This window comes from Giraffa tippelskirchi, chromosome 7, assembly GCF_054371585.1.
Source record: "Giraffa tippelskirchi isolate mGirTip1 chromosome 7, T2T-mGirTip1v1.2.pri, whole genome shotgun sequence".
Taxonomy (NCBI): domain Eukaryota; kingdom Metazoa; phylum Chordata; class Mammalia; order Artiodactyla; family Giraffidae; genus Giraffa; species Giraffa tippelskirchi.
The window spans coordinates 18,179,945-18,321,026 of NC_137281.1; the positions used below are offsets into that span (position 1 = coordinate 18,179,945).

A 141,082-nucleotide genomic window follows, 5' to 3' on the forward strand; every position below is an offset into this window, starting at 1 on the left:
CTTGATTCTTGGCAGAATCAAGGTATTCACTGCCTCGGATACGTTCGCTTCTATTCTGGAAAGGCCTCTGCCCGAACCTCAGCCGCACCCCTCGCCTGCAGCAAGAGGGGGGCGACCAGACAGATTCTCCACCTCCTCCAGGGCTCCGCCCCTCCGGGTCCGGGGGAGCGCTACGCCGGAGGGGACGGGACAGGGGCTCCCGGCCCCGCCCAGCCAGCCCCGGCCCGGCCCCGCCCAGCCAGCCCCTGTCCGGCCCCGCCCCCCGGAGCGGGACCTGGTCGGGCTCAGCTGACGCCCCACTTCACGTGACGCTGGAACTGGGGAAGCATGGCGGCGGCCACCGGGTGAGTGCTGCCGCTGTCCCTGGCCCTTGGCCGGCGGCGCGGAGCGGGGGCCTTGGGCCTGCCGACTGGACAGTGGGTGAGAGCCCCGCGCTGCCAGGCCGCGTCCCCGCCGGGCGTGCAGTGTGGCCGTGGGCAGCGCGCGTCTTCGCGCGGGTCGGTCCCCCGAGCGCTGGGCGTCTGGCTGCGAGTCCCCTCCCTGGTCGCTGCCCATTGCCCTCAGGGCCGCCGTGGCGCTCAGGCCCACCCTCGTGTGTGGCGTCCCCACTGTGCGGCCGAGTTGGGTCTCGGATCCACGCGCGCGTTCAGTCACGGAACTCCGATGGGAAGGCGGCGTTGCCAGGGTGCTGACAACCTGGGGATCCGGGAAAGAGGCAGCATTTGAGATGGCCTTGGAATCCTCTCCCCTAGCTAGGCACTTCCCCTCTTCCTTCGGGGCCCAGATGGAACCTCCTCAGAGAAGCCTTCCCTAAGCACCTTTCCCACTTTTAGCACCACTTGGTAAATAATATAGTACCTTAAAAAAAAAAAAAAAAAAACACCCAACGAACCTGTTCTTGTCTTCTCTCCGTTTAGAGTGCGAGGTCAGGGCCTCTGTCTCCTTCACCCCTGGGCCTCATTTGCCTTGCACACATGCCTCATAAATTCTACCCAATAGAAGAATGGTGAGTGGTCCTAGTGGAAGGAAGTGTGGACAGGTGGGCTCACTGAAGCATTGGAGAGTGTCCCAGATGAAGGAACATTACAAACAAAGGTTGAGAGTGTTCCGGGGACAGGGGACAATGGAGTGTGTCCCTGTGCTGGAGGGCATGGTGTCCCAGCTGGCTTTTCTAGACTTTGTCCTAAGGAACTGGGACATTCCAAGGGTTTTAATCTGCTCAGATCTGCCTTTTAGATAACTATCTTCTGAGCTATGTGTGAGTTCTGCCTTTTAGATAACTATCTCCTGAGCTATATGTGAGTTCAGGGCAAGGCCTGGGCCTGGAGATGCTGGGCCTGGAAAGGGTGTGGTAGATAGAGCGAAGGCATTGCCCTAGATGCCAGGCCCGAACTGAGACCAGAATGGGGAAACTGGTGGACTAAATGGGGGTCTTTCTTTGGAAGGTAAGGAGAATGGCAACAGAAAATGGCCCCCTTAGTTGGCCCCCGAGGTTGGGAGAACTTAGGACATACAAATCAAACACGTAGTAGGCCCCTGCTATATTCCAGAAAGAGTACTGGGCCTACCCTTAGGTGTTCATGGGCCACCTGGGTAGATGTCATCCATCTGTCTGCCTCTAGTCTTGATGAGTGCCTTGGATGGGCACAGGTTCTGAGCTCAGGGGAGAGTGTGAGTGGGCTTTACTCCCTGGATGGCATTTGTGCTAGTCCTTGAGTACCCCTCAGGCAGATAACTGTGCTTGCTAAGTCTCACATGAATGTCACGGAATCCAGAGTCAGATCCTTGAACCCAGCCTGTGACCCTGTCTTAAAGAGCAGAGTGAGTAGTACGTGCGGGCCGGTGCCCAGATGTGGTTCTATTACCACTGTATCCGGGCCACCATGTGGTCACAGGGAGGTCCAGTTGCTGCATTTGGGTTCAGGGCTCCATGCTGGTTTGAGGTCTGCTGTGCTATCAAAGGTACAGTGAGCCAGGCTGGTGATTGGATGGGCATGAGCCTTGAGCTGGCTGAATCCTGGAGGGAAGGCCTTTATAGCAAATCTGATTCTCTGGGCCATGTGCAGTAAAAACTGAGTGACAGAGGTCTTGGAGAGGTGTGTAATTGGAAGGGAGACCTGAGAGGTAGCTTCCAGAGCTTGACAGGCCCTCCTTGGCAGGAACCACCCCAGGCTGGTATTGGTTGCCCTGCTGGACACTTGGAACCCAGCAACTTCCTTAGGTGGAAGAGGCTTTGAGTGTGTTTCCAGCAAAGCTGTGTCCTAATATGTCTGGGGACCTTGAAGAATGGCTTTACTGTTGTCGTTATAGTTCTTCAAGGTCCCCAGACATACTCAGGGCATATCAGAGCATCAGGCATAATGAGGCACCCCACCACCAAGTCATAGCCACAGGCTACCCAGGAGTTGAATTTGGTTGCCTGTAGAGTCCTCCCTGAACATGGAGCTTCCATGGTGGCTCAGTGGTAAAGAATCCACCTGCCAATGCAGAAGATATGGATTTGCTCCCTGCATTGGGAAGATCCCCTGGAGAAGGAAATAGCAACTCACTCCAGTATTCTTGCCTGGGAAATCCCATGGATGAAATAGCCTGGTGGGCTACAGTCCTGGGGTCTCAAAGAATTGGCCATGACTTAGTGCCTCAACAACAATAGTCCTTCCAGATCCTGGGCCCTGCGAGGCCAGGAGGCCCGGGTGCTTGTTTGTGCTCCATGTGATTTGGGGAGCAGTGGAACCCCTAAGCTAGCATCTCAGGTTCAGCTGGAAACTTGAACTGCTCCTCTGAGGAGTGTTTCAGGGTTGATCCTGCTTTGTCCCACCATCCTGGGTGAGGACTTCAAGACTGAGACAGGGTCCCACAGCCCCCAGAGGGTTTGCTGTGAAGTCACCTCCACACCCCCCGTCCATCCCATGACACTTGGTGGAAGGTGTCTTCTCCTTGAGTCATACTTGCTACAGACAGAGATGAGACCATTCTGCTGTAGCCAGAGCTGCTGTATTGGTACCCCTCATAGCTTTTTCCTTTCTCCTCCTCCCTCTGCCCACTCACTGGCTGGCCCTGAACTGCCCTCATCCTCTCACATATTGTTCTCATACTTGCAGGCTCAGCTCAAGTGGTTCCTCCTCCTAGAAGCCTTTCCTGACCTCCTTCCCCACCACCTCCCCGATTTGGACCTCCAGTCAAAGCTTCCTTCTCAGAGCTTCAGAGAATCCCAGTTTTTCCCTGCTGGCAGGATGCTTTTCTGCATCTGCATGCTTGCCCATAGTGGTCACGTGAGGGGTTGCTCCCCTTCATGCCTCTGCTGGCATCCTTAAGCCCAGGGACTACTTCAGTGTGTGTCTCCAGGGCCCAGTGGCCGCCTTGTGATTGGTTCTGGGTGACATGGTACCTAATGATTTCTCTATATTGGTCCAGCATGCCATCCTGCTTTGCATGGAGCCCTCAGTAATTGAGGAAGGGAGCTGTGGGCGGGAGTGGGGATGGAACTCTGAACAGGATGAAGGAATATCTTTAACTCTCTGAGTGACACTTGGGGTGGAGGGGCTGCTGCCCAGAGGGCTTTTGCCCAGCGAGGAGCAGCAGGTGAGCTGTCCTGGATGTATCCCTGTGGGGTCGTGGGTCACAGTGGAGTCAGCATTTCTGGAGAACAAGTATCTGGAGGAGTCAGATTCTGGGTCAGAGCCTGTCTCAACCCTGATGTGAACCTTGTGCTCTTGGAGAAGAGGCAATGGGCTGACCTTGGGGGCTGGGGTGAGGGGTGGGTCTGTGGGAGGCAGACTGGCCAATGAGTGCCCCTTTGCCCTCCAGGCCTTTTCTCAGGCCTAGTCTGGCTCCACACAGGTCCCTGGGTGTGCTTAGCCCTGCTGACCCTCCTGAGGAGAAGGATAGGCAGGGTGGGAGATGCCAGCCAGCTGCTGGGAGGCCCCTTCAGCCAGGGTGAGATGGCTGGCCTTGCTGTCAGTCAGCCAGAGGGTTCAGTGCCTGACCCGAGCCGGAGGCTGTGGCTGAGGAATTAGGCCGGTCCTTGGCTTGCCTCTCTTGCTGGGAGCTTAGCAGCATGGCCCCATTCAGAAGTGATGTCACATCACAGGGCAAGGATGTTGTCCTCATCCATGCCATGGACCCCATGGGCATCCATGAGACCTTTTTATCCCTCCCAGCATGATTCCCAGGGGGCTCAGGGATAAAGAATCTGCCTACCAATGCAGAAGATGCGGGTTCAATCCCTGGTTCGGGAAGGTCCCTTGGAGAAGGAAATGGCAATCTACTCCAGTATTCTTGCCTGGGAAATCGCATGCACATAGGAGCCTGGCGTGCTGTAGTCCATGGGGTTGCAAAGAGTCAGACACGACTGAGCGACTAAACAACAACAACAACATGATGAAATAAATTACAGAGGCATACAAGGAGAACCAATTATATAGGAACACAGTTATTAAGATGTTAGGAAACCAATTTGTGGTATAGTAATATCTGCTTCTTTATTAACACATTAAATAATGAAAGCAGCAGGTCTAACCTTAATGTTGAAGTGGTGGTGAGTAAAAGTGGTAATCTTGAGATATGGTGACATCAGTAAGGTGACATGAAAATACTTCTGATTTCTGTTGATAGGTTCATGCACTGCTGATACTGTTGTGGTTTGTTGTTTACGTTAATAACTGAAGAAAATATTAATTTGAAAGGGAGGTTAGAGAAAATAAAGATAGAGCTTTTTTTTCCCATTAAAGTAGGTGGAGTCCCTAAACTCTGTGCATTAATCCCTTGGGTGAGAACCCTGCTGGTAGCCATTGACGGAAAGGAGAGGTGGCTTGGTACTGATTTGGGGGACAGGAGAGGTTTTCCCAGGCATCAATGTCACACCTTCCATGGGAGCAGGTCACTGGCTGTTTCCTGGGCTCTGGCTGTTGACAGGGGGTGAGCTGGCCCATGAAGGCTGGAGCTTGTTGTGTGGGTCTCTTTGATACCCTGGAGTCTTTATCCACCAGCCTCTACTGTCTTCCCTGGGCGTTGCCCGTGCCCTTGGCTGCCTGCAGTAAAGTGTGCTTTATTTACACTTGGACTTGGAGATGACCCGGCTTTTGCCTTTTAAATTCCAGGTGCCAGTTGGCAAAAGCTCCAGCAGAAACCAGGTGGGGATGTTTTATTAGTGCTGCTTTTGCTGAACTTGCAGGGAGAAGCCACCTGCGATGGCTCTGGGCCCAATGTTCTCTCTGAGGGTTGGTTTATGCCATGAGAAATCAAAGGGCATGTCTCTATGCCCCCGGTTTCTGGGGTGCCCTGCAGTAATAAATGACTGCAGCTGTCGGCCTGCCTGGGGGCTCTGGCCGGGTTGCCTTTCTCTGTTCTGGCTGAGCCCATGCAGGATTAGGTAGTATTGTAGATTTCCTTTGCTGCAGCAGCTCATGCTTCCAGGGAGGGTAGCTTGTCGAGTTTCCTGTCTTGACCTGGACTGCTCAGCCCTTGGGCCAGAAAACTCCTGTCCAGGTGCCCTTAGGGGTTTAGGTCTCTCAGAAAGTTCTGAATAAGATGAAGTGAAAGTCGCTAAGTTGTGTCAGACTCTTTTCGACCCCACGGACTGTAGCCTTAGGCTCCTCCGTCCATGGAATTCTCCAGACCAGAATACTGGGGTGGGTAGCCTTTCCCTTCTCCAGGGGTATCTTCCCAACCCCAGGGATCGAACCCAGGTCTCCCACATTGCAGGCGGATTCTTTATCGTTTGAGCCACCAGGGAGGCCCAGATAAGATGACACCTAGTCCTTCTGAGAGTCTTCCAGGTTCCAAGGGATGCAGTGTCAGCTGGTTTTGTTGTTGTTTAGTTGCTAAGTCATGTCCGACTCTTTTGCGACCCCATGGACTGTAGCCCACCAGGCTATTCCATCCATGGGATTTTCCAGGAAAGAATACTGTAGTGGGTTGCCATTTCCTTCTCCAGGGGAGCTTCCCAACCCAAGGATCGAGCTCACGTCTAATGTATCACAAGTGGATTCTTTACCACTGAGCCACCCCGGGCACTGGTACCTGATGTGTTTAAGGAGGGAGGTAGTGGGGTGAGGTGGGGATGGGTGGGCGGGGGGAGCTGGGGTGGGCGGGCTCTGCAGGCTGGGGGCTGAGGCTGGGCATTTTTAGGCACTGGTGCTGTTGAGTCTGCATGGGTCTAGGCAGCTTTGGCCGGGGCCTCTGCAGCGGTGCTGCCCCTTGTGTGCTGTCGGGAGTCCAGAGAGACGAGGCTCTTCCCTGAGCCCACCCCATGGGCTTTGCTGAGTGAGGGGAAAAAGTGGGGGAACACAGGGGACTCTGTGCAGGGGTGCTGGCGGCTGCACTTTCAGTTCCTGACGGCATGGCCAGCTGGGATGCTGGCCTGTTTGTGAGCTGTCACCCCTTCCTTTCATCCTGGTGCTAAGCATGGCAGGCAAGTGGCGTGGCTGAGAGGAAGCCCTGGGCCCTTGTGTCCACCCTCCCGGGAGGGTCAGAGAGGGCCGTGCCCAGGGAGGGTCTAGTCCCGTCAGCAAGTTGGGGTGGGCAGGACCTCTCTACCCTTCCTGGCCAGGCTGGTTTAAGGATGGGGCTTCCTTCTCCTCTGGGGCTGAAGTGGCAGCTTTGCACAGCTGTGTGGGTGGCCTCACACTGTGATAGTTGCTCACTCAGCAAACCTTATGGAGCACTTGCCACGTGCCCAGCACAGAGCTTGGTGTGGGGCAGCACTGACCAGAGCAGACCCAGCTCTCTGGGTTCGTGGGGTTTCCGTTCTAGCAGACGGAGGCGGACCTGACCCGTGAGCACCGTCTCTCACTGCAGCCCCAGGCATCGTGCCCTCTCTCTGGGCTGTCCCTGCCCTCCTGGACCTCCGTTGGCCAGAGAGCCTGCAGGGCCTCCCTCTGCACAGGTCACATGCCCCTGCCTAACTCCTGCCCCCTGGCCCCGACCTTGCTGGCCGCCAGCCCACTCACTGGGACTGCCCTTCCTCCATTTAGTCATTCATGCAGCTCTGTTTTGGGCTTCCCAGGTGACACCAGTGGTAAAGAACCCACCTGCCAATGCAAGAGATGTAAGAGACCTGGGCTCGATCCCTGGGTGTGGAAGATCCCCTGGAGGAGGGCATGGCAACCCACTCCAGTATTCTTGCCTAGAGAATCCCATGGACAGAGGAGCTTGGTGGCCTACAGTCCACAGGGTCGCAAAGAGTCAGACACAACTGAAGCGATTTAACATGCATGCACGCACACAGCACTATTTTAGGGGCCTGGAAGGAGGCAGTCCCCACCCTCATGGAGCTTACATTTTACCTGGGGAGACAACGAGTAAGTAAACATATACTATTAGACAGTGATGCGTGCTCTAGAGAGGTGGGAAGAGAGCAGTGGATAGGTTTGGGATTGTTGGAAAAGCTTCGGGGAAGAGGGGCTATTTCTGCAGAGGCCTGGATGAAGTGAGAACGTAAACCTGGTTGGCACTGGGAGAGGGTGTTCCTTATGGGGAACAGAAAGGCCCCAGGTGGGAGTGTTCTTGGGGTTTAGGGAAGAGTATGAAGCCTATGAAGGTCAGGAAGCAACAGTTAGAACTGGACATGGAACAACAGACTGGTTCCAAATAGGGAAAGGAGTATGTCAAGGCTGTATATTGTCACCCTGCTTATTTAACTTATATGCAGAGTACATCATGAGAAACGCTGGGCTGGAAGAAACACAAGCTGGAATCAAGATTGCCGGGAGAAATATCAATAACCTCAGATATGCAGATGACACCACACTTATGGCAGAAAGTGAAGAACTAAAGAGCCTCTTGATGAAAGTGAAAGAGGAGAGTGAAAAAGTTGGCTTAAAGCTCAACGTTCAGAAAACTAAGATCATGGCATCTGGTCCCATCACTTCATGGGAAATAGATGGGGAAACAGTGGAAACAGTGGCTGACGTTATTTTTTGGGGCTCCAAAATCACTGCTGATGATGATTGCAGCCATGAAATTAAAAGACGCTTACTCTTTGGAAGGAAGGTTATGACCAACCTAGATAGCATATTTAAAAGCAGAGACATTACTTTGCCAACAAAGGTCCATCTAGTCAAGGCTATGGTTTTTCCAGTAGTCATGTATGGATGTGAGAGTTGGACGGTGAAGAAAGCTGAGTGCCAAAGAATTGATGCTTTTGAACTGTGGTGTTGGAGAAGACTCTTGAGAGTCCCTTGGACTGCAAGGAGATCCAACCAGTCCATCCTAAAGGAGATCAGTCCTGGGTGTTCATTGGAGGGACTGATGTTGGAGCTGAAACTCCAATACTTTGGCCACCTCATGCGAAGAGTTGACTCATTGGAAAAGACCCTGATGCTGGGAAGGATTGGGGGCAGGAGGAGAAGGGGACCACAGAGGGTGAGATGGTTGGATGGCATCAGCGACTCGATGGGCATGGGTTTGGGTAAACTCCGGGAGTTGGTGATGGACAGGGAGGCCTGGCGTGCTGCGATTCATGGGGTCACAAAGAGTCGGACACGACTGAGCAACTGAACTGAACTGAACTGATGATGCCTATGTGGCCCACCTCAGCGCCTTGTGGCAGGGAGGAAGTCTGCACTGGGTTCTAAGTGTGCTGAGGCAGCCAGGACATGGGGAACGGCTGGGCGAATCTTCAGAGGATTTTATTTCACAGAGAGAGAGAAGTAGATGCTGGTGGGCGTGGGTGTCAAGGGGCGTGTTTTTACTTACTTATTTTAAAGATGGGTGAAGTTCTTGTACATCTGAGTGCTGAGAATGGTCCAGAGAGGGGAAAATTGATTCTGGAGCAACTCAGGGGTTGGGGGGGGGTGGGGAGAAACATGAGGGGTAGCGCAGGCCACGCCCAGGTGGAGGGGAAACCTCAACCCAAAGGCCACGCCTCTCCCAGGTCCATCTTGTCGTGGTTCCCCCTTGGTCACTTCGCACATATAGGCCTGGCTCGGCTCAGTGCCGTGTGTGTGTGTGTGTGTGTGTGTGTGTGTGTGTGTGTGTGTGTGTGTGTTGGTGGGGACAGGAGGGTGTTGCAGCTCGGGTGAGAAACAGCCCGGGCTGCCGGATCTGTGACCCTAGAGTAGATGCGGCCTGCAGACACGCAGGCAGGGGTCCAGTGTCGTCTGGGCCAAATCTCACATGGATGGGAAGCTCCTTGAGGGCCGGCACTCAAGGGTAGGGACTGTGTCTGTGCACCTGTTATAGAGTTTCCCTCCTTGGGCTCATCTGTCTACTGGTTAAACAGACCCAGCTGCCCCTCGTCCCACTTGTGTGGAGCTCAGGGCCAGGAGGGGAGGGTGTGGTTGACAGCCCCTGTGGTCCACGGGGTGGCCCGGCGAGGGGCTGTTCCCGAGTCACACACAGGTCGAGCTTGGATCAGCTTGCCATGTACTAAGTGGGGTCCGGTGCTAGGCCGGGCCTTCCGGCCGCCCCAGACTGAGCACAGGGCACGTGCCTGTGGTGCTAACAGAAGCCTGTTCGTGTCTTTGCAGACCCTCCTTTTGGCTGGGGAACGAAACCCTGAAGGTGCCGCTGGCACTCTTCGCGCTGAACCGGCAGCGCCTGTGTGAGCGGCTGCGGAAGAACCCGGCGGTGCAGGCGGGCTCTGCGGTGGTGCTGCAGGGCGGCGAGGAGACGCAGCGCTACTGCACCGACACCGGGGTGCTCTTCCGCCAGGTGAGCCCCGCTGGCAGCTTCCCGCCTCTCTGGGTGTGCACTGGGCCTCCTGTGGGCTGTCTGCCTTCCTCCAGCATCAGGCCCGGTGGGTCTGGGCAACTCTGCCCTCCTGAGGGACCCGGAAGAGGTTCTTTGAAGGCAGGCCAAGGCTGAGGTCCCCAGGGGGGCCCCACTCCAGAGGGCAGCGCTGTCACCAATCAGCCTCAGCTCTCTCAGATCAGAGTACAGAGGGATGATGTTCTTGGGGAGCAAGCAGGCAAGGCTTCCTGGAGGAGGCAGTGTTGGGCTTGGACCCTGAAGGCCAGTGTGAATTCTGACGGGTGGAGCTGTGGTTGGGTGTTCTAGGTGGGGGGATGGTATCCACAGGATTGGACCCCAGAGGATCAGCTGGGCGGCCTTCCCTGGGCTGGGAGAGGTGCTGATGGGGAGGGCTGAGTTCCTGTGACCAGATTTTGCCGCAGCAAGGAGAATGTACTGGTGCTGCAGAGGTCCTGGGAGGAGGAGGCCTGGGAGCAGGGTCTGAGCAGGGGTCCAGCATCCCGGCATTTGTCCCAGCTTGGCCAGTGCTGACCCCTTGGGTTTGGTTTCCTCCCCTGGGAAGTGATCCAGGGGCTCCTCAAGGTCCTAGAACCCTGGGGAATGGTGGCGGGTGGCCAAGCTGTAGAAAGCCAGCCTGGACGTGATGGCCTCTGGCATCACTCAGTTCCCAGGGATAGGAACAAGGACAGTCATCAGAGGCTCACTCAAAGCCCTAGGCTGCCCCCACTTTACAGATGAGGAAACAGACTCAGAGGGAAATGACTTGCCAGAGGGGGAGCTGGGATTAATTATAACCCATCTGCCGACTCCAGGTCTCCCAGAGCAGGGATCTGATGCACTGGGAACTCCCTAGGGCCAGGCAAGGCCTAGAGGACATGGTTGTCCAGCATCCAGGTCAGGAAGCAGGCAGGGGAACGGGAAGGGAGCTGAGCGTGGAGAGCGGGCAGCAAGGAGTGGCCTCTGCCGCTGGACAGTGTCCACCCTGCGGGGCACAGGCCTAGATCCACTGCTGGGAGCCATGGCGCATGCAGCATCTTCCATGGAAAGTGTCTCCTACTGGAGGGCTTCCCTCTGCCTCTTCGTTCCTGCCATCCCCGGGTTGCTGGAGACGTGGAGGTCTAAATAAGTTTTCTCTGCCTTGTCCTGATGCTTCTTAAGGTTTCCATAGTCTGTGGTTTAAAAACCAATCCCCTAAATTCAGCTGTTGGCTCCCTTACTGATGTTTTATGCAAGATTAATTTTAGAAGAGCGCCTCCTCCACTTCGTACCTTTACAACGATATTTTAGCTCCGTGTTTAATGCTAAACACTGAAGTCATCAGCTGCCCCGGGGGCGGGAGAAGGAAGGAAGAAGTCCTAAATGGAGGAATCTGCTTCTGAGCAGATGCCCGGCCTGGGCGTCTTAAGTCAAAGTGGCACCTTGCCTGCCTGCAGGCGGTGGGGGTGGCAGAGAGGTGGGGAGGGACAGGGGGATGTGGGTAGGGCATTGCCAGATCTGTGATGCTCATGGGCACCCGTGTCTTAACCTGTCCTGTCTGGGACCTGAGGGATGTGGCCGGGGCGGGAGGGTGGCGGGTGGGGCTGGGACATGGGCATGAAGTGGGGTCCGAGCAGCCAGCCAGGAGGAAGGAGGAGATGGCAGTTGGTTGGAGGAGGGGCACAGCGCTGAGGTGCAGGGTGGTGTGAGACTGGGGTCAGATTCCAAGAGCCCATGAGCCCGAGTGGACTCTCTGGGGTGTGGGAAGGAAGGCGCTCGGTCAGACTCCCCACCTCTCTCCTTGTGCCTTATGTTTCTGTCCTGCCGACTGGGTGACCTGGGTCCTCGTTACCGCCACAGGAGTCCTTCTTTCACTGGGCGTTCGGTGTCACCGAGCCAGGCTGCTACGGCGTGATTGACGTGGACACCGGGACGTCGACTCTGTTTGTGCCCAGGCTTCCTCCCAGCCACGCCACCTGGATGGGAAAGTAAGGAGCACTCTGGGGCTATGACCGTGCCTGCTGACCACTGGCTGACTGGCTGGGCGCAGGAGCAAGGCCTGGCCTGTGAGTGGCAGCGGGGGAAGGTTAGCAAGGGACAAGGGTTAGTGGGCAAGTGTATCAGCAGCCTGCTCTGGGCCGGAGGCCTGTGCCCTTGGATGGGAAGGAGTGTCAGAGCCGGAGCCGCAGACAGTTTTCACCTTTGTTTGGAGGTGCTGTTTGTTAATACTGAGATTCCGGATTCCCGGCTGTGTTGCTATGCCTGAGGCCTTGGCTCTGGGCAGGGGGGACCTTCACTCCTCTGTAGTGTCCATGGGAGGCGGCCCCACCCTGGTATGCTGGGGTTGGCTTTGGTCAGGGATGACAGCCTGGGGTCCTTCTCTGAGGCCTGTCGCTGATTGCATGCTGTCACGGGGTGCCTCCCATGTGCCATCCTCTGGGCTAAGCCATGAAGGGCCCAGGATGTAGGCCCTGCCTCTGGTGGCTCATCTGGGAGACAAGGTCATGCTCTGGGGCAATGCTGTTGATAAGCTTGGGGCCAGAGGCCTGGGTGAGGCTGAGAGGCTTCCACACTCATCATCTGGGGTGTCTGCCAGCGTCAGGACCCTTGGCCACATCCACTGCTCCCAGGAGCCGTTCCTGCCGGCTCCGTGCTGCTGAGGCGGAGGCTGTACTTAACTGGGCATGCTTGAGGTGATCAGAGGATCCCGCTAGATGCTTTCCACCTTCTAGCGTGTCATTTCTGCCAGGAGAGTGCTTATTCTGGGCTAATATACAAATTGCAGCCTTTGCTGCCTCATGGTCTAAACGCTCATTGCCAGGTAGGCTGACGGGTCTGTGGCTGGTTTGAATGACTGGGTATCTGTGCAGAGGGCCAGGGCAGGGCTCCCCAGCCTCAGTGGGCTTCTCCAGGGAGCGGGTCTGACCACTGTCGGTGCCTCCAATGCCTTATCTGTGGAACAGCCATGATGCCGCTCATGAGGCATCACCAGGGCTTTAGTCACAGTTAGTCGCTGTGCAGTGGTTACACTGTGGGACGGTCACTGTGGTGTGACACTGGAGTGAGGCAGTGAGGACGCTGGGGACAGGCAGCTTGTAATAGCCACAGTATTTACGGCCATTCCCTATGGAGAGTTGGAATCGTTTCCCTCCTGCCTGACTCTCTCAGGACCTGGGTCACAGCCTCAGTGCATAAACGTGGCTGGGTCACCGTGTGACTTTTGAGTGAAGTGAGTGTTAGTCGCTCAGTTGTGTCTGACTTTTTGCGACCCCATGGACTGTAGCCCTCCAGCCTCCTCTGTCCATGGGATTTCCCAGGCAAGAGTACTGGAGTGGGTAGCCATTCCCTTCTCCAGGGGATCTCCCCAACCTGGGAGTTGAACCCAAGTCTTCTGCATGGCAGGTGGATTCTTTACCATCTGAGCCACCAGGGAAGCCTTGACTTCTGAGGCTAGACTGTAAATTATGCTGTAGTTTCCACCAGGTTCTCACTCCTTGAGCCCAGCTGCCATGTGGTGAGGAACCCAGACTCACCTGTATGGAGGCCCCAGAGAGCCCAGAGCCAGCTGTCAGCCAGCACCCCCCACTGGAGTCCCAGCCCTCTTGGGACTGTGTCCTGAACCCCAACCTTCAGAGTCTGTGCGCGTGATACATGGTTTTTCACTCCCCTACGGGTCAGGGTGGCTTGTCACAAAGCCCTGGTGACTGCAGGAGTTTCCTGGTGAGAGTTTAGATCTGGTCTGGGTCAGAAGATTCTCCCAGAGCCCTCCCTGCACCCTGAGGTGATCACAGAGCTGTAGACTCAGCCCTTCCTGTCAGTGGCGTGTCTGGGGCCCCTGTGTCTGGGCATCCCCGGTGGCCTTGGCCTGCCCGCCCTCTCAGCCTCCTGGTGGCCCTGCCTCCTGGCCCCGGGGTGCTGAGACGCCCATAGCATCAGAGATGCAGCCTTGTGAGACATGGGTGTGGACAGTGGTGAGTTTCCATCAGGAGGCATGGTGGGGCTCTGAAGGCCCTCCTTCTGATCACTGATGCTGCTTACACAGGGCTGACTCTTGCCAGAAGTTAGGGAGTGCCTGTCCACGGGGGAGGGTGGACATCCTCCAGGATGTGGCTCCTGGCCCTGGGGACTCCACACAGCTGAGCAGGTCTCACCCTGCCTCCCCACAGCCAAATGGCATTTGCGGGGTTTTGTTTTGGCCGCTTGGCATGACATGTGGGATCTAGTTCCCTGACCAGGGATCTAACCCTCGCCCCCTGAAGTGGAAATGCAGTCTTAACCACTAGACCACCAGGGACACCCCAACGTGAGGGTTTAAAACTCTGGACCTGACTGGTCAGGGAGCATCTGTTAGCAGTTGCTTGTTCTAGAGCATAGTCTTCAATAATACAGGAATGTACTCTGCACTTTGACCACAGCTGCGTTTCAGAGCTGCTGTTAAAAAATTCTTCTCTGGTCTGTCCCTGCTTTGCCAGGGCAATTGACTGTATGGTGCAGAGTTTGGAGGATACAGATGGGTCTGCAGGGTGCATCTCCCTGTCAGAAAGGCTCCAGGCGGTCTAGGCTGGCCAGGCGGAGCAGGCCAGCCCCCAGGGGCATTCTGGCTCCGAAGCAAAGAGCTAGCCCCTTGTCTCTGGCAGACCTGGGTCCCCTCCGTGCCTAACCATCTGGCCTTTCCCTCTCTCTGCTCTGGTGTGATCTTCTGCTAGTCCGCATGTCCCAAGCCTCGGGAGAGAAGGCGGCATGTCGGGGACCAGGCAGTGGAAGGGGTGGGCTGTCTGGGGCTGGAGTGGGGAACGGCTGGATCTGATGTGCGGAGCTGATCAGACACTCCTGATCAATAGAGCGGGAGTGAGGCTGGCAGGATTACCTGGCCTTTGCGATCAAAACCTGCCAGCCTGAACGTTTGACCTTCAGCTCCTCAGCTTCCTTCTGAGTCTCTCTCTGATGGCTTTTGAAAATCCTCCTGGCAGATACTGCAATCTGAAGTCGCCCAGGGAAACAGCAGCCCCGTCTTCACATTTGCCGCTTCCTGTGTAAACAGCCCGTCCTGTCATCAAGGCTTGAGACGGAGGGGCCCGTGGGCAACCGGGGGCTCAGGCTGTTCCTCACCCCGGGCCGTTGTGGGGACGGGAATGTGGTAGCTTCTATTTTGTTTTTACTTGGCATCTTTGCTTGTACAAGTCTGGTGGGGTTTTTTTTTTTTTTTTTTTGATGTGGGAGTGTTTCCTGTCATTTCTGTCAGAATCCGGCTCAGCTGGTGGCAGTTTTGGCCCCCAGGGTGTCTGGGGTCCTCTGAGCAGGTGGAAAATTGGCACCCCGGGGAAGCTTCAGCACAGTCAGAGGGTGAGCGACTCTGGGCCAGGTTGGGGGACCCCTTCTAGGACCTTGGCAGCCTGGCTGTGTTCTGCTCCCACCCCTGGCTGAGACGTTGGGCTTAAATGTGAGACAGTGTGGCTGGCCTGGGGTTTGTAGGGAGGAGGGAGCTGTCTCTGAGGCTGAGGCCCTGATCATGGCACTTTCTGGTGTGGGAGCTGACGTGTGTGTGCTGTGTGCTATGGTGTGTGTGATGTGTCTGCAGCGTGTATGGTGTGTGCCTGTGTAATGTGTGTGGGTCTGTGTGGGGGGCGTATGGGGGTATATGTGGTGTAGTGTGTATGTGGGGTGGTGTGTGTGTATATGTGTGTGTGTAGGGTGGATAGTGTGGGAGTGGGGTGTGGCACAGTATGTGTGGTGCAGTGTGTGTGTGTTGTATGGTTGTGGTGTGCTGTGTATGTGCAGTGTGGGGGGTGTTTTCACAGCCCCTGCCCCCCCACCCCATACACACGTCTGGCTGCCAGGGTGACGGCTGCCTCAGCCTGTCTGGTGGCCTGGTCCCGGCTCCCCTGTCTTCAGGGTAGTGACGAGAGGAGGAGGCCCGAGGGAATTCCTCTGGCTCTGACCAGAGGCGGTTTGTGAGGAATCTGACCCCAGGCAGCCTGAGGCCGGGACACTCAGCCGGGCTCCTCTCCATCACCTCTGCTCCCTGCACCAGCCTCCCTGAGAACTGCCCCCAGGATCAGTGACCCACACTCTGGAGAGCCCTGCTCTTCTCTCTCTTAAGCTAGTAGAACCCTGACATGGTTGCCACCTTCATTCCAGAGCCGGTGCGGGGTGCTGGGTGGTGGTGAGCAGGAGGAGCAGAGCTGCAGGCAGGCTCCAGCCCCTGGTCGTGGATGCTGACGGCTGTAATTTGGCCCTGTTACTGGCTCATTAGCCAGATGCAGGTGGTCAGCTCGCCAGCTAGACCTGTGCTTGGAAATTTCATTTTCTAGAGGATTCCACCATTTCTGTCCTGTGGGCGTTAGTTGACAGTTTCCTTCTCAGGGGAGGCCCTGCACAGGGTGTTGGCACTCACCGCGCCCGCCCTGACCCTGAGTTCCAGGAGAGGCCTCCCCTGTCGCCTGCCGGGCCCAGTTGCCGGTGGAGAAGGCCTGCATGGGTCGGGGCCGCAGACACTGGCTCCTTCCTGAAGACGTGAACCCTTTTGAGGGGGGTCCCTGCCTCCTCTCTCCTGCCAGAGCTTTCCCTTCTTTTTTTGTAAATTTTTTTTTAATTTTAATTTTTTTGTTACCATTTTTTTAATACCAAAAGTATTTTGCATTGAGGTATAGCTGATTAACAGTGTTGTGGGAGATTCAGATTGCGCCTTCCTTTTGAAGGGAGAGTTTCTGGGGTGGGGTTGGCTTCCCTGCTGGCCCATTCTCTCGCATCCAGTTGCTGTCACTTGGATCTCCCATACCATGGGATCTGGCCAGAGCTGCACTGCTGGACTCCAGACTCCAGTCAGGGGAGTGGGCAACCCTCCATGTGGCCGCGGCCAGTCCAGCGCTCAGGCGGCATGTGTTGCCCAGTGACCTCTCCTGCAGGGCTCGTGTGGACGTGCCACTCCTTTTCCCGTCAATCCCTCTGGTGGCTGGCTTGACATGGTGGCCTGGCACACTTATCTCTCATGGTGCCATTTAAATGATTTTTATTAGAATTGGCCCCGAAACTTGAAAAATAAGTACTATTCAAACTCAACTATCCCTATCCTTTAGAAAGAAATGACACGCTAAGTGCCAGAGAAGATGCAGTTGGTTATTCCTGCTGAAAGCCAGGCCTGTGGCTAGTTGGGTGACTCAGGGCCCTTGAGGCCCATGTACACTCTGGACTTGTTGCAGTGGGCAAAGGGCATTTGGTGGGGCTCACTTCCGAACTCGCTTCCTCCTGGACATCAGAGCAGCAGCATCTGGCTCTCCCATGGGCTGGCTGGCCCCTTGTGGCTCCTTGGCTCCCGTGGCAAGTGGAGTGGCTCATGGCTGGTAGGTGAGGGGTGGACAGGCAAGCACACAGTCCTAGGCCACCCATGGGTCACAGCTGCCTTGTGCTTCTCTCTGTTTTACTCCCTCTTCCGCCCCCCTCCACTGGTTCCTCCCTGTTAAGACCTTGACCTCAGGCTGAATACTTGGAGATGTTCCCAGGTCTCAAGTCTCCTGGGTTTCTGCTGAATCCTAATTGCCAAGACCCCCCCACCCCTGCCCGCCCCTGGGCAGGGCCAGTAGGAGCACGGTTCCTGAGGTGTCCCTTGGCAAGATGGCTTGGAAGACCTGGGAGGGTTAGGGTCCCTGACAGGAGGTGAGATGAGAAGGTCAGTGTCCAGGCTAATGGCCGAGACGCCCCTCTGTCGGATCATCGAGGCCGGCCTCGGAAGCAGGCCCTTAGCTCTTTCTGATTCTTTTGGGAGTTTGCTTTTGATGCTTGTCACGGCTGGAGCAGATGGAGTGACGGGGGCCCGCAGGTGAACTGGGGACCCGCTGAGGATGTTGAGTGTCTGTCCTTAGCTGGGGCTGGAGTCACAGCAGTCAGCGGGAATGTGGTGATGACACCAAGGTCCCTAGCTCTTGCCCTTCTGGCCTGTGCTTCTGTGTGTGGCTGCAGGGTCAGCTGTGCTGAGAGTGTCACCCTTTGGTAGCAAAGGGTCAGTGAGCTCTTGGCAGTAAGCCTTGGAACCAGGGCTTCCAGTGTCCACGCAGGGTGCTTGTCATCAGTTCCTGCCCCATGTAGTTGCTATGGTCGGTGCTAACGGAGGCACCAGACTTTGGCCATTTACCTTTGAGTCCTGTCTCAACCATAGAAGCTGATGGAATTGGATTGTGCAAGTTTAATTAATGATGGGAGCTTGACAGCCAGTGCCCACGTCAGAGAAGCCAGAAGGGAGGTGAAGCAAAGAGGGTTCTGGAACACTGGGTTGCCCATCGCCAGGGACCACTGTCTCTCCAACCCAGCTCACCCCCTGGGGCTGTGAGTGCCCTGCTGCTAATCCCCAAGGCCACCCATCTGTCCCTGGATCATGCTGTGTGTTTCCTGGCCACAGTTCAGTCTGGGATGCCTGTTTGGGTGGAAGGAAAATTCTCACTCAGAGAAGGGATGGGAGTCTGTTTTCTGGGTAGCGATGCTGGTCATTGGTGTTTCAGAGGTACGTGGAGCTCACTCTCAGAGGTGGTCATCTCTGAGTACCCTCTCTCCCTTATCCCCCGTGGGCCTCCCAGGCACACTGTCCTTGGCACCTCCCCCTGCCTGTCTGCTCATCCTTGGGAGCCCAGGGAACACACTCTAAAAGCCATCTGCTGCTTCATCTGAGGCCTCCTTTGGATCTGACACTTGGTGACTAGAGTACCACACATCGCAGGCAGGAGAAGGGCGAACCCCCTGAGCTGACGCAGTGCCCAGGCATGGGGTGGCACAGGGCAGTGGTGTGTGTATGAGACTAGGCTTGGCTTGGACACCCTTCTCCTGGGTGACATTGATTCATTTTCCCACCAAGAGGCTGGGCGGTGGGGGTGGTGCTTGCTGGACCTGCCAGCCTTGCCCAGCACAGCCATGACCACGGTCAGCACACACGTGACCATGAGGTGGGCAGGGGCGATTCAGCCACCTCCGCTCTGGGTCTTTGTCTTCTCACCAGCTGATTTTTTAGGGATGATGAGTAAGCTTGAGTGTTTCTCATCACAGTGAGTAATACTGTTATTGACTTCTTTAAAATGTTAATTTTTAAACTTTCCTTTAAAGAGGCTCCGTGGGGGCCTGGGAGGCAGCTTATTTCACTCCCTAAAGAGTAGGGTGTGCTGGCGGGCTGCCCCATGGACTCTCCCTGGCGGGTGGAGGGAGGGTCGTCCGCAGCTACTTGCTGCAAGCGGCGAGGGTCACAGACTCAAAGGAAGAGCAGAGGTCGGCTGGGGGAGGTGGAGGGAGGCAGGCGGGGTTCAGCGGTCTCCCTGTGGCCCAGTGTCCTTTGCCCCCCGCCCCCAAGTCTGTGTTGAGCAGACTGGCTCGGTGCCAAGTGCTGGATAGGGTAGGAATGGGCCCTAGACTTGGGGGTGGGAAGGCAGCCGGGGCCCAGCCACGGCCAAACCCTGACCCTGGCCTTCCTTGTGCTTCTTTTGAGGATCCACTCCAAGGAGCACTTCAAGGAGAAGTACGCTGTGGATGACGTCCAGTACACAGACGAGGTCAGTAGTGGCCGGCTCCTCCCCCTGCCGCAGCCTGGCTTGACATCGTGGGATAGCATGGTCCAGCCACCAGCCCCCTTAGCAGTGCTTTTGTTTGGAGAAAGCAGGCATGAACCATGCGTCTCAGCCCTGCGAGGCCCTGTCTTTCTGGGCCAGTGCCCCGACTCAGGCCGGAAGCGTCTGGTACCTGGGAGGTGGTCACTGAGCTACTCGGGGGAAGCTATCTCTGCGAAGATCTGATCAGGCTTAGCTGGGCCTTCACATGTCAGGAGGCCCTCTCGCAGGCCCTCGTCAGCTGCAGATGCTGCTGTCAGAAAAGCTCTAGGCTGCGAGAGCCCTGTGGGGTGGGGTGGACTTGGAGGTCTCCTGGCTATACTTTTATTTATTTATTTATTGGCCACACAGTTTGCAGGATCTTAGTTCCCCAGCTAAGGATGGAACCTGGGTCACAGCAGTGAAAGCGTGGAATCCTCACCCCTAGGCCACTGGGGAACTCCCCCCAGCTTTAATCCTCTTCCCAGTGTGGTTGGCCAATAGTGTGTGACCAGGGTAGGGATGCAGCTGTCTTCCTGGGGCTTTGAATCTGTCCCCAGTCCAGGCAATCAGAAGGGGCTGCCCCTGACTTCCACTGCTGTTAGAGCAGGGGGAGATGCCCATGCTTAGTTCTCATTTTGTTCCGATCCTCTCCTTTGGTGGGTGTGTCCCTCCTGCCTTTGTGAACTGCACTGTAACATTATTGCCCTTTGGGACCTTGACCTTCCAGGTCTCCTGGGTGTGAAACCTGGAGGTGGGCAGCCTGGCATGGGCCCTGGGGCTCAGCCCACCGAGTCAGAGCCTTCCAGCCACAATCTGATGGTTTTGCTTCTATGACCAGGGGGTAGGCAGTGGCAGGAAGAGGGTGAACTCAGCTCCATTTACACTGATTTCTGGAGAGAAGGCGAGCTGGCCTCTAGATGAGGTAAAACAGAAGAGGTCTCGAGTGTCAGGACAGGAAAACCTGTAATGATGGTCTAGGATTACAGCCCCACAGACTAGCTCATTCTGAGTCTGTGTTGAGGAAGCAGAATCTTAAGTGAAGGCATCAGTGGAGTTGAGAGCAGGGAGCTTTCTGTAGGCCACCCCCCCATCATCAGTGTCATCGTTAATCGGCTTTGTCGTGCCTGTTACTGCAGTGGATCTTACTGGAAACGAGGGCTCCTGTGGACTGGGGGACAGGTGCCTCACTCTGGGGCGGCACCTGTGGGTTCCAGGAACCTCAGTAGCTCACACGGATTCCCTCCTCCCTCCGCCCTGTGCTGTGGGGGCCAGAGTCTCTCCCCAGTAAGAGGAGGAGGCCAAGGCTCCAAGCAGTGAAGGGCCTCATCCACAGCCCCACCAGTGTGGAGTACCAGACTTGGATGTGACCTCAGAGCCTGTGGACCCCAGAGGCACACCCTCCACCCCCGCCTGTGCCGTGTCAGAAGTGAGCGGGTGCTGCTGGACACGCCTGCAGAGCTGACAAGGCTCCCAAGTGCCTTGGATTTTCTGTGGCTTGAATTAGAGCCCAACCAAAGTAGAGACACCTGAGCTGGGAGGCACTCGAGGTGCGCAGGGGTGCTCCATCACGGACGGTGACATGAAGCCCTTTGTGTTGGGCCGGTTCTGTGATGCTCGACTCGATCTAACCCTCAGACAGCCTTGGCCGTCTGCACAAATCACAGACAGGAAGCAGCGGACGCTTGTCTCCCCTGAAGGCAGGCAGGAAGCCCCCAGCCCAGGCCATGGCCTGTCACTTGATACCACATGCGGGTGGCTGACGTAGCAAACCTGGCCGTCTAGCTCCTCTCCTCCTATAGGTGATCCTGAGTTTAATTATTGAGAAGGTCGAGTGAATGGTGGCTCCCCCGAGAGGGTGGGGCTCAGGAAAACCTTGAGAGGGGCTAGACATTGCCGTCAAGGCGCAGTGCAGAGGCTGTGTGTCCCTGGGGATGGGAGCTGGCCTGGCAGAGGGCAAGTCTTGTGTCCTCTTTTGTGGCACCGGACAGGTGTTGCCAAGGTTACTAACTCAGATATAAGAGACCTTGGTGGCAGCCCAGTGGCTGATACCTCCCGTCTCCCCACCTCAGTGGGTACAGGCATCAGGGAGTGGTGTGCCCCCAATCGCTCTGTGGGACCGCTGGCTCCAGGTTACTGGATACCCCAATTGTTCATGAGTAGATGCACATCCACTTTGTGGTCATTCCCCACATTTAAATTTTAGGAACAATTTGAAATTTTTAAATGCATTGCTGCATTTAAAAACCATTGTGTAGCCCTGTTTCAAACTGCCATGACAAAGGTTCATTTTTTTAAAAACTTTGCTTAACCAAGCTTCCTGGAGCAGGAGGAGCTTGTTTTGACAGCACTGGTCAAGGATTGTCCAGCCCCCTTTTCTGGATCATCACCCTTGAAGAGTGTGGCCAGCAGGCCTAGTGGAAGCTTTGGGTGCGAGGGTTCAAGAGGTGCAAGAGGGAAGTCTCTGACTGTCCCCAGGGAAGGATCCTTGCCCACAGGGCTCTGAAGTGTTCTGTGTTTGCTGTCCACTCCAACCTGCTGGAGAGGCCAGGCTACCTGGGAAACAGGTGCTGTGTCATGAAGCAAGGCAGGGGTGTTTAACAGCAGTGGTTCGTGAGAGCTGGTGGGTCCCCAGTGGCCGCTGCTCCATGGAAACGAGGCCCTGTGTGGCCGGAGCTGTGTCATCCTGTATGTGGAGTGGCGTTTCCCGCCAGTGACACATAGCTGCCTCCCGTCACCTTAATTTCAGAGGCATAGAATCAGGGTGTGCCGATGAGAGTGTAGCAGTAATGGGTCTCCACGGGGAAGGGCGGATGCAGCTGCCTGGCTCAAGGAGGTTTCGCAGCCACAGAGGTAAGCAGGGCCCACTCAAGAGGTCGTGATCAATAAAAGACGCTGTCCTGCCAGGACCATCAGACGCCCAGCCCACCACGTCAGACCTCCTCCATCCGTCTGCGCCTTCTCCTCCATTATCCCCTACCAGCACGTCCTAAGTCGTAGCCGAGAAGAAAACCAGCAGCCAGCACATTTGTCATCCTCCTCCCCTCTCCCAAGGACAATAGCGCCTACAATCCCCAAGTGCCCGCTCGCGCTCTGGCTCTGCTGCCGCAATTGACAGACCCGCTCCACGCTGATGAATGTGGACCCTTCAGTCGCCGTAACAACACACCCAGGGCTGACAAGCACAGCTTCGGTTCCTTCTAATGAGCTGCTCCCTCCTCAAGGAGGGCCTGGGGAGTGTCAGTGACTCAGCGTGCTGTGGTGCGTGCAGCTCCGAGGCCGGGCTTCAGTCATTCTTAGAGCAGTTACTGAGTAAATGAGGAGGGCCTGGGGAGATGGAGCGTCGGTGGGAGGGTGGTTGGTACACATCCGGGACTCATCAAAACCTTGACAAAGTGTGGGGCTTGTCAGACAGCAGTTTCCCTAAATCAATTTTTTTTTTTTTAAGAGCCATTTTTTTAAGGTAATTTATTTTAAAGAAATAAAGACTCTATACCAGGATGTCCATCGTCATGATTTATAATAATCATTAGAAATAATGTAAGTGCCCACAGAGGAATGAGTAAATAAACTACGCCAGCTCTGTTAAGAGACTAGGACATGGTGCAGCTCTGCGCTCTGCTGTCTTTTAACTGTGAACCTGGGCAGATGAAAAGTCTTAAGTTTTTTATTTTACTGTTTATTTTGGGGCTCCCCAGGTGGCTCAGTGGTAAGGCATCCACCTGTCATTGCAAGAGATGTGGGAAGAGATGTGGGTTCAATCCTGGGGTCGGGAAGATCTCCTGCAGAAGGAAATGGCAACCCACTCAAGTATTCTTGCCTGGGAAATCCCAGAGGAGCCTGGCGGGCTATAGTCCATGGGGTCACAGAGTCAGACTCTACTGAGCAACTGAGCATGTGTGCACGCGGTGTTTATTTATTTATTTGGCTGCATCAGATCTTAGTTGCAGCACACAGGCTCTCCACTGCATCATGCAGAATCTTTCACTGCGGTGCACGCACTCTCTAGTCTCTCTAGTTGTGGTGCAAGGGCTCTGGAGTGCGCAGGCCCAGTAGTTGTGGCACTTGGGCTCAGTTGCCCTGCGGCATGTGGGATCTTAGTTTCCTGACCAGGGACTGAGCCCACATCCCCTGCATTTCAAGGCAGGTTCTGGGGTCACCAGGAAGTCCCCCTTAAGCTTTTTCACTGGTGCAACCTGAATTTGCAGCACTAGTTTCATGAGTGGTTACATGAGATGAGTCTGCAGTGACTGACGCAGGCCATAATCAAGGTCTCCCTGGACGTTTACCATTCCCCTGGGTAGTGACTGGTAAAAATGGCATGTTTTAAGAATATCTAATGACAGGAAATAAGTGAAGCGTGTAACTTCATATGATCCAAATGTCATTACAGATCTGTTTTTATGTGCAGAGGTAAAAAGTCTCAGGGGATGGTTTTTGTAGGTGTATTTTATCTTTTTTATAGTTTTCAGTATCTTCCAGATTTTTCTCTGGGAGCCTCTCAGTATTAAAAAGCATATATATTACATATGTCAAAGCTTATCAAAACATGCACTTCAAATAATGTGCAGCGTAGAATATGTCAGTGATGGCTCCATAAAGCAGTTGAAACAACAAACAAATCCCCCTCACTCTCACCCTGTGTCAAAGTGTTAAGAGCTTAGGGTGGGGGTGTGGGGAGGGGGCTGCCATGGCCAAGATGCAGAGTGGACTGAGGGGTGGAGCCAGGAGAGGAAGCAGGTGGTCCCACTAGAGTGGCAGGCACCCTTGGATGTCATGGCCAGTGCGGTGTGATGGGCACGTTGCCAGGGGAATGAGGGCTGTTAGGGGACAGTAGAGGAGGGAGTAAACCAACCTGCCTAGGATGGGGGCAGGGACCTAAGTCCTGAGTACAAATTGAGGAAGCAGCTGAGATGGGGAGAAGTGTGCCAGGCAACAGTGAGAGCCCAAGCAAAGGTGTGGAGATGAGCCTGCGTGGCAGGAGTGGGGGTGGGGTTGTTCAAGGGGGTTGGTTAGGAAGCAGCAACAATCAAGGGCCTGAGTAGGCTATGGGAGGGATGGAGAGCAAGGATGTGGGTTTGGGAGTGGCTGAGTCCATGTGGTCAAGGGGATGAATGGGGGCAGGGAGGTGGGTGTCCACCCAGGGGACCAGAGCCGGGTGGGGCTGGTGCCTAAGAGCTGGCTGGAACAGGTCTTTTGCAAGGGACCAGGGGGATGAACAGAGGTGCTGCCCTTGGCAGGCGGATGGGTCTGGCTGTTTGGAGCTGGGGTCCATGTGGGTCCCGGAGGCTGGACAGCACATGGGGAAGCTTGCCAGGTTTAAGCTTGAATCCCTCTCTGCCCCGATAGCTCTGTGGCTTTCTGGAGTCCCTTACTCTGTAAGTTTCCTGTTTGAAGGATGTTCTTGATCAGTGTGAGTTGTCAGCCGTTAATAACCCTGGTACGTCACCTCCATCAGGCTTCATGTGGTGGCACTAAAGAGGATGTTTTCTTTCTGACCTTTCAGATCGCCAGTGTTCTGACATCCCGGAGCCCCTCTGTGCTCCTCACTTTGGTAAGTGGCTGGTATTCAAGGACCAGGCAGCGTCTGTGTATGAGCAGGGGCTTTGGGGAGCCACTCGACTCTGCAGAGGTCAGGGCCTTGGGGTGGGATGGAAAACTGAGAGCAGCAGTCACTGGTGATCAGTAGTGACACCTCAGTCTGAATTACTGATCATGTCCAGGATCACACCCTCCATTCTCCAGTCACCTTGCGCGTCCTATCCTGAGGCCACTGTGGACGAGGTGCCATGTATACTCCACGAGTTAAAACCCGACTAGAGGATGTATTTGGGTCAGGTTGAGCTCTCAGGGTTTGTTTATCAATTTGCTTCCACCCTGTGCCTCCCTCATTGTTGATAGAATTTGAAACACACACCCTTTGCATCAGCCCACGAGGGTGCTGGGCTGTGTGGCCTCAGATTTTGGACCCAGGATGCCGAATAACAGGGGACCTGCAGCAGTCTGGGGCTGGCAACGGTGCACAGTGCACCCCAGCAGGGTGGGAATGCTGGGGCTGTGAAACGGCTCCGAGAAGAAGCCTGCCTTCTTACACTTCTTCAGCCTAGGGGAGCTTCCAATATGAAGAGTGTACAGAAAGTGACCCTTCTCTCCTTTGTTAATTGATTTTTACAGGAATAGGGTTTTCTCGGTTATTTTTGTTAACACTTCACATGGTCTCTTTTTTCCCACCCTGCTGTTTTGATGGCTGAGAAGAAAAGTTAAGATTGTGGTCACAGGTGGTCCAGTGTGTTTTATTTGGGGGATGCAATCAGATATCAACCTGAAGGTCTTGAAGAAGAATTAAAAGGGCCTGGCCCTTTAAAAGGCCTGGGGACAGCACATTTTCCTCTGAATCTTTTGTTTTCTCTCCTTCCCTGTCTGAGTTCCACTTGGAGTCTCCTTACAATTAGGGAAAGGAGAGGAATGTAGCAGAGTGCCAGCGTCACTGGGAAAGTCCCATCCCTCCTGAGTCGGGTCACACCGGCATCTCTGGCAGGGTCAGATTTGACAGTGTTCTTGGGACACTGTCCGTGAGGAGCGTGTGTGCACACACATGTGGGCAAGGGAGATGGGCCAGGCTTGGGGGCGGGGGCTTGTGGTCAGAGTTGGTCTCAGGCAGCCTGAGCTGAGGTCAGCAAAGTGCTTGGATGGAGGAGGCCTTGATTTCTCTGCTTTTCAAGCTACAGCAGAGAAAGGAGGGTTTCCCTTCTGCTGGGGCCTGGCCTTCCAGGAAAGGATGGGTTGGCTGGGCCAGGGTGGGGGCTCCCAGTCCTTACCCAGTCCCACAAGGCCCTGTGTGGCAGGTCTATGCGCTCACTCTCCGTCTCTCTCCCCAGCGCGGCGTCAACACCGACAGCGGCAGCATCTGCAGGGAGGCCTCCTTCGAGGGCATCAGCAAGTGAGTCCTGGGGCCCCAGGAACCGTCTTCCTACTCCATCAGCTCACATCTTCCCCCGCAGGCCTGACCCAGTCTATTTATATAAACTAGACACAAAACACACAAGCAGGGGACTTCCCTTGGTGGGCCATTGGTTACGACTCCCTACTTCCAACGCAGAGGGTGTGGGTTCTACCCCTGGTCAGGGAACTAGATCCCACATGCGGCAGAGCATGGCCAAAAAGTTAAAAAACAAAAAACAGAAGGATATTCATAGAAAGGGGCTCAATTTGGTACTTTTGAGGAAATGCTTAGAAAAAAAATTTGCTTACATTCAGTTCAAGTTTGACTTTAAGAAATGATGGTACTTCCCCATGGAGCTCCATCAAAGCACCGGCGACAAAGTGCTTAGGGAGCCCTGGCCGCCAGGCACACTCAGGAGGCCGAGTACACACAATGGGTGGCTGAGTTCCCTCCAGGGACCTGCTCTGACCTTGTGGTCTTCATTCTTATCAGCCCCCTCCCCTCACTCCTGGCCAGTGAACCTCTCCCAGTCTGGCTTGTAGGTTTCTCCTGTGTCCCCTGCTGCCCCAGTCCCGGGCAGGGGCCCCCGCCTTTCCTGCCCTCACTCCCCAGTGTAGCCCCAGGCGGGGCCCTACAGCCTTGTTCCCCCCTTTAGTCCTCTACACACAGGAGGGCAGATATTGGGCACAGAAAGCACAGTATCTTGCCCGCCTTGCCACTTTCACGCCCTGGCCCTCAAAGAGTGTGGCCAGCCAGCCACTCGTGTCTCTGGGCTGGCTGCTGACCGGCCCTGGCAGGGGGGTATCTGCGGGGCCCCAGGCTGCAGCAAACGAGCCCTTGAGTGGGGCACCTACCCCTTGGGGCTGCTGAGTGTGGATGGCTCGCTGGCCTGTTCCTCTGGCCTCAGCCCCTCCCGCACCACCCATACCCTGCACCAGGGCGTCCTCTGTCGTCCTTTGGTGGACCGTGGCAGTGGCAGAGGAAGCGCCTTATAACTATGTATGAGCCCGAGCCATGGGAGTTTGTGCGTATGTGTGATGTAGGGTGATTAGCAGGGATTATGAGCTCATAAATATGTATCACTTCCCCCAGTGATAGAAGCGGTGGGGCAGGGGGAGGGGGTATCAGGTTTGCTGCTTTTCATTGCACGAATCTCCGCATCCTCTCGGGAGTTCCCCAGAGCGGCCTTTCTCCCACACCAGCGGTGATTAGCCTAGCTCGTTGAGATGCTGGCCGCGAAGGCACTGTCTCTTCCCCAGGCCCTTGAGAGGATGGTGCCGGCGCAGCCGGCTGCTTCCCGTCCCAAGCCTCCCCTGGTCCCCCAGCACTGCCCGATGCCAGAGCTCCTGTGCCCTGTTTACCTGCCTCCACCAGCACCATGGAATATCTCTGGTCCCTCGGGCTGGCCCCTCTGGTCTCAGCGTGGGTCGCTACCTCGTTGGGAGGGCCCCAAGCTAGGAGGAGGGAGGGCTTGCCACGTGATGAAATGAGATGCCACTCATCCAGAGCCTGGCATGGAGCCAGTGCTTAGTAAACAGTTACCCATGAGCAAACCCCCATCATGCCCCAGTGCCCCTCCAAGTCTCAGTTTCCTCAGCTGTGTAGTGGGCCAGTGGACTTCAGGATCTCTCATGACAAGATTCCTGGATGTCAGTGAGCTGTCGGGCTTCTTGGCTGTGGGGGTCTTTGCTTGCCCAGCCCCTGAGCCAAGGTCTCTGCTGTGGAGAATGCCTCCTTAGCACCCTGGGTACAGGTGGTAAGGCCGGAGTGGCTCCTGGCTACTCCCTAAAGTTTTCTGGGAGGAGAGGCAGGGGACCCTAGCAACATCATCACTGTCAGTGAGCAGTGATAGCTGAGGCCCCATCCCCACACCCCCTGGGAGGATTCCCACTGTGGACCAACCCCACCCTCCATGGAGTAGACCCAGCCTCTGTTCCTTGCTGCCCCTGGAGTCCTCATGGTCCCTGCCAAGAGCTCAGAGGAGCCTGTGCTCGGCCAACACCCCACCCCACCGTGGGATGCTTTTTGGAGAGCCAGGGCCTACCTTATCTTTGCACACGCTCTCAGGCACTAGGTTGTCCCTTTCTGACCCATGGTCCAGTCCAAACGGGCTGACTATGGGCTGCTCCCCAAGCCCCTCATTGCTGGGCTGAGTGCCGCCCCCACGCCGGGGGGTTCCATTTCCACACCCACATGGCAGCAGAGTTTTCTGACTAGGCTGCAGGTGAGAGCCCTCCCTGCCTTGGGGTCCCCAGGCCCACCTGCAGTGTCACCCCTCTCCTGTCCCCTCACACTTCCCTCTGGGCCCCACACCCCAGTGTGGCACCCTTCATGTATCTCTGCCCTCAGAGGTTGCTCCTTTTGGGTACCCTCACCTCGCACGCCGTGGTCACTGACCTTGGGTTCCCTGCCAGTGCCTTCCCTGTGGAAAAGTCATGTTCATATTCCTGGGGTCTGGGTGCAGTCCAGCCCACTGCCAGCACTCGAGTCCTGCCACCTCTCAGACCCTGTTCCCGGGCTGGAGGGGCCCTTGTCCTCCAAAGCCACTGGGCTCAGTGACCGAGTTCACCTGCCTGCCGCGAGCCTCTCCAGCTGTTTTCAGGGATAATAATAGCCTGTTTCCTAAGCAAGATGAATCTTGCTGTCGTCCTAGTTTCCAGTACTGAGCTGCTTTTGTCCTGGGTCACTTCTCACCACCCTAATGAAGTGCCTCATTCCTGGAATTTTGTTTTTAACCGCTTTGAACTTCTCTGCAAACCTCCCACCTTGGATCCTTATTTGACCTCTGGCAGAAGCTCAGGATGTGGCCTCTCAATTTGTCCTAAGGGGCCACACCCGGCCACCTTGATCCCTTGACTTGGGGTAGGAGGGAGCTTGTGGCAGAACAATGGACTCACCTGTCCACCCATGCCCGACCCTCCTGGCCCTGGTCCAGCCGAGTGGTCGGCCTGTGACCTTCTCTCCAGGGTGGCTCCTCAGGGTTGGCTGCCTCCGGCCTGTCACCTTGTGGGGGTGAGGGTGCGGGTGGGGGGGCTGTGGGTTTGATCCTGGGAGCCTTTAGGCCTCCCTCAGCCTTCCCAGATCAGGGCCAGGCCTCCTGCTGCCCATGGCAGGGTTTGTACCAGGCATCACAGTGGTGGCGTTGGCAGAGGACCGGGAGCAGGGAGGCAGAGGCGGGCTGGGGGTGGTAGATATGTGCCGGGATCTCCCCATGGCCTGGGGCCCCTGGACTCATCAAGGAGGTACCCTTTGCTTCTGGGACACTCTCCACCCTCATGGGCTCTGGTGGGCTTTTTTTTTTTTTTTACATAATTATGACGTGCTCGTGTAGAGAGCTCTTAACTCGCACAGAGGCGAAAGCGAGGTGGGGCTCTGTCCTTCTTGGGGAGCAGGGTGTGCTATGCTGGGCTGAAGGGAGCAGGGTGGGGGCAAGCCTCCTGCTGAGCTGGACTCCAGCTCAGGCCACAGCTCCCATGAAGGTGTAGGAGGAACAGGCCCCGCGGGGGCTCTGGACACAGGGTAGGGTGCAGCGTTCATTGCCAGGTGCTAGTGAGGGCAGGGCCAAGGCTGATCTGTGGAGAGGACAGCTCTGCAGTAAACACAGCTTCTTCCCGTGGGCTGCACGTACCACCGTGGCCTGCTGTAGCTGGTTCCTGCAGCCTGGGCGCCAAGGCAGACATGGAAAGTCTTTGTTAGCAATCTGAGGGGGTAGACTTGATTTTCCTGAGAAACAGACAGACCCCGGCTATGAAGGGAACGAGATTATCTGTCGGGGGCCACCTTTCTGGCCGAAGACCGCTCCTTCCAAGGCAGGCAGATGCCCGGGAGCCCCGGGCGGGGGCCATGAGTACAGAGTGCTTTGTTTCATGCCATTGTCTGACAGAGAAATATGGTTGATATTTTACATCAGCTGGTTGTTCAGGATAAGCGTATTTCTCATCTTTTGGCATTTACTTAAATTGCCTTGCATACTTGAAGACAATCGGTTACAAATTAATTCCATTTAAATAAGCGGTTAAACATAAAATTGCTGAATTGGGGGGTTATTAATGCAGGAATATTAATGTTCAGAGATGTGAATTTTTAAACCCAAGAAATAGAAGGACATTATTAAAACTTGACAGTTACAATAAAATGCCGGTCTGCGATGTGGGGACCAATGGCTTTCTGGTTCCTGTTAACTTATGTATCAAGGTAACAGTTCAGATTGAGGTTCTGATTATGGCTCATGGAATTTCCATGAGTCCCCTGAAGAGACAAGAACCCGTCCCAGCCCCCAGAGTTGGTGGAGTGGGAGGCCTTCGGGGCCTGTTCTCCATCCTCCAGTTGGAAACTGTAGAGAGGAGCCTGGGGCTGGGGCAGGGCTGGCTGGGCCCATACTGCTCACTTTCCATCATCCAGCCCACAGGTGGAGCCCACCAAGGAGGTACCGTCTGCTTCTAGGACACTCCTCACCCTCATGGACTCTGGTGGGCTTTTTCTTTTTTCACATAATAATTACATGTTCGTTATAGAAAGGTCTAACTAGCACAGAGGCAAAAGCAAGGAGCGTTCCAATTTCATGAGCCTGAGTTAAACCATCGACATTGTAGTGAACGTCTTTTGGACTCTTATGTCTGTGTCTGAGTGTGTTTCTCTGAGTGTTTTTGTGTCTGAATGTGCATGTGTGCGAATCTGTATATTTCTGTATGTGTGTCTATTTGGATGTGAATCTTTGCAAGTGTATGTCTTTGTGTGTGTGTGTATTTGCTCATGTCTGTGAATATACATCTGTGTGTGTGTCTGCATGTGCCTCTTTTCTAAGCATATGCCTGCCTGTGTGTGTGTCTGTGTGTTTGCATCTGGGTCTTTGTGCTGGGTCACCTTGCTGTTCGTATGTGTGTGAGAGCACGTGTGTGTATGTATGTATGTTTTGTAATGTGAGGTTTTATTGGCATGTTTGGCTTTTGAAGAGATAGGCCATTGCTTTTCCCAGCATCAAAGTGACATTTGGCAGAATGGGAGACAGAGTCTCTATTGCCATCTTTATTTATGTCATCTGCATCTCTGTTCTTCACTCTGAGCCACATTGGCTGTCTATAGTCGCTTTGATATTTCACAAGTAGGGCTTGATTCTACAACATTTTGCTTGACTTCTCAGTAAGTAGTCTTATTTTTCTAGTTAGGGATCCTGAAAGCTTTCATACTGTGGAAACCTCTCAGCCTGCTAGTACCTCCTTCTCTCTCCTCTCCCCTTTCCCTTTCTCTTCTTCAGCTAGGAGTGGGGGTGCTAGCTACACAACCAAGACATTAGATAGGTGTTTTCAAACACCTGTCATTGAGGCCCTGGAGAATTCCTGATTGGTCACAATCCCGTATGCCCTGTGTGTAATCTCCTGGCTTAAGATGGAGCAGGACTTAGAATCCCGAGGGTCGAAGGCCTGAGAAGGCTTCTCTGCTGAGGCCCATACTTTGAGCTGGGCCGCATTGCACTTCCCCAGCTGTCTCACTGATAGCTTGAGCTCTGAGTCATATGTGACACCAGTGTCAGGGATTTGCCCCAACCTGATCTTTCTGTTTCTTGGGTTCCCTTTCCAGTTATGTTCATTTTACCAAAGAACAACTTTTTTTTTTTTTTTTTTAATAAATTTGTTTATTTTAGTTGGGGTAATTACTTTATAATATTGTAGTGGTTTTTGCCATACATTGACATGAATCAGCCATGGGTTTACATGTGTTCCCCTTTCTGGACCCCCCTCCCACCTCCCTCCCCATCCCATCCCTCTGGGTCATCCCATTGCCCCAGCCCTGAGCATATGTCTCATGCATCAAACCTGGAATGGTGTTCTGTTTCACATATGATAATATACATGTTTCAGTGCTATTCTCTCAGAACGTCCCACCCTCACCTTGTCCCTCAGAGTCCATAAGACTGTTCTATGCATCTGTGTCTCTTATTCTGTCTCTCATATACGGTTATCATTACCATCTTTCAAATTCCATATATATGCATTAGTATACTGTATTGGTGTTTTTCTTTCTGGCAAAGAACAACTTTTGGCTTTGTTGGTTTTTCTCAATTACATGTTTGCTTTCTATTTCATTGATTTTTGCTTTGAAAAGTTTCTAATCTCTTTACATTTTGTTTGTTCTTTCTCTAGCTTCTTGAGAAAGAAGAAAGGCATTTCTGGGATAGAAGTTTAGATCATTGGTTTTCAATTGTTCTTTTCTACTATCTACATTTAGAGCTTTACTCTAAGCACGGCTTTAGCTGCAGTTCACCAGTAATGATATTTCATGTTTTTATTTTCTAATTTTATTATTATCTCTTCTTTGAAGAGTAGATATTTAGAAGTTTATTGCTTAATTCTCAATTTTGGATTTAATATTTTTTCTTTCTGTTACTGATTTCTAGTTTAATTCTATTGTAATCAGTGAATGTTCTCTGTATTTCAGCCCTTTGAAATTTGTTGAAACTTTCTACATATGATCATTATGATAAGTGTTTCATGTGTACTTAAAGAGAGCATAGTCTACAGCATGTAGGCTGTAATGTTCTGTATATGGCAATGAAGTTAAGTTGGTTAATTGTATTATTCATATCTTCTGCATCTTTACTGATTTCTCTTTGCTTGTTCTGTCATCAGAAGAGGTATGTGAAAATCTCAAACTATTCTTTTTGATTTATCTGTTTCCATTTCTATTCTGACAATTTTTATAAATCAATTTTATTAGAATAAAATTTGTATGTAATAAAATTAATTATGTATATATTCAGTAAGTTTTTAAAAACAGCTTTGTCAGGATATAACTCATGTACCTTACAACTGACTCACTTAAACTTTACAGTTAAAAGCTTTTTGTATGTTTATAGATTTGTGCTATCATCATCACAGTCAACTTTAGAATATTTGCATCATCCATAAAGAAACTCTATATTCATTAGCAATCATTCCCTTGCCCATCACTAATCTACTTTCTATCTTTGTAGATTTGCCTACTTTTGATTTAATATTTGATTTAATTTGATATAAATGGAATCCTGCAATACTTGGCCTTCTATATCTGGCTTCATTCACTTACTGTGTTTTCAAAATTCATCCATATTGTAGCATGAATCAGTACTTTGCTCATTTTTATGGCTGAAAAATATTCCAGTCTATGGATGTATTGGTTTCTGTTTGCATAATATATCTTTTCCTATCCTTTCATTTTCGTCTTGTGTCTTTGAGTCTAAAGTACCTCTTTAGAGCATATAGTTGAGTTATTTTTTACATCTATTCTGTCAGTCCTTCTAATTATAAATTTTAATCCATTTACATCTAAATTACTGATAAGGGAGACCTTTTTTTATGCCATTTTGTTTTTAGTTTTCTGTGTCATATATTGTTCTTATTTCTCAGTTTCTCCATTACTGTCTTTCTTTGTGTTTGAGGTTTTTGCAGTATTCAATTTTGATTACTTTTTTATTTTGCTTCCTGTATATTTTAGTTATTTTCTCTGTGGTTACCCTGAAGATTACAGATGACCTCTTAAACTTATAGTAATATAGTTCGCATTAATAGCAGATGGTTTCAGTAGTACACAAAAATTATGCTCTCTTCCTTTGTGCTGTTATTGCATACAGATTGCATCTTTATACATCTTGTGGTGATCTACACAGGTTTATAATTATTGCCTTATGCAATTGTCTTTTAAATCAGATAGGAGAAAACTAGGACTTACAAACAAATAATGCATTTACACTGTTTCTATACTTGCCTATGTAATTACCTTTACCCCTGCCTTTTTTCTTCTCATATGGATCCTAGTTACTCTCTAGTAACTCCTTTCACTATGGTCTGAAAGATCCCTTTTGATATTTCTTGTAGGCTAAGTCTTCTAGTGATGAATTCTCAGTTTTCATTTATCTGGGACTGTTTTAATTTCTCTTATTTTTGAAGCATAGCTTTGCTGGATATGGAATCTTGATTGACAGATTTTTTTTTTTCTTTTAGCACTTTGAATATGTCATCTGGTATTCTGTCTTCTGGCCTCTGTAGTTTCTGATGAGAAATTAGCCATTAATCTTATTGAAGATCCTTTGTATGTGATAAATTTATTTTCTCTTACTGCTTTTAAGATTTTCTTTTGACAGTTTGATTATATGTCTGGATGTGGATCTCTTTGAGTTTATCCTACTTGGAGTTCATTAAGCATTATGGAAATTTACACTCATGTTTTTCATTAAATTTGGAAAGTTTTTGGCCATGATATTTTCAAATATTCTGCTTCACTATCACTCTCCTTTTCTTCTGGGACTTCTATTACGTATATGTTGGTACATTTGATGGAAGCAGCTATGCTCCCTGTCTAGTGAGGGTGGAAGATTGTGTTTTGCAGCCAAGCAGCTTGTTCTCCAACTGATTGCACTTGGAGGACATGGCCTGAGCTGCCAAGTCTGCTGCAGGAAGTGAGCAGCAGGCCTTCTATTGTCCAGAGAGTCATGAAGTTAAAGTTCTCTTGATCAGATCTTCTCTTGGTATGTCTTTTATTTATTTATTTATTTGGCTGTGATGAGTCTTCATTGCTGCATAGGCTTTTCTCTAGTTGTGGCTAGTGGGAGCTACTTTCTAGTTGTGGTGCATGGACTCCTCATTACAATGTCTTCTCTTATTGCAGAGCACGGGCTCTAGGACACTTAGGCTCAGTAGTTGCGGCTCCCGGGCTCTAGAGCACAAGTTTAACAGTTGTGCCACACAGGCTTAGTTGCTCCGAAGGATGTGGGATCTTCCCGGATCAGGGATCAAACCTGTGTCTCCTGCATTGGCAGGTGGATTCTTTACCACTGAGCCACCAGGGAAGCCCTCTTGATATGTCTTGAATGAAGTATTTCTTGCTGGGAGATGAATAGACCATTGAACTAATGGACCTGACTTGTTTTCTCTCTGCAGGTTCAATGTCAACAACACCATTCTTCATCCGGAGATCGTAGAGTGGTGAGTATGGCTTCTGGCTGTTTGTTGTGCTCAGCCCAGGAAGGAGAGAGACGCTGCTGTTCCCGCCCCTCCTGTCTCAGGGAGCCCCTCAGACAAAGCTGGTCCCTAGAAACTCTTCTCTCAGCCTCTTCTGTTTTGTTCTTTTGTCAGTTGGTCTGTTTTTCCAGAAGGGCACAGGTCACTTGAATGTCAGTTGTATTTCTTTCTTTCTTCATTTAGAAGTTTTTAAAATGAAATCTTACTGTAAAGGAGCCAAACTTACATAGCTCAGTTAAAGTCGATAGTGAAAGGAATAAAAATAAACATCATACATAATTCCATTACCCGAAAGGTAGACACGTTTTCCTCATGTCACGTGCATGTCTTGACTAGCTGGCCCCCTTTTTGTGTGTCTTATGTTGCCCGCTTTCTTCCCTGGCTGGTACTGGTAGCCCCTACCTGCTGTGTTGTTTCTGTTGGGTCACAGCAGGGCAAGGTGCCTCCAGTTGGGTCCCAGAAGAGACCCTTCAACTGTTTTCCTAAGCTATCGAGTTGCTCTTGGATAGCACCAAAACGTGTTTTCATTTGTCATATGGCTGCACTTATTGTGAAGGTAGGAGAGAGGAGAGGCAGGGCCTTTGCCACATCATCCCCTGACTGGGAGGTGTGTGGATGCTTCACATCTGACCCTAAGGCCATTCGTCCAGTTCAGCATCTGGTTGGGAGACCTCGCTCATCTAGTCTTGGGGCTTGGGAACACTGTGGCCTGAGGGTGAGCACGGGTTGGCTCATGAGGTTGGGGGCAGTGCAGAGCGGGGGAGAAGGAGGGCGTGATCCAGGTCAAGGGGTGACTTGTTCAAAGGCTGGAGATGAGAAAGGTTGGTGGCTCTGTGGCCAGCCTCGGTCCACATACTGTGGAAGTGGCCCCTGAGGTTGGTCAGACAGACGAGCAGGGGCCGGGCAGGCCATGCTGTTTGCCCAGACTTTGTCTTGAGACAGTGGAACCAGGAGAATAGTGGGATCAGGTTTGCGTTTTTTTAAGCCGTGGGGCAGGAATGGGAGCAGGCTGCCAGTTAGGAGACTGCTGCAGGGTCCAGGTGGCTGTGAGGGGGTGGGGGGTAGGTGGCAGAGTTGAGAGTAAAGGGCAGTCAAGCAGAACACTCCTGAGAGGAACCGGCCTTGATGCCTTAGTGAAGGGCACAGTTGAAGGTGACTCTGGGTTTTTGTCCTGATTAGCACTGGGTGGTGTGTCACTGAGATGGGTCCAGTGCTGTGGCAGATGAGGGACTTGTTTGTGGTGTGTTGAGTTTGAGGCAGGTGCCGATGGGAGAGAGGCTGAGCCGGAGGCGAAGATCTGAGGGCTGTTGACTGGCATCGGTACCAACCCTTGGGAGAGCTAGGGGTGGGCGGGCCAGCAGCTCTGTCGGCAGCCCTGGCCCAGTGCCCGGCACGGCCGCACACTTGGAGCGTGAGGGCTTGTGTCCTGCCAGTTCACAGCCACCTCTTCTTGTTTTTTTAATTTATTTTTAAAATATTTATGTATTTTATGTATTTATTTGGCGGTGCCGGGTCTTAGTTGCAGTAGGCGGGATCTTCCTTATGGCATGTGGAATCTTTAGTTTCAGCGTGCAGGAGCTGTTAGTTGCCACACGCGAACTCTTAGTTGCAGCCTATGGGACCTAGTTCCCTCACTGGGAATCGAACCTAGGCTGGCTGCATTGGGAACACAGAGTCGTAGCCGGTGGACCACCAGCGAAGTCCCTCATCTCTTCTTGTTTTTATGAAGTAACATGCCCGGCCCCTCCATAGCCCGCAGCTGGCAGAAGAATAAATCCTGGATGCCCAGGAACTGTGTCCACTCCTCCCGGTGACATCCCTCACAGCTGCTGACACTCCGGATGCTTTGGAGACCAGGGCTGGGTTGTGCACCTTGAATCTCCTGAGGGACAAGTCATTAGTTCGTCATTTTGGATCAAGCGCACTTTAATTCTAGTGACATTTCCAGTGCTCTGAGGTAGGTCCTGCGCTCATAAACTACTTCCTGGTCTTATTAAAGCCTTTAGCAGAGAGGACTTATTTGGCATTTGATGGCCATGAAACTATTTTAGAAATGTCACACCATGCTTACAGCCTCGGGGGTGTGTTTAGCAGCGTGGGTTCCGGCCTCTGTAGTGACTGTGGTCATTCTTGGCGGGCTCTGTGGGAGTCACCACCCTCGCCCTCCTCTCTAGTCACTGACGAAAGGACTCTGGGTGGGACGGTGGGCAGGCCGCTCATTTACAGGAGAGACTGGCCTTCCGTGGTGTTAAATTATGGCTCATTGATGTGTCTTCGGGCCCTGTGTCCTGGCTGCTTTTACCACCCACTTTCTCTCGGCCCCATGGAGAGAAGTTACCCGAGGTGATGGAAAAAGTGTCCAGTCAGGCATATCCAGATTTTATGCCCAGCCCACCCCTACACGCCCCCTCGCCCCCCAGGAAGTCACTTAACTTTTGTGAGCCTCGGCTTCTTCATCTATAAAATGGGGATGTAATGCCTAACTCACAGCATGGATGCAAAGATGCGTGCTGCCTAACAATTACCACACCGAGTGGTTTATAAGCAACCAAAGTTTATTTCTCACAGTTCTGAAGACTGGGAGGTTCAAGGCCAAGGTGCGGACCCGCTGTCTGGCTCATAGACGGCGTCTTCATGTTGTGTCCTCAAATGGCAGAAGGGGTAAGGGAGTCCTCTAGGGTGTCTTTTATAAGGGTGCTAATCCCCATTCATGAGGGTTCCACCCTCATGACCTAAACCACCCCCCAAAGATGCTACCTCCGAATACCATCACATTGGAGATAGGTTTCAACCTATAAATTTGGGGGGAACACAGCATTCAGTGTATAACACACCACACCTCAGTTTCCTCAACTGCAAAGTAGTTGTGGTCTCCCTTGGTGAATGGCTCAAAGACTGAGGGCAAAAATCAAGTGATAATACATCCTAATAATAATGGCAGTCACTTTTTTTTTCTGGCTGCACTGGGTCCCCATGACAGCTCACGGGCTCTGTAGTTGCGTGGCACCTGGGCTTAGTTGCCTCCAAACATGTGGGAATTATGGTTTCCTAGGAGGCACAGTGATAAAGAAGCTGTCTGCCAATGCAGGAGATGCAGGTTCAGCCTCTGATTTGGGAAGATCCCCTAGAGGAAGAAATGGCAACCCACTCCAGTATTCTTGCCTGGGAAATCCCATGGACAGAGGAGCCTGGTGGGCTACAGTCCATAGGGTTGTACAGAGTCAGACATGACTGAGAAACTGAACATACACATGTGGGATCTTAGTTCCCTGACCAGGGTTGAGCCCACGTCCGATGCACTGGAAGGTGAATTCCTAACCCTTGGACCACCAGCTGTCACCTTTTGAGGCTTCCTGTGTGCCAGGTGCTGTGCTAAGCACTCGACACCCATTACCTCATTTAAAGAGACATTTTATATATGTTATAAGGTAGGACTCTGATCATCCCCATGCTGCAGGTGGGCAGACTGAGGCACAGGGAAGTGATTTGCCCAAGAAAAAGCCAGGAGCTGAGCCCAGGCCAGTGGCTCCAGGCTCGGATGCCACCCCATGTGGCTCTGAGGAGCATCTTGTGGCGTGCGGGTGCTGCCTGAGTGTCAGCCGCTATCGGTTCATTCTTGGCCACCTGACCTGTTCTGAGCCCCTGGAATAGATCTCCTGTGAGGCCAGGGTGTGGTGGGGTGGAAGAACGATGCCCTGCCACCCACACACACCCCAGCTCCCAGGTGGCAGTTGGCCTTGGGATTTGGGATCCTTCCTGGAGCCTGTCTGATTTGGAGGACTCTCCTAGCACAGGAGAAGCTTCCCTTCCCATTTATGTTTAGGTGTCATTCATTTCCTTTCTGTGACTGCTTTTATTGTTTTCCATTCACTGGAGCAGTGCCTTTTTGATTTCTTGTAAATTCCTCTATAATCATACTCTTCTTCCCCCACAAACATGAGATCATAACTGATCATTTCTTTCCTTGCGCTGGGTATTGCAGTGGGAACATGGAGGTCAAAAGTTGAAACTTAATAAGAGCAGGCGTCTCACTTCCATAATTTAGGCTGTGGTTCTGCTTTCCGGTTAGGCGGCGGATGATTAAATTGATCTGAAGGTGGGTGAGGAAATAAAAGGAGATGCCTCTGTGCTGTCTAATAGCTCGGTACTGTAGCTTTCAGTTCAGCACCTCTGGAAGCGTCACAAAAGAGCAAGCGTGTCAGCCATTGCCACGCACCTTCTCAGGTTTTAAGTGAGACCGTGTTAACCTGAGTCCTATGCCAGTGTTGGAGCTGTTAATGACACCGAGCGGAGGTGGCCCATGCGTATTCATCAGGCAGTGGGGTGACCCTTCTGTTTCTACTGCCCTGCCTTTCTGTCCCCAGGAGACAGTGAGGTGTGGACGGTTTGGGGCCGATGTGCACCAGGATCCTGCATCCTGGGTAATGTGTCCCAAATTAGAAAGGGTACGTGGATGATGACCTAGATTCTCTGGTGTGTATATGGAAAGTATTCTGGTAGGATTGCTGTCTTTGCCTCCCAATGAATAGGCATTTAGCCCTAAGTCAACCAGAAAGCGGAGTGGAAAGTGGGGACCTGAGATTAGAGGGAGAACCTGGCTTACTGTGGGCCAGAAGGCCGAACACAGGATATGGGGGCGTCAGGCCCTGGTCCCAGCCCTCCCTGCACGTGGCCCACGACTGCCTGGCCCCGGTCAGGTCTCAGGCACTCTCAACTCACAGCTGAGCTCAACCACCGTTTTCTTTCTTCCCGGCTTTGGTTTCTCTGAGAGGACATATTGATCGAGCCTCTTGAGACTATATAATTCCAACCAGCTCTTTCCTTTCCCTCCCTCCTGTTGTTCTGGGATTTTACCCTTTGCGTCCCTGGGTCGCGGCGTAGGGAAGGAAAGGCCATGGGGGTCCTGGGGTATTGAACTCCTGCCCACGGCTCCCGCAGAACTTGCCTCTGCACATCCATCTCTGGGAGAGATGGAATTCCTGTCTGTTTCAAATGGTTTTTGTTCAACTCTGTGGCCCTTCGATGCGTAGAGACTGATTTTGGAAATCCTTCATCCTGTCTTGCTACTGTTTTAATCAGTGGAGCATTCAGACCTTGCTTAATTGATGTCTTAATCCTGGGTTTAATGCCCAGAGGCAGTTTTGTGACCTGTGAATATTTAAGGGAAAGCAAAAAAAAAATTGCAAAAATTAATCTCAGCCTGGTCCAGTTATTGTCATTTCAGGCCTGCAGCTGGGGATTCTGGACCTTCACCCCCTCCCCTCCCCTTCTCTCATGTGGGGCTGCCTTTCTCCTTGAGCAGCCTCATGATGTGGTGGTACTCACAGGCCTGGCCACGAGCAGGGGGCTCTGCCTGAGTGTCCTCACCTCCTGCACACATCAGGCACCTCTTCTTGCTGCTAGAAGACCCTGAACTGCCTTCTGCCCAGACATCTGAAGGGGCATCAGGGCCATTCTGTCCTGAGCATTGTTGGTCCTCTGATGCTTCATGGAGGAGGTGACTTGCATCCTCTCCTGGGGACAGACACCTTGCAGGTGATGTTTCTAAGCTAAGGCTGGGGCTCAGTGTGACACTCAGTTTCCCTCCGTCACCCCAAGGCTGCTGGGCCTATAGAGGCCAAACCACGGTGGAATCCCCAATCCCCTTTCTTGCCTTTTTGTGCTTGGCAGTAAAGGAAATAGCTTTCTCAATCTCAGGGCAGCACAGCCTTCCTGCAGATGAGGAGAAACTGTGCAGAACACTGCAAAGTCTTACTGCTTCCTGCCACAGTCCTAAAGACAGTTTCCCGTGCTTGTGTTGTGGAGTTAATGGGGCCAGGCTGGGACCCCCAGCACCAGGGCGAGACGTCAGCCCTAGAGTGCCCATGGACAGTCGGGTGAGCTGGCACACGCAGCTGTCTACTTTCAGGGCCCTTAAAGCTTGGATTCAACAGGGCCAGGCCAGGGCTCAGCCAGGCTGGCTTCACCGGAGAACTGCCTTCTCAGGACAGCTCACCCTGGTTTTGTTTGATGTTTTTTTTTAACATGACTAAAAATATAAGTCCTGAGTAAATCAGAGACCAAGTTTGTCATCTTCCCCAAAGTGAAATTGGAAAAGAAAATAGGACTCTGGGCCTCAGACGACTCGACATGCTTATCACTTCTGATGGAAGGGAGCGTGGTTTTGGGCTCCCAGCGCTCTCTCTCCTTGGCTGGTGGAGTCTCTTCCCTGCTTATTTCAAGACTGAGGGTGTCCAGGCTGCAGAGAGGAGGGGAGTGGAGAGCCTGGGAAGTATATATGCTGCCAAAGCAAGCGTAAGAGCCTATGAGGTGGGCTCCTGGGGCTTGATCATGGGCTGCTTCTTCCTACCTGTGTGGCGGGGGCGGGCAGTGGTGGGGCAGGGTTAGGCTGCTGAGGCCTGGGGAGGCTGTGTCTCTCTGTCCTGCCCCGGACCTGCCAGGCTGTGCGACATCCCACGCTGACCTGGGGAATAACCCAGGGTGGGAGAGATGGGGGAGGCCTCTTTTTCTTTTTGAGATGCGCCATTCTCTCTCCTGGTTGGAAGTGAGGTGTTTTCCAGCTTTGGTTTTAATGCCCAGGTCCTGTCTGTCTGCTCTGGGCCAGGCACTATTCTGGCTCTGGGACCCTGCTCTCTGGGACTGTGGGCCTTTAGAAGGAGACTTAAATGAAAAAGAAAGTACAAGCATGATCACTTACTGCACAGGGAATAGAGGGAGGGGATTTTGCCTGGTGAAGGACTGGATGGAGCCAGCCCTGAGAAAGGGGCATTTCAGGTGAAAGCCAGAGAATAAAAGGGCAAGAACCAGTTCTAGGCAGAGGGTTCCCTGGTGAGGGAGGGGGAAGGGGGCTGTAGCTAAGTGATGGAGATAGGTCAGGTGGGCCCTGGAGAGCCTCAGGGTCACCAGATAGGGTTGTTGTCGGTTTTAACTGAAATAGACCCTGATGCTGGGAAAGATTGAAGGCAGGAGGAGAAGGGGATGACAGAAGATGAAACAGTTGGATGGCATCACTGACTCAATGGACATGAGTTTGACCAAGCTCTGGGAGATGGTGAAGGACAGGGAATCCTGGCGTGCTAGCAGTCCATAGGGTTGCAGAGTCGGACACGACTGAGCAACTAACAACAATAGTTGATTTACAGTGTCATGTTAGTTTCAGGCATACAGCACGGTGATCCAGTTATTTTTCACACACGCATATATTCCCTTATAGGTTATTACAAAATATTGAGTATAGGTCCTTGTTTTAACTTAGTCTGGACATCTGGGGACTACTAAAGGTTTTAAGCCAGGGATTGCCTAGTCATATTTGCATTGCCTGAAGATCCACAGCTGTGGTCCAGGAAGCAGACAGGGCTGGAGGCCAGAGAGTCAGAAGAGGTTGTCCAGGCTGGAGAGAGTGGGATGGGACAAAGAGAAAGGGGAGGCATGAGGGGTTGTGGAGGTGGGATCATAGCTCTTGGTCATCAGTTGGATGTGGGAGTGATGAACGGATGAGAGAGAGGTCGCCCAGGTCTGTGTATTAGGCCCTGGGGATGGGGAGCTGTGGCTGGAGGTGGGAGCTCAAGGAAGGGTGGGAGTCTCTCCCCTGCTGAGCCGGGGGTGCCTCGGGAGTCCTGCAGGTAGAATGCAGCAGAGAGACCTATACCCGAGCTAGGGGTTTGGGAGCAGGTTCTGTGGCAAAGCTCGGCGGGGCAGGGAGGGGAGGACCCGACAGAGACGGAGGAGGGGAGGTGGCTGAGGATGGGCCAGTGGAGACAGGCGTCATGGTGCCTCTTGCTCTCAGGAGGTCACCGATGCCTCTGGGCTTGTGAGAAGGTCATCATCCCACACATCGGTGGTGGGGGAGCTGGGAGAGTGGAGGGGACTGAAGGAGACGGGGAGAGGGGAGAAGGTAAGGGAGAAGCCAGGGAAGAGGCTCGTAAAAGCTCTTCTCCCGGGGCAAGGACTGTCCAGGTTTCCTTTCTGGAAACAGGGCCAGGAGGTGGGGAGAAAGCTTGCCAGAGGAGGAGGTGAGTGGTCATGGAGCTTCCCGGAAGAGCGGCAGGTGCTCAGGGGCGATTGGGGGCTGGAATCTGAGCCCAGGTGTGCATGTTGGGGGCTGAGCCTCACTGGTAAGAGGGCGCGCCTTCCCCTGTACCGGGCAGGGGGGATATTGGGGGGATGACTTGGGAGTTTGGAGAAGAGGTGAGAATATACCTGCCTGCCGGCTGCTGCGTTCTTCAGGAGGTAGGAGGTGAGTTCATTTGTGTGAGAGAGGTGGAGGGTCAGAGGCTGGGCAGCCTGGGCCTGGTCCCCATGGGTGTTGTCCCTCTGGTCATCACTGCATCGGAGAATAGAGAGGTCTGCTCCCCCTCACAGATCTTAGGGCTGGTGCTAAGTAAGCCAGGATCAAAGCACCAGGGGCCGCTGGGTTATCCTGCGAGTGGATTTGGACCTCACCCTCCGGGGCACAGGAACCAGTTTTTGGTTCCCCAGGGTGGCACTGCTCACATCACCCGGAGGTGGAGCCAGAGTACCTTTATGATGATAAAGAGCAGGCTGAGACTTCCAGGTCTGGTCCTCAACAAAGAAGGCGCGTTTGTTTGGACAGAGTCTCAGTGGGTGGGTGGTTGATCTTTCCCACGTCCCCCAGAAGGTTTTATAGGCTTAGAAAGGTGTTCCTGTGCCGTACAATGCCTTCCTTCCTTCCTGGTGACAGATGGCTGGCGGCTGTCCGGCTGGGCACCATGGAGACAGTGTGTGCTGGGGATTGCATCTGGTGGAGATGGGTGCTCCGTGCCATCCTCGGCCACCTTGGCTGAGACTAGCTCAGAGCCACCAGGCTTCAGAGGAGGACAGTGGTTAGACGCAGGTGCGCTCTGGAGGGAGGGGCAGGCGTTAATCACCATGACAGTATGCTATGCTGATTTTATTTTTGGCCATGTTGGGTCTTAGTTGCAGCACGAGGGATCTTCCATTGCAGCACACAGACTCTCTAGTTGCGGCACACGGACTCTTTACTTGTGGTGCATGGACTCTAGTTGCGGCGCATAGATTCTCTAGTTACAGCACACAGGCTTAGCTGCCCTGCAGCGTGTGGGAGCTTAGTTCCCCCAAGGATGGAACCCATGTCCCATGCATTGGAAGGCAGACTCTTAACCCCTGGGCCCCAGGGAAGTCCCCTACTGTGCTGATCTTGAGCGGGCTTGAGCATGTTCCCGTTGTGAGAGGAGAGGTGGCCATGTGGGCCCTTTGGTGAAGCCAGGTCACCTTTCATAAAGGGAGCAGACTCGACTATCAAGGATGCACCGAGGACTCCATGCATGTAAGGGCTGGACGGGGCTGCTATTTAAATGCTCATGACCTACAGATGCTTATTTCAAATGAGTAGAAATAGAAAATGAATATTTATTTAGCTTCTCTACAGGAGTCTGACTTAGGCTTGTGATTGATTGCAGAGACCAGAAACCAAACCAAATTTGAGGAAACTAACGTGAGTTTATTGGGAGGACCCCCCTGGAGTGCAGCTGGCAGGAGGCACAGTTGAGCCTTGAGAGGATGGCAGGGTGTCTTGGTTGCATTGCCTGCCCTGTCCCTGTTCCCACCGTGACCCTGTCTCACGCTAGGGGGCTGAGTCACATGGTTTTCCAAGGCTGCCTGACTTGTGGACTAGGTGAGGAGGAAATGGGAGAACTCTTCAGCTATCTGGGCAGAGTGCTGGGAGTCAGCACACTTAAGATTCAGGTTCAGCAGCCTTGCTGGAGGAGGGCACTTCAACCCACTCTAATATTCTTGCTTGGAGAATGCTGTGGACAGAGGAGTCTGGCGGGTTATGGCCCATAGGATCGCAAAGAGTCAAACATGACTGAAGCAACTTAGCACGCATGTGTGCAGTGTTACCATGCAGCTGTATTCCCATTTAATGGATGAGGAAACTGAGTCCTGGTGAGGCAAGCTGTCTCTGGCCACAAAATCTGGGCTTCTGCCACCCACAGTGGCTTCCCAATCTCATCACTGGAAAGAGCCTGTGCTCCTGAGGCTGGTGTTGGGTCTCAAGGGCCATGCCTAACTCAGCTTATTATCCCTGAGGCTTGGTGGCCCATCCTCTGCCCACCCCCACACCCAGGCAGCCCGTCTACAGCCCCAGGCTCCTCTTCAGGCAGTGCAGGGTGTAGTACAGGGTCTCCCTGGAGGGGTCAGCCAGCTCCTACTGGAAGTCACTGACTTGTTGCTTTGTTTCTCTCCTCTCTGTAGCCGGGTTTTCAAGACGGACATGGAGCTGGAGGTTTTGCGCTACACCAATAAAATCTCCAGTGAGGCCCACCGGGAGGTAAGCTGGGCGCTGGCTCGTTGGACCTGCCATTCCAGGAGGGCCAGGGAAGCAGCCTTGCTCTGTGTGGGCCGAGAGGGGATTGTTGAGATGGATGGTCTTGGGGTGGCACTGCTCCCCAGGCTACGCCAGCAGGCAGGAAGTGCCTCTGCAGGCTAGATGCACAGTGCTGACTCCTTACTGTTCCCCAGTAGGCACAGGATATGCAGGACAGAGGCTCTGCCCCAGTTTCTCACCTTAAGACCCCCACTCTCAGGGAATTTCCCAACAAGAAGTACCCCCTTATGGGATAATAGGACTCTCCCTCTGGCATCCTGGCTGTCCCAGCTCCTTTGAAAGAATCTGTGGTCCTCCGGACTTCCCTGGTGGCCAAGTGGTTAAGAGACCACCTTCCAATGCAGGGGGTGTGGGTTCAATCCCTGGTTGGGGAACTAAGATCCCACATGCCACAGGGTGTGGCCAAAAGTTTCAATAAATAAATAAAACCTGTTAAAAAATAATAATCTATGGTCCTTACCCACGAATCAAGCACATTTGTTACCATCATACATTTTCTGAAAACACCCTCACGTGGTTTTTTCCCAAAGCTTCCCACTTTACCCAAAGTAAGTTTATTTCTCAAAATGAGTCCAGTTGAGTGGGCTAGCCCAGTGCCTGTTCACTGACCTTTGTAGCCTTGTGTCAGGAGACAGATGGGGATCATTGGGAGCAACAGAATCTGTTGTCCCAGTTCATGTTGTCTGTATTTTATGAGGGAAACCTTCTAGGATAGTTGTCATGGCCTTCTGAGCATTAAGTATTCACCCAACATATCTTGGTTAAATCTTCATTTGCCTGCCGAGGTGTTTATTGACTGCTGAATAGAAGTGCTCCGGAGTGGTTTAAATAAACTCTATGACTTTGGAGCTTTAAAAAAAAAAGTTCTAATTTGTCACATTTATGCACCACTGTATGCACGTATCTTTCTTTTTTTTAAAGAAGAGAGTCTTTGGAAAAAGTGCTATACATTATTTATAAGGCAGTGTTACTTATCTCCTTAATACAAATGTCTTTGCTTAATATCTGTCCTCCAGGTAATGAAGGCTGTAAAAGTGGGAATGAAAGAATATGAGATGGAAAGGTAAGTTGCTGTGTTTCTCTGGGTAAAGATTAAAATGTAAGTAGCAGTAATTGATGTTCCCCAAGCGAGTAACAGATGAGGCGCGGCAGCCGCCGCACAGATTGAGCAGGGGTTAGGGGCAGACTCAACGTCGTGGGCAGAGAGGATTTCTCTCCTGACTGGGGCCACCTCCCTGCCTCTTGGCAGAGTGTTTGATGGTAATGGTCTTTGATTACTTTTCAGGGTGGTTTAGTGCCCCAGCATTCCACTCTTGGACTTTCTGCCATTTGCGGGAAACTTCACCAAATAGCCGCTATTGTGACTCTGAAAGCCGCTAGTAAAACAGCTTGCCATTTTTATGTGTAAACACTGCCATTATGTCTGCTGTGCTTGGATGACTGGGTGGAGGGATGGTTAAATGGCTCATAAAGCATTCTGGAGAGCTCCGTTGTCCTGTGGCTCCAATTAGGCCGAGCCCATTGCCACCCGGGGGCCTTGAGGTGGGGCAGGGGCTGCCCCACTGTCCTGGGTGTGGCCCGGCCAGTTCCGCAGCCCCACTCCAGGACCCTGGGGTCAGCAGGATGCTCCCCAGGGCATGAAGAAGCTCTGGAGTCAGCCCCAAGCTGCCCCAGTGGCTGCCCTCCCACCCACCCCCATTCCCAAGTCTCCCACTAGTGACCACACCATCTGGGAGCCCCCTATCCTGTGGAGAGAGGACCCTGAAGAGGCTGCCGTTTTTCTACGAGTGATATAATAAGAAATGCATGTTTTGTCTCTACCACCAGTTCCTGGCACAGAGCTTGTAAAACCTTTGAAATCCCCTCATGCTGCTGCTAAGTCGCTTCAGTTGTGTCCGACTCTGTGCGACCCCACAGACGGCAGCCCACCAGGCTCCACCGTACCTGGAGTTCTCCAGGCAAGAACACTGGAGTGGGTTGCCATTTCCTTCTCCAGTGCATGAAAGGGAAAAGTGAAAGTGAAGTCGCTCAGTCGTGTCCGACTCTTAGCGACCCCATGGACTGTAGCCTACTAGGCTCCTCCATCCATAGGATTTTCCAGGCAAGAGTACTGGAGTGGGATGCCATTGCCTTCTCCAGAAATCCCCTCATAGAGAGGAACATATGGTTACAAGAAGCCCCTTTCCACCACACCTGAGTTTATACTAATGAGTGAGTGAGTGTGAAAGTCGCTCAGTTGTGTCCGACTCTGTGACCCCATGGACTACACAGTCCACGGAATTCTCCAGGCCAGAACACTGGAGTGGTTAGCCTTTCCCTTCTCCAGGGTATCTTCCTGACCCAGGAATCGAATCGGGATCTCCTGCATTGCAGCCAGATTCTTTACCAACTGAGCCCTCAGGGGAGCCCCTTATACTAATGAGGGACCCTCAGAGTAGGAGGAGAGAGGCACTAGAGATTGAGACTGAGTTCTGACTGTGATTTAATCAGTCGTGTATCTAAGGAGGTAATGGCACTTCCATAAAAGCCCGAAACCACAGAGTTGGGAAAGCATCTAGGTTGGCGAACGTGGGGAGGTGGTGGGAGGGTGGTGCCCCTGGAGAGGGTTTGGGAGCTCTGTGCCCTTCCCCCGACACTTGGCCCTGTGCTGCTCTCCCATTCAGCCTTTGCTGGGTTTTATCCTTTATAATAAAGTGGTGGTAGCAAGTAAAGCGCTTTCCCGAGCTCTGCAAGCCATTCTAGCAGACTGAAACCCGAGGTGGGAACCCCTGATTTCAGGCTGATCAGTCAGAGTTTAGTAAAGGAGGCCTGGACTCAGGCTTGGTGCCTGCAGAGGGGCCAGTTTTGTGGTACGGAGCCCTTAATCTGTGGTATCTGCAACTAACTCCGGCAGTCAGTGTCAGAAGGTGTCACAGAGAACTGGAGAATTGCTTAGTGTGGAAAACCCACTTATTTGATGTCAGAAATGTTGTGAGCACAAAAAAGTGTTTTACCCTGTACCATCCATCCTGGGCTGCGCCTTCCTGCCTGGCCTACGCCCCATCCCCCCTTGCAGGGCCCAAGTCTACCCGAGGTGCCCTCAGGGTTGGCCTGCCTCCACACCCCTAGCCTATTCTGACAGCCCACCTCATGAGTGCAGGGTGAGGGTGAGGTGCGGACAGAGTCAGCCGTGGGCATCGTGGACATTTATGGTCATCGTCATCCTGGGCTTTGGGGGTAGGCATCTTTTTTCCAAAGTCTAATAACCTGTAAAGGAGTCCTCTGTATTTCTCTCTTCTTACCCTGGGAGATAAGAGGTTAACATGGCCTCAGAGGCCCCGCTGCTATGACTTCCCAGAGAGGGCACAGAAATGGTGAGTCATCAAGGGCTCAGCTCTGTCACTCCTGCCAGAGGAGGACTCTTGCCTCCCCGTGGTCTCCTGCTGCAATATGGTATCTGCTCTGGGATGCCTATGGGTATGGGCCCTGGGTCAGGGGCCGGCCACTTGAAATACCTCCTCCTGCTCCCTAACTCCCTGACCCCAGGCAATAGAGGTCTTTTTTTGTTTTTTTCTTTTAATGAGAAATTTCAAATACTCCCCAAGTGGACTCATTGGAAAAGTCCCTGATGCTGGGAAAGAAGGCAAAAAGAGAAAAGGACGGCAGAGGATGAGATGTTAGATAGTATCACCGACTCAGTGGACATGAATTTGAGCGAACTCCAGGGGACAGTGAAGGACAGGGAAGCCCGGTGGGCTGCAGTCCATGGGGTCCCAAAGAGTCAGACATGACTTAGCGACTGAACAACAACAGCAACAACTACAGAAGAGTATAATGAACATCCAAGTCCTCATCGGGGTTTTTGTTTAGTTTTGTTTTGCTGGAGTGTTTAAAACCAAACCCCAGACGTGGAGTCATCTCACCTGTAAATACGTCAGTGGGTGTCTCAGTGGATGAGGGTACTTTTTTCCTTTTCACATAACCACTGTGTCGTGATCACGTCTAAGTAAGTTAACAGTCATCCTTAATATTACAAGTGTCTAGGTCACGTTGTCTAAAGCTGTCCTTTTCGACTTGGTCTGTGTGAGTTGGGATTCAATGTCTACGTGTTGCGTTTGGCTGTCGTTTGAAGGAGAGCCTCTTGACAAGCTGAGCTCTGGGGAGAGCTTACATTTGTCTACACACTGCTCGGCATCCCCCCACCCCCCACCCATCCCAAGCTGGCCTCACTGCCTCCTCCTCTGTGGATCAGGGGCAGCCCTCCGAGAAATGATCCTGAGGCTCTGGGCCAGATGCAGCCACCCTGAGGGTGATGAGGGGCATTAATCCAGCTCAAGTGCCAGGTGGGTACACTGTTGTGCACCTACTGTGCGCTGTGCCCACCCTGCAGCTGGCCGTGGGGGATACAGATGGGAAGTGGTGCCTGCCCTTGCGGCCTCAGCCAGGTGGGGCAGGGGGCCATCTGATCTGTGGGTCCCTGAACCCTGAGAGCAGGGGGTTCCTGGGGTGGAGGGTGGGGGCGATTTTCCCCTTGGAGAAAAGCTGAGGCAGAAATGATGAGAACAAGAGACAGAGTCTGTTCCTGAAGGGCAACGGGAAGGGGAGAGGCAGGACAAGTGACCCTGGGGAGCAGAAGGTGTTGCCCGCCCCCCCCCCCACTAGAGGCAATGGGAAGGTGGTTGTCCTGGGAAAGATTGAAGGCAGGAGGAGAAGGGGACAACAGAGGATGAGATGGTTGGATGGCATCACAGACTCCGTGGACATGAGTTTGAATAAGCTCCGGGAGTTGGTGATGGACAGGGAAGCCTGGCGTGCTGCAGTCCATGGGGTTGCAAAGAGTCAGACACGACTGAGTGACTGAACTGAACTGTCCTGGGACGCTGTTGCATCTTGGGGTGTCCCTGGCCAGATTTGAGGAGGGCACCCCCTACTGCCAGTGCCACCACTCAGTCTTCAGTGGTGAGGTGGGCCCACATCTCTCCCTCAGGCTCACTCTCCCCACAGGCACGTCTCTGTCATGGCCCAGGTGGCCCGGGATGCTGTTTTGTGGCCTGTGTCCTTGGAACCTAGGAACTTCCCCTTGGAGGCCCCACCATCTCATTAATCTGCAGCGTCCACCCCACAGTTGGTGTCAGGAAATACACATGGGTGAGTTAGATGGATGGGCGCGCAAGAGAAGAAAATGTCCTGAACTACTTTTCTCCTGTCCTCTCTGCCGGCTGTAAACTTCAGCGTTCTCTTGACTGAGTGGGAGTGTGAGATCTCATCTGAAGCAGGTGGAGGTTCCCCTGGAGGTGTGGTGCTCATTACACAGGCTGGACTGATGCCCAGAATGGTCCAAGGCAGTGACTTCCTTGCAGGCCACTCTCCCCTGGGTTGGAAGTGTCCCTAGAATCTTCTGGATGTTCTGCTGGGAGCATGGCCAAGCCCCAGCCCCACGCAAGGGGGGACTCAGGGCAAGAAGCACAGGGACTCTTGCATGTCAGGATTCAAGGGGGAGGAGACGGGACTGACTTTCCGGAAGGAGGGCACACCATCCCTGGCACAATGGTGCTCAGACCCAGACAGGGGCTGCTGGCCAGGAGACCCAGTTCTAAGCCTCATCTTGTTTTATTCATCATCAAAGGTTTGTCATAAAATCTTCAGGGACATTAGAAAAATGGAAGCGACCCGCTGCCATTTATTAGGACTCCCCCCTCCTCCGAGCTGTGCCTGTGAGCGGGGTTCCAGAGGAAATGAAAATCAGTTTCCACAATTGAGGTGTCGTAAATTGTGTTAAACCGATGAGACGTTAATGTTTGGGTAAATCGGGCGCTGACGGCATCTGACTGCAGGCCCAGTCAGGCAGCACGCTTTACCGCCCCATATTATTTAATGTTTGTGGCGTCACCAGCTTGTAGCGGCTGGTGTGGGGCTGGCAGCTGAATCAATTACCTGCAAACACTAATTTAGAGCACGCTCAATTGGCTGTGTAAGCAGGTCCCGGTTCACATTTGCCATGAGGAGATTAATAACTTGACGTTTTTTGACAGTCTGGGACCTTAATTGAAATTACCTCTCTTTCTCTCCAAGTGGTGAATGGGGGGCATTTCCGGCCCTTTCCCGGCAGCTTCCGTGGGGGTTGTGGGTGTCACTGAATAGGCAGAGGGGTCTGTGAGGGCTGCAAGGGGCAAGCACAGTGTTGTCCTCCTCCCCTGGCTGGGGTCCTTCTTGGCAGACCCCTGACCCTGTCTGGAGACCCCTGTCAGGGCCTGATTTTCCCCGTGCTCCGTCACAGATGGTAGCCCACAGTAAGAGTCGCCTGTCTTCTTTCAGTCATTTGTTAGTGACCAGCTGCGCGGCTGGGCCATTCTGTGCTCAGAGTGGCCTTGCTTCTTCCTGCCCTTTGGTCAGAGGGAGGAAGTCTCAGTTCTGTGTGTTCCATGTGCCTGCTGGGCCCGGACTGGGGGTGGGGAGATGGGAGCTGGCCTGAGGGGCTTCTCCCCAGGGCTGGACAGGGGCTCCTCCCCATATACAACCCCCGCACATACGCGTCACACAGACATACCACACCACTCATATCACACACACACACACACACATTCTATCACACGTCCTGTCTCACAAACACCCCACCACTCACACCACACACACACTCCCCACTACCCACACCACATATCCCACACATGCACACACACACACTCCACCACATACTCTGCAACACATCCTCTCACGAACTCCCCACCACTCACACCATACACACACACACATACCCCCCGCACCATATACTCCACAAACTCACATCCCATCACATATGCACACACACCCAGCACTCATACCACACACACACTCTGCCACACATTCTCTCACACACACCCCAGCTCTTACATCACTTATCATACACCTCACACACACACTGACGCTCCACCACGTACTCTCACACACACTTGCACTGCAACACACACTCCCTCACAAACTCACATCCCATCATACACACACACACCCCACACCACACACACACACACCCCACACCACACACACACACCACACATATACCACACACCACACCACACACTCACACACGAATTCCCTCCAAGCCATGTGTTGCTGGATCTGGTGGTTGAACTTTCAGTTTACCCACCCCAGGGAATAGGCTGCAAAAAAACACAAAAAAACCCTTGCTGTATTCTTGTTAAACGAGGCCTATGTTGTTTGTTTTTCCTGAGGATTAGAAAATGTGACTCCAGCGAGGATAATTGGAAGGTGGGAGAGTTTGCAGGAAGCCTCACAACCCTATGAAACCGTGCTGATTGTGGCCACAGAGGTCATAGGCAGATGTGGAGAGGTCTCTCCCGCCCAGGCCTTGCCTGCACAGTTGACCCCAACTCCCCCCCACCCCCTGCCCAAACTCTCTGCAGTGCCACCCCACCCTCACTGGTCTGGACCAGCTTCTCAGATCTGCAGAAGCTGCGTCTCCCGCTCTCAGCTTACGGCCCTCTTCTTTCTCTGTCTGTCGCTCGTGGCGCACCATAACCCCCGAGGGGCCATCTCTTGACTCTTGGGCCTTCATGCTCCTCCTCTTGCTCTGGGTCTTGCCCAGGGCCCTCCCTGCCCCGGCGTGGTGGTCAGGCATGGCCCTGTGTGTCTTTGGCCACCCCCATGGGTCTCGCTGGAGATCCGTGTTTCATTGGTGATGCACATCCCCAAGAGGCCCTTATTACTTCCTGCTTTCCTGGAGGGTCTGGAGAGGTTACCTGGAGTGATCCAACCTAATGTGGTCTCAGCCTGGACAAGCTTGGGCCTCTGTGAGGCTGCCTTCTGTTTATTACCCTGGGAAGGTACTAGACTTTAGCCTGGGGCCTCTGGGGCAGGCCTGGGTCCAGGCAACCTCTGAGACTGAGCCACTACGTAAGTACAGGTGTAATGGGCCCTCTCCGTGGGCCTGGCTGCTGTCCGGGCAGTGAGTACCTCGTACCCTCCACAGCAGACATCACTCACTCTCGTCCACCACCTTGAGGGATGAGGCTGTGGCCTGGCCCGCTGAGACCCCCAGGTCTGGTGTGGCCAAACCGGCTCTTTGCCCTGTGCTGGGTGAGGCTGGTGCGGGTTTCCTGCCAGCACTTCCTCATCTGTTGGAGATGGACCACACACAGCCCACCACGAGGGCGTCAGGAAACCCTCATCTGTTTGGTGCGCCCCTCAGGAAGGCCGTCCACGAGTCCTGCCCCACACCAGCCGTGCATGCCTTGGTGTTGGAGCTGAGCCCTTTCTGAAGTCAGGGCTGTCTTGGGTGGAGAATTCCTGGAATTCTGAACAGACTTGACCTCACCCTGGGCCACCCAGTATCAGAGAGGGGAACTATGAGGCTCTACAGAGTCCAGTGTCTTGAGTGTGGGTGGGCCTTGAGGGTGGAAGGCTGTGGGGATCTGTGGCTTGAAGCCTAGATAGCTCATTTTGTTTGAAAAATAACTGAGAAATGGGCACATTTAGGACAAAAACCAAGTGTCAGGTTATGTGGCTCAGACCGTGAAGAATCTGCCTGTAATGCAGGAGACGCTGGTTAGATCCCTGGGTCGGGAAAATCCTCTGGTGATGGGCATGGCAACCTATTCCAGTATTCCTGCCTGGGAAATCCCATGGACAGAGGACCCTGGTAGGCTACAGTCCATGAGGTCAAAAAGAGTCAGACATGACTGAGCGACTAACACTTTCACTTTCAGGACAGAAACTAGACTGCTTACTATTCAGCCAGAAAGCTCGGCAAAGAACCGGAGGGAAGGGCTTCTGCAAATATGCACCCTGGTTGATGCAACCCTAATTAGGGCTTTTGGGGGCAAAGTCAACAGAAATAGGTGTTTTATTTTCACATGCCAGGGGAATTGCCCCTGGAAAACCCATTAAATAACAGTAGTGCTGGTTGGCATCTTTATGGATTTGCCTCTAGTATGTCACTATTGAACCTGGTGCTGACTGTTGATTTTCGATAAATATTTATCATCAGTGTAAGGAAGTAGTGTTTTCTTCCTGGCTTTCTAAGAGATTTTATCAGGAAAGGATGTTGAATTTTATCAGCCTTTTGTCTCTATGTTTTAAGCAGTTAATAAACTTTTAACTTCAGAACAGTTTTAGATCACAGAAAAGTTACAGGAATATTACAGACAGTTCTCTTTTTCCCCTGTCATTAATGTGCTTGTGATATACGGTCACAACTAATGGACAGTGATAATACATTATGTCAGTAATACATTATTATTGTTGAAAGTCTATGCTTTATTCCAATTTCCGTAATGTCTTTTATTTATTTATTTATTTGCACTAGTGCAGCTTGCGGGATCTTAGTTCCCTGACCAGGGATCGAACCCGTGCCCCCTGCAGTGGAAGCCCTGAGTCGTAACTACTGAACCGCCAGGGAATTCCTTCCTTAGCTTTTACCTAATAGCTTTCTTCTGTTCTAGGATCCCACATCACATTTAGGCCCCCCTGGCTTGTGGCAGTTTCTCCAACGTACCCTGTTTTCAGTGACCTAAAGTTTTGAGTGGTCAGGTATTTTGCAGAACGTCCCTCGGTTTTAGTTTTTCTGATGTTTTTCTGCTGGTTAGCCTGGAGGTATGTGTCATTGGGAGGAGGACCCCAAAGGTAAAGGGCCACTTTTATATCTCATCATTGTGAGAGTACATGCTAGTGACCTGACTCATCACTGATATTGACCTTGATCACCTAACTGAGGTAGTGTTTGTCACGTCTTTACACTGTAAACATACTCGTTTTCCCCCTCTCCATACTGTATTCTTCAGAAGGAAGTCACAGTATGCAGCTCATGCTTAAGGAGAAGGGGAGTTATGCTCTGTCTCCTTGAGTGGGGCGTTATCTACAAACACTGTTTGTAATTCTTCTGTAGGGGAGATTTGTCTCTTGTTTCCTGTTTAATTCAATGGCTTATTTGCTTCTATTTGTGTGGATTCATAGATAATGTGTTTTCTACCTTGGGTTATAAACCAGTATTACACCATTTTATTGCTTAAATCGTTCCAGCTTGGCCATTGGGGGTTCTTTCATTAGGCTCCTTTGTCCTTCTGATATACCCCACAATTTTGCTTTTTGAGTACTTCCTTACTTCTGGCCCTGCAAGATGCTGCAGGCTCATCTTGTATATTCCTGCTCCATCCCTCAAATCAGCCATTTCTCCTAGAAGCCCTGGTTGGTTTTATTGGAGCACAGTATCAGATACCAAGACTGGGCACTGGGTCTCCCTTACATGAATTTCGTGAGCAGACTTCCCGGTGCAGAGCCAGCCTGGCATCCCTGGTACACCTTACTTTGTTGTGGTGGATTAATAAGCTGCAGGACTGAAAGGGGGAGGCAGTGTACTTCAGTGATTAGGGCATGGTCTCTAGAGACTGGTGTCCTGGGTTTGAGTCACAGTTGTGCCACGGTTTCCTCATCTGGAAGAAAGGATAATAATAGCACTTCATAGGATGGTCGGGAGGATTTGGTGAGTTAATACATGTACACTATATAGAACAGCGTAGGTAGTGAGCATCATAATGGTTGTTTTGGTGATATTCTTTTACTAGCATTGTATGTATGTTCCAAAATAGGGGATTGAGGTATACTTTTTTTTTTCTTAACTGTGTTGTTTTTTTGAGATCATGATTTGGGAAGCTCTCCACTTTCTAAATTGGTCCATTTTAACAATTTAGAAGACATCGGGGCTGTCTGCTCCTTGAAGGTATAAAGAAGTCTTTTGATGCTGTCAGAACCCATTGTTTCTTTGGGGAGAATTTCTCTGATACCTTTTCAAGTTTCTCGCAGAGGATGTTTTATTCTGACTTTATCCCTCTTAAAGTCAATACAGTACATTTTCCTAGAAAGTTTTTGTTTTCAGCAAGAATTTTTAACTTCTTAGAAGCAAGTTACCAATTTTATTTTCTTACTTTTAAAAACTACATTCTCTGGGGAATTCCCTGGTGGTCCAGTGGTTCAGACACAGTGGTTTCACTGCCGGGGCCCAGGTTCAATCCCTGATTGGGAAACTAAGATCCTGCTAGCCACAGGGCGTGGCCCCCACCCCCACCTCCAAATTCTCTGTAACTGTAGTTGTATTTCCTTTCTCATTCTTGTTCTTTTTCTATTGATTAGCACAGCTAAAATTGTATCAGTTTTATTGGTATCTTCATAAACCAGCTATTAAACATATTTATTGGTTCTGCTTGTCTAACTCATGGATTCCTAGTTTCATTATTTGTTCCTTTCTCCCCCTACTTCCTAACCTTATTTTGAACAGCTGTCTTTTAACTTGTTTAGTTGAATCTTAGTTTTTTATTTTTTCTTCTTTAATAATATGTGAATTTTAGCTAATATATTTTTAAATACTGCCTTGATCATATCCTAAGAGGTTTTGATTGATTCATGTTTTAACCCCAGAAATGAACTAAAAGCATTTCTTCTCATTTTTAGATAAATGTGGTTTGTTAATATTTTGTTATTAGTTTCTGGTTTTATCACCATTGTAGTGACAGACTGTGGTCCATGTAAATTTTGAGATTTTTCTTTGTGGCCTATGTAGACATATTTTTGGTCAGTATTTTATGGAATATTAGAAACTATTTTTTTTTTTGTATATTACTTACTTTGGTGTACATTAAATCAGATTTCTTATCTTATTTCAAACCTCTCCCTCCTTCCTTATTTTTTTATATTTAAGATTAAGAGAAATGGTTTTATGATTCTCTTTGTGATTCTTAGTAGCTTTTGTTTTGTTCATTTCCACCCCAAGTTGTTTGATGTATGAAGGTTGATGATTATGACATTATTGTGATATTTTACCTTTTTATGGCTTTTAAGAACCATTTTGACCTAATTAATCCTTTTCGTCTTAAATCTGACTTTAACTGATACTGGTTTTGCTATTAAATGTTTTCTTTATGAAATTTGCCTAATATATCTTTGCTTACTCCTTTAAACTTTGTTCATTGGTTGCAGTTCATCTGTTCCAAATGGAGCCCCTCTAAGTGTTAAGAGAGCCAATGGCATCTGTGGTGATGACCAATATGTTTGGTTTCTCATCAGAGTCTCCTTTGGCACATTCTGGTTTCTGTTTTGGCTTTGGGGAAAAAAATTTTTTGTCTTTGGAAAGTTGGTGAAATTTCCTTTGTTCTTTTTTATGCATTCCACTTTTATTGTAGAATTTATCTTTAAATTAAAAAATGACCTGTATTTCTCTCCATTCTCTGCTGCTGCTGCTGCTAGGTCGCATCAGTCGTGTCCAACTCTGTGCGACCCCATAGATGGCAGCCCACCAGGCTCCTCTGTCCCTGGGATTCTCCAGGCAAGAATACTGGAGTGGGTTGCCATTTCCTCCTCCAGTGCATGAAAGTGAAAAGTACCTCTGTTGAAAAGTTAATTATGTTAACAGTTATTTAGATGTCACTGTGTTACTGAATCCAGTGTGGACCCGTATTTTACCCTGTGTTCCCCCTTTCCTCTAAAGCAGCAGTCCCCAACCTTAGGGACCAGTTTCATGGAAAAGAATTTTTCCACAGACCAGAGTGGGGGAATGGTTTGGGGATGATTCAGGCACATTATATGGATTGGGCACTTTATTTCTATTATTATTACATCAGCTCCACTTCAGATCATCAGGCATTAGATCTTGGAGGTTGGGGACCCCTGCTCTAAAGCATTTAGTTTAACCTCGAACATCAGAGGATCCTTTCCTTGCCGCCTGTGTGAAGGATGGCTTCCCAGGTATTGAATCTCTGTTCTTTGAAAACATTCCTTCCATTGTTGCTGAAGACCTTAGGCAAATCATATGCTTTTCCTTTCTAGGGAGCTGTTCATTTTCTTGCCCGATGCTTACAGGATTCTTTTTTTTTTTAATTTTCTGTTTGTTTATTTTTGGCTGTGCTGGGTCTTCGTTGCTGTGCGGGCTTTCCTCTAGTTGTGGTTCACAGGCTTCTCACTGTGGTGGCTTCTTGTGTTGCGGAGTGGGGGCCCCAGAGCACATGGGCTTCAGTAGTTGCATCTCTCCGGCTCTAGAGCACAGGCTCAGTAGTTGTGGCCCACGGGCTTAGTTGCTCCACGGCATGTGGGATCTTTCCAGATCAGGGATTCAACCCCCATTTCCTGCATTGGCAGGCAGACTCTTTACCATTGAGCCACCAGGGGAGTCCTGCTTACAGGATTCTTGAGTGCAGCAGTATCTCCCAAGGATCTGCCTCAGCGCCGTTCTGTGCTTCAGCCGGACTCCGGGAGCCACAGTTCCGCCAGCCTCGCCAGCTGGGTGGGAGCCCTGTAGGCAGCGTCTGGAGAAGAGGTGTGAGTGGGCCTCGTGTTAGCTGACTGCTCTAGCCAGGAGGCGTGTGTGCGTGCGGAGGGCAGCACAGCTCCGGTGGCAGGACTCCGGTCAGGTGCGCTCTGACTGAGGCCAGTGAAGGGTCGAGCAAAGAAGCAGCCACGCCTGCCCACAGACCAGGCGAGGTGGAGGAGGACACAGCCTGTCGACTGTCATCCAGGTGACAGGCCCAGTGATGTCAGCAGCAGCTCTGTGGACTCAGGAACAGCTGGGCCACCAGCAAGGACAGGCCAGAGGCAGTGGCCGCACGCATTCTCACGTGAGTGTGTCACGCGCTCTGTATTTCCTGTCTATTATCCTGCTGGTCACTACCCAGGTCATGTTATCTGAGACCTGCGATGGAATTATTTATTGTGTCACCCCGGACAGGTTTCACGCCCCCGTCTTTCTGTGGCGTACTTCCGTCTTAGTAACAGGAGCTAAGGTGACCCACTGGGTGCCAACAGCTGTGTAGACAAGCCTGGGGTTGTCCCTACTATCTCCCGAATGGTCTAGAAACTGACTCTCTAATCTGAACAATGAAACCTTTCTTCTCCTCAGGGCCTTCATTTAGGGCCTTCATTCCACAGGTATTGGGTCCCTGGCCATTGGCTTGGGGCTCTCTCATCTTTTCTCTTGCATTTCTGCATTGATGGAAAGTTTGCGGGCTTGTCTTCCTATTCACTTCCTGCTACCCTCTTCCAGAAGCTTTGCTCCTCCCAAATACACCCATTTTATAACCTGGCCACCATGCCTGTGGTCTTGAAGAGCCCCTCCCCATTACGGCCCCTTCTCCATCCATGACTGTCGGCTCTTGCTCTTCAGATGTGCTGTCCTTGTGGATCGCATAAAAACATGGGCTTGGGACTCACTTTGAATTTCCTCCTGTTTCCCACACGGAGAGATTCTCTCTGGCTCCTTCTGCACAGCTGAGAGCCATCTGATTGACCCTGAGATGCCCGGTGCTGTTAAAATGGCTCAGGCCCAGAAGAAAAGGAGAGGAAAGTTAGGGTTGCCTGTGGATTCACTGTCAAGATGATCCACTCAGAGGTGCTGAGGAGGGTGTGAGCCACACCAGGGGTGCAGTGGGCTTCTGCCCTCTGGCAGTGGGAGACATCTCCCCAGCCCTGGCCGCTGCTGGAGTTGGTTTAGGCCATACCCCCTGAGCTGGCCTGCCTCCCCCTGGGGCCCTGGTGAGATTGGCCTGCAGCCCCTGTGGGCTTCCAGAAACTTCTGTCAGGTTAAGGTCTTGTAGGAGAGGGGTTAGAACCTCTGGTGTCCCCAATATTTTCTACCAAGACCAAATCCAGAGGTTGTATACTGGTGGATAGCCCTTTGGGCTGGACCCAGGGCATAGGCAGAGTTAGTTTAGCTCACACAATGAGGTTTTTTTGTTTGTTTTGGTCATTCTAATTCAACAATTAAAAATAAGGAAACTTCTCTGGGTTTCCCTAGACATTGAAATTAATAGTATTCTTGGGCGGGAGGTCCCACAGAGCAGCAGCCCAGTAGGGCAGAGCCCTGCTGCCTCCCCCAGCACTAAGGCAGACCCTGCCCCCGCCTTTGCTCGTGGGTCTCATGCCACTGGCTCTTTCATAGTTGAGAAAGATTTCTCAGACACCAGTGTCTCTATAAAAACACGGGAAGAGAGAAGATAGTCAAAGGGGTCATGTATTTCAAGAAAAATGCAAGCACTATGGGGAAAAAAAAAAAAGGCTGCTCTCATATTTTGTGTATAAATCTCTGGTCAACTTCACTCCTTTACAAGTTACCAGCCAGGTGCCCCCAAGGCCTCTGAGCAGGTCCTGGCCCTCAGCACACCCGGGAGTAGCTTTTCTGCTTTTCTGTATAGGAGGAACCCCATGGCAGATAGATAGGAATGGGAAGGGGTGCTATGTGTGGGCCAGGGGCCCATCTTGGAGAGCAGTCTTCCCTGCCAGGGTCTGATGATCAGAACAATAACTCAGGGTCTCAGGAGCGTCCGGTGAGAAATTACCCTGCAGGAGCCATTATTTCGATTTGGCTCCCAAAACAAGCAAACAGTTGTGATTTTGCTGCAAGGTTTGGTGCCGGTTTTTAGAATATTCTCATCCAGACCTATTACATTCTGGTGCAGAAAGATGCTCCCTGTGGGAGCAATTATTCTGGGCTGGGAGTTTTTCCCTGCTAACTCTGAATTCTGTAGATGTCATGAAGGGTTTAATCCAGGAACTCTGAAAGCCCGTTTCCATATCTGCCAGCTGACTTGTGTGCTTTTAAAACCCAGAGGTAATTGATGGTGGAGCCACAGAGAGGCTTTCCCGCTTAGAGGTTCCAACATCAGGTGCTGTGCAGGGGGCCTCCCACCCCCACCCACCCTGCGCCAGGCCGGCCTCTGTGCCCTGCACCAGGGCTCCCCTGGTCCCTGGCCTGGAGGGTGAGCAGGTGCTCCTCTGAGCTTCTCCGGTTGTGGAAAGGCCTACCATGGCCTTTCCTCCCACAGCTGCCCCAGAACAGGGGAAGAAGGGTGCAGGGTTGGGTGGATGGTCAGGAGATGGGCTCTTGCAGCTCCCATGGACCTGGGACTTTCCACATACTGTGCTTGAGGCTTGGAGGACATGAGGATATCCAGGAACCAGGCTGCCACTGCCTGGCTGGAGGCCAAGTCCAGTGTTGGTGATCGACCTAGGCCAGGGGTCTGGGCTCACCTGTTGTCCCTGTGGAGTGTCCTGGGTTCCTTCAGGCCCCTGCACTGCCACAACTTAAGTTCCCTCTGTCCCTTGCTTCTCCAAGGAGAATAAGACGATGGTTCTGCCCTTGGTCACGGCCCTGGGCAAAAAGGTTGGTGTCCCCCAGCCAGCACCTGCAGGAACCTGGTGTGGTTACCACTGCCCCCAGACTCAGCAGGCTGCGTTTATGTCAATTACACTGTTTTGCTGGAAAGGCCAGTTCTGCGGCAGCCACAGCTCATCCCCCTCTGCTCCAGCATCCTGCGTCTGTGCTTCCCTCCCCTGCTCCCTCCCCGGCATCCTCCTTGAATGTGTCCCGCCCACAGCACCCGGGCTGCACTCCTGACTGCTCCTTGGGTCCCCTCGCTTGCTGAGTGGCAGTCCCCTACCTTCTGTGTCCAGGCGTGGGGTGCGGCTCTTCTCATGTCCTGACCTTCAGGAACAGCACAGTGGCCTGGGTATCCCGGCAAGGGCTGGGCACGCTGTACCTATCCCTCCAGCCTGGGGTGACCAGGGCTTGTTGGTGGACATTCCTGCCCATCCCGCCCCCTACTCAGACAGGTGCCTGGTGGCTTTTTGGGGTCGGGGCCTGGCTAGGCTTGTTTCTTCTGTTCTACTTTGCCTTGATGTTCATCCCAGCAAGAGAAGTGGAGTTGGACTGCTTGATCTAGAGCTGGGCTGGTGGTTGTGGAGATGGGCATCCTGGCTGGGGGAGGCTGCTGTTGGCTGGGCCCTGCTCCCTTGGGTGGTAAGCACCCCTTTCGTGGGTAGGGGTCTCTTGGGAAAGAGTTACCAGCTGCGGGACTGGGGAAAGAGAGTCCTCCTGCATTCACAGTTTGAAAAATGGAGTACCTCCTTGTTCCCACTAGCCACAGCTGGCATGTGTCCCTAAGGCCCCGGGTGACATTCTGCTGAGGGGTAGGAGGGGCTTGACCGAGGCATGGGCAGCTGGTGCTGGCTGCAGATGGACAAGTGTCACTGTCCTGCAGGTGAAAAGACACAGGAAGGAATGTGCAGGGGCCCGCCTGCCAGCATTACCCGTGGGATGAGAGTGTGGTCGGAGCCTTTCCCCCCAGCGTGGAGTTATTCTGAATAGGCTCTACGCAGTCCATATATTTTCAGCACGAGCTGGAGTCTTTGAATCATTTATCTTGGCAGCTCTTCTTGAAACTGGAGGAAGGTAAAAATTCATCTAGGTGCTAAGAAAGGAGCCCGGAAGAAGAAAGTGTCTGGTGGCTGCCGTGATGGGTGGCGTGCCTGGAGATAGTGCTGGTGGCTGAGAGATCAAACAGCTGAGAAATGGTTTCCCAGGAAGAACTCGGGGAATTCTAAGTAGGTAATGAGTAGTGACTTTCTTTTGATTTACAGCAAGACTTGGCAATCAATCCGTAATGCTTTGAAGAGGAAAGAAATGAATCTCCAAGAGGCTACAGTCTGGATGGTTCAGAGTGGCCGCCCTTCCTTGGGGTGGGAGTGGAGGGGGGTTGCCAGGGCCGGCTGGGTTGTAGAGGGGCGGTCCTGCTTCCCTCTTCTGCTGTGAAGACACAAGCCCCTACTGGCAGGCGACAAAGCTGTGGCTGGAGCTCGCCTGGGGGCTGGGCTTATCATGTCCTCTCTCTGGCCTCTGACGTCTTGGCTCTGACCCTAATGGGACTCTGGTTCAGCTTTCAGGACATGGGCAATTCAGGCCCAGGTGCTTTGTGGCCACAGCGTCTCCGAGAGCTTCTGGGGACTGCTCAGCCTTCTGGCTTCCCTGTGGTAGTTTGCTGGCACTGCCGTAACAAAATATCCCAGACTGGGGGCTTCGGCCACAGAAATCTATACTCTTATAGCCTTGTAAGCTGCAAGAGACCAAAATCAAGGTGTGGGCAGGTTTAGTTTCTTCTCAGGCCTCTCTCCTTGGCTTGCAGACGGCCACCCTCTCCCTTGTCCTCACGTGGTCTCTCCTCAGTGGGCAGATGTCCCTGGTGTCTCTCTGCCCTAATCCTCTCCTCAAAGGGTGTCAGTCAGATTGGATTAGAGCCCCCATGATGGCCTCAGTTTAGTTTAATCACCCCTCCAAAGGCCCTGTCTCCATACAGTCACGTTCTGAGGCACTGGGGTTTGGGCTTCAGCATAGGAATTTGGGGGGCACACATCTTATCCCCTAAGAATGCACCACTGACATTCCAGAGAAGACAGACAAGCAGGAGAATTGTACATGGTGATAATTCAGAATCTAGGAAGGAACAGGGGGCCGATGGCCCAGCATGATGGTTGTGTTGAGGCCGAAAAGGGCTGAGGAGCCAACCTGGCATTGACCACTTGGTGAGGGGCACAGGGACCAGGGACCGGTGGGTATGAGAGGAGCAGGGGTGGGCCAGGTCCCAGTGAGACGCCCTTCGGAGGTGTCTGTGAGTGGGTGACGTGACCTGCTGAGGCTGTGGCTTTGGGTGGTGAGCAGACAGAGGCAGCCACAGGAGGGCAGTGACAGGGCTGCCATGGGGCCAGACTGGGCAGCAGGGCGGCGGGAAGAGAAGGTGGGTTGGAGGATGTTTGGGGCTGGAGCTGAGGGCTCGCTGACGAGCGGCACATGAGCGTGAGGGGGAAGGAGGGGTGGAGTCCCAGGCTCCTGACTTTCCACCTGGCGGTGCCGGGCCAGGCCGGGCAGGCCGAGTCACGCTTCCCCGACGTCCCTCACCTGTCTTCTTACAGGTGAGTCTGGTCCAGGTAGCTGCAGATGCTACTCCCCCTGACGCCTGCTCTTCTCTCTCCTGCCTCCTACCTCCCAGGCATTGTAGTTTCGCCCGGGAATGCAAAGGCTCTGCCTTCAGGCTGTGCTTTTATGACATCCTGAGTTTGGATGGGAGAGAGATTCCCTAGGGCCATGGCGCTGCACTTTCATTCAGGGCCTGGCTGTATTTCACGTCTGCCTTGAGTGTGGTGTGTGAGAGAGTGTGTGTTTGTCTGTGTGTGGTGGTGGGGTGTGTGTGTGGTGTGTGATGTGTGGGGTGGCGTCGGCAGTGGCCCCACAGGTGTTTCCAGAGGCCTGGGCCCTTTTGTACTTCTCATGTTGAATGCGGAGGGGACAATGCATTTCATCCTCCCCGCAGCCTTCTGCATGTAGGGACAGTTGCCTCTTTCACAGGCAAGGAAAGCGAGCAACTTTTCCAAGGCCCTACCATTGACACGCAGAGGAGCCAGGACGGGAGCCCCAGCCGACGGCTCTAGAGCCTGCAACCTTTGCTGCTTGGCCGTGGTGACCTCTGCCCAGTGCCCAGTGGATGGGGGCCTGATTCTTTCAACCTGGCAGTGGTCACTGCACAGTGCAGGGTACCGGAAAGGCCCACTTCTCTTCTGTGGGAGTTCTTATTTGTTTAAATACCTATGCAGATTAAAAATGATAATACCTATCACTTTACGAATTATGATGACATATAACCTAATGCCAGAGTGGGGGAGGGGTGGGATCTGGAGCCACACACCCACAAACACTCAGTTAGGGTCAAGGCATTGTCTGGAGGCCAGGGCGTAGCCTTCAGAGGTTGCTCCAGCCTCTAGAAATGTTCTCTGTGGCCCTTTAGAGACTGCAGGTCCAGAGCAAAGGGACAGGCTGGGCAGGAAAGTGGTGGGGTAGGCATGGGTGAGAGGGCAGAGGTCACCAGCAGGGATGGACGGCTCTGGACTGTAGATGGGGCGGGAAGGACAGGCCTGGTACATAGCAGGTGCTCAGTAAATGATCCTGAGGAGGAGGAGGACTCCTCAGGCTCCTCACTTAACCTTTGGAAGATTCAAGGTCCAAGGAGTGTCCAGGCTGGACGGGGCCAAAGTCCTGCCTGTCGGAAAGGTCACATGCCACCCCCACCCCAGCCCGCACCCACAGCCACGCACTCTTCCAGGCGCCTTGCTTCCTGTGGATGTGGTCTCTGGCCCTGGTGAACCTGACAGCCCAGTGGTTATCAAGGAATCGGGTCTGTGCCCCTGGGCTGGCAGATAAGAGGCCTGATGGTGTCGCAACGAGGCGCGTGTGGCAATCGTTCACAGGTGGTCTCAGGGCCAGACAAAGGCCAGCCTCACCGGAAGGATGTTCAGACGGCAGGCTGATGAGGCCATCTCCGGGGGCCCAGGAGAGCCAGAGCTACCTCTCTGGGTTTGGTGGAACCTGCTAAGCAGGTTCCCTGTCCCTTCAACACCAGGATTTTCCAGTCATTTTCAGATGTAGTGGGGGTGTCTCGAAACTACGTTTAGGGTTGTGCACTGCAGAGAGCGGATGTGGTGGAAGGGCAGCGAAGCCCTCTGACCCTCTCACCTGTCTTGGCCGAGCAGGCTGACAGATGCCCCCCCCATGCTGCCCGTCCTTGGCCAGCAGGCCACCCCTGGGCCCATCCTGCCCGCTGGCCAGCAAGTATTGGCTCAGCCTCAGCTTGCCCGTGCCAGTTGGTTGGATTATAGACATTTATTGGGGAACCACAGGTGCCAAGCAGTGTTCTAGGAGCAGGGAGATAGAACAGAGGGAAACCTGTCTGTGGAGCTCTGGAAGGAAGATAAACAAAATAAATAAGTAAAATGTGCAGAATATTTGATGGTGACAAATTCTACAGAAAATGGAAAACCATAGAGAGTGATAGAGGGAGTCCTGGGAGTGATTTTGTGTTTGTTTTTTATATTTTTATTTTTGACAGCACCCCAAGGCATGTGGGATCTTAGTTCCCCAACCAGGGATCAAACCTGCACCCTCCTGCATTGGAAGGGGGGGTCTTAACCACTGGACCACCAGGGAAGGCCCTTTTAGGTCTGATTTGCAGTTTTGAGTAGGGTGGCATCACAGCCTTGCAGAGAGGTTGCGTAGGACCCAGAGGGGCCCCTGGCCACCGTAGAGTGGCAGGGAGGAGAGGGCTGGGGGTGAGGGCTGAGAGGCGACAGGTTGGGCAGAACAGGGAGAGTCTGATGGCAAAGAGAAGCTTTGGGCAGCTCTGCTGAGCCGAGATTGCAGTGGGGCAAGGGTACCAGTAGGGGCCTGGAGGAGAGGACCCTGCAGTGGTGAGAGGTGACAGGGCCTCAGTCTGGGGTCAGAACGCTCAAGGGGAGAAGCGGGCAGGTTCTGGGCGCACCTTCTGCCGGACCTGGTGAACCTGAAAGCTCAGAGGTTATCAAGGAACCCTGTCTTATTGGAAGGTAGAGACCAGCAGGGTTTGTTGTCAGATCAAGGTTGACTATAGGGTTTTTGACATGAGTATCTGGAAGGATAGAGTTGCTATTAAATGATGGAGAGGAAAAACATTAGAAAAAACAATCAGGCTCAGAGCAGCTATTGTGTAGAAATTCCCATTACTTCTAATTTACTGAATGAAGGAAAAAAATCTATCTGTGATATTTTCAGGGACTTTTGCTCTAGTATGGGTATTTAAACAATAAAAACTTAAAAGAAAAAAATAATAAATGATGGGAGGGGAAAGTCTGGCTGGGAGAGGCCAGACCACCTATCCCTGGGGAGATGGAGGGAACAGAGGGGAAAAGTTCATCTTTAGCCAGGGTCACCCGGCCTGTGACAGGTCCTGCTGGACGTCATTTAGAATCTTTATAAATGAACCATTGCTGTGCTTCAGGAGAAGCCAGCATAAAGTCATTCAGAACATTTCTTGGCACCGTTTTCTTGTGAAGTTCGGCATTTGCTCTGGGGAGCATATGAAAGGCATTCATCAAGGTCCAAGGGTGGCAGTGCCCGAGAGGCTGTGATCTGATTTAATCGCAGGCACTGACAGTTGGGGTCATTGGCCACCCTTCACAAGGACGGCGCCAGGCTGTGTGGCCCGCAGACCCCTGACGAGCCAGCTGTGGTGGGCATCTCGTGGCCGAGGCCTCTCACTTGGCGGTGTTTTTGAAGAGCCCCCAGGAAGCTAACACAACTGCCTGGGCCTAGGAGCCCTGCTGGATCTCCCCCCCCAAACCCCCGCAGAGCCCCAGCTGCTTGGGGAGGCTTGCCAGCCTGTTCTGTGTCCTGCCTCCCACCCCACCGCCCCTGTGCACAGGGGAGAAAGCCTTTCTCTGAGGCTTTGGCTCCTCCATGAGAAAATTTGGAGACTCTGGGACTGCTCCCCAGTCCCTACAGAAGTCATGGCCACCAACAGCTGGGACCCCTTGTCTTGAGTGCCCAGCCGGGGGGGCGGGGCCAGGGTTGCAGGAGTGGTCGGTGCCCTGGGACCTGTGGGTGCATGTGAGACGAGGCAGTTTATGGGACCCCCGGCCAGGTCATGATTTTCCTTCCCTGGACCGTGACCCGTCTGGAGCAGCCCCTCAAACCTCCCCTCCAGGTCCCCTCCAAGAGCAGCCACTTTTTAAACTTTTGGCCACGCCACACGGCATGCAGGATCTTAGTTCCCCGACCAGGAATTGAACCCATGCCCCCTGCAAGTAGAAGCACAGAGTCCTGACCACTGGACCAGCAGTAAAGTCCCAAGAGAGCAGCCACTTTTGCACTGCCAGGGAGGAGAACTGTGTCACCGGCCTGTCCTGGAGCACAGGCTTCTCTTGGTTAGAAAGCATCTTACGTTCTTAGAGCAAAATGCCTCAGTCCCAGAGGTGGCTTTGATTGGGCTGTGGAAGTTCTGCTCTGGGGAGAGCGGCCAGTGCCAGGAGAACATTTCCCTTCAGTGCAGCTGCTCTGCCAGGGCCAGCTGTTGGTGAGAGCAGGACCCTGCCATTCCTACCTCCATCTCCCAGGGGCCACTTCAGTTTGGCCTGGCCAGCTGGGCAGTGGAAGAGCTCCCATCCAGAAGGGCTGGGGGCACAGCAGGCCCTGGTGGAGGTCTTGGGCTTGCAGGAAATAGGACTAAAGGGACCCTTTGACCTGCCTCTTCTCTTGAACCCTGCAGGCTCCATTTTCTGGCAACCACAAAATCAGGCCGGCCTGGTGCCAGAGAACGGAGCAGCCCAGTGTGCTGTTTCTCCTGCGGGATGGGCACAGCACGTGAGTTGGGGTGTGGCATCCCTGCCTCTGACCGTTCTTCCCCAGACTGGGGGCAGATGGCCGTGTTCACCATGCACCCAGCTGAATGTCTATACCAGAAGCCCTTGTGCCCCAGGCTGGTGGTGGGGGCTGCCTTCTGAGCACCCACCCCATTTCCTGGATGTTGCACAAAGTCTCGCTGGTTGGTGACACCCTTGAGGGCTTGTCTCCTGGCAGTGGGTCGGCCAGTGGGACGTGGAGGGAGATTTCCAGCTGTCCAGGAGCATCAGCCATTGCTTCAGTGCATGTCTCTCCTTATATTTCACGGTTGGACACAGCACTCCATCATTCTCTGTATTTATTTATTTTTTTCTTCCCATTTCACCGGCTCTGCTGTGATGTGGTGGTTGTTGGGGAGAGCTGAGTATCAGACCCCACGTGTTATCAAGGGTTGGAAACAGTGACATGACATGACAGGAAGTGGTGAGAGTCAGCGAGAAAGCAGGCCTCTCTCTGCATGGCCCACACACCTCCAGAAATCACTGTCTGAGTCACTTCTGATACCACCCCTCCCCGTCACCGCCTGCTTCCCTGTAGTGGGGAATCTGGTTGGATTTATTCCGATGGGCTCTGTGCACTTAGCAGTTGAGAAAGATATTTGTCATTTTGCTATACAGCATCAGACACACGGTGGCCTAAACGATTGTGACAACAGAGAGTGCAGCCACCGTCTAAAATTTCAGCATTATTTATGATGCTGAGAAGTCCCAGGTCTATGGTATCTCCTTAATCCAGTCTAAATCTAGAGCCCTGTCTCCCAGGCCCGCCTGCGTGTCTCTAATGGCTGTTAATAACAGTCCTCCAGGCGCCCTGTTTGCTGAAGGAAAATCCATCTGAAGCTTTTGCATCTCACGTGGCTGTTAAAAATTGACGTTTCTTTATTGATGTAACTGGTTCTTGCCAAATACTTGGGGACAAATAAAAGTGATTGAACTCAGAGATAAGCAGAGAGCCATTTGTTCATGGAATGGCTGGCCAACTGATGTTGCTAGTTAAACAAGCTATCATTTCAAAGAACCTTGAAAGAGGAAAAAGTAGACTGTTTTGAGAAGTTAGCGTTCAGAGTGCCAAAGACGGGTGACACGGGTGTTGTGAGGGTCAGACCCCACCCCCTTTGCCCCCTGAGCTCTGGCTGCCTCCTCGGGCCTTGTTGCTGCTCCTCTCACATGTTCTTCTTCCCTCTGCCTCTGGATTTCCCACTTGCTCTGCCCCCTCCTCCGGGAAGTCCTCTGGCGAGTTCCGTCCCTTTGGCTCTGCTTTGTCCAACTTCCCATTGCCACGGTTAATCAAGTAATGTCCATCTCTCCGTGGATGAGGGCCTGGGTCTCCCTCATCCTGTGGTCACAGTGTGCCACAGCTGGCATATAGTAGGTGTACAACAGTATTGCCCACAGACCTAGTGGACAAGCACGGGAGCTGGGTGTGATGAGTCTCTTCTGGCAGCTTCCCACCCCGGGCCCTCCTGGGATGCAGGGGTGGGGACAGGCGGGCGCTCCAGGGAGCACTGGCCCGGTTTTGGCCTGTTGCCTTGCGGAGAAATTACTTTAGACCAGCAACAAGTGTGGAAGATCGAGGAGACAGTATCATTGATTTTCCCATAAAGGTACAATTTATAGTAAGTAAGAGGAGCTTCCTGGCAATTCCTCACCAATGGGCCCCAAGGCCCTTCCAGGGACAGTGGACCGTCTCTCGGCTGACCTCATCGGGGGCAGCCACTGAGGCCCCCCACCCCCCCAGTGGACACTCGGCTCACGGCCATGCCAGGGGCAGGTGTCTCCTCAGTGTGCAAGAGCGCTGGGGCTCTGGACTGGGCTGGTCTCGGTCAGGCAGGAGCAGCCTGGGCTGGTCCAGGGGAGACGCTGGCGAAGGCTAAGTCTGGCCTCCAGGTGGGGTGCTGGGGGCCCTCTGGGAAGGCTCCAGTGTGAGCCCTCCTGCCCCTCCCTTCCCCCTCCCCCTCTCCTCCCTCCCCTCTCCTAGTCCTCTCACCAGAAGGAACCAGAAGCCAAGTTGGGAGCCCAGAAGTCAGGAGAGGCTCTGAGCCACTTTGACCTCAGGCTTCTCCTCGCTGCCCTCAGCCCCACCCACCTTTCCTGCCCCTCACTGCCCCTCGGAGGCCGGCCTCTCGCCTCCTCCACACCTGCTCTGCCTTCCAGTGACGCCCGTTGAGGGGTGCTGGGTGCCAGGCCCTGGGAAAGCAAAGGAGCTCCTGAGAGCCCAGGGTGGGGCGGGGTGCCCACCTGCAGACTGGCGGGAGCTCGGACTAGTGGGAGCACCTCCCTGGGGCCACCGTGGGAATGTGGTGTGGGGACCCCCGGGCAGCCCCATGGCCGTTCTGACCCCAGGATGCTGACATGAGTAAGAGTGGAGGGTCACAGGATCAGCACTGGGGTGACGACATCCAGTCTAAGCGTGGTCCTCATTCCGGTTCACAGCTGAGGGGACCTGGGCCTGAGAGGCAGGCTCAGAAGCCAGGACCCCTACCACCACCAGGGCGGGCCGGGCCTGGCACTGAACCAGGGGGAGGGTTCTGGGGGCCTGTATCTCCCAACCAGACCCAGACCCCGATGGTTCTTTGTTCTGGGCTGAGGCCAGGTGAGGGAGGGGCCTGGCGCCCCCGCCTCCTGACCGCCTGTCCTTTGTGAGGGACTGGGCAGCCGGAAGTGGCAAGGGAGGCCACCTGCTGAGTCACCCACCCTGAGGCCTCCGCTCGGCTTCTGTTTTCCATCACATTAATTGCATTTATTATTCATAAACTTCTAAAACTGGCCTCTGGGGCCTTAATTTTCCAACCTCCCCTTGCCCCCACACCCGCTGGCACAGCTGAGCCTCTGGGTTGGTGCTCACCAGGGATCTGCTGTGGCTTTGAGTCAGGATCAGACACTGGCTGATGCCAGCCCAGGGTCCTTTGAATTGGGAAAGGAAAACAAAGGACCCCCAGCTTGGCGTCTTTCCGGCAGCCCTGGGAGGCTGGGCCTCTTCTCTCCTCTGCCTGGAAGTGCAGGGTGAATAAGGCGCTGTCACCTCAGCCACCTGCACTTGGCCGCCCGCAGCGCCCAGGGCTCTCCGCCACCTCCGCTGTCCCACGTCGTCCCTCAGCATCTGTTCTGGCCCGTGCTCTAGTCGTGCTGCAGCGGGCCTGCGTCCTGAGGCTCCTTCCCAGGGAAGCTGGTGTCTCTCTGCTTCCTCTCCCTGGCTTGTCCTCACATGTTTGCCTGTCCAGGGTCTGCGCACCACCCCCACGCCTGCCCTGTCTCAGTCCATCGTGCAGAGCAGGGAGGGCTGGACCTTGCATGTCACTTACTGGGCTTCCTCCTGCTCCTTCCTGACTCTGTTTCCAAGACTGAGCGGCCACTCAAAAGATGTGACCTTTCCCAGTCACTTCCGGATGCCCCCAGCTGACACCTTTCTTTCCTAGTTGGACGGGTGTGTGTTTTTCACTCCCTCTGCCTTGTTCCGGATCAGGTGTCCATGTCTGCAGAGGTCTCTGCTTGTAGATGAGGGGGCCTCAGAGTCCACCTGCAGCCCTGCTTCTCAGGAATGTGTGGTCCTGCCTCTGGGGTTGGGGGAGGCCAGTTATGCCGTCATCCCTTGGGTAGGTCTGGCTTTGCATCCTAAATCACTCAGTCATGTCCAACTCTTTGTGACCCCATGGACTGTAGCCCGCCAGGCTCCTCTGCCCATGGGATTCTCCAGGCAAGAATACTGGAGTGGGTTGCCATTTCCTTCTCCAGGGGATCTTCCCGAACCAGGGATCGAACACGAGTCTCTTATTTCTCCTGCTTTGGCAGGTGGTTTTTTTTACCACTAGCGCCACCTGGGAAGCCCAGGTCTGGCTTTCGGAGAAGGCAGTTTCTTCCCGCTTTGCCCAAAATGACCGAGGGAAGCAGGACCCAGGCCTGGTGAGGTGCTCAGGCTTCACCCTCGGGTTCATTCCTCTAGTTCATAAAGTGATGGGCTTGAAAGTTTCTTCTGTGCCAAGGAAGAAGTAGCAAACTTGAAAAACAGAGACACTGGAGGACTATTGGCAGCGTCCATGAAAGCTGAGCATTCCTTACCTGGTGACTAGCAGGTCCACTCGGCTCATAGCAGACGTGCCAAGATCCGCACATAAGAACGCTGTGTGTGGGGGCTGGGAGTCCTCTAAAACCAGGGGGACCCAAAGCCTGCCTGTGGAGGTGGATAGACTATGATGTGTTCACACGATGAATACCATTGAGTAGTAAGAACCAAAAGGTCTCTGCACACAAGACCAGGGTCGGGCAGCTCCCGTGGGGGCAGTGTCGAGAGAAAGGAGAACCGGTTCATTCCTTCAGGTTCCCCAACAGGCAAAACTCAGGTGATGGAGGAGCAGGGGGCAGGGAGAGGGGGCAGCCATGTTCCCTGCCAGGGGACTAGAAATGTTCTGCGTCTTGATCTAAAGGGTACATTTGTAAAGTCTCATCCGTCTGGACCCTTACTGTGGTGGTGGTTTAGTCGCTAAGTCATGTCCAACTCTTATAACCCCATGCACTGTAGCCTGTCAGATTCCTTTGTCCATAGGATTTCCCAGGTGTGAATATTGAAGTGGGTTACCATTTCCTTCTCCAGGAGATCTTCCCGACCCAGAAATTGAACCCGGGTCTCCTGCATTGCAGGCATTTTACTGTTTGTATGTTCTATTTCAATAAATAGGGTTACCAAAAAAAAAAAGAAAGACTGAACAACTCTACAAAAAGGCAGGCTACTGCAGTAACTAGGCAAGAAGGCCGCTGTATGTCTCTTGTCCTGAGTGGCCCTCATACCTTCTAAATTTATAGGCATCTTGGGAGCCACAGGCTGACACAGTAAGATGACCATTTGTGTGCTTCCAGAATGAATCTGTTGGCCAGTGACAGGGAGAAAATGAAAAGTTAAGTGTAATTTGGGGAAGCACCACCCGGGCTGTCTACTAAGGCCAGGACCTGAATATTGAGTCTATTAGAAGCAATTATAAAAGGGATAGCATTTTTTTTTTATGTTTCTCGTTTGACAGGAAGGTTTTAAATATGAGACATTAGTTAATAAAAAGTCCCCAGAAGCCTATTGTAATATATTACCTAATTCCTATCAGTTCGTAGTCACTGAAATAGGTAAAAAAGGAATGTAAAATTAATATATAGTTATTATTAAAATTGCCTTATAAATTAGTTAAGTCCCCTGGAGGTACCAAGTGGGCATCATTATTCTAAGACCGTCTGAAGGGCCTCCGTGTGCCGTGTGTGTGTGTGTGTGTGTGTGTGTGTGTGTGTGTGTGTGTGTGTGTGTAGTGGGAATGCCCAGCCAGGACAGGAGCGCTCCGTCTCCATACTTAAGGATAAAACCCCTGCTCACCCTGGAAGAGGCGACAACTAGCAACCAGACCACAGAAATTTCATAGAGAAATCTCTTCCCTAGTTGGGGAAGTTTCTGGGGAGGCTGGCACTTTGTGGCTTCACCAAGCCTGTCCTGTGCCTGAGCGAGGAAGGCCGGGAGAGACGACCAGATTCGAATGGTAGAATTGGTTGGAAGCCACATACAAGGGTTTGTGTAGCTCCCCAATCCCTGAGGACCACCAGTTGTCTCAGAACTGGGGTGGGAGGTGTAGGCAGAAACAAGTCCCTTAAAGTGTCCTCCCCCAGCACGCCCTGCTGCTGGCAGGCGGGCGGAAGGGTCTGATGCCATGCTCCCAGCCACAGCAGCAGCCAGTAGAGCAGAGAGGTACCAGGGGCCTCTGGGAAACGTGTGTGCATTTGACTCAGGCAGTATCAGGGGACCGTCTCCAGGCCACCACGTGCAGGGAGCCCCAGCTTCCCACCTTTGCTGTGCGGCAGTGCATTGCATTGGGGATTTAAAAGCTATGAATGGAAATCCATTCGACTCCGAGCTGCTTGCTGAATTCAAGTGCTCTTTCCAGGGGCATTTGGTGAATGTCAAGTCTTCCCTGGTGGTTCGGACAGTAAAGAATCTGCCTGCAGTGCAGGAGACGCGGGTTCAATCCTTGGGTCAGGCAGATCCCCTGGAGGAGAGCATGGCAACCCACTCCAGTATTCTTGTCTGGAGAATTCCATGGACAGAGGAGCCTGGCAGGCTACAGTCCATAGGGTTGCAAAGAGTCGGACACAACTGAGCAACTACCACTTTAACTTGTTTTTTTCACTTTCCTGCTTAAGGCGTCCTGGGTAGGGTTTGTCCTGTACCTGCGGAGTCTGTTTACAGTAGCAGGCTTGTCTCCCCAGGACGGGACAGCCCAGGCCCCAGGGCAAAGAAGCTTCCTTCTGCTCCCAGGAGAGAGAGAGAGCTGGGGTTTCCCAGCAGCTCCCTCCACCCAGAGGGAGGCCAAGCCCTGTGTGTTTCCCGAGGAGGTGGGCAGGTGGTCTAGGAAGGGCAGTGTGCACGTTGGGGGCAGACAGAGGGGGTTGAGCCAGTCCCTGACGTCCCCAGCTCACACTGCAGGGGTGGGGGGTGCCTCCTCATGCAGACAGGATCCCGTTCCAGAGAAGACAAGTAAGTGGGCTTTTGAAGCAAGACTGAGCAGGCATTCTTGTGGCTTGGATTCTTCACAACCCATACCCAGGAGTTCCTGCAGAGTTTTTCTGAACCGTGGGTTCCTCAAGCCAGACTGAAGGTTTCTCAAGGTACTCAGTATGGGCAGCAGGCAGTGTGCTCTAGCGACCCCTTGTGGCAGCATCGTAGCATCGTCCTGGTTGATGGCTTTGTGGGTCCTGTCCACTGAGCCTGGCACATGGGTCTTTAAAGAGGCCCACTGGGGCTGGTGCAGCAAGGCTGGCTGCAGGGGAGCTGGTCTTTAACAAGTAGCTTTCATTTCTTCCAGAAAATATTGTCAAAATGAAAACAGCTTTCTCGGATGAAAAGATGAGATATTGCTTGTGCCAGCAGGAAATTCGGTCAGCACAAAGCATTGTAGGCGAGCTATGAAAAATCTCCTGTGATGCAAAGGTTCATTCACCCCTGTTGCTTCAGTAAACATGTTGTGGATCTCTCTGGGGGCACAGACATACAGACTCAGGTCTGCTGGGATCACACCGGGTGGAGTTTTCCCTCCTCCTTCTGAGAGGTGGAAATCTCTCTCATCAGTGAGCCGGGGCCTGCTGCACCTGCGGGGCTGTGTCATAATCTGCTTATCCAGCCCTCCGAGGGGCGGCCAGGGGGTTTCCTGGCTGTGTGAATGACACTGTGATGATCAGCCTTATCTATCCCCCTCCTGGGTGTTTAACTGATAATCTCTTCAGGGGTAAATTCTGGGGTTGGGGCGGGGGTAGGATTTTGATGCGCGAAGCATAACTGCCTTGTCAAAGCTGTTCTCCCACACAACTTGGGTGACATTAATGTCAGTGTCTGGTGAGCACATGCTACGTGCTTCCTGGGGATTTTCTCCTTTAATCCTGTAAGGTGGAGATGGCATCCTCTGAACTTTATAGCGCACAGAGCTTTAAGGAACTGGCCCAAGATCCCACAGCAGACAGATGGGTCTTAGAGGAGCCAGGTGGCCTCTGTTCAGAAACCGAATTCTCACCTACCGAGCTGGACACACACACATGCAACGCATCCATCCATAAGTGCCTGTGTGCCCACTTGGACTTCAAAGTTAATTAGTATTGTTTTTATTATTAATCATCTTACCAGTCTGATAAGAGAAAAGTATCCCACCTTTATTTGTACTTCTTTATTTACTGGTGAGATTAAACTTCTCTTAAAGGTATTTCTTGGGCATTTGCCTTTGTGGCTTGTCTGTCCTTGGCGCAATTTGCCCTTGGGACATTTGTAGGTTGACTTTCTACAAGAACACTTTATAATAGGGCTCTTTGTGTTACTGTTCTATCCGTTAAAATATTTTTCCCAGTTTGATATACAGAAAATTTAGTCAAACTGAGTTTTTCTTGTATAGTTTTTGCCTTTTGCATAGTTAGATCGTTTCTACAACCTCAGCACAGTTCAGTTGTTAGCCTATGTTTTCATCTATCTTTATGATTTCATGATTTTCTTTTAACAATATTTTCTGTATGATTATGAAATATTTTGACACTGGTATGTGTAGTTTCACATATCCATGTATCTGTGTGATTTCATTTTTTACTTTTAACTTTTTATTTAAAGTGCGTTTAGGAGTGATGAGCAAGCGAGGATCCTGGCTGTTGTGCCCTCACAAAGTGACTAGTTGATATGCTGTCTTTGGAGTAATGTCTTTTCCCTATTGACTTATAATTTCACCTTTGTTGTTGTTGTTGTTCAGTTGCCAAGTTGTCTCTGACTCTTTGTGACCCCGTGGACTGCAGCACGCCAGGCCTTCCTGTCCCTCACCATCTCCAGGAGTTTGCCCAGTTTCATGTCCATTGAATCAGTGATGCCATGATTTCACCTTTACCATGTTCTAAACTCTTGTGTGTGTTAGTCAGCATAGGATAGCCTTTTCTGCAGTAACAATAATACCCCAGATCTCAGCAACTTAACCCAGGAACAGTTTGTTTCTGGCTTACGCTGAGGTCTGATCAGGCCCCATGGCCTTCCTCTGGAAGTGTTGGTTCAGTTGCATTGTCCGACTCTGTCCCCTTTGAGAGGGGAGAGAGAAAGCACAGAGAGCATGCATCCACTTAAAAGTCTCATAGGAAGCAGCACCTGTCCCTTCCCCTCCTCCCGCCATTGACAAGAGTCAGCCCCTGGTCCCAGCCTAACTGCAGGGAGTCTGAAAAACGTGCCCAGAAAGAGGAAGTGGAGTGGTAAGCATGCGGCCAGGTCTCCACCCGGGGCTTTGCTTGGGCAGGCGAGGCTTAAGGCTGTGAGTATGTACTCGTGTATGCGTGTTCTGTTTTGGTCATTAGGCACGTGCAGGCCAACCATCCATGCCACCTGTTACCCTTTCCCCTAGATGAGGACTGACCGCATGCTCTTCACTGTGCCCAGCCTTGGGTACATGGTGACCTGGGCCTGCCTCTAGGACCTCCCTGTGAGCCTTGCAGGGGGAAAGGACAGGCACTGTGACACAGACGTGTGCAAGACTACCCGCCATGAGGGTGTGCTGGGGAGCGGGGGGAGAGGAGGAGCAAAGGGCTCACCTGTGAAGAGCTTGTGATGGGGAGAGGAGGGAGAGGCTGCAGAGTGGGCAGATGGGCCCTGAGAGAACCTGGTTAAGGCTAGCAGGGCAGCCAGGTGGCCTGGGGGGAGCCATGAGGAGGGGCTGCAGTGGTGCTGGGGAGAGGGGACCTGGTGGGGGTCGAGGGGCTGGCAGGGGGTAGTGCTGGAGGGGGAGCCCAGGAAGGAGAGCTCGGGGCACGCCGGGCAGGGTGAAGATGCTCCCTGTGGTGGTCAGCATGCTGGGGGGGGAGCACCCCTCTCAGAGTGGCCCCCTCTTCCTCATGCTCCAGGCTCTTGTGAGTTTTCCTGAATTTTGGTGACTGATCTGGTGGCTCGTGCAGGTTGCTCTGTTGAGATGCTTTTCAGGTTGTGCGGGGAAGGGAGCGGAGACGTCAAGGGGCTTTTCTGCCTCGTGACTGCACAGCAGCAGGGGAAACCCTGACCCTCATCACATAACTGGCATGTCCGCCTCGCTCAGACCAGGAGCCAGCTGCGCACTTCCACAGCAGGCGGTTTGCTGGAATCAGACTGCCGTCTGCCAGGACCAGGGCACAGAGTTCCTCTAAGTGCCTCTGCTGCTCTTCAGCTCCCTGCAAGGGGATTTGGTTAGCAGCATTAGTACCATGAAGAAAGATGATTTAACTTTGCATCAATAGGCAAAGAATAATTAAAATATGATTGAAAGCATGAATTCTTCTAATTATTGGCTTTATATAATGTATATTTAAAAATGAGACATCTGTAAGGCTTTCTTTTGAATCTATCCAGAAACCAAGAGAGGGGTAGCACTTTAATTAAAAATGGATTATTTCGAAAACACTTCAATCGCTCTGTCATCACAGGACTTGGACCTTATTAATTAGCTATTGATAAATAGGTGCCAGTTACCTAAAATATTTAATTCAGGGGGCTTAGAGGACTGCTTTTAGGAGCCTGCCCTGCAACTCTCGGATGGCATCAGTGGGAGGAAGGTTCAGAGCACAAGAATGAGTTCTTTTGTGTTTGTTTTTTATGGGTGTAATATTTTTATTTTATTTTTGGCTGTGCTGGGTCTTTGTTGCTGAACAGGCTTTTTCTACTTGCAGCAAGCGGGCTTCTCACTGCAGTGGCTTCTCGTTGCAGAGCACGGGCTCTAGGGTGCTCGAACTTCAGGTAGTTGTGGCCGGGAGGCTCTAGAGTGCGGGCTCAGTAGCTGCGGTGCACGGGCTTAGTTGCCCCAGGAGTGACTTCTTAAGTCACCTCTCCTGTCCCCTTGGACCCCGAGCAGACATCCCACAGCAAGTTGGGCACAGTGGGGAGCACTGTGGTGGTGGATGATGGCCGTGTCCTCACTGTGCTGAACTGTGGCCGAGGCCCCACTGGTCAGTTTCCGAGGGAGCACCTATGTGGCCCCTGCCGTGCACGGGCTAAACCTCTGGACTCTTTGCCCCCCGACCACACCCCATACTTGCCGAGTGTCCCCACAGGCAGCACCTCCTCTTTTCAGGGCTGATCACTTTATAAGGACAGCATAAGTGCAACTCCGTTTGTCATCTTAAGCAGATAATGACTTTCAAAGTGATCAATAACATCCTCCTTTGTTCCTTCAGCTGAGTGTGCCTAAAATAACATTTGGAGTCCTGAGTGAGGATGGAAAGGGTCACAAGAAGAGGGGTCTTGGCAGCTCACACCAAATAGTCAATTGTTGTTGTTGTTCAGTTGCTAAGTCGTGTCCAACTCTTTTCGACTCCATGGACTGCAGCACGCCAGGCTCCTCTGTCCTCCACTGTCTCCTGGAGTTTGCTCAAATTCATGTCCATTGAGTAGGTGATGCTATCTAATCATCTCATCCTCTGTCGCCTCCTTCTCCTCCTTCCCTCAATCTTTCCCAGCATCGGGGTCTTTTTCAGTGAATCAGTTTTAAGTATCAGGTGGCCAAACTATTGGAGCTTCAGCATCAGCCTCAGTCCTTCCAACGAATATTCAGAGTGGATTTTCTTTAGGATTGACTGGCTTTGACCTCCTTGCAGTCCAAGGGACTCTCAAGAGTTTTCCATCTAACACCACAATTCAAAAGCATCAATTCTTTGGCACTCAGCTTTCTTTATAGTCCAACTCTCACATCCGTACATGGCTACTGGAAAAACCAGAGTGACTAACAAAGGGATGTCTATGCTTTTTAATACACTGTCTAGGTTTGTCATAGCTTTCCTTCCAAGGAGAAAGAGTCTATTAATTTCATGGCTCCAGTCATCATCTGCAGTGATTTTGGCACCCAAGAAAATAAAATCTGCCATTGTTTCCACTTCTTTCCCTTCTATTTGCCATGAAGTGATGGGACCAGATGCCATGATCTTAGTTTTATTTTAATGTCCAGTTTCAAGCCAGCTTTTTTTAGTCTCTTCTTTCACCCTCATCAAAATGCTCTTTAGTTCCTTTTCACTTTCTGCCGTTAGAGTGGTATCATCTACATCTCTGAGGTTGTTGATATTTTCCCTGGCAGTCTTGAGTCCAGCTTGTGATTCATCTAGCCCAGCATTTCGCATGATGTACTCTGCAAAGTTAGATATAAGTCAGATAAGTAGGATGACAATATACAGCCTTGACATACTCCTTTCTCAGTGTTGAACCAGTCCATTGTTCCATGTCCAGTTCTAACTATTGCTTCTTGACCTGCATACAAGTTTCTCAGGAGACAGATAAGTTGGTCTGGTACTCCCGTCTCTTTAAGAGTTTTCCACAGTTTGTTGTGATCCACACAGTCAAAGGCTTTTGAGTAGTCAGTGATGTAGAAGTACATATTTTTCTGGAATTCTTTTGCTTTCTCCATGATCCAATGGATGTTGGCAATTTGATCTCTGATTCCTCTGCCTTTTCTAAACCAAACTTGTACATCTGAAACTTCTTGGTTCTCATACTGCTGAAGCCTACCTTGAAAGACTTTGAGCATAGCCATACCAGCATGTGAAATGAACGCGATTGTATGGTAGTTTGAACATTCTTTGGCGTTGCCGTTCTTTGGGATTGGAATGATAACTGACATTTTCCAGTCCTGTGGCCATTGTTAGAGTTTTCCAAATTTGCAGGCATGCTAAGTACAGCATTTTAACAGCATCATCTTTTAGGATTTGAAATAGCTTAGCTGGAATTCAGTCACCTCCACTAGCTTTGTTCGTAGTAACAAACAAACAAACAAACAAGTAAAAAACAAGTAGTAAGGCCCACTTGACTTCACACTCAAGGATGTCTGGCTCTAGGTGAGTGACTACCCCATTGTGGTTATTCGAGTCATTAAGACCTTTTCTGTATAGTTCTGTGTATTCTTGCTGCCTCTTCTTAATCTCTTCTGCTTCTGTTGGGTCCTTACCATTTCTGTCCTTTATTGTGCCCATTCTTCCATGGAATGTTTCCTTTAAATCTCCAGTTTCCTTGAAGAGCAATCTGGTCTTCCCCATTCTATTGTTTTCCTCTATTTCTTTGCATTGTTCGTTTAAGAAAGCTTTGTTATCTCTCCTTGCTATTCTCTGGAACTCTGCATTCAGTTGGGTATATCTATCTCTTTCTCCCTTGTCTTTTGCTTCTCTTCTTTGCTCAGCTATTTGTAAAGCCTTCTAAGACAACCTCTTTGCCTGCTTGCATTTCTTTTTCTTTGCGATGGTTTTTGTCACTGTCTCTTGTACAATGTTAGGAACCTCCATCCATAGTTCTTCATGCATTGTCTACCAGATCTAATCTCTTCAATCTGTTTGTCACCTCCACTGTATAATCACAAGCGGTTTGATTTAGGTCATACCTGAATGGCCTAGTGGTTTTCCCTTCTTTCTTCAATTTAAGCCTGAATTTTGCAATAGGTAGCTCACGATCTGTGCCACAGTCAGCTCTAGGTCCTATTTTTGCTGATTGTATAGAGCTTCTCCATCTTCGGCTGCAAAGAACTAATCAGTCTGATTTCAGTATTAACCATCTGGTGATATGCATGCGTAGAACTGTTTCTTGGGTTGTTGGAAAGGGTATTTGCTATGACCAACATGTTTTGACAAGCCTTTGCCCTGATTCATTTTGTACTCCAAGGCCAAACTTGCTTATCATTCCAGGGATCTCTTGACTTCCTAGTTTTGCATTCCAATCCCCTATGATAAAAAGGACATCTTTTTTTTGGTGTTAGTTCTAGAAGGTATTATAGGTCTTCATAGAACTGGTCAACTTCAGCTTCTTCATCATCAGTGTTTAGGGCATAGACTTGGTCTATTGTGATATTGAATGATTTGCCTTGGAAATGAACCGAGATCTTTCTGTTGTTTTTGAGATTGCACCCAAGTACTGCATTTTGGACTCTTTTGTTAACTCTGAGGGCTACTCCATTTCTTCCAGTGGATTCTTGCCCACAGTAGTAGATACAATGGTCACCTGAGTTAAATTTGCCCATCCTTGTCCATTTTAGTTCACTGATCCTAAGACATCCATGTTTAATCTTGCCGTCTCCTATTTGACACATCTTATTTGCCTTGATTCATGGACCTAACATTTAGGTTCCCATGCAACATTGTACTTTACAACATCAGACTTTACTTTCACCACCAGACACATCCACAGCTGAGCATCATTTCTGCTTCATTCTTTTTGGAGCTATTAGTAGTTTCCCTCTACCCTTCCCCAGTAGCATACTTGACAACCTTCCAACCTGGGGGACTCATCTTCCAGTGTCGTATCTTTTTGCCTTTTCATACGATACATGGGGTCTCTTGGCAAAAATACTGGAGTGGTTTACCATTCCCTCCTCCAGTGGACCACGATTTGTCAGAACTCCTCACTGTGACCTGTCTGTCTTGGGTGGCCCTGCATGGCATGGCTCATAACTTCACTGAGTCACGCACCCCCTTCATCAGGACAAGTCTGTGATGCCTGAAGGAGAAATAGTCAATATGCTGCCCCCCGCCGAGAACACAGCCACACACAGGTTGGGAAGGGCCGTTTCTATCAAGAGTCTGCCTGGGTCCTGCCAGTGTCCAGGCCTCCCTTCCTGGTTCTTTTGACTTCAAGCTGGGCTCTGTGCCTCCTGGGAGCCTGGGAGGACCTTCTCAAAGAGGCGACATCGTGCCACAGTTTTCTGGAGCAGTGTCACCAGGCACGGCACCCATGGTTCTCGCTTCCTGCAGTTGGCTGGCAATCTGGGCTACAGGGACGCAGCCCCCTACCCCAGCCTAGGGGTGGCCCCGGCCTCCTGCTGCACCTTCTCCACCCAGGTGAACAGTTCCCTGTGTTCAGTGCCCCGTGTTTGACACACCTAGAGGGGTTTATTTGCCACTCAGCCCGGCTGGGGCAGCACCTGCCGCTCCTCCTCTCACCTCAGAGCCTTGAGCCAAGAGGAGTTAGGAGGCCAGATGTGGACACGAGACCAAAAGATGAACCCAATACGCCGGGGCCCAGCTGCGGCTCACTCGCTTAGGAGACGAGGGCCCCCTGGGGCGGCACTGCCCAGAGCCGGAGCTGGGAGCGGGAGAGGGAGCCGGCACTTGACATGAGAAAGGCATTGACATAAAGTGGTGCTTTCCAGAGAAACTTCTATTTGAAATGACACACTTGTGAAATATTTTAAAGTTGTAAGGCTGAAAAAGAAATTTGATGCTTGCAAATAAAGTGGCATTGGGTTCTGTAGTGCCCAGAGGGATTCAGGAAGAAGGGCTGGCTATAGGCATGCTATCTTGACTGCACTGGGCGGAACCTGGGGCCCTTGTCTCCTGTAGGGTTTGTATTTAGGAAACACCTGTTTGGTGAAAGATTCCAGGTTTTGTTTTTCCCACTGGGGATGGGAGAAGAGAGCTCATGGAATGGGGAGAGTTGTGGCAAATGGTGCCCCCAAGACACCCCAGGGTGGAGTAGGGTAGCCTCCAGGCAGGCGAGGTACCATGCAACCGTGATCCTGAGTGGACACCCCAAGAGGCGGTCATTGCCCTGACTAGGCTCCATCAATGATCGGGCCTGATGAGGAGCTGTTGAATAAAGGAAGGTGGATAGCAAGGCTTTCTAGCCAGGATCCTGGGCTGAAGGAAGTTCTCACTAGCCTGCACGTGACAGGGAGCAGAGCATCGTGATAAGAGCTTGGCATCTGCTTGTCTGAGGCCCTCAGCAGCCAGGTTTGCTGGAGGTGGCTTTGTTCCCTGAGCCCCCTCGGCACCCCCGGTGCTAAGGACAGAGTCCATGGGGTCCACAGTGACCTGGTGTCTAGGCTGCTGAGCAAGCCACAGGTGCAGGTAGGGGCCTGGGTAAGAGCCTGGGTTCTGTTGGAGCCCATCCCACCAGCTGTTTTCCAAAGGCTGGCAGATCTGGGAGACGTCTGGGAATGGGGAGCATCTGGACGGCGTCCTCCCACCCAGAACTAAAAACAGGCTTTTCCTCAGAGAACTTCTGCCCCATTCTTGTATTATTTGCTTAATAGTTGACTGACTTCTTTCTTGAAATACACTTTAAAAGAAAGCTTTGTAATCTTGTCAGTGTAATTTGGCATAAGTGAAAGATGGCTTTAAAATAAACACCTAGGGCAAAACATGTTTATTGTTGTACCCTATCCCATAATGTCATCTCATGGACCCTTGTCATGCTTTGGGAAACACCAGTTCAAAGAAAACCCCTTCCCTCCTCTCTCTTTGTAAGGCCAGCCCTGCCTTGCGCCTTTCTGGGAGGGGAGGAGGGGATGCTGGCCTCCCTTGGAGGGAAAGTAGCCTCTAGATCCTGGTGAACAAGGATCCTCTCTCTCCACCTCTTCCAGTCATGCAATTTGAGCCTCCCTGGCTGATTCCTAGGGCGGCCTGGTGCATTTTTAAAGGGGAAGTTTTTGGTTTGGGGCCAAGAAAGATATTCTTGCTGACATGGGGAAAAACTAGTGAGATTGGGTCAGATGAGAGCAGACCCTGTTGATCTCTGAGGAAGGCAGAGAACAGTTAGCAGATTGTGCCTGTGTTTATAGGGCTCTTCCAAGGCCTTCCAGAACTGGGGCCTCTCACTTGCTCAAGAGTGCCAGCCCCAAGTTCAGTTCAGTTCAGTTCAGTCGCTCAGTTGTGTCTAAGTCTTTACAACCCCATGCACCGCAGCACACCAGGCTTCTCTGTCCATCACCGACTCCCAGAGTTTGCTCAAACTCATGTCCGTTGAGTCAGTGATGCTATCCAACCATCTCATCCTCTGTCGTCCCCTTCTCCTCCTGCCTTCAGCCTTTCCCAGAATCAGGGTCTTTGCCAATGAGTCAGTTCTTCGCATCAGGTTGCCAAAGTATTGGAGCTTCAGCTTCAGCATCAGTCCTTTCAATGAATATTCAGGACTGATTTCCTTTAGGGGGTTGTCTGGTTTAATCTCCTTGCAGTCCAGGAGACTCTCAAGAGTCTTCTCCAACACCACAGTTCAAAAGCATCAGTTCTTCGGCAGTCAGCTTTCTTTACGGTCCAACTCTCACATCCATACGTGACTACTGGAAAAACCGTAGCTTTGACTAGACGAACCTTTGTCAGCAAAGTAACGTCTCTGCTTTTTAACGTGCTGTCTAGGTTTGTCGTAGCTTTTCTTCCAAGGAGCAGGCATCTTTTAATTTCATGGCTGCAGTCACCATCTGTAGTGATTTTGGAGCCCCCCAAAATAAAGTCTGTCACTGTTTCCCCATCTATTTGCCATGAAGTGATGGGACCTGACACCATGATCTTTGTTTTCTGAGTGTTGAGTTTTAGGCCAGCTTTTTCACTCTCCTCTTTCACTTTCATTAAGAGACTCTTTAGTTCCTCTTCACTTTTTGCCATCAGGGTGGTGTCATCTGCATATCTGAGGTTATTGATATTTCTCCCAGAAGTCGTGATTTCAGCTTGTGCTTTGTCCAGCCTGGCATTTCTCAGGATGTACTCGGCATAGAAGTTAAATAAGCAGGGTGACAATATACAGCCTTGACGTACTCCTTTCCCAATTTGGAACCAGTCCGTTGTTCCATGTCCAGTTCTAACTGTTGCTTCTTGACCTGCATACATATAGGTTTCTCAGGACGCCGGTAAGGTGTTCTGATATTCCCATCTCTTTAAGAATTTTCCACAGTTTGTTGCAATCCACATAGTCAAAGGCTTTGGCAGAGTCAATAAAGCAGAAGTAGATGTTTTTCTAGAACTCACTTGCTTTTTCTGTGATCCAACAGATGTTGGCAGTTTGATCTCTGGTTCCTCTGGCTTTTCTAAATCCAGCTTGAACATCTGGAAGTTCTTGGTTCATGTACTGTTGAAGCCTAGCTTGGAGGATTTTGAGCGTTACTTTGCTAGTGTGTGAGATGAATGCATTTGAGGGGTAGATTGAATATTCTTTGGCATTGCCTTTCTTTGGGATTGAAATGAAAACTGACCTTTTCTAGTCCTGTAGCCATTGCTGAGTTTTCCAAATTTGCTGGCATATTGAGTGCAGCACTTTCACAGCATCATCTTTTAGGATTTGAAGTAGCTCAGCTGGAATTCCATCACCTCCACTAGCTTTGTTCATAGTGATGCTTCCTAAGGCTCACTTGACTTCACATTCCTGGATGTCTGGCTCTAGATGGGTGATCACACCATCGTGGTTTTCTGGGTCATGAAGATCTTTTTTGTACAGTTCTTCTGTGTATTCTTGCCACTTCTATTTTAATGTCTTCTGCTTCTGTTAGGTCCATAGTGTTTCTGTCCTTTATTGTGCCCATCTTTTCATGAAATGTTGCCTTGGTATCTCTGATTTTCTTGAAAATATCTCTCGTCTTTTCCATTCTATTATTTTCCTCTATTTTTTGCATTGATCACTGAGGAAGGCTTTCTTATCTCTCCTTGCTGTTATTTGGAATTCTGCATTCAGTTGGGTATATCTTTCCTTTTCTCCTTTGCCTTTTGCTTCTCTTCTTTTCACAGCTATTTGTAAGGCCTCCTCAGTCAACCATTTTGGCTTTTTGCATTTCTTTTTCTTCAAGATGGTCTTGATCACTGCCTCCTGTACAATGTCATGAACCTCCGTCCATAGTTCTTCAGATACTCTATCAGATCTAATCCCTTGAATCTATTTGCCATTTCCACTGTATAATCATAAAGGATTTGATTTAGCTCATACCTGAATTGTCTAGTGGTTTTCCCTACTTTCTTCAATTTAAGTCTGAATTTTGCAATAAGGAGTTCATGATCTGAACCACAGTCAGCTCCCAATCTTGCTTTTGCTGACTGTATAGAGCTTCTCCATCTTCGACCGCAAAGAATATAATCAATCTGATTTTGGTATTGACCATCTGGTGATGTCCACATGTAGAGTGGACATGTGTTGTAGAGTGGACTTGTGTTGTTGGAAGAGGGTGTTTGCTATGACCAGTGCATTCTCTTGGCAAAACTCTGTTAGCCTTTGCCCTGTTTCATTTTGTACTCCAAGGCCAAACTTGCCTGTTACTCCAGGTATCTCTTGACTTCCTACTTTGGCATTACTGTCCCCTTTGATGAAAAGGACATCTTTTTATGGTGTTAGTTCTAGAAGGTGTTGTAGGTCATCATAGAACCATTCAACTTCAGCTTCGGTGGTATTTGGCATAGACTTAGGTTATTGTGATATTGAATGGTTTGCCTTGGAAACGAACAGAGATCATTCTGTCATTTTTGAGATTGCACCCAAGTACTGCATTTTGGACTCTTTTGTTGAATATGAGGGTTACTGGATTTATAGATCTGGACTATCCCACTTGAGCCATGTGCTGTGGAAATCCAGGGTTTCTTCCTCCTGTGTGTTTTCACCGTCCTGGGAACCAGTCATGTCCTGCCCCAGGCACCCTATTCTCCCTGACAAAGAAGGTGCTGGAGAGGGTCAGAACAGGCCAGCCCCTTGCTACATAGATGATGGTCCAAATCTTCATATGTAAATCCCTCGAGGACCAGTAAAGAAAAGGTGAACATTCAGTTTTCTTTTTTTATTTTTTGAAATAATTTTATATTTTTATTGGCTGTGGCTGGGTCTTTGTTGCTGCATGGGCTTTTCTCTTGTTGCAGTAAGTGGGGGCTATTCTCTAGTTGGGATGCATGAGCTTCTCATTGCAGTGGCTTTTCCTGTTGTGAGCACAGGCTCTAGGTTCACGGGCTTCAGTAGTTGTGGCGTGTGGGCTCAGTAGTTGTGGCACACGGGCTTAGTTGCTCCGTGGCGTGTGGGATCTTCCCAGACCAGGAATCGAACCCATGACTCCTGCATTGGCAGGTGGATTCTTTGCCCCTGAGCCAGCCACCAGGGAAGCCCAACATTCAGTTGTCTAAGTGAATGGAAGGAAAAAATATGAGTAAATAAACATGTAAACATGTTCAAACTTGCCAGTTAACGAGACAGCAAAATCCTGTTTGTTTTGCCTGCCAGACTCTCAGTCCAGTGGCTGACAGGCCCCATGGTACATGGCTCAGGACCCTGGAAATCCTTGTGAGCTTTCTGGGGCCCGTTTGGCAGAACATGCCCTGATATCAAAACTACTGTGCATATGCTCAGGAATTCTAGGAATTTAGCCCAAAGATAGTAAAAAGGCATATGGCCACGGGTGTCCATCATAACACGGAGGTGGAAGCAACCTAGATATCTAACAGCATGAAGTGAGTTAAGTAAATTATAGGCTGTGGTCCTGCTCACACAGCCACTTATTCAGTCATTCAACAGCTATACTGAAAATCTCCTGTGTTCCAGGCAGTATTCCAGGCTCTGGGGGTTCTACAGTGAATAGAACAGACAAAAGCTGGCCTAGTGGGAGGCAAGAGAGGATGGAGGGATGCATAGATGGATGAAGGAATGGATACTGGTGAAGGAGTGTTCTTTACCCAGGGAGCTCAGGACAGGTGTCCTTAAGGAGGAGACGTGAAGAAGCCTAAAGGAGAGAGAGCAAGCTGTAGACCTCTGGGCCAGATGTTCCAGGCAGAAAAGACAGGGCTCAGCTGGTGGTCCTGCAGTGGGAGCGTGGCTGATGGTCCCATGAGTAGCAAGGGGGCATGTTGAGATGAGCCAAGACTCAGGAACGAAAGGGAAGTGGATTGCTCATGAGCAGAGGAGTCCTGGGAGCCCATTTACATTGTTAAAGGGACACATTCTGGGGGTGAGGGCTGAAGCAGGGGCTCTAGCTCCCCCACTGTCACCATGGACCAGGCAAGAGAAAGTGCGCCAGGGGCAAGCACTGGGGGAAGTGTCAGGTTCTTGTCATGGAGATAGTCGCGTAGACATGTATCTGTTGACCAGGACTGACACTCCACCCCTCATCCTGGCCTGGGTGGGGCCATTGGGATCCTCTTCAGGTCAGCTGGGCTCCATGCACAGGTATGAAGTGGAAGAGACCAGTGAACACGTGGATCCAGCTGCCTGGAAAGACTGGCTTTAACTGCTAAAACTGGACCTACACAGACTCCAGCAACACATAGCATTTCTACTCCTGGCTAGGAGATCGGCAGGGATGCGGGCCTGTGCCCCAGAAGACCACATGAGAATGTCCTCAGCAGCACTGTTCACGATGGCCCTGGTCTGGAAACAACAGGAATGGTCACCAACAGAGTGGGGCACGTTCACCCGGCGGACACTGCCCTCGGTGAGAAGGAGCAAGTGACCGTGACTCATTGTTGGGGGTCGGTTCCCCCGTGTGACGTGGAGCAGCCGGGGAGGCCAGACTCAGAGGTCTTGTTGCTTGATTCCATTCCATCAAGTTCAGAAACAGGAGAAACTAACCCACGTTCTTGGAAGTTGGGCTCCCGGTAGGTGTGAGGACTGACAGGGCAGGGCCTCTGGGTGCTGGGCACAGAGATGCTCACTTTGACCGGCCATTGTGCCCAGCCCTTATGATTGTGGTCCTTTTCTGTGTGTGTGTCAGGCTTCAGTCAAAAGGTGACTTTTTTTTTTATAAACTTTGAAAGTGAAAGTCGCTCAGTTGTGTCCGACTCTTTGAGACCCCATGGACTATACAGTCCATGGAATTCTCTAGGCCAGAATACTGGAGTGGGTAGCCTTTCCCTTCTCCAGGGGATCTTTACAACCCAGGGATCGAACCCAGGTCTCCCACATTGCAGGCGGATTCTTTACCAGCTGAGCCACCAGGGAAGAAGCCCAAGAATACTGGAGTGGGTAGCCTATCCCTTCTCCAGCAGATCTTCCCGACCGAGGAATTGAACCGGGGTCTGCTCCATTGCAGGTGGAAGTTAATTGTTATTTTAAAAATCTGTGTTCCTGTATTTAAAAGTGTCTGAAATGATGTTCAACAAAATATGTGATAGAGGTTATTTTGGGGGTAGAAGCTTATGGGTGGTTGTCATTCTTTTTCTCTTTTGTGTAGAAAATGTCTAAAATCGCATATATGTATATGCCGGCTCTATATATGTTGATGATTAGCAGTCTGAGGCAGCCAGGGCTTTGACAGCTGAGAGGATACAGTGCTTTATCCAGGAATTGATGTCAAGGAACTCAGAAACTCCAACTAATCGAGCATGTCAAGAATAAAAGGGAATATTTGTTAATTGAATGTCATGTTATGTCCTCAGTCACGCCTCATACAAGATAGGCAATTCAGAATTCCCAGTTACCCAATTAAAATGCTAATTATCTCATACCTTGATAAAGCCACTCTCTCCAGGGGAGAAAGAGTGGCCTCTCCCTGACGCTGCCCCGCTTCCTGCCCTGACCACAGCCATCTTTGCACCGCCCTTGCCTCTAGTCAGCTGGTTCTTCTTTTCCAAGGTCTGCACACCTCAGGGGCCTCTTTCAGAGTGCCAGCTCCTGCTTTCCACTGGCCAGCTTCAGGCACCATCCCTGGGGTTGGTGGGCCACGTGTCCTGGCAGACCCGTTCCCGCTCCGTCTGGGCTCCCTGCACGGATGCATCCAGACCCCTGGAAGGCCCAGCACGGCATCACCCGCCACTGGTGTTTGGGGAGTAGAGGGCCTTGCCCCGCCCAGGCAGCTGCTGTTCCAGAGTCCCCATCACTGACAGACCTGAGGTTTAGAGGCATTGGGGTCAGAAACTCGGCCTGGACTCCAGGCTCACAGGACTCTTTCAAGACGTTCTCTGACCACAGCACATCACCACGCTGACCCGCAGTTTTCCTCATTGGCAAAGTCGGAAACCCTCTCCTCCCCCGAAGGATGGTCGTAAACACCAAAGGCTACAGGAGGCTATTGGGTCTTTCTCGCTGGCTGGGCCTGTGCCGGGTCGTGGTGGGAAGGCAGCAGCGGCCTCAGTCTGGCCAGGGTTTGTCCTCTGTCCCTGGTGGTGCTGCATTGGTACCAGGGGAGGTCTTAGCCTGCTGCTTGCTCTGTTATTGGAAGTTCCGGGGGGCTGCGTCTCAGCCTGCTGCTTGCAGTGTCTGACGGCTCCTGTGGACTGTTTTCAGATCCTGAGTTCCTCTTCAGTGTGTGCATTGTGTATACATACCTGTGTGTGAGTATATGTGTGGGTACATGTATTTACATGTATGTACACGTATGTCCGTACATGTGTGCTCTCCTGCCTGGGTAGAGGTGCGGCCAACCAGTTTGGCTTTGTCACTTTGGCTCCAGGTGTTACCAGTCAGGGACTAATTTTTTTGTTGATTTCCTGGCTTCAGGGTTTCCAAAACCATGCAAGTCCTTCACCCTTGAACCTGAACCCCGTGGAGGACAGACCTATGCTGCGAATTCTGAGGAAACCTTCACTGTTTTTTCCCAGAGCCCGGGAACACTTACGGGTTGCATCCTGTGATGCTGGTGAATTTTCTCCAAGTCCATCCTTTCGCAGAGGGTGCATCCTTGCCCCGCCCCTGGCGTTATGTCAGGGGAGAGCTCAGTTCTGGTCCCCAACTCTGGTTGGCCTGAGGTCTCCTCGCTGTCCCCATGTGGCAGCAAACGCTGAGGCCTCCAGGCTCGCAAGACTGGCAGCTTCCTCCTCTGGCCTCACCTCCCTGCTTGTCCTGTGGACATGGCTCTGCTTATCACATTTAATCTTCAGCTCTGCGGGTTGGGGGTCGGAGGGTTTCTGGCTGCCGACTCTGCCTTCATCTCATTGTGGCTCCCTCTGGAGGGCTCAGTGGTAGCTCACAGCCGAATTCAGCCGTGGACGTGTACCATCAGTAGTCGGCCCCTCCGGTTATGCGACAGCTGGCCCCTCTCTGGCTCACAGTTTGCCATCTTTTCTATAAAGATCGAGTGGGTCTTTACGGAGCGTCCTCCCATTGCCTCCTGGTATGGGAACCATCCGTTGGGACCGAGGTGGCTCTGCTGCTGCTGCGATCTGTCCTCCAGACCCATTCCTGCCGAGCTCTGACCGGGCCGTTGAGGAGCCTCACATCGAGCCTGTAGCCCTAGTTCGGAGCATCCTCGCACCCCCACCCCTTGAAAATCAGAAAATTGTTAAGACTCAGGCCCTGGGCCACAGCACTTGCCCCAGAACATGGGCACCTTTGCATGTCCACAGTGAGGTCCTGGGGAGAGGGGTTCCCTGAGGGGTGTGAGCAAAATTAGGGCCCATTGTATCTGTTATGCCCCCAGAGCATGGGGTGGTTCTTGTATCACCTCAGACAAGTTCACCTGAAACAAGATCAGGTGCTGAAGTCCAGTGTGAAGGACTGAAGCCCTTTTGCGGGAGACTGGATTTCCAGCATTTGTGTTTGCAGCTCTTCTTGCGGGTGTGGGATCGTGTGACTGGCAGAGGCAACCCTGGCTGCAGTTAGCAGAGGAAAACTGGGTCGGCCGTTCCTTAGTCTGGCACTTCTGTGAGCCGTGCGTTTACTCTAAAAGGCTTTTTTTTTACTTAAGTGGGAGCCTGAGCGTGCAATGAAGGCTGTTTCTATCGAGTAGATTACAGGCAGGACAGTGCCCGCTGCTGAGCCTGGGAGCAGGTGGGGGAGCCAGTGCTACCCCGTTCCCCCAGGCTGCTCTAGCAGGCTCTGGTTTGTTTCTCTGCCGCCCTTCTGCCTGTCCCCATCACCCGGAGAGTGGCTGCTTCTGTCTGGGCAGGGCCAAGTCCCCCAAGGCTCAGGGAACCCTGTGGCTTCATGGCCTGCCAGCATCCCCCAGTCTCTGGGGGGCAGCTGCACGGAGTCCTGGGGTCTGAGGCCCCAGCATCTGGGCAGGCTTGGTGGAGCCGCCGTGGGGCCCAGGCTTGGCCCCGCTGTCCTCTGGCCTCGGTAACCGAGGCTGAGGTCGGTGGCAGCCAGCACGCCCACCATGACTACGGGGGTGGCTGGTACCTCACACGGCTTTCCTCACCTCCCTGGCAGTCCCTGGATTCTTTTGTGTTGAGGAAATATTTCACTTGCAGATACCCAATTATCCTGTGAGATTTGTAAAGCAAGTCTGAAAGCTGACTGAATAGAGCAGAACCCTTCCTGCATAACAACTACTTTATACCCAGTCATAACAATTACACATAATTTGTGTTTACAGTGCCTGAAGATTAGACTCCTCCGTACAGACGTTCTCTTAAACAGGCCCAGAACATGCAGGGCAGAACTGCCACTTAGCGTGCCCACAGGTGGCCTCGGTGTTCTGAGCACGGCCTGGGGTGGGGTCCACCTGGACCTGCTTCTCAACTGCGGCCATCCAGAAGGCTGGGCCCAAGCTCTGGCGAGGCCTCAGGGGCGAGGGCAGCCCCCCAGTGTTGCCCCCTTCCCCAGCTGGGTTCTGCAGAGGCGGGGCCCTTGGCACACTGAGTCCCATGACCAGACAATTTCTTACCTACTCAGGTCCTGGGGTGTGTGGTGAGGGGAAGGGACAGGGGCCTGGCCTCTGCATAGCCCGGGGCAGTGTGGTCTCCCGAGGGTTCCAAACGCTGCTCACGTTTGTTGATGTGGAGGGTCTGGTCCACCAGTCACCCCCAGGATCTGCCCCAGAGGGACAGGCTGAGGCTGGCTCATCCTCTGACCTCCCTCACCCTCTACTCCTGCACTTGCTGGGCTCTGCTGACAGCCTAGCTCCCGGAGGCCTCCGCTGGCTCTGGCTGTGTCTGGGTGCAGCCTGGGGACTGGCTCCCAGCTGCCAGAGACCTGCTCTGGGCTCTCATCTTCCCTCCAGACCTTGCTCCTGGCCTCCCCAGCTCAGGGAAGGAGCTTGTCTAGGGGACCAACTGGTCGGTGCCTACCCCCAGACTCTGCCTCTCTTCCCCTCCCTGGAGCCCACCCAGCCCTGCTTGTCTACACATCGACCTGCTCCCCAGCCCCAGCCCCCAGACCAGAGCCCAGCAGCCCCTGTTCTCCTTCCCCTGCACTCCTCCCCAGGGGCAGGCTCGGGGCCCCGGGCAGGTCCTGCGATGGGGCCCAGAGAGCTCTCATCCCTCCCTGGCTGTGCACCCAGCCCCTCCCGGTGGGGAAAGGATGTGACCACTGGAGGAGGGAGTCACAGGGAGATGCCCCCTCCAGCCCTGCAGAAACAGGGGGCCCCACCCCAGCTCGTCTCCCCACAGGACCAGACCTGTCCTCCCGATGGGCTTGAAAGGCTGGCACTGGAAGTGGCTGGCTCCCCCAGCCTTGTTCCCTCTCTGCACTGACCTCTGTGCTTCAGTGGCCCGTGGCCTCCAGGCTACCAGCCACTGACCCATGCTGGGAAGCTCAGGCCTTCCTGTGGGCGCGGCCAAGTGAGGCCTGGGCTGAGGATTTACACAAGGGCGGGGGGTGCGCGTACTCCAGTGACCCCACTCTGACCCATCTCTCTTCGCCCACAGTCTCTTCGAGCACTACTGCTACTCCCGGGGCGGCATGCGCCACAGCTCCTACACCTGCATCTGCGGCAGGTAAGCGGCCACCTGGGCCACGTGGGGATGATGGAGGGGGTTGGGGGGAGTGAGGGGACCCTGCCATCCCCCAGCTTAGACGCACCTGTTTGCTCCCCTGCCCCCGGCACCTCATAAGCCTGGAAGTTGCTCCCTGCTCTTAAGGCTCTGGGAGCGGAGGTTGCTTACTGCCCACCCTGGGCCGTTCAGGGAGCAGAGGGGAACCAGCCCACCACGGCCTTGCCCTCCCATCACATCTCCCGCTGGCAGCTCCTCCTGGGGCCGGCCTTCCTCGCCCCCTTCACACAGGCAGCTCCCAGCGTGTGGGGACCAGGCCATGACCTCAGACTGTGATGGCTTCCGTGTTCAGGGTGTGTGGAAGGAGCTATATCAGGGCAGGAGGCTGTGGTTGTGTGTGTGTGGCTGTGTGTACGTGCATGTGTGTGGTTGTGTGTAGCTGTGTGTGCGTGTGTGCATGTGGCTGTGTGGGGAACAGCACAGCCATGGGTGGGTCTGGGGCTCTGCCATGGGGGCTGTTACTGTAGGTGTGTTTGTGTGAGACATGTGGCTGGGGGCAGGGGGTTCTTTGTGAGTGTGTGTGTGTGTGTGTGACCTGCACTTGGCTGGTGTGCTTGCAGGCCCAGGGTAGAAGTGACCATGCATATGGGGCAGCTCACAGCCATGAGCATGCAGACCTGTGTCTTTGAGGGACACATCCTGGCTGTGGGGGCCTCCAGTCCCCCAGGCTCACCCCATCTCATCTCCCTGTGTTCTCCCCTTGGGTCAGAGGGTCAGGCCTCTGCCCAGCCAGGACAGGTCTGGCAGCTCTGCTGGCATGCACGTCCTTGGCACATGAATAATACATGTGAACATCTCAGTCCTTGGAAATGTTCTTCTCTGGTGGATAGAGAGAAAAATCATTATTTCTACTTTTATGATTCCTGAGACTCCCGAACGGGGCCATAAATATTGTATCCAGGTGGGGTTTTTTTTTTTTTCCTTTGGACAGACTGAAAAGTCCTTTTTTCTTAAAGGTATCACTCATTAGGGAAGCACTCTCAAGCTGCGAAGTGGGGAGCTGCTGGCTCGCTGGCTGTGGCCCTGGCCCGGCCCGGCAAATCTCCATGCAGCCCCCACACAGTCCCAGCCCTTCCCACTGGGCCCCCTCTCCCCCTTTAGCTACCAGGACGCCAGGCTTCCTTGGGGTCCCTTCCCCTGGCCTGCAGGCCCTTGCTCCCACATCAGGCCCACATCCTCAGCCCCACGGGCACCTACCTGAGCAGCACTCAGCCAAGGTGGCCCCATCCTGAGCCCAGAGGCCGGCTGCCAGCTTTGTGGCTGTAGGACGTCAGGGCCACCGTGCCCCTCACCCCACCTCAGGCTATGGGCTGGGTCCACTTGGCCCTGGGCCTCTGCTGCAGGGTGGATGGTACTGCCCATGAGGCAGGAGGTTGGGGTGCCAGCCCCCGGGGCCCACTTGGTGAGAATGGGCTCTTGACCTCCCCTTGATGCCCTGCAGTGGTGAGAACTCGGCCGTGCTGCACTACGGACATGCTGGGGCCCCCAACGACAAGACCATCCAAGACGGAGACATGTGGTGAGTGGAGCCAGCCCCCAGCTGCCCTGGCTGGTGTGTGAATGGCGGGGCCCAGGCGGGACTCAACCCCAGGCGTGGCTGATGGGGGCCCCTTGGTCCCAGCCCTGGAAGGCTGGCCACAGCGTGGTCCCTGGGCCTGCTCTGGGTCTAGACTTCTTGCCAAGGCTTTGTCCTCCATGTCTTCTCCTCTCCAGGACCCAGGAGGCCCTGAGAGGGGAGCGGGGGCCAAGTGCTGTGAGGGTAAGGCCCCACCTCAGAGGAGGACCTGCCCTGTGACCCAGCACCCACCACGCTTGCATCTCCGGCTCGGTGCTGGGAGGGTGGCCACATCAGTTTGGAAAAAGGGAGACCCCTAGGGATTCCCCCATCCTCTGAACCTGCTGGCTCCTGCCCCACAACTCCTTGGCACGAGCAGCCGCTTGTTCAGGAGGTCAGAGGGGGTGCTTGGCTCTCAGGACTGTTTGCCCACGTGCTCACCACTCCTCATGGAGTCCTGACCGAGCAGATGTGGGCAGGACTCACAGCTTCCAACCCTCCAGTGGTTCTGCTTCCAGACCCCCAGTGTGTAGGGCTCCCACTGGGCATACACCCTTCCACTCTGGGCAGCCCCTCTGGCCTTGGCAGGGGCCATGGGCACCCTCCTAACCTGGAGCGTCCCTGTCCTCAGCTCATGGGCACTTGTATTCCCCATCTGTACTCTCCACCAGCCAGATGTCAGGCAGGGCCAATCTAGGCTGCCAGAGGCTGAGCCGCCCAGAGGCCACAAGTTCCACGGGGCCTCCTGTCTTGTCCTTGAGACATCTCGCTATGGCCATCTACCCACAGGTGCGGGCAGGAGAGCTGGTGCACACTGGCCTCAGTTCAGTTCAGTTCAGTCACTCAGTCATGTCCGACTCTTGGCGACCCCATGGACTGCTACCTGCCAGGCCTCCCTGTCCATCACCAACTCCCAGAGTTTACTCAAACTCACATCCATTGAGTCGGTGATGCCATCCAACCATCTTATCCTCTGTCGTCCCCTTCTCCTCCTGCCTTCAATGTTTCCCAGCATCAGGGTCTTTTCCAATGAGTCAGTTCTTTGCATCGGGTGGCACATTGCCCTACCTGGTCCTTTGGTCCTTTCCCTCTTGTCGCTAAGGCAGCTGAGCCCCTCCCCACCACTTCCCTCCAGCACCTCATCCGGTTCGTATGTGCCACCCTGGAAGGCTTTGGCCCCACGCTGGTATTCTGGTCATGCTGGCACACTGGCCAGGACCCGGCCTCAGGCTCGGAGTTGGGGAACCTGTGCATGGGGGGCCCTCGCCCACAGCCATCAGGGGACGTGAGCCGAGAGACACCCCATTCTGAGCTGTCACTGCCCAGTGTTCTCAGAAACCCACCCAAGCCCAGGGTGCCCCCTGCCCCAGGGCGCCCCAGCGCCACAGGCTGTGGTGTCCGCTCGTCCTGAATCAGTAGCTGGATGGGATGTTCTGGCTTGGGATCCTGTTGGCAGGAGCCCAGCTCAGGCTTCTGGGAGGAAGCAAAGCCTCTGGGTTCCCTCTCTGAGCGTCAGTTTACTGTCTTTCGGTGGAGATGGCACGCAGCACTTGGCCCTGCACGGGGGTAGTTGCAGGGACATGTCAGGACCACAAGTGCTGGTGGACACACTCTCCCAGGGGCCTGGGCCCACAGGACAGGGACAGGAGCATGCAGAGGGGCCACCAGCCTGGTCACAAAGGTCACTGCTGCTCACTGCAGCCCTGCTCACTCCACCCCCAGAGAGTCTAAAGCCCTTCCTGGCATGGGGGGGCCAAAGGCGTGTAGCAACCTGGACAGGGTTCTGCCCCTGCCTGGCACTAGGAACCGCTCATGATGTAGATTCGCTCACTCTGATCCCATGAAGTGGGTGTCTCCCCCTCCCACCAGACCCCCCCCACCACCACCACATGTTGCGGAGCCACTGAGACACAAGGAGCGTCCAGGTGCAGAGCCAGAGGGATTTGGGGAGGGGTCAGCTGCCTCCAACTTGACTCAGCTGGAGATTAAGGAAAGGAGGGGTGCTGCCCTCTGGGCCACAGCTGGGCCACTGGTGGCCCCAAAGGGAGACCAACTGGTGTCTTCAGGGACTCACGCCTCCTAGAACATGTCCTAACGCTTTTGACTCGGCGGCCTGTTCTGGCTGAGCCAGGACGTGGGAACACAGTCCCCAGGCGGGCAGAGCCCCGGTCACACGAGCAGCCACAGCTGTCCCTGTGGAGGGTCCTGTGCCAGGGCCATGTGGCTCCGAGTCTGTCTTCTCTGTGAGTTCACACAGCCCAGAGGAAGTGGTTGCTTCTCCTCTCTCTTTATCTGTCCCAAGAGAGTCCTCACCCATGAGAGGCTTGTTCCAGCTGTGTTCTGGGGGCGCCTGGTGCACTGGGGCCTGACTGACTAGGGGCACCATGCATCAGGCCTCCATGTGTCCAGACGCTGTGTCCCTAACCCTCCTGGTCAGCGTGTGGCACCCGAATCTCGTGCCACTTGAGAGTCCAGAGTGATCCAGGGAATCCCACGGATGTTAATGCCAAGCCCAAATGTGCAATTTTATTTTTCTAGTGCTAACTTTGAAATGTAGCCAGTAGAATAATTATGAGTTTATTATAGTCAATTTATTATGCAGCATTTAGAACAACATGTTTTGTTGATTACTGCTACTGCCAGATTGCTGGCGGCATTTATAATCCATTGTTTTATTGAAATTGATCTGCCGAGTGCCTACTGTGTTCGGTAAATAATAAATCACTCTGTTCTCCCAACATAAAAGTCATAGCACTTCATCATAAGGTATGAAACCAAAATATGAGCCTGTTGTAGAATTTTTCCTGAACCTGAGTTTCTCTCTCAGCCGTGACTGTTCTCCAGGTGCCCATCATGTGGTACGCTCTGGGTCTCAGTTACTAGATGTCAGGTGAAAATGCCCCAGAGATATTTAACATTTAGGAATGGGGCTATTTGGGGGCCAGGAACTGGTCCAGGGCAGTCAGACTCTGCTGGAGAAGAAGATGGGGAATGGATGCCGAGGGGCAGCCAGCCCTTCCCGTTCCTCTCCCTCTAGCCCCAGACGTGTGGTGATGAGCACAGAAGATCCCTGGTTCAAATCCCTGCTCCCCCCCAGCTGAGTGATCACCCTTCTGAGCCTCAGTTCCTCCATCCGTCTCTATGGGTGAGACCACCCAGCTCCAGGAGGACTCTCTGAGCATAAGGGTGAGCAAGGAGCCTGCACAGGGGGCCCCTGGTGGGATTGCTGCTACACACCAGAATTCCCAGAGCCAGCAGCGCGCCTGTGCCCCAAGGCCTGCCTCCAGCAGGCGCTTCTGGACAGAGACTGGAGGCAAGAGGCCCCAGCGGAGCACAAGCCTGATTTATTCACACAACTCTCGGGTCATGTGGTCGCCTGCTCTGTGTTTTCAGCCCCTAAACTGTCTTCGAGGCGTGTGCCGGGTGGGGCATGTAGCTGGCCAGGGCCACATTCCACTCCCCTGTCCTTCCAATACCAGGTGCTGCCTGGGAGCAGCCGGGCCGGGAAATCGGGGCCTGCATGTTAAATGTGCTGGTTCTTACTCCATGTCAGATGCGTCACCCAAGAGTTGAGAAGGGGATTTTGAGAACCACTCCTGACACCACACCAGCCCCGCCCACCCCCATTTATCTCAGCTGGATGCTGCCAGACTTGCTCTGCATGGATCTGGGGGTGTGGGGGGCAGTCGACAACTGGACTTTGATGTGGCCTCAGATCCCCGTGGGCCTCCCTCTTGGCTGGTTCGGAGGCACACAGCCTCAAGTGGGGCTGCCTGGGGCTTTGCCGTCGCCTCTGAAAGCCCTTTTCCTGCTGTGGCCCTCAGGGCTCACCATGAACCCATCACCAAGTCACTGTCCTCCTAAGCCATTAGTTGCTTTCTTTTTTTTTTTTAAGGCAAAGGCAAGCAGACCTTCTAAAACACGGTCCCAGAAGTGTGGTGCGCTTCTGATGAATACCCTTCCCAAGCTCACACAGGGGACCGTGTCTGAAGCCATGAGAAGTCTTCCTGGGTGGGAGCCCCAGGAGACCCCTCCCCACCAGATCAGCCCTGAGCCTGTGGCGGTGAGGTCATCGTCCTCACCATCCTCATCGTCCTTGGCTGTGGCCGAGGTCGTCGTCATCTGAGCCCTCAAGCACTGCCCTGTCCTCCCAGAACCCGCCTGGGCTTTCCCTCTGAGTCTCCGTGCTGGGTGGAGGCACCCAGGGCTAGTGCCCTGCCCATGGGCCAGGGAGCGCCACTGTCCCCAAGGAAGCCATGTACCCAGACTTGGGCCCTGTCTTTGCTAGACTCCCCGCCTCCCCCTGGGCACAGCAGGCACACCCCAGGGGGGAGAGGTGGGGGGGTCCAGGGTCTGCCTCCAATGGGCTCTGATTTGGAAAACAGCTGGGACACCCCTCCTCACCTGCCACCACCTCCCTCTCCCACCATTTGATCAGGTGGCAGGGGGTTGGTTCCTGGGGTAGGGAGCCCAGTGGCAGCCCTCAGAACCTTCTGGATGCCCCAGTCGAAGCATGCTCCGACTTGGGTTGCCCAGCTGCAGGCAGGATGTGGCTGGTGGGTGGCAAGCCAGACCTCCCAGCACTGGCCAGAAGAGGGCAGCGTTGTTTCAGGACATGCCAGCCGGCCAGGCTCATCCCTGCTGGCTGTGTTCTCTGTGTTCTGGGGCCTGGGAGCGGGTGTCCATCCCGGTTGGTTGGGGAGAGGCCTGTCCCAGCCCCACTCAGCAGCCACTCAGCATGCTAAGTCGCTTCAAACGTGTCCAACTCTTTGCGACCCCATGGACTGTATAGCCCGCCAGGCTCCTCTTGGGGCAAGAATACTGGAGTGGGTTGTCTGCCCTGCTCTCCAGTTAGTTCCCTGATCATTCCATAGGTTTGATGTGGACTAGACATTAGTTTAAACTGCTTGGGGAACTTCCCCCATCACACTGTGCCTGGGGCTACAGCCTGCATCTCCATCACAGACATCCGCTCCCCCACACAGGCTTTGGGGTACCTGCTGCTCACTTGGGGCCTGAGCAGTCCCCTTGGCATTTCTGGGGCTCCTCTGGCAGGAGTGGGAACAATTCTGCCTGCTCCTGGGGGCCTCTTGGTCTGATATCTGTCTGGCATCTGTGTGCTGCTTCCTGGGGGCAGACAAGTCATGCCTGGGTCTCCTCCCCAGCTGGCAGAGGGACCGCAATGAAGGGTCCCCAAGTCGCCCCTTGTCTTGGTGCCTGAAGCCTTGGTCAGCTTTAGAGAACAAGTGTTTCCCCAAGCCCAGCCCAGGACACCACTCCCCCGACTTTGCTGTCTCCTTAGAGAACACCTCTGGAGAAGGAAATGGCAACCCACTCCAGTATTCTTGCCTGGAGAATCCCATGGACAGAGGAGCCTGGTGGGCTATACAGTCACCAGCCAGCCCCATCCTGAGGAGTTGATGATCTTCGGGACATGCCCCAGCAAGAGGACACTCTCAGGAGGGCACAGGCCCTGGTCAGCTATCTGTCCAGACCAGTGGCCATGGCCTTCAGCCTGCCATCTGGATTGAAGCAGCCTTTGCATTCTAACCCAGTACCGTGCAAGCAGATAGGCCTGGACAGTAACCAAGAGCCCTCACTGTGGGGTCCGCCCTGTGTTGTCTGTTTATGCTGCTGCCCCCGCATCCCACACGGCTGACGTCACAACCCACAGTGTGAAAGCACCATTCTGGTCAGCCGGGGTGCTCGCAGACACCATGGGACACTGCTTTCCGAAAAGTGGAACGAAGCCTGTGCGCGTGACACCGACTCACTGCCTCCCCCGACCCTGGGGAGGCCACTGCCTGTGGCGGCAGCAAGCCCCAGGGCTGGGCGGCCGCCATGTCCCACCCACACATGGGGTTGGGGACCGTGGAACGTCCTTCCTGGGGTCGTGGCCCACACTGGGGCTCTGCATCTCCCCACATCCTCAGCAGAAAGGTAACAGCAGTTCCATCCAGACACACGGAAGGTCCGCAGCACGTGCCGGCTCCTGGCTCGGGGCTGCTGGGGCTGGTTGCCTGGATGACTTCCCTGTCTGCCTGGGCCCCACAGGAGCAGCTGTCTCGTGGGATGGGGAGTAGCGATGCCCAGAAGGCAGTGGGGAGAGGTCGGCTTGGGGAGGCAGCCCCAGGGCTCCGAGTGGAGGCCTTCGTCCCGGGGCTCAGCACTGCACAGAAGGTCTGGCTGGGAGCCGGTGGGTGGCCCCTGGGCCTTGTGTGGCCACCACCAGCGGGAAAGTCACCAGTTCGCCTTCCTCTCTGTCTCAGGCTGAGGTCTGGAGGGGAAGCAGGAGATTCCTGCAGCTCAGAAATCCCCCAGCCTGGTCCAGAACACCGACTGGGGCGGGTGCAAGTCGGGGTCTGAAATGGTGCACTGTGGTGAACAGATCTGTGAGTGAGTGCACACGCGTGGGTGCACGTGCACCATGCCTGTCTGGGGTGGGAGGTGGCTGAGAGTGAGGCCACAGCCCTGGAGAGTAAACCAGAGCTGCAGCCTGTGTACACAATGACCTTGCCATAAAGACCACAGAGTTTCCCCCAAAACTCTTCCCAGGCCTCATATCAGAGGCTGGACCATCTCATAGGCCTTCTGCCTGCAGTGGGGCGGAGGGGATGGAGGGGACCAGGGGAGGGCCTGAGTGGGCCGATGGTGGCAGGTAGCCCGGGCCTGAAGCTGCCCGGGAGGAGCCAACGGGAGACAGAACCTCTCCTCCAAGCCAGAAATAGAACCAGATGAACACATGTGAGGAATGAGCCACCAGCATATTGCTCGGAGATGTGTAATACCTCCCCAGATGGCTTAGATTATCACACGCGTTCACTCGGCCAGAGATGGTAGGGTCCCCGGTGGGTGTCCCCAGGCAGCTGGGAGGAGGGCTCCTCGTGTTCTCTGTTGAGCCAAAGTATGAGCGAATTCTCCGTCATCAGCCTGCGTTCAGAGGACGGACAGAGTGGACACAGAGGAGCTGGGGGAGATGATTTATAAAAGTGATGGCTTTCATCCCTGGACTCCAGAACGACTTGAAATCTGAATAACTAATACATGTAGGAACTCTCTGAGGGGGATTTAAAAAAAAAAAAAAGGGCAGAGAAAGATAGGGAACTGAGAGCACAAAAATAGACGTCAGCCCCGTGCCCGAGCATCACTGGGCAGGATGGAGCTGGCCGGCTGGGTGTGCACTTCCTTCTCCAGAAAGTGGATGATTTTAAAACAAAAAAATACAGCTGAAGGTTTCTAGAAGCTGAACAATAAAGGCAGACGGGCTGCGGAGCTCACCCCCGCCTCCCGTGTTTTTGTTTTTGAGAACTTGGTCAGGAGTCCTGCCTGCCCCGGGGAAGGGGCCTGTTTTCACTGCTCCGGATGACTCCAGCATTTGGTGTGCTCTTGTGGGCTTCCTGGCTTTTTAAATAGTTTAATTTCTGTTTTCCTTTGAGTTCTGCATAGCCCCATAGAACTTTCTGCCTGGGGGGGTGCTGCTACAGGTCTCTTTCTGATGTGGTGGACCCCAGGAATCTGTGTCCCCACGCCCCTGGCTCTGTCCCGTCTGCTCAGGCCATTCCTGGTCCTTCTGAATCAACAAACCACAGACCATTTTTCTTTGTTGCCTCCAAGGACCCCCAAGTAAGAATGCTCTGCTCCCCGGGTGAAGCTGGGCCACGGCCCCACGCAGTTCCACTCCCAGGCCTGCCTGCACGGTGGCCACGGAGGACGCAAACCCACAGCAGTGGCGGCAGCTGCTGCTGCCCCTCACACATGGTAAAAGTGCGACAACCCTGAGGCCATTGAGGCTGAGTGCCGGAGCGAGAAAAAGAAAACCCATCTCTGTGCTCTGAGCTGCTGACGCCGACTTGAGACTTTGCCAGGCCAGTGTTCAGAGCCTCGGTTTCCCTGCAGTTTAGGGTTCTGATGTGCTCCGCCCTCCTGGCCAGCTGGCAGAAGGGGGAATGTGCCCCAGGGCACAAGTAAACCTGCAGACAGCTGTCGTCCCCAACCCCCTGGTGCATCAGAGTGTCCTGGGGAGCAGATGCTGGGCGTGTCTGTTGGGGCCTCTCACCCTTGGATCCTTGGCTCCCACACTTGGGCTGGGCGGGTCCCCTCTAGTGAGCCCCAGGTCCCCCCTCACACACACACACATTGGCCCACCCCAGGGTGGGTCCCCCAGAGTCTCTGACCTTGACCCAACCCGAAGTCCCTCTGCCATTCTGGTGGGCTCTTCCCACCACCACCTGAGAATCACCTGAGTTGTTATCTGGTGCTGCTTGCACTCTTGACACTGTTTGTGGTGTTTTACAGTCAGAAAAAGACAGGAGATTAAGAAGTGCCCAACTGGGGACTTCGATTTCCGGCATAGCGTCTTGAGATCCCGAGCATTCACGATTTTCCTTTAGAAACAATTCTGTGGATTCCCTGTTGCTGCTGTCAGGCCGCATGGCTGACCCCTGGCTCCACCTGTAGGGCCAGTTGCTCGGGGTGGAGGTCCCCTGAGACAGGCATGCAAGGAAGCTCCTGGAATGCAGGTTGAGCCGTCGTGTTAACCGTTGAAATTTGGGGGTTTAAAAAAAATTTTTTTTATTTCTTTATTTTTGGCTGCGCTGGGTCTTCATTGCTTTGAGGGCTTTTCTCTAGTTGTGACAAGCGGGGACTACCCTCTAGTTGCTGTACGAGGACTTCTCATTGCGGTGGCTTCTCTTGTTTCAGAGCATGGGCTCTAGGGCACAGACTTAAGTAGTTGCGACTGCTGGGTTCTAGAGCACAGACTCAGTTGTGGCGCACAGGCTTAGCTCCTCCGAGGCATGTGGGATCTTCCCAGACGAGGGATCAAACCCATGTCTCCTGCGTTGGCAGGCAGACTCTACCACTGAGCTATCAGGGAAGCCCAGAATTGGGGTTTGAGGGGCTCTTTTCATGGCAGGTGTGGCTCTGCCTCAGGGCTCCAATTTTCCAACAGTGGCTGCAGACTGCCCCCCACAGGGTGGAGCCAGGCACAGAGAGGGCAGTGCTACCCACCTCTGCCCCTCCCGTCTCCTGGGTCCCTAGTCCTGAAGGTACGGCAGGGGCCTGGGCCTGAGACTGAACTTATACCCCTAGTCTGTCTTGTCACCATCAGCAACATGACTTGACCCTGACCCCATGATGGTCCAGCTCTGGGCCCACTGTCCTGCGTCCTGCTGGTGAGGGGACAGGACAGGGAGGCTGCTCATTCTGGGCACCCCACTCCTCTCTGTGGGTGACCTGGTGGGAGCCAAGCTTGGACCCAGCAGCCCCTCCCTCCTTTTGTCTTATCTCTGTGTGGAGGGTGCGTGAGGCGGGATCCTCACCTGCCCTTGACAGTAGGGCTGTGCGCGCACGGCCAGGCAGCAAGGGTGTGGGAGCCTGGCTCCCCGCACTCCGGCCCAGCCCCGCAGCTCGGGGCCCTGTCACGGGGTGTCCAGAAGGCAGGCCCAGCGGCCTGGCCTCCTGACTCAGCAGCCTGCTGTCTGTCCCAGCGCCGCCCTGCCTCTGCTGGCAGGGGCTCCAGGCTCCCGCTTCCTTCCTCCCACACTCCCCAAACCCGCCTCTGTGCCTCTTGGTCTCTGCTCTGTGACCTGGGGATGCTGGGGGCCGGGTAGCTCCCAAGTCCGGGACTTGGCCGGCCGAGCCCTGGCAGAGCACACTGCCCCTCCCCCACCCAGCAGGGAGAGGACCACGCAAGGAATGTCCAAGGAGGACCAAGGGGACCCCAAAACTAGAGCAGAGCCATTGGCTGGGTTTTCACTGGGGCCCTGGGGGCTGTGAGAGCGGGGCACCGTGCCTCAGCCCATGTGTTCTGTCAGGCGGGTGCATCTGTCCCGAGGTCCCATCCAGCTCCCATGAGCATTGATTGCCCTGTGGGCTGCAGCTGTGCCCATGCTGGGTGCAGGGTGGCCCCTGGTGGTGGGGTGGGTGCCGTCAGAATGCCTGTGTGGAGGCCAGGTGGCAGGTGGGGCCTGGGGACACCTCCACCCCTCCCTCAGGGAGTCCCCACAGCCAGGCATCCAGGGGCCTGGCCAGCAGAGGCCGTGAGGGTGTGGTGTGTGGGCAGTCACATTCCCCCCCAACCTTCCTGCTATGGAGCGGGAGCCTCCTGGGGTCCCCCTGGGTCCTTTCCTGGTTGTGCACCGTTGAGGAGACAGCAGGGTAGGAGGGCCCCACACTGCTGTCTGCACAGGCCATGTTGCAAGCAGTCTCTGGTTCAGCGGCCTCAAGTGCCGGGCAGCAGGGAAGCATGGCTGGGGGCCGCGCAGGTGTCCCACCGGCCTCACGCCCCACTCTCCCGGCAGCGTGTTCGACATGGGCGGTGAATATTACTGCTTTGCTTCTGACATCACATGCTCCTTCCCCGCCAACGGCAAGTTCACCCCAGACCAGAAGGCCATCTATGAGGCAGTGCTGCGGAGCTGCCGGGCCATCATGAGCACCATGAAGCCAGGTGAGGGCAGGGGCGGGGCCTGGGGGGAGGACCACCCGGCATGGGGATGCCGGTGGCCAGGGGGCGGGGCACCTCTGAGAAGCAGGTCCGGTGCTCTGCAGCAACCTGACCTCTGTCACTCTCTCATGCTCAGCCAGTAAGGCCCCAGATGCTAGCGGGTCCCCAGCGTCACTCCTGGGAAAGGGGGCTGACCACCAAGCAGAAACAGCGCTGGGGGGGTTTCAGGGAGCTCAGCCCGAGGCCACCCCCCATCCCCTCCGACCTTCTCCTCCTGCGCGTCTCCCTGTCCACACTGGCTGCTGGGATGTCAACATGTCCTCTGCCCTGTCCCACAGCAGCAGCTGCTCCAGAGAGGGCTTGGCAGTGTGGACACTCGCCTCTGGTTGGACGTGGAGCACCCTCATTTGGGGCTGCGACTGGGTGGGCAGGAGCTGAGTGTCTCTCCGGTATGTGGGGAGTGATGAGCAGAGGCTGTAGGGCCTGGCCTGACAGGCCTTGAAGGCTGGACTCTGAGTTCATACTCAAATCAGGGGGACGGTGGCAGTCAGACTTGTATTTCTCCATGGAACTTTTACAGTCAGCCCCGGACACACGAACCTTCAAGTTGCGAGCTCTCAAAGATGTGAATGTGCATGCGCATGTCCAGTCACTTAAATTAGTTCATGTGTCTGGCATTGTCTATAAAAATCAGGTACCTAGGCTAACTTGGTCAGACTTAACGAACACGTTGTCAGAACTGAACTCATTTATACGTAGGAAATTTACTGTATATACAAAGGGAGAAAGAAGATCCTGAGCCCCTAAACTGTAAAGGCCCCCGAGTGTGGCCTCTTGATGGCTCTGTGTGGAGCCCCTGCCACCCCGTGTCCAGTTGCTGCCAGCCAAGTGAGGGTTCGGCAGCGGCTGCCGCCTTCAGAGGAGGCAAACTGTGAGCAGGGCTTTCCGAACGCCCCCATCCAGTGCTGGGGCCGCCAGAGGCCAGGGAGCCAGGGAGGGGTGATGGGCCCGCACTCTCACTTGTCCGGCGGGAACGAACAAAGCCTTTTGATCAGATGAGTCCAAAGATGAGGAACTCAGATACACCCGAAAAAGGAGACAAGGAAGGAGACCTGAAAGCTCAGCTCGGGACAGGTGACAGCATCAACAGGACTGGCCTGGTGTAGCAGCTGCAGAAGAAAACAGCATCTTGCGCTAACTGTGTTTAAAAAGCAGCGGTCCTCTCTAGGTAGGGGATAGTGTGGACACTTCCAGGGCGGACTGTTGCATAAAGACAGAGCAGTGCAGGAAGGGGTGAATTCACAAAAGGTGCTAAAGAGGAGGGCCAGGGCAGTGAGAACATGGATTCACAAGTGCTTGTAAATCCACGGGGGCAGGGGCAGGAAGGGAGCCAGACAGACAGACCGGGTGGGGCGCAGCGAGGAGGGAGGGTGCTCACCGGGAGGGAGCCGTTTATACTTTCTGACCTTTAAACCCCGATACATGGCACCTGTTACTCGTAAAACTCCGCCTGTGTGGAGCTGTCACCCCGAGTAAGGGGCACCATCTCCTCCTCCTCTGATATCCTTGCGTTACCCCAGGGAGAGAAGGAGTAGAAGGTTCTGTTCAGCTTTGAACGTTGGTCGTTTAAGTGATAAGCGTTTCACTTGCAGCAAAAGGTTTGGGCTGGTGAGAGTGCATGGAGGTGCACGGCCCCACGACCCTGGTGCGCCCACAGCCTATGGCAGGTCCCTCCAGGAGCATGGAGGGACCTGCGTGGACCCGAGCCTGGCTCCAGGCCGTGATGGAAGGCTGCTGCCACACTCCACGCTGGAGACTGGGGCGGGCGGTGAGGCTGAGGTGTGGCAGTGGTTGCGGGGGGAGGTTGGCGGGATATTGAGCAGGTATGGATTCGGAGGGACAGTATCTCCCTTGAGGCTCTTTGCTTACCTGGGAGCTCCAGGCTTCATGCTCCTGGCCCTGCTTAGACCCATCCCTGTGCTGGGACGGGGTTGGGGGGTTGGGGGGTACCCCACCCACCCACAGGCAAACCTGCTGGGTCCTGGGCAGGATCTGAGTGGCACCTCCCCAGCTGGTGTCCTGGCCGGCTCCATCAACCAACAAAGCAACCCCAATTCTGCTCAGAAAGTGGCCAGGTCCACAGGCAAGTCTCCGGGGCCACATATCGCACTGAAAAGGGTCTGGTGCGTGGTCCCAGCACCAAGGTCCTAGGGGACTGCCTGGCCATGTCACTTTGGGGGCGGTTGGTTACAAGGCTTCAGGCCCCGCCAGGCCAGACTCAGCTGAGATGGTCCCTGCGGACTGAGGCAGGCCTCCCCCAGCACACAGTGGGGCACAGGACTGGCCTGCACTGGGGCCTCGAGGTTCCTGTGTGCGGGGGCTGGAGCAGAGCCCCCAGTGTGCCCCCCACCCCATACTTCCAAGACTGTGACACACTGTTCCTTGGGGTTCGCATGCCAGGCAGGCCTGGCAGGCCAGGGGTCCTGTGCTCACAGAGCTGCCCTCAGAGGCGGGTAGGTCGCCTCCCCATAGCAGCACAAAGGCCGTGGCCAGGTCAGCCCCGTGCCCAGTCCTAGCGGAAATGCCCCTGGTTTGTGGGCTTGGCTCCTGGGCCAAGACAAACACCCGCAGAGACTGTGTGACTGCTTCCTGCGCCTTCCAGGGACGAGTGAATGGAGACAGCCGGGGTCACAGCGAGATGCCCAGAGGAGAGCAGGGGCCAGTGCTGGGAGCACACAGGGATCCCAGGGTACAGGGATCCTGAGGGAGGCAGGCCTGGGGTCGGCGGTGGGGGAGTGTCCCGCCCTGCCACTCAGAGGCAGCCTGGGAAGGAGGGCTGAGCTCACTCAGGGGCTGGGCGAGAGCAGCAGGGCCAGCCAGGGGCAGCACCTGGGGAAACGCCACGCTCACTGGCCCCGCGGGGGGATGGGTGGGTGGATGCAGCGGCCACGTGCTGGCTTCTGGCCCATGCGAGCAAATCTCTCCAAGGCTTCCGCCTCAGGGCAGGCACCCATCCTGGGCCCGCCACCTGTCTCCACGGGCTCCCAGGGGCTTGCCGATGGGACACCCGGCCCCCATGAGAGGGGGAGGTGCTGTGGGCAGGGTGCGGACCAGAGCCGGTGTCCGAGCTGGCCTTCGGGCAGGGCAGGGCCGTTCGTTCTGCAGACTCTGGTCAGGGTCCCTTTGCCAGCTTTGCCTCCCTCCCTGGTGGGGGCAGGGGTGCAGTGTCTGGACTCCTCTGAGGCCTCGCCTTAGAGATGGTGCGGGACACAGAGGCCCAGCAGGCAGAGGCGGGGGGGACAGTATGCCATGCAGACTGGGGGCGCCCTAGGGCAGAAACCAGCACAGCCAGGACTGTGTTTGGTGAAGGCCCTGTGTCCCCCCTCTGGCCTGAGAGAGGCCCCTCTGCTGGCCAAAGGGCAGTGGGTGAGTTCCCACCCTCCCTGGCCTCTCTGCCAGGGTTTGGGGTGGGGGACCACGTGGGGCGGTCATGCTTAACACAGCATCGTGGCTCCTGCTGCCCAGGCGCGTGCTGCCCCTGCCCTTCTGCAGGGTTAGTGGGTCCCCCGAGGTCCTGGCAGCAGGCAGGGCTGTGTGGTGGGGTGGGCTGGAAGCCCTCCGCCCCGCGCCAGCATGGCCTGCCAGACACTTCCCTGCAGCCCGCGGGGCCTGCCCTGGGACCCCGGCCCTGAGCCTTCCCTCCTGCACCCCAGGGCCTGGCGCGGGCTCATCCCCCGAGGGCCATTGTCTTCAGATGAAGTGAGCTCTTTGTCTTGGGCTGTGAGGATGTAGCTCAAGGGGCCCTCCGCTGCCTTGCCGGCTCGGCTCCGGGCCTCGGAGCCCCCAGGGCTGTCACGCTCTGGGCAGAAGGCCTCAAGGCCATGATGAATGCTGCCGAGGCTCCCAGGAGCCAGCCCAGGCAGCAGGCCCAGCAGGCTCCCGGCCCATCAGGGGAAGGTGTGGTTTAATGGGGCCAGGTGGGCACAAAGACCAGCTGGTGACTTGGGTCTGCTCAGGATACATCGTGGGGCCTGGGCACCAGGACTTAGGTCCTTCTGAGCCAAAAGGCAGGTGGTGCAGTGCAAAACCCAGATGCCGCCTTGCTGCCCTGGGCCTGAGTGCACAGAGGAGCGGGGTTGGGGGCACACGTGAATCCTAGGCCCATCAAGTCACAGCACTGGCTGCAAGAGAGCCACAGGGGAGGCTGAGGCTCCCTGTCAGGCCACATGGTTGTCAGACTCGGAGCAGGGCATAGGCCCTGCCTTCTCAGAGTTCAGAGACCATGCCCTGCCTAGCTTGGGCAGCAAAGGAAGAGGCAATCAGGGAGGGCTTCCTGGAGAAAGCCTCAACACAAGAGTCCCACGGGAGACAGGAAGACAGGGGAGTGAGACTGGGAAGGTGAGGTGTCCCAGCTGAGGGAAGGGCAGGTGGAAGGCACAGGGGCACCTCCGGAGTGGCTGGGGATGAAGCTGGAGAGGGAAGCCAGGTCAAGGAGCTTGGGGCTCTGTCCTCGGGGCGGGGACTGGCCTGGTCTGACCCGTGCTCCAAAGAGATGGCCCAGTCTCCCAGCCATGTACAGGAGGCAGCGGGGGTGAGGAGTGGGGAGGAGCCAGGCAGGGGTCCAGGAGAGGTGGGGGCCCACGGAGGCGCAGGGGTCAGGAGAGGTTTCGGGAAGAGAGGATGAGATTCGGTGCTTGCTGGTGGTGGGAGGGCGGGCAGGGCAGATGACCCCGTCTCTGCAGCACAATCCCGGTGAGGTGTCCCCAGTGTGAGCAGGCTCGGGGGACCCCTATGCTCCTGGCCAGGCCTGTAGGCTCAGAGGTGCCCACGGGCTGCAGAGGCCGAGGAGCCGGGGCGTCGAGGCCTTAGGCGGGCAGGGAGGCCCTCTGGCCTGTGCCCACCCCTGCAGCCTAGCCCGAGGACAGTAACCTCCACTCACTTCAGGGGCCCCTGCCCTGGCCGTGGGTGTCGTAACCACCATCCGGGCCAGACACTGGGGCCAAGTTGCTGGAGGTTTAATCACTGTCACAACTCTTAACCACACACAGGCAGAAACTCCCACTCCCGGCCAAGAGAGCCGTGTGCACGGCCTTCCCCAAGGGCGCGCAGGCGAGGAAGACTAGAGGCGCCGCGGGGACCGCCGGGGCCCGCACGTCCGGCCCCCACGAGGGGCCGCGAGGACAGGAGGGGAGCTGAGCTGCCAGCGCGGAGCTTGATTTATACCTGATTCCCGCCCATTGCCTGGGCCCGGCAGAGACCGCAGCCCCGCGCCGTGGAAGGTTGCCAGGTTTGAAGTCAGCCTGCTTCCTGGGCCTCTCGCTTGGCGACCCGAAAAGGCCCTGCCCGAGGGAGATGGAGCTGCCCTGGGGCATCGGCCCTTCCTGAGTCCTAGGGGCCAGGCCGAGTGATGGGAGCGGAGTTTGCAGGGTTACTTGGGGGCTTACTCTTAGGCCCAGAGGCCTTGAGCAGGGGCGGGCCTTAGGAAAGAGTGCGCCGCACGCCCACCCCTGGACCGGCACCCGCTCTGCCAGGCCATAGTGTGCCCTGGAGAGGCAGCCGCCTTCCTGGTGGAGAGACCCTAGAAGCAAGTGAGCATACCTGTGTAGGGAACAGGGTGCAGACAGTAGTGGCCGGGACGGCAGAGCGATTGCGATGGGGGGATGCTCCCCCTCCGTGGATGCCCCCAGAGGGGCTGATGTGTATGCTGAGACCTCGAGGAGGAGGGTCACAGGCCAGCCAGCTCTGCAAAGGGTCTGACGTGCAGGGACCTCGGTGTGCTTCTGGAGCAGGGGTCCCCGGCCCGAGGAGGGCAAGGTGGGTGAGTCAGTCTCAGGAAAAGAGTGGTGGCCGAGGCTGAGCAGGGTTTGCTTGTGCCCAGGGACACACTGATCATAAAGTGTCAAACCTAGGGTCTCACTGGCCACAAGTTTGGGGGAGCTTAGTGAGCCGGTCCCCAGTAGATGCCAGAGCCTCTACAGCCAGCTTTCTGCAGCCAGTGTCATGTCTCTTTGACAAAGGATGCGTCTGAGGCTCCCGGAGTTGAAGGCCTGCCTAGGCCACACAGCATATGAGCGGCCTAGGTGGGACCTGGTTAACCAGGTCTCTATTTCAGGATGCCAGGCCATCAGAGAAAAGCTCCCCATGCCGGTTCTACCCCCAGGGGTGCAGACCCAGCCACCCATGCCGACATGGTTGTAACCAGACTCCAGACCCCAGGACGGCACCCCCACTTCATGGGCTGAGGCAGTAGAACAGGGCTGGACTCCAAGGAGTCTATGTCTTCGGACAAGGCTGGGCATCCTCCACCCTTGGCCTCCCTGTGTCTTGTGCCGGGGACTGGCCACTGCCTGGTGATCGGAGTGCAGCACCACCAGCTCAGACCCTGGGTCCAGAGGCCAGCCCCAGAGGCTCAGGTCCTGGTGGCCCACTCCTCACCAGTTCAGGGTCCAGCAACGCCCCTCGGGGTGTGGAATCCCAGTGCTCCCCTCTTGCAGCTGAGATCATCAGGGCATGGCTGAGTGGCCCCAGGGTTACGCCCCACATGGAGGGGCCACAGGGCCAAGGCCTGGCCACCCTCTCTGGGTGCAGATTCCACCCTGTCCTCCTGGCCCCACTCATCCCAGGGCCGCTGGCCTTGGCTGGCACATGGCCTGCCCCCAACTCCGCCTTCGTAAGGTGGGGCAGGGAGCATCGCCAGCCTAGGTTCTTGTGCTCAGTGTGAGCACCCGGTACCCTCGCTCCGTGGAGTCCAGTGGGCAAGGCAGCCGCGCCCCAGTGACAGCGAGGCTCCTGGAGGCCGCTCCCTGAGGGCCTGAGGCTCCAGCCCCTCAGGGCCTCCCTGGGGACCAGGCAGCTCAGCAGAGCCCGCACTCCTCAGAACTCTGCCTGGGACGCTCTCCATGGTGACCTTTGCCCCAGAAACGTGGGGCCGGGATGAGTTTGGTTAGAGCCCAGGGTTTGGACATCTGGGCTACCACGGAGATGGTCACCTGGTGCTGGCAGCCACAGGGCCACAGATCCCTACCGGTTTGCCGGTGAGGCTGTGCTGGCTGCACCTTCACCCCAGAAACCTTTGCCCCCCACAGCGGCTCCAAGGATCATTCAGCCCCCCATGCGGGGGTGTGCAGGGACGCCCCTCCTCCACCCCCACCTGAGCCTCCGTCTGGGGCTCACCAAGGCCGCCCCACATCAGCTGTTGGGGACGCATGCTTTTTTCCTCCTGATGCCAAAGATTTTACTGGGCTCCCCTGGCCCTGGGAGCGGACACAACAGGAGCTGGGCCCCTGCGGGTGACCGTGGGTGAGAGGACCCTAGCCCCGAGGGCACAGTGGAGAGACAGGAGGGGTCTCAAGTCCAGAGCTGTGCTGAGAGAGCCCTGCAGGGGGGCCGCCTGGGCCTCATTGCCCTTGCCCCTCGCCTCAGGCTCCCCGGCCTCAGCCAGTGCAAGGGCTTCCTGTGTCCCCCGCAACCTTGCCCTGGGAAGCCCTGGCCAGGCTGCCAGAGGCCACAACTCATTGCATCCTCCTTCTGAGCCCCAGGTGTCTGGTGGCCAGACATGCACCGCCTGGCCGACCGCATCCACCTAGAGGAGCTGACCCGCATCGGCCTCCTGACCGGCAGCGTGGACGCCATGGTCCAGGTCCATCTGGGAGCCGTGTTCATGCCTCATGGGCTTGGCCACTTGCTGGGCCTCGATGTGCACGACGTGGGAGGCTACCCCGAGGTCAGTGTGGGCACGTCGGCCCGAGCGGCCTGCCTGTGAGCTGGAGCTGAGCCTGGCCCTCCCTGGAAGTGGGGTGGGGCTCTGGGACACAGCCGCAGTGTAGGGGGGACAGGCAGGATGAGAAGGACTGGGGTCTTGGCCAGGCCTGCTGCCCCTCCTCCCCCGTCACCCGGGGGTTGGTCCTGACCCAGGTCGCTGCCCTGGTCTCCCTTACGCCCAAGGGCCCTGGTCTTTACATGAGGGCATCTCCCCTGGTGGCCACCTCCACAGAACCTGGCAGGCAATGGGTGTGCTCTGCACAGGGCCCGGGGCTGCACGCCGCGGGCAGCACCTGCCCTGAAAGTGTGCAGTGCACGGGGTCCCCACAGGGCCGTGGGAGCCCCAAAGCTGGGTCTCAGTGATGGGCTGGCAGTGCACCCATCATGTCCTCCTGCCTCTGGCTTCATTCATCAGGTGTGACGAGGCTCCTCAGGCTGGTGGCCGGTCTATCCTGGGATGAGCTGAGCCCAGCGCCCCTTGCAAGTCCTGCCCCACCCTCTCCTGGTACAGCTTCCATCCCCCTAGATGCCTGGGCCAACAGGGCCCCATGGCCTCCTCATCTCCAGGAGGCATGCTCGGTGGGACAGGGAGGCTTGTGTGGGCATCTCCAGGCTAGGCTTTCCCCTCCCCCTCCTACTGACCGACCCTTGAAAGGACCACCCAGACGAAGCTTGAGGCTTCAGGAGGCTCTGCCGGGCAGGTGGCTGCAGCCTCCACAGGCCGCTGGGTGGGGGTGAGCCAGCCCTGCCATCTGGCCGGGTGCCCGCCGCGCAGGGGGGTGGATTATGCAATCGGTGCACGCCCTGAGGCCCACCAGCCAGTCAGCCAAGACGGCTTGGCCCCTTAGCTGCAGGGTATTTTGAAAGCTCTAAGAACGATTTTTTGGGGGGGAAATTGCTCAAGAGAAGCATTATTATTCAATTATTTTTTCCTCAAGTGTAAACAGTTAAATTTGGAGAAACAAAATCAGTTTTAATTTCCTAATTTCTATCCATCACACTGTGCGCAGGGAGCCAAGAGCGGAGCCTTCCAGACATTGTTAACTGAGGTTCGTTATTCATTAGTCGCCAAAGCACTTTTTTTCCACCAGAGAAAATTGGCAGCAAACCGTTTTCATCTTTTCCAGTAAGCGGTCCTTTGTGCTCACGGAGTCTATTCTTCTGACAGATAAACATTGTGGAAAAAATATGGCTTTTCCTATAAAAGTCATTTGTTTTATTTCAGGCCTACAGACACATCTGGGTCTCCTCTGCCCGGAGCCCAGTGCAGCGGAGGCCCCGTCAAGCCCTGAGCCCAAGCGGAAGCCGGCAGGGACCCGGCGTGGGCAGGGTCCTCCCACCCCCAACAAGGCTGAAGTCCCCAGGCCTGAGGGGTTGGGCGCTCGGCCTCTCCGCTTCATGGGGTCTTCTCCCTACTCAGCCCCACCTCCTTCCTTTTCCCAGCCCTGATCTGGCCGTCTTTGGTGAGGCCTATAGGGCAGACTCCTGGGAGCGAGTGCTCTGCAGGGGTCATAGTCAGTGGGCGGGGGCAGGGACATCCTCCTGTGCCCCGCCGGGATCCCTTCCATTCACCCCTCACCCCTAGTCTGAGCAGTGGTCCTGAAATCTTCTGGACAGAAGGCCTTCTGTACAAGTTTGAACAAACCCCCCACCCTTGGCGCAGCCCCACAGCCACCAAGATCAGGGAGGCGAGACCTCGTCAGCTCTCAGCCTCCGCCAGGCCCCTGACTTTGACAGGCTTGGAAAGAAAGGGTTGGCTCTTGGGGGCAGCATGAAGGGAAAGGAGGGGAGGGGCTGCCCACGGGGCAGACACAGGCTTCAGATGGCAGGAGATAGGCCCCTGCTACCCAGCACCTCTTACCTGAGCACAGGGACCGTCATCCCAGACTGTGCCCTCCTGTGTCCCCTGCCCTCCTGCCCAGACCCTCCGGGCACATAGTACTATGGGGTCAGGTACCACACCAGATGGGCGTCTGTGCCCAGGGGTCACAGGGCCTTGGTGTCCCCTCGTCACCTCCATCCCAGCCTGGCTCACACCTGGTCAAGGTGGCCATGCACACAGTGCCCTGCTGTCCCCGCCCCCATGGAATCACGGTCACGGCCTTCCCTGCTGTGCCCAGCCATGGATGGAGGCTGAGCCAGCTCGTTTCTGGTTACCTTACATGAACCACTAATTGAAGTCTGATGTTCTTGGCCCCCAAACAGTCAGAAATGACAGTTCCATCTCCAGCAGCTGGGCTTCCAGCGTAGAGCTACAAGCGGGGCAGGGCAAGCTCAGAGGCCGACCAGAAAGCTTGCCTGCTGCCCGCTCGCTCCCAGGCCTTGACCAAGGGCCAGAAGGGTGCCTGCAGGACTTGGGGAAGGCAGGGAAATTTCTGCAAGGGTCCTAGGTGCCACCTGCCCCGTCGGCCACACCCATGTGAGTGCTGGGGGAGAGAGCTGAGAGCCAGTCCCCCATGGCCAGTGGGGGCCCAGCACATGGGCGTGGTGTGGAGCTGCCCCATGCGTTCCTCGCGGGCCACACCCCCAGGCCGTGCACACTGGGTGAGAGTGCATCTCTGCACACATGAGCCAGGGCTGGTTTCCTGCTGACAGCACCTGTCCCTCCTCCTGGAAAGCCACACGGAAAACCTGGGCCTTGGCTTGTGGGGAGCCAGGCCCAGCACTTCAGGGCTGGTTTCCACTCTGCCTGGAAACCAGCTGCCTGGAAGAAAGCTGCAGCCTGGGAGGCTCTCAGCCTCCTAAGAGCTTTTTTGGCTTCTTCTGCTCCCCTGGCAAGGAGAGGGCCTGGGTGAGACAGCCAGACCCCCAGCCAGCCCCCTGGGTCAGCAGGGGCAGCGTGCCTTGGGTGTGTGCACATGGGTGTCCGTGGGGCACAGTTTTAGGGGTAACAAGGATCAGAGACATGAGAAATCTAGGGGAGCGTGCAGAGAGCAGAGGGCTTTACCTGAAGTACCGTGGATGACCCAGCAAGGCCGAGTCTAGGCTGAAGACCCCCGAGGTCACAGAGCTTCCTGCGGCTCCAGGGGGACCCAAGGGGCTCGAGCCAAGCCCCACGTGTAGATGCCTGCACGCACAGGGGCGGGTGCTCTGCGCGCTTGCCGGTTTCCGTCTGCCTCTCGCCGGGGCGGTGGCCCTGGCCTGGGGCTATGCCCTCCTGGGTCCCCCCCTCACTGCCCTCTCCCCGCCACCACCCCCCAGGGCGTGGATCGGATTGACGAGCCCGGCCTGCGGCGCCTGCGCACAGCTCGGCACCTGGAGCCACGCATGGTGCTCACCGTGGAGCCGGGCATCTACTTCATCGACCACCTCCTGGACGAGGCCCTGGCCGACCCAGCCCGCGCCTGCTTCTTTAACCGCGAGGTCCTGCAGCGCTTCCGTGGTTTTGGTGGGGTGAGTGCTGATTGCTCCCAGAACGCCCCCTTCCCTGCCCCCGCCCTCCCCACCTGTCACCTCTTTGTCCTCCAGGACAGGAGGCACAATCTTGACTCTCCTCACTTGAGAGGCACCTGGCCCACCCTTTCTCATGGTCTGTCACCAGCCATAACACATAGGTGACACAGATTCCTACAAAACCCCTGCCTGCTCCAGGGGCTCCCACCCACCCGGCAGGGGCCAAGCCGGGGTAGGTGGGTGAAGGAGCAGATGTCCTATGGGAGGCACCTTCCACCCAGCAGCTGCCCACAGCGGCCTTGAGGCCAGCGCCCCGTCCTGGGCTGTGTTGCCCACTGTGCAGAAAGGGCTCTTCCCACTCAGCCTGGAGCTGTCAGGCCTGACGCTCAAACTTAGCACGCAAGGGCAGCTCAGAGATAACGAGTGTCCATCCGTCTGACCAGGTCCGGATCGAGGAGGACGTCGTGGTGACTGACACTGGCATGGAGCTGCTGACCTGCGTGCCCCGCACAGTGGAGGAGGTGGAAGCGTGCATGGCAGGCCAGGACAAGGCCTTTGCTCCCTTCTCTGGCCCTAAGTAGAGCCACGGGTGTGCCCCAGGGCAGGGGGCAGGGGCCCGGGCCCAGCCTCATGAGTTGCTTCGTGGGGGGCAGCCTGCTGATTGGCCCCAGTGGTGCTCAGAAATCACACACGACATCATCGGCCTTTGATCACACCCAATATGCTGTTTCCCTGGAGAAACTTTCTTACTACCCTTCTGTGGGATCACACCCTTCATCTAAATGTCTTGTCTTTGCTTGAGTGACAGCGGCTTTTAGAATGCTAATTTTCAATTATCGCGTTGTTTTCAATAACCCTGTTCTCTTTACTAGCAACTAAATGTGTATTTTGCTGTCATTTGTATTCTGCTCAGGAAAGGGGCATTTCTAGTGTTTTCTCTCAAAATCAATACACAGAATGGAATTTGCAATAAAAGATTTCCTAAAATGGACCTTTGTGCCCATCCCCCCTCCCCCATTCTTTTTCCCTTTGCAGATGAACACATGCTTAGACCTGGAAAGTGACCCTGCAGAGCCCTCTGGGGGCCCGAATGTGTAGGTGGAGCTGTCTTGCGTCTGCACAGGTGCAGAGGAGGACCGTAGAGTAAGAAGCCTTTTTGATATGGGTGACTCAGTGGTCAAGAATCCACCTGCCAATGCAGGGGATGCAGGAGATGCGGGTTCGATCCCGGGGTTGGGAAGATCCTCCAGAGAAGAGAATGGCAACCCACTCAGGTATTCTTGCCTGGAAAATCCCATGGACAGAGGAGCCTGGTGGGCTACAGCCCATGGGGTCACAGACATGACTGACTATGCACACATGCACTGCCTCAAAGCCGGGTCCCCGAAGTGGCCAGAACTGCGTAGCACTTAAAGCACAGTTACCTGAGAACCTGCGACTTGCAGACTCCTTGTCCTTGGTCTCCTTTTCATGTGAGATGTGCTAGTAAAGCCAGCATCTGTTTGAGAGACACTGCCGCCTCAGGCAGCACCATGGCAGAGGTGAGCGCTCTCACTCCTCCCACGTTTGCCGAGTCCATTTGTCTCCCACGAGTGGCAGCCCACGGGCCGAACTCCACTCTGAGGCATTGCAACCACCCAGGCCATCTGGCTCAGTCCCTGCCAGTGGCCGGACACTTGGCCTTCCTCTGCTTGCCCAGCCTCCCCACGGTCCCCCAGATCCAGCCCCACTCCGCAGCCAGCTTCTAGAATCCTGCACACCATCCCAGGGTTGTCTCTGCACATCTGGGAGTTTCCAAACCAAGGTGAAGGGCAGGTGAGAAGGACAGATGTCACAGATGAAACCTTGACAGGATGGGGAAGAGAGGAGTACAAACTGATTTCTTCTATGCCCATGAATATGAAAGTGCTTGTGATGTGGCCGCATTAAAATAAACCAGTATTTGTTTCAAATCACTATTTTTTATAACACTATAAGACATAACATCCAATTTGTAAGGTTTCCTGCTGACAAGCAGATATGTGCCCTAATAATGATAGTTCATGATACTGAGCAGTTTGAGTAATGACTATCTTTCTGAGGGTCAGTCTGAGTTCGCCAAATCGTTCTCTCCCCCAGCTGTGCGTGCAAGCCACTTTCTATGCACAGGGTTTCAAGTTCCCCCCACCCCCAGGATAAAACCAGTTAAAATTAGGTTGGAACTCTTTAAGTGGACACTTTAGTTGTGTTAACTGAAAAATACATCTTTCTCCTTCCTCCCCTTTAGATGTTTTATACCAAAACTGCCCATTTCACATAATGTTTGCTCTGATTATCAAGCAAGTCGATAAAAAAGTTCAAGGAGAAATCTCAGTAACTTAGTGCTCTTCGTCCCAGAGGGACAATGGGGACAGAAATGGCTGCTTGGACCCAGGTGGGCGAGTCAAAGGGCATTCTTTGCAGGTAGGACTCAGGACACAGTAGTTACCTACTTTGCACCATGTTTCAGAGGCTGCATTCAAGTCCTAAGTCTCCAAGTTTTGCAGAAATTTGTACAGCTTCAGAAATTCATTAGAAACCGTTCCAGAAAGCCATACAGTGCCAAAAGGCCTTTCCAAAATTCAAGAAAAGTCTAGGTATTCATTGAACAAATGAGTATCTCCTATACGCCAATGTTGGCATTAAAAACAAGAGCCTGGAGTCTCCTGAGAGACTTCTCCTTAAACATGCACAAATAGATTGTCTCAAACACTGAAAAGTGCCAAGAAGGAAAGTAAAACAAGACTGACTTTGCCTAGAAAGCCAGGGGCCTGAGACAGGAAGGGTGGAAAGTGAAAAGTAAGAGGGATGAAGCCATTCCAGAGCTGTGCTAAGGCAGGCGGCCCTGGGGTAGAGTGCTGAGAAAAGCCCTGCCGTCAAAGCAAAGTGACGCGATGATGCGGGAGAGTGGGGGCGGGGTTGGTGAAGGCAGCAAGAGCAAACAGAGAACTTCCCAGGGAAGCTGGGTCTCACCCCGAGTTTACTGGGGCACCACGAAGATCTGGAGAGCAGGCAAGATTCCGGGGAGACCAAAGCCAGGCCAGAGGGTGATGATGTCTCTTGCAGAAGGTGGGGCAGGGGAGGTGAGGCTGAAGTGCGGACTCAGGAGGCAGAACTGAAAGGTGGCGATGTACAAAGGCATCTGGTTCAATAGCTGCTTTCCAGGAAGCAAGACTTGGGTAAATGGGCTGCAAACAAGTGTGATGTGTGACAGCCTCACTAACAACTCCATTCTCTTCCAAGCCCTGTTCTCTGGACACCCCTGCGAAACCTTCAGGTCTGCAGTGCTGGGCAGAGTGGGGACATTGCAGTAAAAGGGTATTTGGGGTTGCTGTTCTCCCCTGAGAACGTGTAAAAGGCACATGAGCTCCTCACTCCTAGGCAGCCACAGAGCAGTAGGTCCAAAGTGCTTTTATTGAAATAGGGCTGGCACCCTCACAACCATCTTGATATAGAATTCCCTGACAAGTCATTGGATGCTAACTTACAACTAATTCATAAAAATGAAATGGGACATACTACCCACAGAAATCATTACTGTGTACTGCAGTTTTCATTAAGATGCAGTAAGTAGAAATCTATTTTCCCAAGATGTGAAAATAACTGAAGGGTCATAAAAGACAAGGATCTAGATGGTGTCTTCCCTTGAAACACTCAGATCAGCTTTTCTCGGGCTTGTATTTATGAATTCCTTTCTACACTCAAATGAAGACAGTACACGTACTGTAAACTGTACCGTGAGGGGAAAGGCCTGACCTTGATGTCCCGTCGACCTCAAAGCCCAAGAACTCATTTCCTACCCTGAAGGTGGAGGCCGCACTCTTGAGACACTAGGTGTCCAAGCAGGATGCAAGTTTTTGCTTCCTCTATTCTGGTATATATTTTTACATTAGACTAGGTGACAAAGAATGTAACAGAAGAGGCACTCTAAATTCAGAGACAACTATGTTCCTGTCATTAAGGGAAGCCTTGACTTGGTTGCTCAGCAGTAAAGAATCCTCCTGCCAATGCAGGAGATCCAAGAGACATGGGTTTGATCCCTGGGTCAGGAAGATCCCCCACAGAAGGAAATGGTAATCCACGCTAATATTCCTGCCTGGAAAATCCCATGGACAGTGCCTGGCAGGCTACAGTCCATAGAGTTGCAAAGAGTTGGACACAACTGAGCATAGCAAAGACTTGGGACAAAAGTGCCTCTGCCTGCCCCACAGCCACCTCCCCCTGCCTGGGGCTGGGCACATAAAGCCAGCAGGCATCCATCTGCCTGCCCCTCAGTGCTGGTGAACAAACTTGGATTACTTTCTTGGCATCTAACAAAGAAACCCACAATGAAATACAGTCATTATTCCAAAGTTTTTTTTTTTTATTTCAAATCCATTGAAAGAAATAAAATTATATTTAAAAAAATAGAGTTATCTCACAAACTGAGGAAAGCCAGGAACAAAAAGAACAAGTACTTTTTCCTGAGAGGCAGATCTAACAGCTATAGAATGGACTTTATTCCTTCCTAGCATTTGTCAAACAAAAATTTTCTATTTCTAAGGCATCAAAAACACTCCGAGTGCTTTAACTGGGTTGTTCAGGTACAAAGCTTCAAACCTTCTAATGGGGATTAAGAAACATCAAAAGCTGCTATGATTTCCTTCCTTTTAACCTCAAACATTAAAGTGTACATACTTCTACTTCTTTATGTAAATTTGAGAATTTCACACTCATGACCTGAATTTCAAAATTCTGGTCCTGTTTTATTAAAATCTTACTACTTCTTGGTAAGAATGTCCAAAGTATGAGCTCACATCCCAGTAACTAAAAGGGGCCAGACAGCAGGAAGCACTGGTCACTGGCATCACCTGCAGCCAAGACCAGTCAGCAAGCACCCACCCCGGAAGACTCAGATGCAGCTAGAAATTTACACTGAAGCCTAATTCCTAAACCACTAGACCTGCCAGCAAAGGCAGATCATGCCCTAACGGTTCATACGAAACCTACAGAACAAAGAAGTTACAAGTCATTTACAATCCCCAAAGCTCTACACTTACCCATTCCCCATACTTGGTTTCCCTCCATTTTATACTGATAAACCTATCAAATGAAAAACTTTCATTCCCAGACACTTCAGTAAGACAGTCAAGACCTCGGTTAACATCTTTTTATGTTATGCATAAAACTGCACAACTGCTTGTGCTAGTTCTGATTTGCATAGGTAAAAGGCAAGTTTGAATCAACTGTTCCAAAAGTTCCAATCTTATTTTATTTGAAATAACCACGTACATTCCTGATGATTTCCCTAAAGCTTCTTTTCCAAGCTAGTTAGGTCACTTCATATAATGGGTAACGATAAATTCCACGTGGACATCCATCTCTGAAAGATACTTGTTTAGTGAATAGAGATTAAAATGTCTGTAGCACCCTTATAGATGCTCGAAGATTCAGGAGACCTAACTGCATCCCCAGTGAGGTGCTACTGAAGATTCAGCAGGATTCTGGGGCATCTCCTAGTTATTTAAAACCTCTATCAACTTACACGTTGATCAATACTCCAACCAAGGTAACCAATGTTGGACCCTAACAGAAACCCCTATCCTGTCTCCTGCCTCTATTGGGAGTTAACCATCCTGGGACAGTGGCTCTCATGGGACAATACTGGGCTCATGTCACATGCAGAAGGGACTCTTGGCCTTTGATGATGGCTTTGCTGAGCTGCAGGGCACTGTGATGTCTTCTGCTGACCAGACGAGTACAGACACCACTCCTCCATCAACCGGAGGCTGCAACTTGAATTACATCCTGGTTACAGTGTCCCGGGTTCTGGTATGAAACAACAATGTGGCCTAAAATGACCATGTTCAAATAAGATAGCTGGTAACTTTTTAAGTCAGATGTGACTCAGTCTCTTGTCACCAGCCTGGGTCATCCAAAAACAAAAACTGAAAGAAGAAAAAAATAGACTCCAACAAATCTGAGCTAGAATTGTGTCAAAGAAAAAGAAACAAGGGCAATCAAAACTACCAACACTGATATAATCCAGATCCTAGAGATTCCCATTCTAGCGACTGCCACTTTTTAGTCTCAACAAGAATATCAATATCCTGAGTTTTATCAGTATTTTCTTGCTAAAATAACTTATGGGACATAAATGCATACAAATGAATAAAAAGTGGTACAAAAGTCTGAAATAGCCCACTAACTAGGAAATGTCACAAAAACAATATAAAAAGATGTGTTTAAGTGAAATAAATTAACTGTTAAACCTTATACTTTCAAGTTTTCTTAGGCTATTATTTTGGGAAATGGCATGGAGTTGACAGTGTATTTTTCTAATAACCAGTTGGTTAAGGTCAAATACAAGTGATCCTTCACAAGAAATTTTTGCTTTCAAAATCCTCAGCCCCACTGCAATGTATTTGAACACAGGAGAAACTACCTGCTGAAATTAATATTCAAAATCCTAATCAGCAATCTGGCTGGACATAAACTGTTAAGATGCTTTGATTTACTAACCAGGCTGTGCAAATGGTGTAGAAGAAAAAAAAGCTTACTAGCATCTGCAGAAACTACAACGGATATGATATTTCTCTAAACCATTGTTTTTTTAATTTTAACAAAATAATGCCAACCCAATAACCCAAGGGTATCCCAAGAGTGTAATTCTAATATGCTTTGCTTTTACTTTTAAAAAACCTATTTGCTTCCTAAATGCTATTTCTATTTTTAAGCCAATTGGCCGCATGCTGCCTTTAAAATGCAATGGGGTTTCTTTACGTAACTTGTCATCACTATTCAAAAACTAGTCCTTGTTGGGTAAAACAGTACTAATTATGCTGAAACAGGGTTTATGCTATACATAAAATCACTCCAAATTATAAAGTGATTGGTTTCTATAGCCCTAAGCATTTTTAATACATAATTTAGCAACGAGTCACAAATAGATGAACAGAGATGGCATTCAGCTTTCTTTCATCCAATTAACCATATCCATTAAAACCAAGACTCTTCCGTATGACTTGCCAGTTCCCCATTCCTTCTGTCAACCTAAAAAAGAAACATTTTTTTTGGAAGTCAGCATTTATTAAGAACATCAAGGTTCCAGGGATTTTTACCATATACCTTTAAAAGTGTTTTTTATCCCCACAAACACCCTTATCGTTTAAAACCAGATATTCAAGTTACACGGCTAACATTTTTAGCTAATCAGCTCTTCAGGGCTGACCCCAGAAAACAACCTTCAATGGATCTCTGAATAATGGCGGTTCAGCCGCTGATGCGAGAGGTGTAGGTAGTCACACCTTAAATGTTCAAGCCACAAGGTGTGAACTGTGGAAGGGGTGAGCTCTACTGTCCTGCCTTATCAGGATTTGTCGTATTTTCAGTGCTACTGGGTTGCACGTTATCTGCGAGGTTGTGTGCGTGCTCAAGAAACAAATCTTTCAGTACACTTAATTCCTTAGTCAGCAATTTAATTTTTGCTTCCAACCGTTCATTCTCTTCCTTGAGCTGATTGACTCTCTGCAGCGTATCCTGCGCTTTCTGCTTGCTTTTCAACCGGCTCTTTTTCACAGCCATGTTGTTCCTCTCCCTGCGCTGACGATACTCGTCACTGTTGCGATCCATGGGTGAGCTCTTTTTGCTCTGCTTGCTGGGAGGCACAGCTTTGCCTCCGCCCCCAGGGCCGGCGGGCACCAGTTGAGGAACCTGCTGTAAGCCGCTGGCATGAGCCGGAGTATGGATGACACTTATTCCGTTCACGCCCGGGGTGCTGTTCTGCTGCGATACCTTGCTCATTTGGGCACGCTCCCTTGTCAACACAGAACAAGCAGAATGAAGACAAGGTGATCAGTGGTTTCCACACTGAACTGCCAAGAAATCTTCACATGTACCTATTTAAGAAAAAACTCCATTAAAATATTGGAAATTACAAGATCCAATGTGATCAAATTCGCATGTACTTAACAGCAGGCCAATATTAACTGACTATGCTGAGAAGAGTCTACAGCAACTGCCAACTATTTCCATGTTTCAGAAGTCTAAGTCATGTAATTTAAAGAAGTAAGTTAATACATATGCACCATACGGCCAAATTTAACCCACCTGAATCCCTGAGGGGGCTGCCCATCTGTGACTGTTATCAAAAATGGGAGGAAAAAAACAAAACAGTATCACTAATTAGGTAGCACATATGAATGACAGCACTTGGCAATCTGCAAGAGAGAAATGCGAGGTATTTGGTTTAAACACAGAAAATATGAGCTCAGTTACAACAGGCGAGACACAGTGCAATGAAAGAGGGACAATGTTTCAACTGCTGGTTCAAGTCAAATTAGAAGGCCGGAGGAGAGCACCCAGGCCAGCCGCCTCAGGAACACTGCATTACCATCTCTGCGTGGTCCTTCCTCTAATGTGCAGAGACTGAGCCATCAAGGACTTAACTGTTCTCCCAAAGCGTATCTGTATGGGATATTTTGAAAATGTGTTTTTTGGCTTGTTTTTATTTTCCTAATGACCTCAAATGACGGTGGTTTACAGAGATTTCTCAAGTTAGTTTCTTGGCTCATTGAGGAGCTCTGAGACACCCAGTTTGCTTCCCCATCTCATCAAGCTTCTAGTGTTTTCCTAATTCTTGCCATAACTAGTAAACACATCTAAACACTGTCAACCTGATACCACAAGGAGAGAAACAAAGGCCCTGATGATGCATCCAAGGAGGTGCAAGCTGGGAGTCAGGCTGGACCAAGAGCCAGGGCAGCAGCAGGCCTGCACCCGCCTGACGCTGCTCAAGCAGCACAGAGGACATGCCAAATCTGCAGTGCTGCCAGGAGAAACAAAGTCACAGTTTCAGAAACCAGTCATATTTGGGTTGCTCTGAATCCAAGCTGGTCCTAAAACTGCCTCAAGATGTGTCAAAAGCAGACCTAGCCTATCATCACAGGGCCACTTCAAGACAAATTGTCTAAGCTGAGTGAACAATGCCCACCAAGAAGTCACAGCACTGCTGGAAATTGAGGAAGCAGTGCTAGGAACCATAAAACTACCCCATTCTCTTTTCACAAAACGCATCAGTGGAAAAAACCTGAAGCCACAATTATGAACAGCTTCGAATGAGTACACCTCACAATTCTTAAGAAAAGCTTCGCCCAAACCTTTAGCAAGTCATTTCTGTACTGGCTTGCTTTTTAAAAGGACATATATCATTGCTTTCCATTATTTTTCAGGCCACACAGGCAGTCCTGAGCTAGAGGGTCATCTGTTCTCACTTCCCTACTAAGGAAACATCAAAAGCTTCCTTCCAAACCACGATGGATATCTACTCCAAGTTTATCTTCAGTAATGAATATTTCACAATTTCCCTTGATAATTTATCATGTTGCCTATTTTTTCTTGCAGTTGTAAAGTGGCAGTTCAGTATAATTTGCACCACACTTAGTATTAATAGTGTTACTGGCCATCTATACTATTGCTTATCTACTGGTCTAAAGTGAAGTGTTTACTCAATTTTTAAGAACTTGTTTAACACCTCTCCTGGGATTGTCTCAACAATCAATGATTATGTTCACCTTATTTATCTTCTATATACCGATTGGGTTTTTTGTCTTTAAAGCTAATCCCTAATAAACTCAGAGATAACAATAATCCAAAGAAGTAGAGACCAGGAAGCAAGTCGATTCTCATCCTGGCTCAGACATCCCCTGTTCCACTCTGGACACACCCTTTCCCTCTCTGGGCCTCCATTTCCCCCTCTGCAAAGGAGGGATGCAAAATGCCCTCTGACGCTGACAATATACCATGAACTTCAGTCACCAAAAACACTTATTACAGGCTCCAAACTTGGTGAAGTTCATGCCCGTTTTTGTTCTCAAACACACCAGAACAAGGAAGGGCGCTTTCACCTCAGTCTGACTCATCTTGCCAAGCTACTAGGCTGAACACAGCAGGCAAGGTTTTGAAAATGAGTCCTTGGCTTGTAAAACAAACAGTAATCATCAAACTGGTAAAAAAAAAAAAAATGTAAGAAAGGGAAACTGGGAGATTTAAAAAAAAAAGGAGTTGTTTTTATTAAGTTCCCCAACCAAAGACAAGCCAAGAAAGTAGTGCTCAAGGTGAAGAGTTATCCACCATGGAAAGGGGGTCAAAGAGCTAAGTGGGGTTAAGACTACTCCAAACAGATTATCAATTTTATTTTTTACACTGAGTAAAACAGCTACCTCTAAATGCTACATACAGTTTACACTGTTGTCTGTGCTTCTGTTTCTTTCACAAACATTCATTGAGCACCTACAATGGAAAATAAGCTGATTTCAAATCTGGATGTTCAACCCTAAATCAAAGTGTGGCTCCCACGTGGACAAATGCTATTCCAAAGTTCAGTCTACAGGCAGCAGGGCGGCACCTTGTTTCCTCGCTGTGAATCATTCCAGCAGGAAGCAGGAGAAAAACTGAAAAGCAGCAGTTCTCAAAAGCACAGTCCCTGAACCAGTGGCATCAGCTCCCCTCGGTAGACATGCAAATTTCTCAGGCTGCCCCAGACGGAGGCATTAGCAGCTCTCGGAACAGGGCTAAGCAATCTCGCCTTGACAGGACCCCCAAATGACTCTGATGATGCTGAGGTTTGACAGCCACTGCCACAAACCAACCACAGATCTTCAGAAAGATGGGCTGAGTGGGTACCATTTTTTAAATTCACATTTCTCAAATCAAGTGACGTTCATTCCAATCAGGGATACACTGAAAACTCACAATGTTAGAATGAGTAAAGCAAAATCAAAATTTTCTCAAGTTTCACTTGGGACAATAAGTGTCTCAAGCGTTTTCCTAGCCCTCTTGTCATTTTTTTTCATATATATACAATGAGATATCCCTCCTCTCCTTCTTCCCAAATAAATTTTTAACTCCAATTTCCCCAATGAAGATCTCTACACTCCAAAATATTCAGATATTTGTCCCTTGTTCCAAATCTGTTCAAATCATTGGTATTACTGGTATTCTACCCACCCATCTCCCCCAAAACACCTCACTCAGTTACCTCAGGCTGACATCGTCTCTCAGGGGCACAGCCTACACTGCTTCAGCAGTGTGCCTCCAACCACTGTCTCCAGAGCAATCTAACACTCACACCTAAGTGTGTGGCAGCCTCTCACTGAAAATTCTTCTGTGGCTTCAACATACAGATCAAATCTCTTCAGGCCCAGCTCCCTTTCTCATCACCCCTCAACAATACTGGAAGCCAACATCACTCCCCTAAATGGTCTGCACTTTGTTCTTTGTGCTTTTGTCCAATTTGTTCCCCTAGCTTCTGTGTCAATGCCAGCTCCACAGTATAGCTCTCTATAGCATAAGCTAGAGGCAGGCCCCCATCTTTATCATTGCACGCCCAGCATCCAGTGGTGGTGCTCGAGAAACATTTGTTGAATACAGTCTCAAAAGGCTAAGAGAAATCGTTTATCTTTTTAAGTGTCTTATATAAAAATAAGATTCTCTAGCATTAAAATCTCTTGAAACAACCATAATTAAATCAAGGGTTACTAAGATACACACAGTCTTACGATCCAAAGTTCTTGGTCTGTCCTAAAGGTATACAGGAAAATAAAAACATTTGCTACTCTAGTCCCCAGCCTATACAGTGAAGGTCATCCATGTCTGGTCTTTGCTTCACTCAGTTGAGAACCTTTATTTTCCACTTTGTCCAGTTACGTTTTTCCACAACCTCAAGTTCTTAGGCATGCATTGCCACAGTCTGGCAACTCAGTACTACAAATGAAGTGAAGGTAAGCCGTCAAACTTAACACACACCCAAATGAGCAGGATTTCTACCTATTTGCCAAGCTGGCTTCATGACCCAAAACTGGGGTCCACAAACAAGTATACTCCCTCAGGGAATAGATAAGTGGTCCACTGGAGTATGAGAAGAAAATATCTTTTGTCTTTTTTAAATGTCATCTTTTTACTCTAGCTTTGGTGTCATTTACAACACACACGAACTATTAATAACACACCATATTGTTTATAAATATACATCTTTTACAGTCATGCTCTTTTTTCTTTTTCTTTTTACTGATAGGTCTGGAAAACCAAAAAGGTAGGAGACCAATGTACCTACCAGCATAAGAACCCACAGAAGCATCCCCTACCTCCGGCCTAAGAACATACAATAAACATGGAATTGTGGCTACCTGTGTTTACCATTTCTGTGATCAGGTGGGGCCATCCTAGGCCATAACACCAAATTCAGCCACATGAATTCTGCCCTATTCATCTTTACCTAGGACTCACCAGGTGCTGTTTAAATCCCTAAGGATGAAACTACCTGTCCAAGATCAGACAACTTTGCTGGGAGTTATGACGTGATCTTGAGACCTTAAGAGGATATTCTGGGGGTAAAAAAAGAAAAGAATGAAGTTTAGGTTCCACCTATGTTTTTCAGGCAGGTATTAAAATGGCTGAATCCACCAAGTGTGCCCACCAGAAGTAGGACTCAAGAAACTGAAAAGTTCTTCAGCTCACTAGCATCCTGTAATTATTTAGCCTTGTTTACACTAAGTTTTTCCAAAACAGTGAATCAACTTTAAAAACAGCTTATTCCAACTACTACTCAAGTAGTAACAGCTGACGAGATTTTAACTTTTAGTTATCAGGGGCTTTTAAAGGCTAAATTTCTTAGTAAAGCAAGCCTCCATAGTATTTTACTTCATATGTGTCTCTGAGCATCCAATATCCTACCTGAATTAAAGGATAATCTCTTCAAACAAGAATTCAACTGACAGTGTATCCTGGGAGAGAGCGCTACTAACTTTTGGGTAACCCACCAAAGTTAAACACCTTTCTTGAAACGGACACATTTTATGTAAGATGCCAGATGACAGCACAAACCTCGGATCAGAGGAAAGCCAAGCAATTAAACCTCCTGAAGAATTAAAAAACCCACAAGCTTACTTAGAAGAACAGATTCTCTTTCCCCTCAAACATGCATTTCCATCCTCTCCACCTAGACAACTCCGCTGGCAGTTTTCCTTACTGTGTTCCTTCCAAACACGCTAATGAAGCGCTTCATTTCTTGCTTTCCTCTTTTCTATTCAACCCGTGGTGGCTGCACGTTCATCCAACCTGTGCTCAACAGTCAACGCAGGATATATATTCTAAGTACAGCTCCATAAGGAAGCACAATATTATTTGTGTAAAGTCATATATTTAAAAATCAACTGCTTTCCCTGCCTACTTTTCCACTAACTTCTAACTTCTATACAGGATTCCCGAATGCCCGACACCGAGCCGTTTAGGACGGGCAGGAAATATTCCCAGGTGGCACTCAATAGGACGCGATCCACCTTCTGCTATTCTGGGAACACCCTTTATCCCCAGGGGCCAATACGAGCCTGGCTAGTCACACAGCGCGTTGCAGGGCCGGGTTCTGGAGGGGGGCACAGCCGGGCTCGCATCCCGTCCCGGGCCGGCAGCAGGGGCGCCGGGGGAGCGCGGGGGTCGGCGGGTGGCGCCGCAGAGCTGGGCTGGGGCCAGGGATGAGCTCAGCGGCCCCGCCGAGTGTTGCCGGCAGGTTGCATCAGACGCCGCGCGGGGCCGCCGCCCGCGCCGCCGGCCGCGCGGGGCCTTCCCAGCAAGCCGGCCGCCCAGGGCCGGGCCGGGTCTCCTCCGGCTGGGGCCGCGCCCACGCGAGCGGCCGGCGGCGCCGCGGCCTCCTCCTCCCTCAGCCCGCCCGCGGCCTCCTTACCTGGCGCCTCCAGCCCGCCTGCTCCCAGGCGGCCTCCACTCCAAGCGGCCCCGCACGGCGCGGCCCGACCCGACCCAGGCCTCGCAGCCCGCGAGTCAGCCAGGAGGTGCGACGGTTACGAAACCGGCTGCCTCCGCCCGTTCCGCCGCCGCAGCCACCACCACCACCGGCTTCCCCTCCTCGCCGGGTCCGCGCGCGCGGCCACTGCCGTCGTGACCAATGGGAGCGCCGCCTTGCGGGGGGCACGCCCTCCCCGCCGCGACGGGCAAGGCCACCAGCCAATTGCGGGAGGTCTAGGCGCTGGAGGCGGGCACGTGGCGGAGGCGTATCCCACGGCTCGGCGAGGCGGGCGGGGCCGGCGGGAGCGGCTGCCCGGGGTTCCCCGGGCGAGCGCGCGGGGCTGCCCTCCGAGGGGTGGGCCGCCGGCCGCGGTAAAGGTTCTGTGAAAGTTGGAGAACCGTAGCCTCGAGAAGGGAGCACCTGTCTTTGGAAGGCACAATTTTCTGAGATGATGTTTTGAATCACCGATTTCTGTTTTGGTTTCACCACGTCCTCGGGGAGCCCTTCCTCGGCGTCGCTCCCGGGAACAGTTTCCCGGAACGGCCCACCAGGCTCGCCTCCCGGGACTCTGGGCGCCCGACGGACGCCTCACCGCCGACGTCCCGCACCACTCAGAGGGAGCCTGGAGAGAAGACCTGGACCTCAGGGCGGTGAAGGCAGCTGCAAACTTGTTGAAAGACGAAGGGAGCAAAATTTTCCCAACGTAGAATTAGTGTTGATGTCACATTGGTGCAGACTGTGGTTAAGGGGGAATGCATTTCCACGATCCATTCCCTTGTGCTGTACTGTCCTCCAGGTGAACAGAGACGTGATCTCAAAAAATGGATGGCAGCCCATCCTTATTTATCTAAAACAATTCACAGGAGAATCTGAAAGCGTATTACGTACGACCAGGAAGCAACGCGAAGGGTGGAGGCAGATAGGTTTGATTGCTTCCTCTTAAGCACTTCTTATCGTCCAAAAACTGGAGTCTTTGAAAGAGGAAACGTTTCTTCATCACCCAGGCCATGGCACCAGCTCTCCGCATAAGACTGTTTCGAGGAATCAGTGAAGAGATGACAAAATATTTGCGAAAAAAATAAAGGTAATAAAAATCAAAAGGGAGGCAACTGCAAATGAACACTGATAACCACAGAAGCACACTTGGTAGAATGACACAGTATCATCAAAAACACTATGTTCTTTCACTTTGGCCCTTAGTGTTTTGAGTTGAAATTTCTTTGATCAAGATTTTAGCACTGTTAAAACTGGATTCGATTTTGTTGCTCACAAAATCGTAACTTTACACCCACTCTTTCCTAATCACTTAAAAAGCTGTATAAAAAATAAAATATAGGTAGTTTCATATATCCTCTGGTTAGCTAACCTTTCTGCCAAGCTGCTCCAGCATTCTTCGCGTCTGTCTGGGCAGGCCTTCTTCCACATTCAGCAGGTCTAGTCAATGCCAAGAAGACTAGAGTATTTATTTCCTCCTCAGCTGGTAGCTGGTAATTCTTTCTTCTACTCAGTTTACACATATTTTATTTGGTGCCAACTATGTGCTAAGCTGTCGGGAATCAGCAACAAACAGTCCCTGTCCACACAGAGCTTACACTTAGAAACATTCAGTAATCACACAATTTTCTAATGATTATTTTCACTGTTATTTTAAGAAAAGAAGTACAAGATGCTGCAAGAGATTATGAGAAGGGAATCAAACCTGGTCTATGGGTTAGGGAAACCCTGTATGATGAGTAGGATTTGCCCAAGTGGTACAGATAAAGGGAATGTGTCTTCAAGTCAGAGGATCTTGCTTATCTAAAGGTCTTGTGAATTCACTCAGTCATGTCTGACTCTTTGAGACCCCATGGACTGTAGCCTGCCAGGCTCCTCTGTCCATGTAATTCTCCAGGCTAGAATACTGGAGTGAGTTGCCATATCCTTCTCCAGGGGATCTTCCTGACCCAGGGATCAAACCCTGGTCTCTCGTATTGCAGGCAGACTCTTTACCCTCTGAGCCACCAAGGAAGCCCCAAAGGTCTTGAGATGGGAGAAATTTAAAGCCAGAGTGGCTGAAGCACTGTGCCCCAGAGGAAACTGATGAGATGGACAGGACCTCGTGGCCTGGGAAGGGTTCTGATTCTTACCCTAAGAGAGATGGGAATCCTCTGAAAGACTTGCCCTCATTGTAAGGAAACGAGGAGAGCCTGGTGGAGCTATCTTTAGTTCGAGGAGATCCACCATACTATTTCTTGCATGTCACAGGGACCCAAGCCACTACAATCAAAGAAAAATTTCCTGCATAGATCTCTGCCTCACTGATACTCAATACACAGTCTACAAATCCAGAGAATTTGTACACAAGTAGTACCTTCAAATCCCCTCCAAAGGACTTGAGAAGTAAGACCTCCTATAATTGAATAGGCTAATTACCTGACAGCTACTGCGATTAACTACTTGGTTACCTAACAGGTATGGACTCTAGTGTCAGGCTGTCCTGTTCACACCTGCACCTCTTACTGGTTTTGTGACCTCAGGCCAATTACTTAACCTCTCTGTCATCTGCAAATGGAGAGACCAACAATGTCTATCCAATAGAACTGCTGTGAGGATTAGAGTTGATAAAAGTTAGGGCCCTAGAACAGCCTGGCTGATACATCGTTGTTGTTAGTGTTGTTCAGCTGCTAAGTCGTGTCCGACTCTTTTGCAGCCACATAGACTTTAGCCCACCAAGCTCCTCTGTCCATGGGATTTCCCAGGCAAGAATACTGGAGTGGGTGCCATTTCCTTCTCCAGGGGATCTTCCCAACCCAGAAATTGAACCTGCATCTCCTACATTGGCAGGCGGATTCTTTACCACTGAGTCACCAGGGAAACCCCTGATACATGGTAGGAGTTCAGAAGTATCAGCTATTATTACTATGATGCTCATAACTGAATTATAAACCAATTATATCCACAGAATTATAGTAAACTATAATACACTTCAAAACAAGGTCACACTGTGCTTAATATTACTTTGATGATTCATGCACTGAAATATTCACAATATTGATGATGTTGACTCGATAGGGTATCTCAAAAGGCATTTTTTAAAGGATAATTCCCTTAGTTACCACATTTTATCATTTCAGTTCTTTCCACAGAGTGGAAAAAAAGTTTAGTAATTTGAAATCTCTTAGTATTTGAAAGATCAATAGAAGTTTGCCATGGAAATTTTAGTATTTACCATAAATGTATCTTAAGTACTTAGAATAATATTTAAGTATGACAAATGTGTATCTGTAAAGTTTCTGAAAAATTAATATACCAAATTAACCACCTTTGACAGATCTAGACCACAGCTATAATATTCTGAGGATTGAGATAATGTCTGTCACAGGTTTGAGTCTCAATAGATGGTTTTTGTGCTATATTTGTAATTACATGACAGTGATTGGCAATTATTCTGCATTGGTTGGGGCTCTTTTGATAGGAAATAACTGAAAACCAATCCTGAGTATGCTTAGCACAAAGAAGGATTTGGTCAAAGATTTTAGGGCATTGCACACATTATTCCTTCTTCACACGGCCACTGACAGCCTCAGTGTTCACAGCTTTGGTCACTAAAGAAAGGCCCACTCACCTTACCAGTTCCTGTTATAAAAGCCCTAGACAGGGACTTGGGGGCTGGTCCAGCTGGATCAAGTGCTCTTCCCCGGAATGATCAAATGGCCTGAAACAGGTCACCTTGTACTAACATGGCAGCTATGGATGGTAAGGCAGAGGCAGCGCCCAGAGGGAAAGGGGACACTGAGCAGACACACCCACCAATGTCCAATTCAAATGCCAGCTCACACCGTGGCCACTCTGATGGAGCCTTAATCACGCTGGTTGTCTGATTTGTTCTTTCCTGTATCATATGATCCCCATCCTTGAGGACAAGATTTAAACCTCCAATTTTACCTTTGGAAGCACTATTTGGAATAACAGCTAAGATGCTCAGTGGTTGTCTTAGGACATCCCCAAATTTCCTAAGTCAGTCCTATGTGTGAAAGAGAAAAATCTGACACAGTTTAAACTAGAATAGTGTCAATGTCTGTTACAAAGCACTTTTCCGCGTGTCAGATTTCATTATTCTGTCAGTTAAGATGTCATCCATACCTAGAACCTATTATACAGAATGAGGTCAATCAGAAAGAGAAAGAAAAATATCATATACTAATGCATATATGTGGAATCTAGAAAGATGGAGCTGATGAATCTATTTCCAGGGCAGCAATGGATAAACAGACATAGAAAACAGATTTACGGACAAGGAGCGGGCAGGGGAGGGGGATGAAGAGGGTGAGATGTATGGAGAGACTCACATTGCCATATGTAAAATAGACAGCCAATGAGAATTTTCTGTATGACTCAGGGAACTCAAACAGGGGCTCTGTAACAACCTAGATGGGTAGGGTGGAGACGGAGATGGGAGGGAGGGGACATATGTATACCTATGCCTGATTCATGTTGATGTTTGGCAGAAAATGGCAAGATTCTGTAAAGCAATTATCTTTTAATTAAAACAATACATAAATTTTTAAAAAAGACATGTCATCCATGCATTTTAGAATAGTACATATTATCTGTGCACACAAGGATTGGTGTGTGCTGTGGTGTGTACTGTGTAAACACATGAAAATAGGTCACACTGTCTGCACACATGAGAGCTGTGTTCATAAGAGGGGTGTGACATCTGTACATATCAGGAGAGGTAACTTGTATCTACTTGGGGATCCAGGAGTGTCTTATATCTTCACCCCTCTGAAAAAGCACTGATTACCTGTTATATGTTGATTGTAATGCAAATTACTCTAGAGCCTATGAAGTATAAAACTGCAGATAAACAGAGGGTCATTTGGGATTTGTTCATTTGTGGAATATGTGACTCTAATCTCCATCATAGTAGTATGATGGGTTTGGGAAACAGAACAAGGTGATGCTGGCTAGCATTTACCTAGCTAAACCTCTGTTCCCCCTCTGCAGAGAGGGTTAACAGTAAATTCCCCATAGAGTTGTTATGAGGATGAAGTAAACTGCCAGGAAAAGAAGCTAGTATAGAGCTAGCATGAAACGTGGCTGGCACAAAATAATCTGTCCATCCAAAAAGAATTTGCTACCTAAGACCTGGTTCCTGGTGCCTAATAACGTTCTCCAGTAACAGCAATGGGGCTTCTTGGAAAAATGGCTGATTCTAGGACTGAGGCAGGAAATACACAAGGTGAGCCTGGAGCATCTTGCTATGCCAGAAAGAGAGGAAGTACTCAAAAAGCAAAACAATGAGGTATGTGTCTTCCCTCAGGTGGCCATAACAAAGCATCATACACTGTGTGGCTTAAACAATAGAGTTTTTTCTCTCACAGCCCTGGAGGCTGGCAAATCCAAGATCAAAGTGCCAACAAGGTCGATTTTATTCCAAGGCCTCTTTTCTTGGTATGAAGTCAGACACTGTCTCACGGTGTGTTCACGTGATCCTTGTATGGATACAGGAGAGAAACATGCTCTCCAGTGTCTCTTCTTATAAAGGCACTAATCCTATTATGAGGGCCCTCGTGGCCTCATCTAACCCTAATGTCCAAATGCCCATCTCTAAATACCAACATGTTTGGGATTAAGGCTTCAACATGTGCATATGGAGGGGCAACGGTGAGACACAAACCTTCAGTCCAAAATAATGTGTCAATGGGGCACAGGAACCAAATGGAAGAGCCCCTCATGCCCAAAGAGCCCCGATGCCAATGTGAGTAGCAAAATAAATAATGTAGAGATGAATTATAACCCAGAATATAAAACAAATACACAAGAGTTCTTTTTTTTTTTTTTAATTTTTGGCCACTCCATGAGACATATGGGACTTTAGTTCCCCAACCAGGGATCAAACCTGTGCCCCTTGCATTGGAAGGGCAGAGTCTAAACCACTGGACCACAGGAAAGTCCCAAGAGTCCATGTTGATGTAAATAAATGAGTTTCAGAAAAGAGATGGGTCTCCCATGCAGAAGAATTCCAAATAATTTATGTAGATACTCTGCCCTCAGATGGGGGATCATAATTCTTCACTCCTGAACTGCACAAAGAGACTTTCTTCTGAAGAGCAGAGCCTGAAAGGGAAAAATAAAGAGAAGCTTTATAGTGGAGAAACCTGACGACACTACCGATTAAGGTCAACATCAATCAGACATAAACCATACTGCTATGTTGTTGTTCAGTCACCAGTCATGTCCAACTCTCTGCGACCCCAGGAACTGCAGCATGCTATGCTTCCCTGTCCTTCACTATCTCCCTGAGTTGGCTAAAATTCATGTCCGTTGAGTTAATGTTACCATCCAACCATAGCATCTCGTTGTTATAATGAGATGAAAATGCCACTTGACACCCAAGAATTCATGGTAGTCTAACTATGAGAAAGTTCAGTTCAATTGCTCAGTCATGTCCAATTCTTTGTGACCCCATCAACTGCAGCACAACAGGCTTCCCTGTCCATCTCCAACTCCCAGAGCTTGCTCAAACTCATGTCCATTGAGTCAGTGATGCCACTCAACCATCTCATCCTCTCCCATCCCCTTCTCCTCCTGCCTTCAATTTTTCCCAGCTTCAGGGTTTTTTCTAACGGGTCAGTTCTTCCCATTAGGTGGGCAAAGTATTGGAGTTTCAGCTTCAGCATCAGTCCTTCCAATGAACATTCAGGACTGATTTCCTTTAGGATTGACTAGTTTGATCTCCTTGCTGTCCAAGGGACTCTCAAGACTCTCTTCCAATACCACAGTCCAAAAGCATCAATTCTTTGCCACTCAGCTTTCTTTATGGTCCAACTCTCACATCCATACATGACTACTGGAAAAACCATAGCTTTGACTATGCAGACCTTGGTCAGTAAAGCGATGTCTCTGCTTTTTAATGTGCTATCTAGGTTTGTCATAGCTTTTCTTCCAAGGAGCAAGTATCTTTTAATTTCATGGCTGCAGTCGCCATCCGCAGTGATTTGGGAGCCCAAGAAAATAAAGTCTGTCACTGTTTCCATTGTTTCCCCATCTATTTCCCATGAAGTGATGGGACCAGATGCCATGATCTCATTTTTTGAATATTGAGTTTAAAGCCAGCTTTTTTACTCTCCTTTTTCACTGTCATCAAAGAGACTCTTTAGTTCCTCTTTGCTTTCTGCCATAAGGGTGATGTCATCTGCATATCTAAGGTTATTGATATTTTTCCCTGCAATCTTGATTCCAGTTTGTGCTTCCTCCAGTCCAGCATTTCACATGATGTACTCTCCACATAAGTTAAATAAGCAAGGTGACAATATACAACCTTGATGTACTTCTTACCCAATTTTGAACCAGTCTGTTGTTTCATGTCCAGTTCTAATCATTGCTTCTTTGCCTGCATACAGATTTCTCAGGAGGTAGGTCAGGTGGTCTGGTATTCCCATCTCTTTAAGAATTTTCCACAGTTTATTGTGATCCACAGAGTCAAAGGCTTTAGCATAGTCAATGAAGCAGAAGTATATGTTTTTCTGGAATTCTCTGGCTTTTTCTATGATCTAATGGATGTTGGCAATTTGATCTCTGGTTCCTCTGCCTTTTCTAAATCCAGCTTGAACATCTGGAAGTTCTCAGTTCACCTTCTGGTAAAGCCTGGCTTGGAAAATTTTGAGCATTTTTTTGCTAGCATGTGAGATGAGTGCAATTGTGTGGTAGTTTGAACATTCTTTGGCATTGCCCTTGGAATTGGAATGAAAACTGAACTTTTCCGGTTCTCTGGCCACTGCTGAGTTTTCCAAATTTGCTGGCATATTGAGTGCAGCACTTTAACAGCATCATCTTTTAGGATTTAAAATAGCTCACTAGAATTCTGTCACCTCCACTAGCTTTGTTCATAGTGATGCTTCCTAAGGCCCACTTGTCTTTGCTCTTCAGGATGTCTGGCTCTAGGTGAGTGATCACACCATCATGGTTATCTGTGTCATTAAGATCTTTTTTGTACAGTTCTTCTGTGTATTCTTGCCACCTCTTCTTAATATCTTCTGTTTCTGTTAGGTCCATACCATTTCTGTCCTTTATTGTGCCCATCTCTGCAGGAAACGTTTCCTTGGTATCTCTAATTTTCTTGACGAGATCACTAGTCTTTCCCATTCGATTGTTTTCCTCTATTTCTTTGTATTGATCACTCAGGAATTAAAAGTGAAAGTCACTCAGTCATGTCAGACTCTTTGCGACCCCATGACTGTACATTCCATGGAATTCTCCAGGCGGGTAGCCTATCCCTTCTCTAGTGGATCTTTCCCAACCCAGGGATCGAACCTAGGTCTCCCGCGTTGCAGGCGGATTCTTTACCAGCGGAGCCACAAGGGAAGCCCAAGAATACTGGAGTGAGTAGCCTATCCCTTCTCCAGGGGATCTTCTCGACCCAGGAATCAAACCAGGGTCTCCTGCATTGCAGGCAGATTTTTTACCAACTGAGCTATCAGGGAAGCCCTAGGAACTAAAAACACCAGACAAATCCCATAGATGTGCATGCTACAAAGTGTCTGACCAGTACTCCTTAAAATTGTCAAGGTCATTGAAACAAGGAAAGTCAGATGAAGTGTCATAGTCCGGAGAATCCTAAGGAGACGTGACAGTCAAATGTAATGTAGTTCCTTGGGTGGATCCTGGAACAGAGAAAGGACATTAGGTAAAAACTGAGGAAATAAGAATAGAGTATGGACTTTATTTGATATTGTGTCAAATTTATCAGTACCCCTTCCAAAGTCTCCTCAACCTTGGTCAGCCTATCTCCTGGCCTGAGACTTACTTGGTAGGGTAAGCATCATCCTTAAGAAATCTATACCCTTTATTTCCATGTCCTTTTAAGGCTTTGACTGCTGTTTTTGTCCATTTAGGGCTTCCCAGGTGGCTCAGTCGGTACGAATCCACCTGCAATGTGGGAGACCTGGGTTTGATCCCTGGGTTGGGAAGATCCCCTGGAGGAGGGCATGGCAACCCACTCCCGTATTCTTGTCTGAAGAATCCCCATGGACAGAGGAGCCTGGCAGGCTGCAGTCCATGGGTCGCAAAGAGTCAGACACGACTGAGCGATAAACACAACACAGCACTTGTCCATTTATCATCAAGACCAGCAGGGGATCAATAATGTAAAGGAAACACAGTACAAATAAGCCGGAAACTGTTACAAGTTAATTATGAGGGGTAGATGGGACAGAGATAGAAAGAATGGGAGAGTGGGAAGTGGGTAGAATGGATGAGGGAGTGACTGAGACCTCTGTGAGTATGTTGTTATTATCAGTCGCTCAGCTATGTCAACTCTTTGCAATGCCATGGATTGCAGCATGCCAGGCTTCCCTGTCTTTCACCATCTCCTGGAGCTTGCTCAAACTCATGTCCATTGAGTCGATGATGCCATCCAACCATCTCATCCTCTGTCGCCCCCTTCTCCTCCTGCCGTCAGTCTTCCCCAGCATCAGGGTCTTTTCTAATGAGTTGGTTCTTCATCAGTTGGCCAAAGTATTGGAGCTTCAGCTTCAGCATCAGTCCTTCCAATGAATATTCAGTATTGATTTCCTTTAGGATTGACTGGTTTGATCTGTGAGTATCCTTTTTGTACAGCTCTGACTCTGAGAACTGTGGTGAGGTTTCACAAACCCCAGAAACAAATAGTTAACACCAACCAGGATGTGGGGGGGAACCCAAAATGAAATACAAATAATAACCAATAACCTAACTGTACTACTAATGAACAATATAACCACACTGTGACAAAGAA

General features: G+C 52.4%; 2 protein-coding genes and 1 long non-coding RNA gene across 5 annotated transcripts; 1 reads left to right on the forward strand and 2 right to left on the reverse strand.

Annotated features, from left to right (window-relative positions):
• Positions 1-303: 303 nt before the first annotated feature.
• PEPD (peptidase D) lies at positions 304-118,518 on the forward strand. 3 transcript variants are annotated; one of them, XM_081514343.1, is made up of 15 exons: positions 304-344; positions 9,471-9,654; positions 11,530-11,657; positions 19,133-19,196; positions 24,736-24,783; positions 26,108-26,169; positions 35,085-35,129; positions 45,402-45,477; positions 46,551-46,597; positions 94,246-94,314; positions 95,813-95,890; positions 106,228-106,376; positions 113,912-114,096; positions 117,336-117,527; positions 117,971-118,518. In XM_081514343.1, exons 1-15 carry the CDS (start codon positions 328-330, stop codon positions 118,106-118,108), a joined length of 1,482 nt encoding a protein of 493 aa, XP_081370469.1. In that variant the 5' UTR covers positions 304-327; the 3' UTR covers positions 118,109-118,518. The 3 variants fall into 3 exon arrangements, with proteins under 3 accessions (XP_081370469.1, XP_081370470.1, XP_081370471.1); XM_081514344.1 differs by lacking the exons at positions 45,402-45,477; positions 46,551-46,597; XM_081514345.1 differs by lacking the exons at positions 11,530-11,657; positions 19,133-19,196.
• LOC145515013 (uncharacterized) lies at positions 25,505-27,170 on the reverse strand. The gene is made up of 3 exons (XR_014060629.1): positions 27,027-27,170; positions 26,048-26,255; positions 25,505-25,670 (listed from the first exon to the last, which is right to left on the reverse strand). It is a non-coding gene; the product is annotated as an uncharacterized LOC145515013 (long non-coding RNA).
• A 3,369-nt stretch (positions 118,519-121,887) lies between the features above and the next one.
• CEBPG (CCAAT enhancer binding protein gamma) lies at positions 121,888-125,415 on the reverse strand. The gene has a single exon (XM_081514348.1). It carries the CDS (start codon positions 125,325-125,327, stop codon positions 124,878-124,880), a length of 450 nt encoding a protein of 149 aa, XP_081370474.1. The 5' UTR covers positions 125,328-125,415; the 3' UTR covers positions 121,888-124,877.
• Positions 125,416-141,082: the final 15,667 nt, after the last annotated feature.

Excerpts from the sequence above, each read along its gene's own strand:
- PEPD (XM_081514343.1), top strand. Across the intron at positions 11,658-19,132 it reads CACGCCACCTGGATGGGAAA|GATCCACTCCAAGGAGCACT; the intron begins GTAAGGAGCACT and ends GCTTCTTTTGAG. Across the intron at positions 45,478-46,550 it reads CCAGTGAGGCCCACCGGGAG|GTAATGAAGGCTGTAAAAGT; the intron begins GTAAGCTGGGCG and ends TCTGTCCTCCAG.
- CEBPG (XM_081514348.1), bottom strand. The coding sequence starts at position 125,327 with ATGAGCAAGGTATCGCAGCAGAACAGCACCCCGGGCGTGAACGGAATA.